Source organism: Equus asinus, chromosome 13, assembly GCF_041296235.1.
Source record: "Equus asinus isolate D_3611 breed Donkey chromosome 13, EquAss-T2T_v2, whole genome shotgun sequence".
Classification (NCBI taxonomy): Eukaryota; Metazoa; Chordata; class Mammalia; order Perissodactyla; family Equidae; genus Equus; species Equus asinus.
In genome coordinates, this window is record NC_091802.1 from 14,244,102 (window position 1) to 14,348,033 (window position 103,932).

The following is a 103,932-nucleotide window of genomic DNA, read 5'->3' on the forward strand; positions in this document are numbered from 1 at the left end:
TGCAGATAACCCCTGAGGGACCCCAGGAGTCACACAGTCTAACGCAGTGTTTTCCAAACTCCCACATCCAGGAACCACCTATACCACTCATATTTTGATTAGTTTAACTAGACTAACTTTATGTCAATTTTTGGTGAAATTAAATATCACGAAATTAAATTCCACTAAAAAATTTACTAATTTAGGCCCATTTCTATTAATAAAAATTTAATTCCAAAATTAAATTTCACTAAAAAAATATTCAGGGGCCAGCCCGGCCAGTGGCACAGCAGTTAAGTGCACACATTCTGCTTGGGCAGCCCAGGGTTCGCCGGTTCGGATCCCGGGTGCGGACATGACACCACTTGGCACGCCATGCTGTGGCAGGCATCCCACATATAAGATAGAGGAAGATGGGCACGGATATTAGCTCAGGGCCACTCTTCCTCAGCAAAGAAAGAGGAGGACTGGCAGCAGATGTTAGCTCAGAGCTAATCTTCCTCAAAAAAAAAAAAACAAGGTATATCAGCAGTCTATGGAAAATCAGCATGACCTGTAAAAGTAAATGTAAAATGAATAAAGTAAAAAATAAGTTCACCCACATCCCTCCTAAAATAATGTTTAGAAACCTCTTTACCATGACCCACAGTTTTAGAAATTTTTCATCACGATTCAGCACACATACACAGAAGCAGAAATAGTTTCGCAAAAATACTGACCCTTTCTACTACCCATGTTTTCTCTCTAAAATTTCATCTTTATTTCTCTCCCCATCTTTTTTTTTTTTTTTTAATGCTAGTCACGAACCACTAAATTGATTTTACTATCTGCTGATGGGTCACAATGTGAAATTTAAAAAATTGCCTAAAACCATCCTGCGACCCCCTCCTAGGGCCCTGTGCCTCACGCCCTGGGAATCACTGGTTTAACTCTTGGCACACGGGCGTAGATGCGTGTGCGAGCAGGGGCTTTCTCTGGGCTGGAGAGAAAGCTGTTGCCTGGGCCATTCCCAGCTGGGAGGGGAATGAAGGCCCGGCTTTGAGTCTCGTGGAGGCGGGAAGGTGAGGACCCACAGTTAAGGCACCTCTGGAACACCAAGCAATGCTTCTCCTGGGCGCCAGATGTGGCTGGCCTGACGCTATCAGGCAGAACCCAAAGAGCAAAAATGATGGCAGTCGGTCCAACCCTCAGTGTCCTTCCTCCAACCGCTGTGCGCACTTTCGTGGTTCCAGGCCCCAGTCTCTTTGTTCCCACGTGGATAAGTGCATGCGCACCAGGGTTCACATCCCAGCGCCATCCTTACTAGCTGTGACTTTGGGCAAGACGCTTAATTTCTCTGGGCCTCAGTTTCCCCATCTGGAATAACAGCCACGTCACAGCATGGTGTGAGGATTACTGAGCTAATCCGTGCCAACCAGATGGAACGGCATACAGAAAGAGTTCAGTCAACATTAGAGATCATTACTGGTGCTGTTTTTATTATCATGACTCACTTTAAAAAGCAGAGAGGAGCATGGGGGAAAAGAGGCCCAAATTTGAAATCTAAATAACTGGGGTCAGATCCTGCCTCTGCCATTCGCTTCACCTCTCTGTGCCATTTCCTTAGCAGAAAATCAGATTCCCATCTCCACTCCCCCTCCCAGCGAGCTGGCGGGTCGGGGGCGGGGGGCGTGACGGTGGGGAGGGTTGTGTGCCTCCATGTGGCTCGGACCCCAGAGCTCGTGAGCCCGTTTGTGTGATTCAGGCAGCACTTTCTACCAGTCCCCACCGGCTTCTGGGGCCATGTCCTCCAAAGACAAGGACCGTCCACTAGCCCGGGGCCCTGCTCTATGGTGCTGGCCCCACCCCAGGCCTCCTATGAGAAACCAAATGTCAAGGTGAAACGGAAGCATCGGTCTCGGATCCCATCGCCGCCTCCCCCTCGGTTTGGAGCAGGTGGCCTGTAAGGGAATCCAGCAGCTTCGTGGGGTGGTGAGTGGGTCTGGCCCACTGAGTGGGCACCCTCGCTCCCCCGGATCGGCTATGGCAGGGCTTGGAGTCAGGAAAGTCAGTGGTCTGATGAGGAGAGGCATGCAAAGGTACTTCGTCGATGGTCAAGGACGGAAAAGCTGAGTCTTTCTGAGAGGCAGGGCCCTGAGTTCACCTTCCTGAGCTATCAGCTTAGCATCTGCTGCCCTCCTCCACACCTGCAGCACAGGGAGCGTTCCCCCACCCCCCCACTGCCCACCTGGGGCCGCTGTCAGAGGATCCCAGGTGTGTGTGAGCAGCTTCTGCACGTGTCAGGTTATCGCCACCGACAGCAGGGGCCGCAGCGGTCACCCATGTTCAATGAGGGCGGCATCAGAAATCCAAACCTCAGCCTTGAAAGAACAGTAATCTCACCCTCCGAACATCCCCATCAGCAGCACCAAGGCTCTCTGCGGCTTGCTCACCTCCAGGTCCAGGGAAGCGGCCCTAACTTCCTCCAAGGACAGCTCAAAGCCTTCCGCAGATGGCTCTGGCCTTGAGAAAGTTTTCCTTTCTGTTTCTAATCCTATTTTGCCTCTTGGTACTTTCTACCTATTGGTCCCACATGGCTATTCTCAGTCTAATTTTTTCCACCCAAAAGAGTGGAAACATGTGGGAAGAGAATCTTCATATCCACGTCTTTCCATGAATCTACACATCTCTGGTTCTTTCGGTGCGTGTCCAAAGGGTACATGGGACACTCTCCTCGGAGCTGGTTCTAGTTTCTTTCTCGCCCTCTTCACCGCAGGAACTCAGAATTGCTGGCACGTTCCAGGTGTGTGCAACCCACACAGGGAGAGGGAGCCAACCCTTCTTCATCCCTGAGGCTGCATTTGCCCTCGGAGGAATGACAGCCCTGCCCCTGCCCAGGCAGCAAGTCTTCACCATCGGGGTGGCGATCGGGATGGGCACTGAGGCCTTACCCCGGCATCACCCTTACTGCCCAGACAGGAAGCCTCGGGCAAGGTGCCCGGCTTCCCCCAAAACAACCAGGGGGCTGGGCCACTTCCACCTGGTCCGCACCCCACCCCAGCCAGCTACGACGGCAACACCAGGACTCCCAGAAGCTGCAGACACAGCTCCTGAGACAGGACATGAGGAAAGGAAAAGGATGATCAACACGGACTTTCATAAAAATATTTAAGTCTCAACATATCAGAGGCCCCAATTGCCTTTTAAATTTTTTTAAAAACCTGCTTTTGTAAAAATCAGACAAGCTTGTTTTAAACAATTCAAACAACATGGAATAGTCCAAAGGAGAAAGCACGAATCCCTCCCATGTCGCTGCACAGCAAGACCCCAAGGAGCATGTGCTGCCGCCGATGTTCAGCGGACTTCCTCGGCCCACTCTGTCTGGGGTTGAAGGAGGTTTAGGGGGTTTCTCTGACTCCTAGCCACTGTAATCTTCGGCCACCACAGGGCTGGCCTGGAAGGCAGATGGAGGAGGGGCTGGAGGGGTTATTTTTATTTGTTTAAGCCCTCTCTAAATGCAGACCAGGATGCCAGGGCTTGGACTACAGTCTCCTCTCTGGTTTTAGACAGAGACACATGGGCCCTACAAATAGCCTGGAAGCCCCTTCGGGCCCGTGTAACCCGAGAGCAGGACACATTCCCCGCAGGGCAAGTGGGGGCCTCAGGCCGCACGGCGGGCTCCGGGGATGTGGGGAGAAGGGTGCAGAGGGTCAGGTACCCATGAAAGGGGCGGTCCTCCCGCCTTTCAAGTCCTGAACACCTGTCCCACAAAGGGAGTCACTCTGCTGTCAACACCGCATCACTCGCACAGATTAGGCTGCGGGGAATCTTTGGGACTGTAAACTGCTGGGGGAGGGGCAGCACAAACCACTTTCACTCCGTGGGTTCCTGATACATCTCTGTGCCTTGAAGGCACTCGCTCCTGAGAGGGTCTGGAAACACTGCCTTCCTGATGTGAGGTGGACCCGATGTTTGGGCACCCCATCCATGTCCTCCTTCCCCTTCCAAAGGTTGTGCCTTCATCAGAGGCCAGCTCCTCCCATCCCACACTGCCTGCTCCCAAGGTGCCTTTCATAGCTCCATCCTGCTGCCCTAAGGGCGCTCCGTGGCTCCCACAGCCCCGCGTGTCTGCTTGGCTTTTGCTGGTGAACCGAAGGATATCTGTTAAGACACAGGTAGCCAGCATCCTTGAGCAGGTGTCCCTGTGCTTTCTTTCCAGCTTTCCTAACCAGCCTATTGTCCCAGACACTAGGTGATCCAAGCTGCTGTCCTCCCAGAGGCCTCGAGCAAGCCCACCTTCCCAGCCCTCTCCCCGTGTACCTGCGAGACCATCTCCCTGCCCAGACTCTGAGCAAGCTCCCCACACAGGCCGCCGTGGGTGCCCCTCTCCGCCCCTCGAGTCAGCAGAAATGCAAGAACTCATCTCAGGGGCCCCATGGACCATCCTCCCCTCCCCAGCAGGCAGCAGGCTCAGGCCACGGGGAGGCGGGGCCCAGTTTTTCAGCCATGGTTTGCTCTGGGGAGGAGGGGGGCAAAACCTGGAGCAGCCTCCACCACTGCCCGCCCCCCAGGGCAGGAATAGAAGAAACATCTGTGTGGAGTCTGGAGGCTCTGCAAGCTCAAACCTCGTGCTGGGAAAGCGCAGCCACGAACTGCCTCTGCTCCAGCTGCCAAGGGAAGCTGTGTTCCCTTCGAGCAGGGGTGCAGGACCACAACGCTGCGGCCCAGGGCTCCCTATCCCTGCCACAGCCCAGCCTGGTCCAGGGTTCAGCGTAACCATGGCAGCCAAGGCATGAGCCGGCACCACGGGGCCCACGGACTTGATGGAGACGAACTCCGTGAGCCAAGTGCAGCTTCCTCTCGCTGGGGTGGGTCTTGGGGTGCCTGCATCCGAGCCCAGGCCCCGCATACTCTGATGTCTGATTTTTGACAGTGGCCATTTCCAGGCTTCGAGCAGCTGGGCCTCCTCCCAGTGAGGCACCCCTCCCCAGCGCCGCGCCTTACACTTGGCTCTACTTCCCCATCGTCTGGATCCAGTTGCATAACACGCTCCATCCAGAGCTGTTTCTGCAATTAGGATGACAGCTAATCCCAAGCAGCCAAGAAAGAGAAGGCTTTTAAAGTATACAAGGAGTTCTTATGACCCCAAGGGGGCCGAGAGTCCAAGCGCGTCATCCCACAACACGACAGGGGCCGATACCGATATTCCAACAACTCAGGCCAAGGCGCTGGGAGCCAGTCTCCATTCCGCCCCCAGAGCGAGAGCTGCCGCTCCAGAGAGGCCAGCTGCCCAGCTCAAGGCGAGACCACAATACCAAGTGTGGGTCTCGTAAGTGGCTGGCTCCCACTCCTTCGCTGGCCAGGCTCAGGGCCGGGTGTGGGGCGCTGCTATTGGGGCTGGGAGGCTGGGCTGGGAAAAGAATGAGGAGGCAGGCAAGGTCTGGGGTGAGGGCTCCTCCTGGACACGCGCACAGGGAATGCAGACTAGAAACAAAGGTGGTCAGGCAGCGAGGGATCACAGAGGCTTACAGCCCCGGGCACAAAGACAGGCAGGCAGGAGAGAAGGCCTTTGGGGAGGCCTTCCTCCCCTTAATTCCACGAAGCTTAGCATCAGGCAGCCTGAACACCTCATCTGTGCCCTGTGCCTGCCCTGGGGGCCTCCATGGACCACAGTGATAGCTCCTTGCCCTCTGCTTTCTGACCCTGTTCAGCCAACAGGAGGCCGTGGCATGAGGCAGGAGGAGGGCGGGGGCAGAGTATTTATTCCCTGCTCCCTCCTGCCAGGTCACAGTGAGCTGGTTGCATCCATTGCCCAAAAGCTGCGCTGCCAGCAGCCAGCCCTCTCCACGCAGCTCTGCTCCCCGGCTCCAGAACCTCAGGCTGATCCCCCGAGGGTGCGGCGCCACGCCTGGCTCGATTCCCTCACTCTTGCTCACACCTTCGCAGGAGTCCCTTAGTGAACCCTTCTCACCCACTCAGCCTGAATGTGCCCCACCAGAACCCCTGCTCCACCACTCTCCCGATGCCTGGGGATTGCCCTCAGCCAATAACCAAACCCCAAACCGGCTTCCCCAGCACCTCTGGATCCCAGAATCGCTCCCGCCCAATCTTCTCCCTACGAGCGGGTCTTAAGAAGGTAAGCAGTTTCATGTCAAACGCTAGAACAGTGTTTAGAGGAGCAAAATCTACTCATTGGAGAAGTTTCTGACACGTCCCCCAGGCAGAGCTTACTCCATTTTCTGCTGATAGAAGCTGTGGCTCTCCCAAGCAACTGCATCTTCCACCAGCCCGGAGAGCACAGGCTCAGTGCTCTGGGGACCCAACCCCCCTGGGCTCCCGGACTGCCCTCCAGAAGCCAGGCACACAGCAAAGAGGGCAGGTCCACTGGGAAGAGAGCCCCACTCTAGCACCGCGTGCTAAGGAACGCAGGCAAATCCCCCTGCTCCAGGCCTCAGCCTCCCCATCTGTACACGAGGCAGACAGATTGGACGGCCTCAGGGTCCTCGGCTCTGTGGACAGCTGCTCCATATCCTGCCCGCCCCCAAGCTCCACCGGGGCAGAGGTCAGGTTCAGCGACTGGGCCGGGGCTGGCAGCCAGCAAGATCCGCCATACTCACTCGGCCATGGTGAAGGCCAGCTCGAAGTTCTTCTGCCGCTGCGTGGGGCTCAGGGCGCTGTAGTCGAAGGCGTCAGGGAAGAAAGAGTGCACCAGGGCGCAGAAGGCCATCCCGTCGCTCCAGCTGGAGGAGAAGTTCTGCAGGTCCACGTGCTGCCAACGAGGCAAGGCCAAGGCCCGGAGGTGAGAGTGGGGCATGCAGCTCCCCCCCACCCAATTCAACCCCACCAGCAGATTCTCCCAGCCTCTCCCAAGGCTACCACCCACCCAGCTCTATGAGCCATAGTCGCCAGACCTCACCCCGGAAGGGGCACTAAACCAGGCTGCTCAGGCAGACGTGGGATTCTCGGGATTTCCAAGCACTTGCTGGGGGCAGCTGGGGACCGACCGGGAGGCACAGTTTCTCCAGCTCCTACCCTCTCCGCCCCAGCCTGGGGTTCCTGCCCTGGCCAGGCAAACAAGAGCAGGGGTGGTGCTCCGTCAAGCCTCTGCCCGGGGGTCCCGGTGCCGGGGTGGCACGCTGGACTCACCTGGTAGCCGAGAGTCTTGTTTCGGCACCACTCGAGCAGGAGCTGCTTGATGCTGCTGGCGCTGGCCACGCCAAAACTCTGCGACCGCTTCAGCTTCGCCCGCGACTCGCCTTTCCCCCTGCGGAGCAAGGGCGGGCTGCCGTGGGGGCTGTGGGGCCGCCCCTCAGCAGCCAACTCCTCCCAGAGGCCGGGGAGGCCCCGACCATTCCTACCACCAGGAAGATACCCCCACCCACTCTGCTAGCACGTGGCCTCCCTCACCCCACACCCATGTCCACGCATGAGCCGTGCAGACCAGCCACACAGCCTTCCTTGATAGATCTGCCAGGATCAAACCCCCTTGGCAGCCTCGGGTCCCCTATTTATTCCCCATACTGGGAACTGGGGGTCACTTGGCAATCCTGGGACAGAGGACCTGAGCCAGCGTGGCCCTGTGGCCCCGCCCTTTGGATGGAACACACTTCCCCCTTCCCTTTATCCCATCCGCCTTCTGAGCCTTCCTCCAAGGCTGTCCTCCCTGATGGTCTTTCCTCGCCGGGAGGGAGGGTCTCCTCCTCCGGGCCCCAGAATCCTCCCTAACAGCTGAGATCGGGTTGTCTGGGTCCGTGGGGACACTTCCGGGGTCAGCTGCCCTCACTAGAGTCAGAGCCTCAGGGGCCAGGACTGGGGGTTGTCTTCACCATCACACAGGCCTGGGCCACACACAATAGGCATCACTACCATGCACTGACAGGAGAGCTAGATAAAGGTACAAAGGCGGATCCCATCTCCAACAGGGGGTTGGAGGCATGATGGGGGCCAGTAGGCACTCAGGTTCCACTGTGTCACCTCCCAGTTCCTGCCCGTCCGGTCTCCCTACTCAGGCCCCAAAACCAAAGGAGGGCGGTCCGGGGCCCCTCTGGCAATTGGTGGGGGGGGCTCTCATCCAGCCTTACCTGGCTCCCTGCCCCCCAGCCCACCCGGTAGCCCAGCCCTGACCTGTGTCTTGCCTGAGAGGTCACCTCTTGGGGAACCGGCCCCTGGAGAATAGGACAGGGCCAGGTTTGCTGTGCTGTGTCTACCTGACCCCAGTCTGGGTCTGAGCCTACTCTGGGGCCCGGCCTGGTCTGGGGGGGTGAGGTCCGTACTTGCTCGCTGTGTCCTGCTCCCATTTCTCAAACAACGCCTTCCGGGCCTGTGCCCCCGAGGTGCGGGGCAGTGTCTGCGACCTCACCAGCTCCCGGCGACGCTCCCCCTGGCGAGGGGCCTGAGTCGTGGCTGGTGGCTGCGTGGATGGGGGCGACTGGGGTGGTGTCACCAGAGGTGGGCTGAGGAGAGAACCGCTGTGTCAGGAACATAGATCCAGCCGTCACTGGCTCACACAGGCCCCAGGGTCCCCCACCCCACTGAGTGTGAAATGAAGCAGCAATGGGGCTACAGGCAGAGAGGAAGCATCACTCACTCCAGTCCCAACCGGTTCAGCAGGTTTTCTGAACTGCGCTGCTGTCTCAAGCAGGCCTGGCCAGCAGTGGGCCCCCTCTCTGGGAACACTGACACCCTGGCAGGTGGCAATGCCTGGGGCGGCCAGGGGGCATCCTCCGTGGGCAGGAGGTGTCCTCAGAACCAGGCCCACCAGGACCGGGCCCCCCCCACCACCACGACATAAGACCCCCATTGTTTTCTCCCTGGAACAGTCTGCCAGAAAGTCACAATTCTCCTTTTATTATTAAAAGGAAAAAAAAAAAAGCCAAGCCAGCCCCCTACCTCCCCCTTAGCTCCAATCACAGTCCAGCTGGCCTGGGGGGGTATGGGGACAACCACAGGTCAGGAGGTGGCCTACACCTCAGGGAAGGCCCCGCAGACCTGCCCCAGCCCAGGCCTCTCCAGGCGTCCCCTTGGTCCACGCACAGGAAGCACCCGGCTCTGAGGGACCCCAGCCAGCCCGGATGGATGAAGAGGAAAATGGGAGGTCCTCCCACCGTCCCTCCTTCTGCGGGGACTGAGACACCCCTTCCAATCCTTGGACAGACTTGCTTTGTAGGGTTCACAGAGAGACCAGCCTGCAGCCATCTTTCTTCAAACCAAACTCGCCACGAGGCCCCACTGCCTCCTTCCCCTGCCCAAACCCCACCCAGCAACCCTGCTGCCTTAGTTCTCCAGAGGCCACAAGCCAAGGAGGGTGCCTCCTCCTGGGGTCAGCACAGGGAACGCCCGGCAGGGTCCTGGGCAGCCTGGGTCCAAGGCAAAGCCCAGAAGCTGAGGGGCAGTGACGACCCCACCTACCGGGAACAGGGGGCCTGACTCACCTGTTGTCGCTCCTGCCTGCCGTCACTGCCCCATAGCCAGAGCTCGACAAAGACCGTGGCAGAGAGTTCTTCTCTGCGGGACAAAGGGAGGGAGAGAAATAACAAACCTTGGCCTTGGGGAGGGCCAGCCACTGCCTGCCTCCCGCCCCCTCGGCCAACAGTTGAGGAGAAAGGAGGTTGGGAACATAGAGCAATGACATCAAAGAGGTCTTTTAAAGTGTCCCCACCTGCTTTTGAGAGCACAGGGCCCAGGGCCTCCTGGGCTGCGTATCCAGCAAACACTCTGTTCCCGAGCCCTCAATTTTGGAAGCCCACACAGCCCCACCAAGGACACACCACTGAGGCCTGACCACAGGCCCAAGACAGACGCTGGGGGATGGCGCCGAAGCCTGCAGTGTAAGAGGCCCCCTTCTAAGCACAGCCTCGACCTGTACTGAAAGCTGTGGTCGTCTCCCGCGGGGGTGATGCTATCTCACAGCTTCCCCAGGGGAGGAGCCAGGCAAGGACGGGCCCCAGCTGATGGAGCAGACGGGCTAGGGAAGAGGGGCGCGGTGACAGGCAGAAGGGGCGCTGGGGCTTGACCCCAGGTTTTCGGAGTCTCTCAGCAACCCCCCCAAGCCCCTGCCCACCCTCCCACCTCGCGGTGGGGTCTGCCCCCAGGCCAGGCTCTCCCCCTAGGCTGCCCTCCTGCTCCTACCACTCGGACTGGAAGTCCAGGGTGTGACAGCCTCACTGGGGCTCGAGCCGAGGCCCCCCAGGACGGCGGCAGACGTGGGAGAGAGAGCTGCAGCTGAGGTCTCTCCAGAGAACCTCTCGGAGACTCGGGTGACAGCTGTGACGGGCTGGTGAGGCAGCCGCAAGGAGAGGCTCACAGGGCGAGGTTTGAGGGGCTCTGGTGCCGGGAACGACTGGGAAGCCTCAGGGGGTCCATCGCCTGGACCTGGAACATGGGACCAGCAGGGGTGGGGGCAGTCAGCCACGGCATCCACAGGGGCCTCAGACCCCCCAGGAGGACTCCAGCCTCCGTGAACCCTCTTCCCCCCTCCTCCAGGAAGGCCTCCCTGACCACTCCAGCTCCCTGATCTCCCCCTACTGGGGTCCTCTCACTGCTCCAACCAGAGCTGCCATCTGCTCCAACTTCCCCTCACAGCCCACTCATTAAATACTAGTTGGTTTATCAGTCCACTCTCTACCCTGTTCAGTGCGTGGACAATTCCTCAGCCCCTTGCTTGCATTCCTCCAGAAACAGGGAAGCTCACTACCTTTCAAGATTTCCCACTTCCCTCTCTGTTTAAAAAGTTCTGCTTCATACTGAATGAAGCTGCTCTCCGGGCAGCCTCTCCACCCATTAGAGTTGAGGCTCAAGTCCCCCATCCCAGCCAAGGGACGGCCTGGCACAGAGGCACGGCCGAGGCTCCGATCCCCATACCTACCCAGCCACCCATCCTCTGTCGCCGGCCCCTACCTGCCCCCGGCTGGTGCCCGTTCTCGATGATGCACGAGTTTGAGGTCCTCCTCATCTCTGACTCACTGGCTTCATCAGCATGATCCACACTCTAGAGAGACACGAACACCGTAGAGGCCCCAGCCAGGACCAGCAGTCCACTCCCAACATTGCTCTCCCAAGCCCCTCCTGGTTCTGGCAGGGCGAATGGCACTCACGTGTGAGACAGCCCACCCCCGAGAAGGACGAGGTCACACAGCAAGCTGGGGCAGACCCAGCCCCAGCTGCTGAGCCCCTGGGAGCCTGTGAGGCTGCCACTGAACTCACCCCAGAGCCCAAAAATGCTAGGGACAAAGGTCAAGGTGGAAGGTTCCGAAGGAGTGTGCAAGCTGGCTCCCCCCCTTCCCCCAGGCTGGACCAGATGACCTGGGTCTGGAAAGCCTGGCCCCCACTCATCCCAGCTGGGCAGGGAGGCATGGCCGCCTGTGTGGGAGCCGTTGAAACCCAGAGACATAAGGTCCTTCTAGGCTGATGATGGGCACTGGTGCCCTCACGCTGAGGACTCTTCACCGGATGCAGGGTCACGAGATTTGCCCAGACGTCTGGAGTACAAGGGCCTGATCGGCTCCATGCGGCCCCTCCAACCCCTCTGGGCTACAGCAGTTGCGGGAGGCAGTACAGAGAGTGAGCCAAGACCAAGAGCCATCAGGAGAGCCTGGCATCCTGGCTGTACCACCACCCACCGTGTGACCTGAGTCAGGTCATGACCCCTCTGGGTCTCAGTGTCCCTGTTTGAGATATCGGAACAGGCTATACAAGTGCCATTTGAGCACCTACCAAGTGGCAGGCCCTTTTTCTGGACATGCCACTTAAACCAACTTGCTTCTGTCCTCCCAGATAGGTGTGACCAGCCCCATTTTACAGATGGGACCCCAGGGCTCAGAGTGGGGATGTGCCCTGTCCAAGGTTACACAACCAGAAACAGCTGAGATGTGCGGCCAGGAGGAACATTCTCCTCAACCGCGGTCCTGCCCTTCTCACAGTGAGGGAGGAAGGCAGGGCTCACAGTGTCTGTAAGGCTGGTGGGGTCTGTCTGGCAAAAAGGTGACCGAGGCCAACCCCTACCTGGGGCTCCAGTAAGAGCCCATGATGGGTGGCTTGGGAGGTTGGCTGTACCTCTCTCTAGATGCCTCCAGGCTGGTCCCCTTGTCTACAAGTTTCCCAGATCACAAAAGCCCTTTCCTGGCCCCAGACAGCTCACCCACCCCTGCAACCAGGGCAAGAAGTGGCCACCCTGCCATGGGGGAATCAGCCTGGTAGGGGAGTCAGGACCACAAGCTGCCACTGCTGAGCCAGCAGGAGAGTGCGTGCCTCAGACAGACTTCATCCAGCCCAGTGGGCCAGGGAGGGCTTCCCAGAGGCGGGGGACCTGAGCCAAGCCGAGAATAAGCCAGGTGGACGAGGAGGGGAGGGTATTCCCAGCAGAGAGACTAGTGTCTGCAAAGGTAGACAGACATCGAGGCACAAAGCATTCTGATCTGGTGTCTGCAGAAGCACCACACAGCCCAAGGTGCCAGCCCCCAGAGCCTGGACTTGACTCCTTGGACAAGAAGGAGCTGAAGGTCATCAGCTCTGTGTGTAGGAACATCAGTCAGAAGCCAGTGAGACAGTGGCATGGAAGGAGGAAATGGGCAGTAGAAAGGTAAAGGGCAATAAGGACTCAGAACCTGGGGGCAAGAGGGTGGATGTGGAGGGAGGGGAGGACGTCATGCCTCTTCCAAGCCTGGGCTTCCGGCCTGAGGGACATGACTAGGAAGAGAGGTGGCACTGGTAGGAAAACAAGGACTTCAGTTTTGGACATGCTGAGTGTAAGGTGCCCCTGAGGCATCAGGGAGTGGAGGTCAGGAGGTAGCTGGATACTTGAGTCTGAAGTTTAAGAGGAAGGATGGAGAAACAGGAGTCTCGCTTCCAGAGCACAGCCGAGGAAGAGCTGGCTCGGGGCTGACGGGGCCGGGATGAGGCACCACCTGAAGGGGCAGAAGAGGAGTCTGCAGAGGAGAACGAGAAGGAGCAGCAGCGGGTTAGGAAGAGAACCAGGAGAATGCTGGGTAAGTGCATCAGGAAGGCAGGCAGGTCAGCGGCGTCCACAGGTGGCCTCAGGTCAAGGAAAAGAAGGGCCAGATGAGATCTAAAAAATGTCCACTGAGTTTAGCCAAAAAGACGTCGCTGGTGATGAATCAAGGTGGGGGTGGGGGCAGGAGACGGCCTGGGGGAGAAGCAGAGGAGCCATGGAGAAGACACAATAACTAGCCATGAGGGGAGGGGGGAAAGGGGTTTGCGCTCCAGCAGGGGGAGGGGACCCTCTGCAGGGGAAGGGGGCGTCCCCGGGGAAGTGGGAGAGGACAGGACTCAGAGTCTGGCTTTGGGGAGGAGGCGACCCTCAACTCCCGATTCAGGAGGATGGAGGGGGAGGGGCCACACCCACTGGCAGGAACAATGGAGAAGGGTGGGGGCATCTCCTGGCACCCCAGCAGGAGGGCACACCTAGAGCTACACTGGGCCAACTTGAGACCAACTCAGCAGGGGGAGGAGAGACTGCCAGTCCATCCTGAACCCCCCACCCCTCACCCATCCCCGGGGCTGGCTCAGCTCTGGGGTCTCCATGTCCCCCCACCCACCCTACTCTGGTCCAACAAGTTCCACAGGTCCAGGCAGGGGCCTGGAGGGACAGGCTGATGGTGAAACCATCTCCCCAGGAATGTGGGTCTCTCTGGGGGGCCCCCCCAGACGCCCGCCCCTGCACGTTGCAGGCCAACACCCCCCATGAAGCCCCAGGGGACCAGATGCCACGACCAGACCCAAAGTAGGTTCTGGACCAGCTGGATCCTGCCAAGGGCTCTCCAGTTAATCGAGGAGGGAAAGGGGATGGAGCTAACTCATGCTGGGAGGGGGAGTGAAGCTGGGGTGGGGCTTGAGCCCAGACACTGGGGTCCCCCTGCCCCTCACTCCCCCACCCCTGAGACTGGACCCACTCCTCATCCAAGGAAAGGGCTCTGCCCACACCTCAGGCCAATGGACAAGGGGGCTATTTGGAACCTACCCTCCAACCCATCATCACACAAGCCCGGGGAGGGGGTGGGGTCACCTCTAACCTCACACAGAGACTAAAGGCAGCAGCAGAGTTGAGGTCTGGGACTCGGGTCTCCTACCCCAACCCAGGGCCCTGTCCACAAAGCGCTCTGGCCTTCCAGAGGGCAGAAAGGTCAACTCAAGACAAACCTGTCACCCAGGACCTGGGGTGGGGTGAGCCCTGGGCCCTGCGGTCTCAGCCAGATGAGGGGGAGGCAAAGGAGGGTGGGTACCCACCCCGACAGGGCCTGAGCCCTTAAACCAAGGAGCTGGGCTGGAGCAAGCACTTCTCCCCCTCCCCAAGCCACCCAGGGGGCCAGCACGCTCTCCCAGTGGTCTTCCTTCGTGGGGCAGCCTGCTTCCACCACAGGGAAGGGAACCAGGGAGGGACCCCTGTGCGGGGCCAGGGTGGAAACCACTGAGAGCCCTGGGGACGGGCACTGGTCCTGTTGAGCTGGCTCTAGCACCCCCAGATTCCCATCTGGGCTTTGTCTTAAAGAAGGGGGAGGCTGCCCATGAGGGACCCTGGGAAGGCTGGGGGGTGAGGCGGGGATGCAAAAAGTCTGATTTCAGAGACCTTCTCACTGGGAAGATTTTTCACACCCTGTGAGGGTAGGAATGATATTTTGGGCATTCTCAGTGCTGCCTGACCCCATGCGGGCTCCTGCATGGACACTCGCACACCCAGCGCAGCCCGCAGGCACCAGAACCCCCATTCCGAGCTGGTGAGCACAACACGGCTGCCCCGCCCTCCTCCTCGCTCACACCACGGTTCTAAAGCCTCGATTCAAACTTCTCCCCGAAGCATTTAACTCTCTTATCACACAGTGTGTCTGGGAAAGGAAGGCAGATAAGGCGGCTCTGGTTTCTCTCATGGTCGGCCTCCCGACACCGAGCTCCTGGCAGTGGTTCCTAACGGACACCACTGCCTTGGCCACGGGGACCTGGGGGCTCCAGCTCAGCTGAGGACACTTTCAGGGAACAACTCTGGCCCAGCCTCCAGGGCCAGGCCTGGCCTCAGGCTGCTGCCATCCACCGCAGGCCCCCAGCCGGCTCCCTCCACCCACCAGACCACAGCTGCAGCTCTGTACACACTTTTGTGACCAACAGGGCTGACGTCACTGTTATAACTACCCGCCCTGCTCAGCACCAGGGGCCCCACAGGGCTGGGCCAATCCCCCTTGGTTTCGATACAAGGAAACTGAAGTCCAGCTGGGAGGAGATGTCCCCAAGGCCTCACAGCAAATGCACCAAAAGCAGCTCCTGTCTGCCGCAGGGTCTGAGGCCTCCTACAGGGAGTCCTCCTTGATTACTTCCACCCAACTGCCCTGCCCTCTCCCTCTTCTCACAACCTCCCTGGCTACTCACTACCTAGTAAAGTCAAGGTTTGTGCACTCAGAAGCGGATTACTTGATCAACTCTTTCTGCACTGAATTCAGGGCACATCTGTATCCTGAGCATGACCCACCTCCAAGCCCCACAGTCCCCAGTTTGAAACAACAGGAAGCAAAAGGGTCTCAAAACAGGGGTCTGTAAAGCTCGTGCTTGTTACAGAGGGGCCGCATAAACAAACCAGCCTACACAAGGCCTGACCGCAGCCACCACTGTCTCACATGTGTGTCTGAGACCCTCACACCTAGACCCCCCTGTGACAGGGCAGTAAGAGAGGACAGAGGATCAGCCGCACTGGCACCCAGCCGCGACTCCGTCCAGTCTTGCCCCCGGAGCCCCGAACCCCTGTTCGTGACCAAGAGCCCGATCCCGTGTTCCTGGTCACAGCACACGAGCAGGAACATGTGGATGGCTCCGCACGGCACCCTCACCGCCAGAAGCGGGCTGGGAGCCTGTGTGGGCGCTCCTGGGAGGCAGGCTGCAAGAGAAGTGGGACCGGTGCTTCTGGAGTCTGGCAGCTGCCTCAGGCCGAGCGAGCTGGTGCTCAGGGCACCGTGAAGCCTCCAGCCCCGCTGGAGACCTTGACCATCCTCCACCCACGGTGCTAGGCTATGCTGGCCCTTCCACTTCACCTCAGGCCTTTCTGAAGTCCGCAGCCTACTCCCCGAGTATGTCTCCACCCTCAGCCCCCAGCAGGCTGCAGCATTCCTGCTCAGCCCCAAACTCTTCTTACAGAAGGACTCCCCTCTCTCAGTTTCTAAGAGCGCTCTCCGTGCCTCCTAGCTCCCTGGCAGCTCCTCTGCCTCCCCATCTCCTTCTGTGCCACCGCCCCGAAGACCTCGCCCAATCGAGTGCTTCAGCCGCCAGCTCTGCCCTGCTATCTCCCTTACCTCTGGCCGTGACCACTCTTGTGCACAAGATCCATGACTCCACCTCCAGCACAGCTTCGCCTGGATGTCCCACAGCCCCTCAAGCTCAGCACGACCCAAAGAGAACCCGGCATCGCCAGCAGATCTGGAACCCAGTAGTCCCCAGGCAGGGCTCCTCTCGGCTTCCGTGCTCACATCCAAGGACTCTCTCACTCTGCTGATTTCCCCGAGACCTCTCCCCAGGGCAGCCCAGCTCTACAGCTGCCCACCACCGCCCAGGCTCAGACCGTCCTCCCCTCCCTCCTCGGACCATCACAGTTAAGGTACCCTGTCCCCAGCCTCCCTCCAACCAGCCAGCCCTCCTTGAGGGAGCTTGCCAGATACAAGGAGGACCCGGTCCCTCCCCTGCCCTGCCCCCCTCACCCACCACCCCCCTAACCAAGAGGACCAGCTCACCCCACACGACTAACGGCCAATTCCCACTGGAAAAATCTTCTCACGTATGTACATGTATGCATGTATGCATACACATATATGACTGAGATTATTTTTCTTAAAACTTAGGCAGCTGCTTCCATGAGCAGACACGTAGCAAACGTGCATTAAAATAAAACCTCAGAAACAGCCGATGACACAGTTTATCAGGCACCTGTGTGCTCAGTGGTGATTTTATATCATAGGACAGAGTTAAGTGTATCCAGGTTTCCAGACACTTCACATGGAGCACTGGAACACCCATGGGCTCTGCCACCAGCACTGCTTCAAGAACCTCCCACCCCTGGGGACAAAGCCCGACTCCACTGCCCAGCATCCAGGGGGTTTCACAACTCACTTATCCGCTCTCACATCCATCAGGCTCCCCTCCGGCCAGCGAGTCCTTTTAGCCTTCCCGAGGCTGAATGCACACCACCACACCACCCCCATCTGCGCCAGCAGCAGCACAAAGCCTTCCTGGGACACCCACTGGGAGGAGACTGTCCTGTCTGGAGCAGAACATCTGCTCTGGCTGCCCTCAGCGCTGGGCCTGCTCTATCTGGGGCCATCTCCCATCCAGCTGGGACCTCCCAGGACAAGGGCTAATGTGATCCTCCTCCTGGCCCCCTTAGGTGCAGCCCAGCTCACAGGGATCATCTGAATGTGTGATGGATTGAACCAAGGAGGGGCAGCAGGTGCAGACTACCCAGACCCAGACCCCAGAAACCCAACCCCAGAACATATGCCTGAGCAGAGTGGAAAATCCCACCTCAGGGCCACTGAGCATACAGCGGAAACATTCTAACCTGCCACTCCAGGAGGCCCCATGCTCAGGGTACGGGCTGGTCCACACCGGCCTCCACCCCACCCCACGCAGTGTGGGCCTCTGGCCAGCAAGTGACCCCGGGAATCTGGAAACTGCTCAAGGCTGGTTTCCCCGTCTCTCCCTTCACGGTGAAGGATTGACCCCCTGCGAGTTCCCAAACGCGCGGTGGGGCTGCAGCCTGAACAGACTGCGTCCTCCGCCCCGCCCCCCCCACACGAGGGCTTGAGTTCTCACTCTGGGTTAATCAATAAACGAGCCGTCAGGCCTCAGTGAAGCGGCAACGCGGGGGGCGCGTGAACGGAGGTGGGGGGAGTAGGGGCTGCTGACCATTCCAACACGCCCGCGAGGCCCCAGGTGGTGTTGAAGGGTCAGGAGCCAGACCTCGGCGCCCAAGCCCTTAGTGTCATGGGACAGAGGGAAGAAGGAGACAGAACTCAGGGCAAACATCGGGCCCGGCTCCAAAGCAGGGAGGGGGCAAGAGACAGGTGCAGAGGGCAGGCTAAGACAGCGCTTCTCCGGCCCTCTTCCACTCCGGAGCGGCGGCCGGACCCCCGCGCCCGAGGCCCGGCGGAGGGGCAGCCCCGGCCCAGCAGCCGCACGCGGGCGCACGCACTCGGGGCAGAGGGGCGGCCCCAGAGCGCGGGGCCCGGCTCCCCCGGCGCACACGCACCCACGGCCACGCTCCGCGAGGCTCACCTGGCCGCGGCCGGACAGCGAGAAGGTGGCGTGGCTGGCGAAGCGTGCAGTGCCCAGGCGGGGCGCGCGGTCCCGGCCGCCGGGCGCGGGCGGAGGGCTGGGCGTGCCAGGCGTACCGGCAGCGGGGGACAGCCCGGTCGCCAAGCCCAGTGCCTCCACCTGGCTCGTCAAGCGCTCGAGCTGCGACTGCAGCCGCTGGTTGTCGCGCTGCAGCTCGGTCACGGTGCGCGCCAGCGGGCCAGCCAGGCGCAGCGCCTCGGCCACGCGCCGCTCCACGCCGCGCTGCAGCCCCTGCATGTCCTCGTGCAGCGCGCGCACCGCGCCCTCCAGCGCCGCCTCGTAGCGGCCCAGCGCCTCGCGCACCGTGCGCGCCTCCTCGGCGTCGGGGGTCGGCTCCATGGCCGAGCAAGGGCGCGCGGGTCTGAGTGCGGGCCTAGCAAGGAGAGGAGCCGAGCTCTACAGCTCCGGGCCGCGACTGGCCGCCCCGGTTGGGTTCGCCCGAGGGGCGGCGGGAGGGGCGGGCGGCGGGCGGAGGGCGGGGCGGCCCCGCGAGCCCCGGGACTGGGCGCCGCGCGGGGCGGGGCCTCGGGGGCGGGGCCGGGGCTCACTCGCGGCCGACTCCGGACACCCCCGCCCCTGGAGACCCGGCGGGTGGTGGCGGGGTGGGGGTTCCCCCGGTGGCACCGAAAGAGCACAGCTCGCCCCGCCTCTGCTCTCGCGGGGTGCGGAGCCCGGGGAAGCACCTAGTCCGAGCGCCCCCTCCACGCGACCCCCGAGGAGCGGCGTGCAGCCTGGGGGAGGGGCTGCGGGCCCACCGGAAGAAGGCCTCGACCCCCAAGTGGACTTTACTTTGGAGACCATAGACGCGGATTATGCGTTCCCTTGGGGCTCTTACTCAAGGGCCTGCTCCTGCTGGGGATGGGGACTCCCCTACTACTCCGGGGACGGGAGAGCAGTAGCAGCAATCCCCAGAACTGCCACCCTGACCCTCACCCTGTGCCCCCCAATGCCCTCTCCCCCCCGAGGGCACGCTCTCACAAGCATATACTCACCTGTGGGATCTTTGCCTGGAATTTCTTGCACCTGTTATAAGACCTAAGCGAGAAGAAGACAGATGGTGAGGGCCCGCCCTGTCTCTGCAATTCTGCGTTCTCCCCTCCCAGCCCCACCCTGTGTAGCAAGATCTTTGTGTCCTTCCTGCCGGTGCTGAGTAGAACTCCAGGCTCACCAGAGGGCCCCTGTTAGGGGATCCAGGAGAGGCGGAGGTCAGACAGAGGAAAGGGTGTGCTTAGGGCTGAATCTCCAAATCCTGGGACGGGTGACTTTGGACCTAATCATCTCCCCTCCCCTCATCAGAGTCTCAGTCGCTGACCTCTATCCACAGACCAGGACCCCCACCTCTATTCCCTCTCAATGCTTCTTTCATGCCTAAACCCCAATATTCCTCCCTTCTAAACCCACTACCCCCAAACCATCAGAAGAAACAAGAGAATGGAAGCAGTCGTTGCTGCAGGATGATAGGACAATGAGCAAAGATACTGTTTTCCGTGTGTATTGTAAAACTGATTTAAAATAAAAATGGGGACATCCCATCCTTTGTGCAAAAAACATTTCCCATCAACCTTCTCCTTCCCAGGCCTGGCCCACCTAAAGGAGGCTGGGTGGCCTGGCAGGCACAGCCAGATGCTGGCAGGAAGGAGAGATCTGAAGGGCTGTTCCTGTCACATTAGGCTTCCAAAGATATTTGCAGCCACAGACCTCCTGGGCTGGCCTGCACTGCCCCAGAGAAGCTAGATCAGCCTAACAGATGTCGAGTGCTGATCCCCCCCTTTCCCCCCTCCACCATGAGGACAGGAAGAAACGCTGGGTTACCTAATCCGAGGAGCCTTCCAGCAGTTATTTCATGAGAAACTCAAGTGCCAAAAGGCATGCATGTTTGTGTGTGTGAGTGTGTGTGTTCCAAGTAGCCGTCTGGACAGGGTGAGCCTGCGTTCTTTCTCCGGGTAGAATCTTTGATAGAGCCTGTCAGAGATGCTGCTGCTGCAGCTTCGGCCCCGGACAGCGCTCAGAGCCCCCACAGGGCTGAGCACGGGAGCCTGGAGTTTGAAGACTCTGGTCTCAGCCAGAAAAGCCCAGTCCTTTCTTTTGCAGGACCCGGGGAAGGACCACGTGGGGAAGTCTTGGAGGGACTAGACAGCTTGATTCTTGGCCCCACAGCTGATGTGCACCTGGGCATGTGCCTGGCCTAGGTGGGGAGTGGGTGTGGGCGGAGGTCTAGCCTTTTCTCCTATCCTCCAGAAGGAAGGCTGGTGGGGTCTCTGCGGCAGGAACCCTAATACAGAGGAAGAGGTGGTAAACTGTAGAGACTGGCTGCCCCGAATCCATCCACACTCCCCCAACTCAGATGGGTTATCTGGTCTTTCCAGACCCACCATGAGAGTCTCTGGGAGGGGCTGCGTGGGGGCGGGGCACCGCTCCATCGCTGCTGAAGTAGAGCCGCTGTCCAGGGCAGAGATGGGGGGGTCACTGTGGGTTCTGGGAAGGCAGACAGTGCAAGAATCAAACCATCCCCCTTGGCTCTTGTCCCTCAGCCATCAGACCACTGAGTCAGTAGCTGGAGATGAGCCTGGGAGAGGAGAGAGGAACCAGAAGCGTGAGGAAGAGGGGCAGAGGGGCAGGGAGAGGAGGTGGGAGGTAAGGAGGGGGCAGACGGAAGACCAGCACCACCACCACCAAGGGCTGGTTCCGTGCCAGGTAGGGTGAGGCTGCGGCTTGGCTCCCAGGCCCAGGGGCTCCTCTCAGCCACCCCCTCAAGGGCCGGTCCCCCCACCTCCTCCAGCTCAGCCCTGCCCAGTACCAGGCTGTGAGGGAGGTGAGAGCTGATGAACCAGGCTGAACTCCCTCCACATTCACCAGCCCTGATGTCAGCCAGCCAGGAGGCCAACCTCCCACTTGAGGCCTGCGGGCTCTGGCGCCTGCCCTTCCATCACTCGCTCCCTCGCCTGGTTCTGGCCCCTCCACTGCCTGCTGGTCCCTTGATCTACTCCAGTTCTGGGCGGGAAGCAGGATGTGGGACAAGCCTTCCCCCTCCCAGTCACCTCACAAAGTCAAATTCTTGCCATGCTAAAGCCATGAAGTTAGAATCAGGGACCGAGATGGGGAAACAGAGGCCCTGAGAGGGACAGGGACTGGTCCTAGGACACACAGCAAGGCATTCCAAGACAGGACTGGACCCCAGGGCCCAGGCCCACATTTAAGAAACTTCTTTTTCCCCTGCATGCTAGTCCCAGTGCACCTCCCGGGGCAACAGTCAAATTCAGCCAAGTCTGGGCAGCTCCCTCCTGCTCCCCAGGTTGGCCCAAGGCTCCACTCCCCTGGAATTGCTCCCTGGAGTCTCCAGTACCCGCTTTGGCCCTCTGGCAGTAGCCCTTGAGGACTGCTCCTCCTCCTCCTCTCTCTCCTGACTCCCCTCCCACCTCTGTGCCTTTTCCTCCCCGGCGACCTTCCTGAGTGCGCATCCTTTCTCTCATCTCTTGACTGTGGTGGTGCCCAGCGCTCTGAGCAGACCCATTCTGAGTGCCATCACCTACGCCCATACCCATGCAGGACCCCCACTTCTCTTCCTCCAGCCCACCCCCTCTCTGGACACCCAGCCTCTGACCTGAAGGTCCTGCCTACTCCCCACACTCCTCAGGTGCTGAGAACACATGCCAGGCTCACGGGGTGGGGAAAGGATATACGACGTGGGATGGCTCAGACCTCCACAGTCCTCTCCCCACCTGCCCTCTGCCTGGTCCCATCTCTCCACCTTCTGTACCCCGGCTCCGTGTGCATGGGCACAGTGCACACACACACTTGCATGCACGCGAAGGGCCCCATCCTCAGCAGAGGCTGTCTGTCTCAGGCATTCATCCATCACCACACCTGGAGCAGCAACTGGCTTTAGAAAGAGCTCAATAAACACTGGGTGACTGAATGCCTGGGAAAAGGTGACTCACTGGAGAGCCAGTGGGACCAACAGGCCTGCTGAATGGATGGACAACGGGCAGAGGGAGGTGAGAGCAGCGAGGATGGCCCCCAAATGCTGCCTTCAATATCTGAGGTATGGGGTTCATTAGCCAAGATGAATCACGGAGAGGGTACATTAGAAGGGATGGTGAGCCCTGGCGGGCTCACAGGCACCACACAGAGCCCATCTCCAAGGTCACATCGCACTAGGTCACGGGGCGCGATGCACTGGGTCAAAGGTAGGGGCTGACCTCACTGGGGGGGGTCCCTCCAAGCCCCTCGGCCAGGAAGGGCTTAGGTTGGAGGGTCATGGGCCAGGCCAGACCCTGCCACAGCCTCCACGCAGCCCTCTGCTTGCTGGGACAACTAAGGGGCCTGGCAATCCGGCTTCTCCCTGGGGAAGGTGCATGAAAGTAGCCATACCCCACTCCTCAGGGTCCACAGCTGCAGGCTCCCAATGGGAACAAGCTAACAAGCATTCAAAGGGGAAGTACACTCCAGGGCTGGGCCCCCTGGCAAACATACCATCCCCTGCTCCTCCTGCCAAATCCTGAAATCCAGCCTCTGTCCTGGAAACCGTTGCCTTGTTATGAGATCCATAGGGGTGGGACCGCAGGGCTTATATTTATCTTTTCCTGCCAGGTTTCTGGGCTCAGGAGCCAAGGGGAGTCCAACCAGGGAGGTGGGTGGGAGCCACAGTGGAGGCTGTGCAGGAGCACAGACTCAGGGTGGGCAAGTCTTGTAGTCTGATCTCCAGCCGGGACCCAGAAGAGGGACACTTGGGGCTCTGCCCTCTGCCCACAGCTCCGCCTGCCTGAAGCAGAGCCACTGGCGTGCATCCTGGAACCCTGAGGCCCCTGGGAGGTTGGGAAGAGACCCCTGCCCCCCTGGATCCCTCCAACTTCCCTCCACCGAAGCCTCCTTTACACTCCATCCCAGGGGACACTCTGCAAGACACGCATGGAAACTTGTAATGTTCATCTTTTTCCCATGTTGTATCGGAGGGCATCATGCTTGTATGTACACGTGTGGGTGTATCCGTGTAGAGGAAAGACGTGGGACTTATGGAGTCTATAGTACCTGCACTTGTGTGTTGCCAGGGGGGCATGTGTTCATTTGCACGTACCCATGTTTGTAGGAAGGATTTTTATGCACTTGCTCATAGGCGGTGAACATGTGTTTATTCACTCACGTGTGTACGTGTGCCAACGTAGACATCAGGCTGTGTCTTATGCCACTGTTACTCCGCACATGCGTACATGTGTGTCATATGTCTACATGTGCTCACGTACATCAAATGTTTGCGTGCTTCATTGTGTGAGCATGAGTGTGAGTTCGATCATACATGTCACATGCCCCATTTCTGGCTGACTCTTTAGCCAGACCCAGAAGTCCAGTCTGTCTCCAGAAGGCACAGATGCTGGGTGCTAGGGGGCTGCTCTGCAGACTCTTGCATATAAAATCCTAAGGATGCCTCTGATTTGGGGAGGCATAGTAGAGAGCAGGGCTTCCCACCCTCCTGGACAAACGTTGGGCCCTCTTGGTCCCAGTGGAGGAGAAATTCCCCACAGGCCTCTACTGGAGTCCAGACTACCCAGAGAACAAACAGCTCCGCACGCATCCCTGAGTGGAGGGGCTTGTGGTCCTCGCCCTAGAGGTGGGGTCTGCAGAGGGTGTGGAGTGGAGACAGCTGCTTCCAGCCCAGATAAGGCCCTTGGGCTCACATTTTCCATTTCCAGGATCCTCCCCCTCGGGTCCCAGCCCCTAAGCCCTGGCCCTATGGCCTGGCAAGGTCGCCACTGACTCATCCTAGCTCCCCGCTCCCACCCTGGGAAAGGCAGAGCCCGGGGGGAGACTGAAGTCGGGGAAGAGCAAGCACCCTAGGCCTCAGGCAAGCAGGAGCGGAGCACACACCTGCTGTAACTTGTCCTGGAACACTGGGCAGTGGGAAAGTGGTCAGTGGGGCGGGACGGGCCCAGCCTGGGGCTCTCACAGCTAATATCCTGACCCTTGGGCCTCCAGAAACTCACCCAGAGATGGGAGGAAAGAGGACCAGCCCCTCCTTTCAGAACAATAGTCCCTGCGTGTCTGCTTTCTCTGCTGGGCCCCCAGAGAGCCTTGCTGCCCCCAGGACCTGCCCCCAGGACCAGCCCACAGCTCCCCGAGACTCAGAGGGGCAAGTGGTCATCGTTTGGGGGCCCAACTGGGCCTCAAACTCTAGGTTCCTTCTCCCTGCCCCCTCCACAACTCCCCACCCAAAGGCCTGGCCCCTCCAGCCCTCTCTGGCCTGCCTCCCCTCCCCCTGCCAGGACTATTTATAGGACCCGGCTCAGTGGCCGCCTGGACAAGAGGAGCCAGAGCTCGGGGCTACAGCTCACCGGGCCTTCCCCAGGGGCCCCGCAGGCAGGCAGTGTCTGCTTTCAGTCCAGCAAAAGGCCACGTCACTCAGTGAGCAGTGGGGGTGGGGAGGCCAGACTGAGGAGGGGGCTGGGCTTCACCCTCTGGGGCCCTGTGCAGCCAACAGACAAGCTGGGTTTCCTTAGAAGCATTTTGGAGACGCACTGGGACTTGGGGCTTGTACGGGAGGTCTCAGGGGGCGTCAGCTCCTCCTTGGCAAGGCCTGGATGATGAGACCAGTATCGGAGCCCACCAGGCTGCCACCTCCCCTGCAAGCCCCCAGAGGCACCTTGCTCTAACAAAACTGTCCCCCTGACCCTTGGATGCCCTCCACCAACAGGGAATGCCATTCAAGGCCCTTCCAGCAAAATGCACAGAACTCTCTCACTTCTGCAATTGTGCCTGCGCTGGTGCCTCTCTCTGAAGCATCCCTGCCACTTGCCATCTGTCTGACCAACTCCCGCTCATTCTTCAGATCTTCAGAGCCCAGCTTAAATGCTGCCTTCTCCAGGAAGCCTCCCCTGATGAAGGCTGTCACCACGCCTCACCTCCATTCCCTGCCCCACCATGCCCTTTGGGATACATCCCTCCTCTCCTGCCCTGTCTCCCTCCTCCGATGTGGGGCTTGTGTCTCTCTTTAGTAGAGATCTCTGTTTGGGGTGTGTCTGTGTGCCTCTGCCCCCACCGCCCCCCATTCCTCTCAGGCAATGGGCTCCTGAAAGGGCGGGACTCTGTCTCCCTCATCCCTCTGCCCCCATCACCCAGCCCCCAGCTCTGTCAGTGATGCTTGTTGAATAAATGAATGAGGGGACGGGTGCTGAGTGAATGAGTCAGGAACTAGTGATTGCACAGTGAATGGAGGCGGAGAGAATGAGAGAGGGAAGGAGAGCAGGAAAGACCCCTTCTGGGTCTCCTGAGCCTCAGATAGCTGCCTGGTGTCCCAGTGGGCAGGAAGGCAGCAGGGGCAGCCCAGGCCAGGTCTCAGTGACATGGCTCGGTCCTGGGCAGTAGCCAGATCGGTCACTCTCATTCTTTGCAGATCAAAGTTCCCCCAGGGAACAGCCTGGACCTGACACTGGCATGGGGCAGGGGCGGGGGAGAGCCAGCCCTGTTCAGGAGGAGGGCACCGACAGGTAGGGTACCTGTCCCCAGCTCCACGGACAGCTGGCCAGCACCCCAAGAAGGGGACTGGACACACGCACACCCCTATAGCAGCCCCAGCCCGACCTTCAGATGAAGAACCACACTGGTAGGTGGGGAACCCCTGGCTCGAGGCCCTTCTGTTCCAGACTCCCCAAGGACTCCAAGCCCCTCAGGGCCCCAGGGGCTGGGCTCCTTGCACTGCCACCCCCTATGTCACTTCTGACTCACTCCCAGCCCCGTCTCCCAGCAGCCTCCATCTCAGACACCCTCCTAGAATGTCTTTCTCTGTCTCCCGGTCTGTGTGTCTGTTTCTCTGTCTTTGCACCTTTCTGTCGCAGCTCTCCATATTTCTGTATTTCTCTGCATTTTTTGTTCTCCCCTCCATCCTTACTCCTGTCTCTCTTTCCATCTCTCTGTATCTCCCCGGACATGAAGAATAACTATGGAGTGGCGTGTTAGCCCTTTTTCTAAGGAGGAGCTGTTTCTGCATTCCTCCCCAGCCTCCAAACCCCGGTCTCTACAGTCTGCAGTGAACAGATTGTCCCTGATGGTGGCACAGGGATGGGAGAGGACAGAACCCACTGCCCCTGCTGCAGCCAGACCTCCTTGGTGCCTTTAGGCTGCTATTTCTGAGCTAGACCTAGGCCAGCCCCACGCCACCTCAGCAGGCAGGGAGGAAGTAGGCAGAGCTGGTCTGGGGCAGGAGGCCTGTGTCAGCGGCCGGGTCCCTGAGTCTGCCACTCCTCTGTCCTTCTGCCTCATTCCACTCCTGGCAGTGGAAATTTAATTTGTGCCCCCCACTCCCATGTGCAAGCTAGCGTGCACACACACACACACACACACACACAGCATAAGGGGGTGGCTAAGAGCACAGGACTCTCAATCTCATTCATGGCTCACCTCAGTTTTCTTATCTGTAAAACAGGGTTTATAATAATAGTATCTGCAACTTAGGATTGTTATGAGTATTAAATTAGTTCATGTTCATGAGGCTTTAACATACAAAGCCCTTTATGTCTGGCACATAGAGAGCATTATACAATACATGTTAGTTATATAAATTTAATAGATATGCGTACACGCTTCAAACTTGACTCTTGATAAAAACTACAGGTTGCTTTCCCCTTTATCCTGTTGCCCCAGGCGCAGCCAGACCCCGGTCACCAACAGGTCCAGGCAGGCCTGACGTGAAGCGATAGAATTCAAGGCAAGGAACAACATATGGTTCTGGGTGTGTCCATTTCTACAGGTCTGCTTGTGGAACATCTAGGTAACAGCAGCTCTATCTCACGTGGCGAAAAGATGCTTCTGGTTAAAGATGGTTGAAACCATCTCCTTCTGCTCCAAACACAAAATTTTTAAAAATGAATGACATGAGAGGGCCACGTTGGTAGACAAGAAATGGAGACTACTCCTTAAAAGAAAGGAGACAGGAGGCTGCAGGGAGAGAAGGGGCCGAGGCTGGCAGCCCCGGGGGCTGGGGAGAGAGCAGGGGTGAGTGTGGAGGGTGTGGCCATGGTGCACACGCTAAGCCGGGCTGGAGCCTGAGCCTGGCTGGCCTGGGGACCTGTGCTGCCAGCTGGGGAACATAAACCAGGGCAGCTACATCCACCTTCAAGGTCATGGCAAAAAACAAAGCCACATGCCTGTGGTTGGGCCCTCAACAGAGCCACCAAGCTCAAAGGGACTGTCCCAGAAATGTGTCACTCACACAACGCGGAGGCCCACACTGGACACTTCTGAGAAAACCCTGGTCTGGAGCCCAGCCAGAGACAGACCAAGCCGAGGCCACTAGCCTTGGGTTTTACAGAATCTCCAGATAACCCCACAGCCGGGAATAACAGGGCACTGAGGGAGCAAACAAACCCGGCACACAGGAGAACCCATAGCTGAAGAAGCAAAGTTTTAGAGCAATTTGAAAAGCCCTTTAAAGTAGGGATCTTTAAAGTCCTTGAAGAAATCAGAGCAAAATGGCAACCACAAAACAATAAAAGCAGGTCATGAAATAAGAGTGGGACAAACAACAAAGAGCCCATTGGAAATATGGGAAATTAGGGGCCCGGTGGTGGTGCAGTGGTTAAGTACACACGTTCCGCTTTGGCAGCCCAGGGTTTGCCAGTTCAGATCCCGGGTGTGGATATGGCACTGCTTGGCAAGCCATGCTGTGTAGACATCCCACATATAAAGTAGAGGAAGATGGGCATGGATGTTAGCTCAGGGCCGGTCTTCCTCAGCAAAAAGAAGAGGATTGGCAGCAGTTAGCTCAGGGCTAATCTTCCTCAAAAAAAAAAAAGAAATATGGGAAATTAAAATCACAGTTAAAAAAACTCAAAAGGGGAGCTGAATACAGCTGGAGAGAGACATCATGAATCAGAAGACTGAACTGAGGAAATCTCCAAGAACACAGCTCAGAGATCAAGAGATGGAAAACATGAAAGAAAAAATTAGACCCAAGGAGAATAGAAATTGACGTATCCAGAACAGACAGATAGAAAGAGTGATAGAGAGAAATTGCTAAAGTGGTAACAACTGAGGGTTTTCCAGGAATGAAAAAACCGTAAATCCTTAGATTGGGGAAAATCACACCACACACTTAGCATGATAAACAAACAAAAAATCCATACTAGTTTCACATTTTACTAAAATTTCAGAACATCAAGGATCAAGAAAACAAGAATCCTAGTACCAGAAAGAAGGCAGATTACCTACAAACAAGAAACAAGAACATCAGCGTCCTCCTCAGCAACACTGGAAGCCAGAAGATAATAAAATAATATTTTCAAAGGGATAAAGGAAAATCAACTTGAGTCTAGAGTTGAGGACACAGTGATATTACCCTTCAAGAGCAATGGCAAATTAAATACATTTCAGACATCACTTAAAAGAAAAAATGAACATAGAAAGAAGCAGTGGGTGGCCATAAGCACGAATGAGCACTAATGATTCAGTTACACATGTAGGCAAATCTAAATAACTGGCATTAATTTTATGATGTTGATGTTTAGTTGCTGGTACTAAAATTTCAGATCACAAGAACACGGAAACTGGAAGGGAAGAACATGGAGGGCAGTCAAGAGCCCCACGTATCAGATGTTGCTGGTGACTCACGGCCTCTCCGTCTCACCGCCGATTTCAGCCGAAGTTTTGGCCAACTGTTCCTGGGGGGCTCAGGACGACAGGCTCTCACCTCAAGAGTGTTGCACTTTCTGCTCCAGGACTTCTGGAGATAATGCCTCCAGAGGCAGCTCTCACCCAGTGGGGGACGGGACCTGACAAATGCTTCTCCCACTAGCTCCTCACTGGACAGTTCCTATAGCCCTCAGTGGGTCCCCAGGGGAACTGAGCCCAAACTGCCCTCGGTAACACACTCCCAGTGGCATTCTCTCCAGCCCTCACTCTCCTGGTTCCTTTCTCCAGTTTTCTGCCCTCACCTCCCAGATCAACTTCCTAACACTCAAATCCTCATCTCAGGTTTGCTTTCAAGAGGACTCTGAGCTCAGACTAAGGTTCTTGGCGTCTTCAGAAGATTCATAGAGACGGATTGTTTGGTTTCTATTGAAATATAGTTTACATCCATTAAATGCATTTTATGGTTCACAGCGACTGGTCAGGTGAGGGCTGCTTTATCCTGGGGGGTGGAGGGGGGGGGCGGGGCGGTCTGAGAAGGCCTGTCGAAAGAAAGTGAAATTGGAGTTGAGGATCGAGGAGTAAAAAGGTAGTTAAGTCCTGTGGGGGAAAGAACATTCCAGGCAGAAGAAGCAGCAGGAGTAGATGCCAGAACCAGGGTCCAGTTTGGAGCATTCGAGAGCAGAGGATAGTGAGGCTGTAGGACAGCACAGAGGTGGGTGGAGGCCTGAGGACTGAGGGCCAGACGGGGCCAGGTGAGGGGGTGGGGCCAAGCGACAGAGGTGGGGCCAGGTGGGACCAGGTGGGGCCAGGTGGGGGGTGGGGCCAAATAAGAGGCGGCCTTGAGGGCAGTGGTGCAGGGTTGGGAGCTTTGGAGGGTTTCAAGCAAGGAGAGGTCGTGATTCGCTTTAATGCAACCTGGAGGGGTTTTGGTGGGACCGGCGTGGAGGTGGGGATTGCAGTTAGTCCGCACCTGACTCAGCCCTGAAGTGGGAACGCCAAAACCGGTAGAACTACAAGAAGTTGAGAAATCTATTCATCACAGTGGGGAGTTTTAACCTCAAGATGAAGGAGTGTCTCTCTGCCCCTCCCAGGGGGCCCTGTAGTCCCCACTCCTCCCCAAGCACTCTGTGGCTGTCCCTCCCACCCCGCACCCCACCTCATCCCATTATAGACCTCCCTTTCTTCTCAGAGCCTTCTAGCTCCTCACAGTCCCTGCATGTCACCGCCAGTTCCTCCAGGTCCACTCCAGACCCTAACATCCCTCCAGGGACTTCCTGATCTCTTCCAGCCTCCCCCAGGTCACCTCTGTCCTGCTCTATCCCCCACTCACCTCCCCGCAGTCCCTCTTACTCCATCCCATGTGGAATCTCAGCTCCTCCCCTCTCCCCGGGGTCCTTCTATCCCCATCCCTCTCCAGCAACTCCGATCCCCACATCGTTCCCAGCTCTATTCCCTCCAGCTCCCCCACTCTCTTCCTAAGCCCTCCGGGCACTCAACCGTTTTATACCCCAGCACCCCCCAACTTCCTCCCGTTTCCCACCATCTCTGTGCGTCCCCCCAACGTATTTCTGGTCTAGCCTGGTTAGAGACTCATTTTCTAGTTCCTCATGGGGGACCATGAGCAGATTACTTCCCCACTTCCCAGAAGGACCAGTGCACTGAGACCTTCAGTTGGCCAGATAGGAATAAAATACAAACAAGGTTCAATGCTGCCTCTAGCCACCCCTAGACCCAGTGAGGAGTAAAGGCGGGGTGCCCCAGGACCCCTTTCACTCCCCATCACCGGTATGATGAGAGTGTGCTGACCATAGGCTGGGGGCAGGGCCCATCCTGGCAGCCAGGGAGCTCCAGGTCCAGCCAGTGGACCTGCAGCTGTCACCACACAGACCCGGCCAGAGTGTCACCTGCTGCAGCAGGTGGTCACAGAGGGGGGACCAGAGGGCCCTGTTTTTGGAGGAGCAATGACCTATTAAGATGGCCAGCTCTGGCCTCCTTTCCATCCACCCCATCATCACTCAACTCCTCCCAGCTGCTCTCAGCTCCTCGGTCCCTCCCAGGCCCCAGGCCCTCTGAGCCCCGCCCCTCCCGCCAGACCCTCCAGTTCTCCACAGGGCTTCCTGGTCTCTCCCCTTCACCCCTATTTTCCCCAGCCCCCACACCTCCATCAGGAACAAGGGTAGGGACAAGGAAATTATGCCTTAAAATTTTCTCTCTACAAGACGGAAAGCAGAGTAGACACTCCCAGGGGCTGGGGGCAGAGGGAGTTACTGTTTAATGGGTTTCTGTTTGCCAAGATGAGAAAGTTCTAGAGATGGATGGTCAGGATGGTTGCACAATATTGTGAATGTACTTAATGCCACTGAACTGGACACTTGAAAATGCTTAAAATGGTAAATGTCATGTATATTTTACCACAATGAAAATGTTTTAAAAATTTTTCTGTACACAACCGCTGCTGGTCCCTCCTGGTCCCTCCCGGTCCCTCCCAGTCCTCTCCAGCTCCCCCTAGTTGCTATTTTGCTCCATCTCTTCCCACATCTTCCCTGCCCCAAATCAACTAAGTCCCATCCATTCTCCGGGTCCTCCCAGCCTCCCCAGCTCTCCCATCCCTCTTACTTTCCCATTCCTTCCACGACCTCCAGGCCCTCTGAGCCTGCCTATGTGCTCTCATCACTCCCACTACCCCCGGGCCCCCTAGATCACGTCCCTCCATGTGCACTCCGTGCCCCTCCCCACCATACCCAGCCCCCAGTCCAACAGAAGCTCTCTGCCACTCCCCTGCCCTGGTCCCACTCAATCGTCCTGATTCAGGCAAAATTACCGATGGGTCCCAGGAGCTGTTTTTCCCCTCTGGGCTCATCTGAGTTAGGAATTGTGACAGAAACCTGCCTGCAGTGGTTTAAACAAGTGTAATAGGATCTGGGAATGGGGCTGGGTCTTGTCTGGTATTGAATGAGACCCCAAGACAACAGGTGCTAATGGTTCCCACATTCCAGAGTCGGGTGAGACCACCAAAGCAGGCCTTGGAAAGGAGGTGGTTGAAAACCAGTTTTGTGACCCTTAGCTGACCACCTCCTCGAGCTCACAAAAAAGGTTGGAGAGGCTAAGAGGGGTTAAAAAAACTTTGGGTAGGATTTCTTTGGAGAGATCTAAACAGTGATTGCCACCACCACCAGCCCCCAGCAGTGGGGAGAGGTGGAGCGTGCTTGTCCCTCACCCCAGGTCTAGGGAAAGGGGTTCAATAGGACCATTCAGATAGCTCGATAGGTGTCCAGCAGGCGGTCAGTCAACAAGCTGTTGGCTGTTCCTGGAACTAGGGGTACGGCTGAGGGTGGGGGTCCTCAGTAACTCAGAGAACATTGTGGACTAGTCTCTGACTCATGCCTCAAAAATCTAACAAGGGGCACTTCCACTCCTGCCTGTGAAGGATTAACCACCTCAGAAATTGCCCCCTCCCGCTGTAAGCAACTAGGAACAGGAGAAAATGTATAAAACAGATTTTCAGACATCGAACAACAGGTGACAGGACCGGGATCCCTGAGTGAAGAGAAACAAACAACGTGAGCGCCCCAGCTCAGAGCCTGGAGGCAGTTTCTAGCCACAGTGCAGGGGGGACTGTCCCGCACAGAGCCCGGCAGTCTCCCCGAGTCGAGGAGGCAAAGCCTGGGGTGGGAGGCCAAGGAAGCCAGAATCTGCAGGGCTAAGGACTGAGGAAGGTGCGTCCTGGAGAAAGAGCTCCGGGCGTCTGCAGAGAGGCTTGGGCTAAGAACTGACATGCTCAGTGTGAGAGGAAACTACCCAAGGCAAAGGAAAGAACCGCCATAAAGTAATAGGCCAGACAATTTCTGGAGCTCACACAGGAGGACTAGTCCCTGTTTCCACCAGTCAGAACAGAGAGACCGCATAACACGCCAAGCGTTGGGTGGAGTCTGAAAGAAGGGTCAAGCATTTCAACAAAAAGAAAAGGCAACCTAGGGAATGGGAGAAAACAGTTGCAAACCACAATCCGATAAGGGATCAGTATCTGAAGTATATAAGGAATTCATACAATTCAACAGCCAAAAAAACACATGACCCAATTAAAAAATGGGCAAAGGACCTGAATAGACATTTTTTCAAAAAAGACTTACCAACGGCCAATAGGTATATGAAAAGATGCTCAACATCGCTAATCATCAGTGAAATGCAAATCAAAACCACAAGGAGACATCACCTCTTACCTCTTAGGATGACTATTCTCAAGAAGATAAGAGATAAATGCTGGCAAAGATATAGAGGAAGGTAACCCTTGTGCATTGTTGGTGGGATGGTAAATTGGTGCAGCCACTATGGAAAACAGTATGGAGGTTCCTCAAGAAATTTAAAATAGAAATACCATATGACCCAGCAATTCCACTTCTGGGTGTATGTCCAAAAGGAAACTAAACCACTATCTCAAAGCGCTATCTGTACTCCCATGTTCATTGCAGCGTTATTCACAATAGCCAAGATATGGAAATGACCTAAGTGTCCATCAACAGATAAATGGATAAAGAAAATGTGGTGTACTGGGGCTGGCCTCATGGCCCAGTGGTTAAGTTCACACACTCCGCTTTGGTGGCCCAGGACTTCGCTGGTTTGGATGCCGGGTGCGGACATGGCACTGCTCATCAGGCCATGCTGAGGTGGTGTCCCACATGCCACAACTAGAAGGACCCACAACTAAAATATGCAACTATGTACTGGGGGTATTTGGGGAGAAAAAGCAGGAAAAAAAAAAAAAGATTGGCAACAGTTGTTAGCTCAGGTGTCAAGGTTTAAAAAAAAAGAAAATGTGGTATATATAAGTGAATATATGTATATGGGTGTGTATGTGTATATATATATATATATATATATATATATAATGAAATATTATTCCGCCTTTAAAAAGAAAGAGATCCTGCCATTTGCAACAACATGGATGAAACTGGAGAACATTATGCTAAGTGAAATAAGCCAGACAAAGAAAGACAAATATTGCATGAAATCTTTTTTTTGTGAAATCTTAAAAAAAAAAAAAAAAAACAAGTTGAACTCATAGAAACAGAGAGGAGAATGATGGTTGCCAGGGGCTTGGAGGTGGGGGAAATCGGGGATGTTGGTAAAAGGTACAAAGTTTCAGTTATAAGAGGAGAAAGTTCTGAGGATCTCAGTATAGCACAATGACTATGGTTGATAATACAGTGTTGTAATAGTTAAAGATGTTTACTGTAAACCCTAAACCAACCACTAAAGTAACAAAACAAAGAGCTATAGCCAATAAACAGAGGAGATAAAAATGAAATCATAAATAATGTTTGATTGCTCCAAAAGAAGTCAGAAAAGGAGAATAAAGGGAGCAAACGAAGTCTGAAACAAGCAGAAGAAAATAGGAAATATAAGAGCAGAATCTAATTAAGTGGAAAACAGAAAAACAGTAAACTCAATTATACCAGAAATGAATCCAGAGGCTGATTGTTTGAAACGATCTATAAAATGTGTGTGTGGGGGGGGGGGGGTTGGGGGGAATGGTAGGCAGATGGATCAGGAAAAAAGACAGACAACAAATTATCAGGAATGAAAAAGAGAACATTTTACAAATCCTACAGACATGAAAAAGATCATTAGGGAATATCGTGAACAACTTCACGCCAATAAACTTGACTTAGATGAAATGTACAAATGCCTTAAAACACGAAAACTGCCAAAGCTCACTCGAAAGGATTTCTAAACCTTCTTAAAAGAAAACTCCAGACACAAATGACTTCACTGATGTATTCTACCCAACCTTTAAGGAAGAAATAATAAAAATCATGCACAACTTTTCCAGGAATTCGTAGAGAAGGAAATACTTTCCAGCTCATTCTACGAGGCCAGCGTTATCCTGATACCAAACCCAGATAAGAACATTACAACAAAACTACAGAACAATACCCCGCATGCACACAGACACAAAATCAAATCTAGTAATATACAACAAGATAACGCATCATGACCCCAAGGGGTTTATCCCAGGAACGCAAGCTTGGTGTAACATTTGAAAATTAATCCATATAACCTAAATTAGCAGTGCAAATAAAAAGTGCAAGATTATCTCAACAGATGCAGAAAAAGCATTTGACAAAATGCAACATCCATTCATGATTTTTTTAAAAAAACAAATTCTTAGCAAACTAGGAACAGAAAGGAACTTCCTCAACCTTACAAACAGCAGCCGAGATAAACCTACATCCAACATCGCACTTTACCATAAAAGGCTGAATGTGTCTCCCCTGAGATGAGGGAAGCAAGACCAGGATCTCCTGTCTCATCTCTTCTATGCAAAATTGGCCTGGAGGTCTTAGCCGGTGCAAAAAGGCAAGGGGAAAAAAGGCATACAGGTTAGATAAGAAGTAAAACTCTTTTTTTTTTGGGAAGATTGGCCGGGAGCTAACATCTGTTGCCAATCTTCCTCTTTTCGTTTCTCCCGAAAACCCACCAGTACGCAGTTAAATATCCTAGTTGTAGGCTCTCCTAGCTCCTCTATATGGGACGCCGCCTCCGCATGTCTCGTTGAGAAGTGCTAGGTCCGTGCCCAGGATCCGAACCCAGGAACCCCAGACCGCCTAAGCAGAGCACACGAACTTAACCACTCAGCCATAGGGCCAGCTGAAGAAGTAAAACTCTTTATTCATAAAACATGATTGTCAATGTAGAAAATCATAAGCAATCTCCACAAAAAAACTAGTATAACTAATAAGTTTAAGAAGGTCTCAGAATACAAGGATCAAGGTCAATATAAAGAAATGTAATTGATTCTTATATATCAGCAAGAAGTTGTAGGATATTGACATTTTTTAAACACCATTTACAATAGCAGAAAACTCAAAACTCTCAAGGATATATTTAAAGATTTTATTTTTTTCCTTTTTCTCCCCAAAGCCCCCCAGTACATAGTTGTATATTCTTCGTTGTGGATCCTTCTAGTTGTGGCATGTGGGACGCTGCCTCAGCGTGGTCTGATGAGCAGTGCCATGTCCGCGCCCAGGATTCAAACCAATGAAACACTGGGCCGCCTGCGGCAGAGCGCGCGAACTTAACCACTCAGCCACGGGGCCAGCCCCTCAAGGATATATTTAACAGACTATATACCAGACTTGTCCGTGGAAAACTATAAAATGCTGCTGAGATAAATTAAAGTCCTAAGTAAATGGAGAGAAGTACCAGGTTCATGAATCACAAGACTCAAATTATTGTCAATTCACCCCAAATGAATCTGTAGATTATCATTATTCCAATCAAAATTCCTGTAGGCTTTCAGTCTTAAAAATTGCCAAGATAATTCTAAAATTTAGCCCAAAAAGTGTTTTAAAAAGAAGAAATATATTGGAGGAATCAAACTACCCAATTTTGAGACTTATTATAAAGCTACAGTAATCAAGATAGTGCTCGCTCAGTGTAAGGATAGACAGAGACATCAGTGGAACAGAACAGAGAGGCCAGAAATAGGCTCACACACATAGTCAATTGATTTACAACAAAGGCTGAAAAGTGGGGAAAGGATAGTCTTTTCTACAAATGGTGCTGGAATAATTGGAGATATATATGCAAAAATAAAATGAACTTGTCCTCTACCTCTCATCATACTCCATAGCTAATTCAAAATAAATCATAGATCTATATATGTAAGAGCTAAAATTATAACACTTCTAGACGAAAACATAGGACAAAATCTTCGTGACCTGGGGTTAGGCAAAGATTTCTTAGATAGGAAACAAAAGCAAAATGTTAAATAGAACTTCATCAAAAATAAAAAGATTTGCTCTTCAAAAGGTGCCGTTAAGAAAATGAAAAGGTAATTAACAATAACAGCAAATTTGCAGGGTACAAAATCAACTTACAAAAATCAGTTGCATTTCTATACTCTAATAACTAACAGAAAGAGAACTCAAGAACACAATCCCATTCACAATTGCAACAAAAAGAATAAAATATCTCGGAATAAATTTAATCAAGGAAGTGAAAGACCTATACAATGAAAACTACAAGACTTTACTGCAAGAAATTGATGACGACATAAAGAGATGGAAAGACATTCCATGCACGTGGATTAGAAGAATAAACATAGTTAAAATGTCCATACTACGTAAAGCAATCTACAGATTCAGTGCAATCCCAATCAGAATCCAAATCACATTCTTCATGGAAATAGAACAAAGAATCCTAAAATTCATATGGGGCAACAAAAGACTCCGAATTGCTAAAGCAATCCTGAGGACAAAAACAAAGCTGGAGGCATCACAATCCCTGACTTCAAAATATACTACAAAGCTACCGTAATCAAAACAGCATGGTACTGCTACAAAAACAGGTGCGCACATCAATGGAACAGAATTGAAAGCCCAGAAATAAAACCACACATCCACGGACAGCTAATCTTTGACAGAAGTGCCAAGAACACACAGTGGAGAAAGGAAAGTCTCTTCAACATATGGTGTTGGGAAAACTGGGCAGCAGTATGTAAAAGAATGAAAGTAGACCATTCTCTTACACATTCACAAAAATAAGCTCAAAATGGATCAAAGACTTGAAGGTAAGACCTGAAACCATAAAACTTCTCAAAGAAAATATAGGCAGTACACTCTTTGACATGAGTGTTAAAAGGATCTTTTTGGACACCGTGTCTTCTCAGACAAGGGAAACAAAAGAAAAAATAAACAAGTGGGACTTCATCAGACTAAAGAACTTCTACAAGGCAAGGGAAACCAGGATTGAAACAAAAAGATAACCCACCAACTGGTAAAAAATATTTGCAAATCATATATCTGACAAGTGGTTAATCTCCTTAATATACAAAGAACTCACACAACTCAACGACAAAAAATTGAACAACCCAATCAAAAAATGGGCAGAGGATATGAACAGACATTTCTCCACAGAAGATACACAGATGGCCAATAGGCACATGAAAAGATGCTCAACATGACTGATCATCAGGGAAATGCAAATCAAAACTACACTAAGATATCACCTTTCACCTGTTAGGATGGCTGTAATCACCAAGACAAAAATAACAAATGTTAGAGAGGATGTGGAGAAAAGGAAAGCCTTATACACTGCTGGTGGGAATGCAAACTGGTGCAGCCACTATGGAAAACAGTATGGAGATTTCTCGAAAAACTAAAAACAGAAATACCATATGACCCAGCTATCCCACTACTGGGTATCCATCCAAAGAACTTGAAACCAGCAATTCAAAGAGGCTTATGCACCCCCATGTTCATTGCAGCATTATTCACAATATGCAAGACTTGGAAGCAACCTAAGTGCCCACTGACTGATGATTGGATAAAGAAGATGTGGTGTATATATACAATGGAACACTACTCAGCCATAAAAAATGACAAAATCTTCCCACTCGCAACGACCTTGATGGTATTATGTTAAGCAAAATAAGCCGGATAGAGAAAGACGAACACTATATGATTTCACTCATTTATGGAAGATAAAAAAACACATGGACAAAGAGAACTGTTTAGTGGTTACCAGGGGAAAGGAGGGTGGGGTGTGTGCCCGAAGGGTGAAGGGGCACACCTGTATGGTGACTGACAAATAATAATGTACAACCGAAATTTCACAATGTTATAAACTATCATATCTTCAGTAAAAAAAAAAAAAAAAGGAAAGAAAGAAAATGAAAAGGCAAGCTACAGACTGGGAGAAAACATATTTGCAAAACCTGCTTATCTAATAAAGGACTTGTATCTAGAATACACAAGGAATTCTTAAAACTCAATAACAATACCTTATTTTTTTTAATGAGCAAAAGATTTGAACAGACACTTCACCAAAGAAGATACATGAATGGAAAATAAGCAAATAAAATGATGTTCACTATCATTAGAAATTAGGGAAACGCAAAGTAAAACCGCACAAGATACCACTACATACGTATACACACTAGAGTGGCTAAAACTTTGAAAGTAGACAATATTAAGTGCTGTTAAGAACATAGAGCAACTGGAACTTTCATTTATTGCCAGTGGGAATACAAAATGGTACAGCTACTTTGGAAAATAATTTGGTAGTTTTTATTGAGTTAACCATACACTTACCATATGACCCATATGACTCTGGGGTAAGAGTAAGTGGGATTACCTACTTACCCTAGAAATCCTATTTATTCTTAGATATTTACTATTTAAATGCCACTCTTAGATATTTCATTGAGGAATGAAAATATGTGTCCACACAAAGACTTGTACACAAATGTTTATAGCAGCTATATTCATAACAATAAAACAAATTGTAGTATATAGATACAATGAATGCTACTCGGCAATAAAAAGAAAAAACTACTAAAACATACAACAACGTGAGTGTTACTCAAAAGCTTTGTGCTCCATGAAAGAAGCCAGATATGAATGATTATATATTGTATGAGTCCATTTATAACATGTAAATCCTCAAAACATGATTCCTTTGTTAAAGGCAAACATGTAGAGATAGAAATCAGATCGGGGTTGCCAAGGGCCAGAGGTAACAGGCGAAGCAAAGTTGTACCAGGAAACTTTTTGGGTGATGGAAACGTTGTGTATCTTGATCGTGGTGTTGGTAAAGGACTGCATACATCAAAATAGGTGAATTTTACTTTGTGTAAATTATACCTCAATAAATCTGATTGTAAAAGTCAAATTCATGACAGACCTGCTGGCTCATAGTGGTTTTGATAGTAAAGTGAAGACAGTTTGCCGCATTGGAAACGGGTACCCCTAAAATCTATTGGGAGGAAAGGATGTTTGGCTGTTTCCCACGGACCAGATGTGAGCCACGGGAGAGCAAGGACCTGCCCGGCGCCATATTAAAACCTGTCCAAGAGCGCCCCCTGGAGGGAAGATGAGCCCCTAGCAGCAAGAAGCTGAAGTCTAAGCTACGTGTGAGCCTACGAGAGGTCAGCTACCAGACCACACCAAGGGACTCACCTGTGAGTTAGAGACCCGGACAATCGTGTGGGCTAGAGGATTTGGGAAGAACTTGCCAAACAGCCCCACTAGAAGAGGAATCAGCTCTATACACATGCCAATCCTGGGGAGACTGTGTATCAGCCCACACCACACTAGTCAGAATAAGACCTTTCCAGCCCCTTTCCTCCTCTCTCTCCCCCACTTCAACTCTAGAGGAAGCAAAAGCAGCCTAGGAAGTGAGTGAGAAAGAGAATCTCAGAGTGTGAGGGGAGGGGGGAGGGGAAACTGAAGACTTTGTCAGATAGACACACACAGTCTCTCTCACACACACACACACATACTCTCAAGCACTTTTCCCGGTTGCAAGCTGCCTACTCAAAACGGACTGAGAAGGTGCAAGGGAAACGTGTTCAACTTTAAATGAGTTTTTAATTTTTTTGGCTTGTATTTTTTTTCATTTTTTATTGTGGTGAAATATATAGAACACAAAATTTACTATTTTAACCATTTTTAAATGTACAATTCAGTGGCACCAAGTATGCCTGCCTTGTTGTGCATCCATCTCCAGAACCTTTTCTTCAGCCCCAGCTGAAACCCACACCCACTAAACCACACCTCCCCATTGCCCCTCCCCCAACCCTGGCAAGTGCTGTTCCACCCTGTCTCCACAAATCTGACCACTCTATATGTTTTTTTAAATTGCAGTTACTGAAATGAGACTTTTATGACTTCAAGTGAGCCAGGAACTTTTTGCCAATGGAGAGTGCCCGCCCTATATTCATTTCAACGGGGTGGCCATGAACCATCTGCACAGAACAAGTTTGAATGGAGACAGGGAGATAAAAATAAAATTGCCTTGTGATGGCACCCTGTGAGTCCTATTTGTTCAACCTCATGCTACACAAATAAGGGGCTTATCTTTCTCATATGACAAGAAATCTAAAGGTATACAGCCGGGGGCTAATAGAGCTGGTTGAAAAGTCATCAAGGCACAGCCTCCTTGTAGCTCCTTACACACCATCCTTAAGACACCCACTATCCCCGTGTCCAGGTCTCCGGTCTGAGTTCTAGGCAGAAAGAAAGAGAAAAGGCAAAGACTTTGGGGAGAATTGAGAGAATTGTCACGCAATCATTTTCTGTGTTCTATGGTTCTGAAGAGCGACCTGGTTATAAAACCAGCTCTAAAAGACCTAGGAGCAAGAAGCTTCTCTAGGTAGAACCAGACGGGTCAATGACTCTCATCTCCAAATACTCAGTCACTCACTCAAATTAAAAGACCTGAGGACAGTTATTTAACCAGCTGAGCTCAGGCCACACGTAGCCCTTGGCTATTCCAGCAGGGCAGGCTGAAGAGGGCCTTGCTCCCTCCGCTCTGGACTGGGAGAGAGTGGTGGGAGGCAGGCCCTTGATGTCATTAGCCTCTGTCACATAAACGGGCTATGGATGCCTCCTGTGTATTGGCCCCTGTGAACTTTACTTCTTCACAGCAGGCTGGGACCCGTTACCTCAAAACCCCGCTGCAGCCAAGCTCAAATTTGTATACATCCAGATGCTTTAAATATAGCCCAAATAAGCATATGTTTAGCCACTTAGCATCTGCCTGCTTTGCATACCCTGCAAAACTGCCCCCGATATCTGCTGGCCATAGATAAGACAAACGCCAGGTCTATGAAAGACCCACAGCCCCTGCTGCCCTTCGGAGTTCTCTGACCCAGAGACTCACCTAGACACATAAACTCTCTCTCTGCGCCCCTTCTTCCCAGGGAGGTGCCTTGTTCTCATCCCCTGCCTGGTGGTGGGCCAGCAGCACCATCCCTAGAAGGTGTCCTGCTCTGGGGGACTTCCCGTCCACTCCAGTCCTGTCCAGGAGCCGCCTTAATGCAGCTCGTTGCCTGCTACTGCCATCTTGTGGTCCTGCTTTTTTTTTTATCTTGATTGGCCCCCATATTCAAACTCGCCACAACCTCTCATCAGGACTCCACACAATAAGGGGGAAATAATTCCCCAGTAGAACATTCGGATGCCATTAGGAATCAGAATAGAGAGTAGGCAGCTGGAAACTTGACAAACCCACTACAGTCAGTAATGTGTGAGACCAATAAGGCTCCCAGCAGCCGGAGAAGGTGGGTGCCCAAAGACGACTGGAGCACTTTTGGACAAGAGATAAATGCTGTGAATGCAGAACTCGAGGAAGCCAGGGAAGGGACACCAGACATGTCTCCTGATCATGCCTTTTGCTTCAGAAATATTCAGACAAAAAAAAATTGACCGAGTGATGACCTCTTACTGGAGTTGACGGCCCCCCGTTTTAAGTCTGGGTCTAAGACACACTCTTTCTGGGAGCCAGCAGAGTGGGGACAGCACAAATGTCCTCCTTGCCTATTTACATGACTAGGGCCTTTGCACCTGTGACAGATGAGGTGCTTCTACCTGGCCCACCAGCGCCCTGCTCCCCACTGCAGGCTGCGTGGGATGCGTGCTGCTCTCCAGGGACGGCTGGAAGTATGCGCATCACTCAGTGTTACTCCTGTGTACAGGGTACGCTGGTCCTGGGCCCCACACAAAGGAAAGCGTCTGGGCTCGGGGCCAAAGATGGCCACTTCGGCCTTGACTCTAAGGCACAAGTTACAAAAAATATGTCCTGCATCATGTTCCTTGTCTGGGCTGGCCACCTTGATGGGCACCTGACAGGACTTTAGAAACATCCCATCTGTGGGAACAAAAAAGATAAAAACACCCCATCCGTGGAAACAAGAAGAAATAACTCAAAATATCCAAATGTCTAAAAGCCTGAGTCGGAACCCAGAGAAACCTTAGGATAAAAGGGAGTCACAGGCATAAAATATTTGGAAGTCTCGCTGAGGAAAGGATGGTTTGCCTCAGACCCGGACAATCGGCACTCCCGCCTGCCGTACAAACCATTGGGACTTCCCCGGCTGATTGTGGTGTGGATGTTGTAAGCACCGATTTGCTGTTCCCCTTTATCCCTGCTCCTTGTTCTGTTTCCCTTTATCAGTAAACTTTGATCACTTAAACAACCAAATAGCCTTGGCGGTACCTGTCATTCCTTGCCCTTTGCAGCTGCGGGCCACATCTTGTAAGCAAAAGACACACTTCTGCCTGAATTAAGTAGAAAATAAATTTATGAAAGGTCTGTGGGCTCCAAAAAGGGGATGAGAGGGGGCTGTTTGAGAACTGACTCAGGGGCTAGGCAGCCAGGACCAACATCCAAAATCACGCTGCAGAGCTGTCTGGGAAGGCACCCCTGCTTCCACCTCACCTGGGCACCAGATGCCACAGCTTGTATCCCTGACACCGAACGTTGGATGCTGTGTTACCATGAGTGGGGCAGGATTGTGAAGGAGTACTGTCATCCCTACCAGGCAACAACAATGACTTCTGGATTCTCTGCTTATTGGGATAGAGAACAAAGCATTTGCCAGGGTCTGTGTTGATTTTCCTCAATAAAGAAACACCTGGAATAGCGCTGCAAGTTGACTTACCTCTGATTACTAAATATACTGTAATTTTCCAAGACCCGTCTGCTTATGCATTGTACAATCCACTAAATTAAGTTGAAATATGACAGGACTCGGTATCCCTTCATCTTTCAAGTCTTCAATGGTAGCATCCATCTTTGCAATTCCGCCAGGAATGCAGTATTGGTTTTGGTTTGCTCTTCTGCCGATAGAGGGGGCCCTCCAGCGGCTTCCACATGGCTCTTACCACGATAGTCTCTTCTCTATAAATCAGAGAAAGAATGTGAAGATTATGATAGTTGCAAAGTGTATTTATTCCAGCTGCATCCTCAGAAAGGGTGGAAACAGCCACAGGATGAGGTAAGAATTCGCCAAGACCTGCCATGAAGAATACATAGGTCAAATTTCCCTTTATCACCTAATCATCATAAGTCCCCATTCTAACTAGTGCACCACAGTAGCATTCAGAAATTATTAGCTTAGAGCCAGCATCCAATAATCCCTGAAAGATAGGGGTATTTCTCTCTCCCGAATGCAAATTACTCCAGCAAATGGCATATAGTCATTCTAATACTGCCTCCTCTTTCTGTTTAGGCTGTTCCCAGCTTGCTCAAAAACACTTTCCAGTGGTTTCTGCAACTGGAATCACCTGGAGTGGATTTAAAAAAAAAAATCAATATTCTGCCACATTCCAGAGAGTCATCCTGCAAGGAAAAGCCCATTCTTCTACCCCCATCACACTTCCTTGTCTCCAAATTTATAATCAGAGTCAAACCTCAGCATGTTTCAGGGGCCAGTTAGAAAGTCAGCCTGGAGAAAGGCTTGCACATGTGCGTGGCCACACACACACACACACACACACACACACAACAGGTCTGAGCCAGAGAGATGCTGAGTGGGAAAGTCAGCTTGAAGGGATTGGAGAAAAGCTGATTGCTGGGCCCTCACCTCCGGGATCTCTTCTGGTTGGAGGAGCAGCCAGGGCTGTGGAGGTCAGAGGTGATACCCTGTGGCCTGGGAGACAGCCAGCCTTTACCTGTTGCCAGGCTCCTCAAGGCCCTCCGCAGCCCACGAACCTCAGAAGAGGGACTCAATGAATGATCAACGCACCTGCAAGGGTGTTATTCTAAGCAGCAATTGTCAAACCGGGCTACAAATTAGAATCTCCTGGGGAGCTTTCAAAACTGTCATGATGACTGAGGCTCGCTTCCAGAGATACAGACTCCATCGGGGTGGGACTAGGGGAGGGGAGGGGCCAGCATATTCATATTTTTAAAGTATCACGCAAAGTGATTCCAGTTGTGGAATCACTGGACTAACGGGCTAGATAAGGCAGTGGTTCCCAACCTTGGCTGCATGTTGAAAACACCTGGGAAGCCTTAAAAGCATTCTGATGAATCTCCAGCCTAAAGATTCTGATTTAATTATTTAATTGATCTGCCTGGGTATTAGGAGCTTGCAAAGCTTACCAGGTGATTCTAAGGTACAGAATCATTAGGATAAGTTTGAGAATTCTTAGGGTGAGAGAGTGAATGAAGGAATTAATGAGGAAATGAATAAAGGCATGAATGAATCTACAGCCCTACACTTCAGCCTTAGAGCCACACTGTGTGTGTGTGTGTGTGTGTGTTTGCAGGCGTGGGGATTATCCACAGCATTTTAGCATGTGAGATCGAGGCCCATAGAACAGAGAGGAAGGTACTCATGTTTTTGGAGGGTCCACTCTGTACTGGTCACTGGCCTGGATGCTTTAAATGTATTTCCTTGTTGAATTGTCATAGCAACCCTGGAAGGATAAACAGTGTTGGACCCTATTTTACAGAAGTGGAGTCAGGACTCCCAGAGGTTAAACAACTCGCCTGAGGTCACACACTGAATCAGTGGCAGGAACTGGACCAGATTCAGATCTCCAGAAGCCAATGCCGTTCCCAGCTCCCACTAAAATGAGTGGTTCCATCTGCCCCTGGAGCCGCCTTGGCCTGACCCCCGTTCACCCCCAGAGCCTGGCTGGCATCTCACGGGAGCTTAGCTAGCAGCCATCTCTGGGGGGGTAGGGGCAGCTCTGTCCAGGCCCAGAGCTGCAGCAGTGAGAAGGCCCACAGAGGGAAAAGTCCCTGGAACCAAATCAGTGGAAGTTTTGGGCCCAACAAGCTCATCGGGACACAGCTCTAAGAGCAGAGGAATGTTGGCTGGACAGGGGCCAAAGAGTCATGTCTGCTGGACAAAGGGAGCCCGAGCTAGGAGCCCAGAGGCCAGGCTGAGGATGGGGCAGGAGATGGGGGCAGCACAGACACACAAGGTTCCCAACCGCCTTTTCTTAGGAAGGAAGGACTGACCTTCACTCCGAGATTATAACCTTCCCACACTGTGTTAACGGGAAACGAAATCAAATTATTTTATGAAATGAGAGCAGATGTTAATTGTGATCCCCCCCACACACACACCTTTGTCAAAATAAAAAGGTGGCAACTGTACACTGGTATCTCCATTTGATTGGTTGGTTTGTTTTTTATTGGTCCAAGAAATCAGAAAATCTGGAAACCAAAGTTTTCTCTAGGCGTTTGGGGATGGAAACCAGCTTGTAGAGGGCTGAGAGAAAAAAAAGGGAGGCGAGGAAGTGCAGACAGCAGGGGCACACGATGATCTTTTGTAGATGGGTGCTACTCAAAGTTGGTTCCTGGCCTGGAGGCAGCTGCATGACCTGGGGGCTGGGTGAGCAGACTCCTGGCCCCTACCCCAGACCTACGAAGTCAGAATCTCTGGGAACAGAGGCCTGCAGTCTGAATTAACAGTGATTCCGGTGTTCATCATAGAGAACCACTCCACAGCTCGTGAAGAGGCCCAGAGAAAGGGAAGTGGCTGGAGGGCCGAGAGGGATTAAGGGACGATTTTTATGGTGGTTGTTCTAATGCAGAAAATACTTGAGGTTTTTTTTCCTTTAACTTTTTATTGAAACACAATATACTTCCAGAAAAGTGCGTGTGTCGTAAATGTGGATGCACTTTCACAATCAGGAACCCATGTAACCGACATCAGATTAAGAAACCAGCATCGCCTGCACCCCAGAAGGCCTCTTGTGCCTCCCCTAGTCACTAGCTGACTTCTAATGGCAGAGACTAGTTTTACTTGTTCTTGTACTTTATATAAATGGAAGCAAATAGTATGTGCTCTTTCGGGTCTGGCTTCTTTCACTTGTCGTGTTTGTGAGTTCCACCTGTATTATGGCATACGATTGCAGCTCGCTCCTTCTCCCCTGCAGAGTATTCCATCGTGTGCCTGCGCCACTCATTCCTCTGATGACGGGTGGGTGTGTGGGCACGCTCTGATTCGGGACCATTCCGACTAGTGCTGCTATGAACATCCCGGGACATGTCTGTTGGGTGCGCGCCTAGGAAAGGAATTTCTGGGCACTCGACCCTGCTTAAACGTTGTTGAGAAGGAACTAATAAGAAAACACGAAGCTACAAGAGAGAAAGGGCCAGTGAGAGAGTGAGGTCCCCGGGGAAGCAGGAGGCAAGAGGTGGGAGGGCTGGAGCCAGGAGCAGAGGCGGGGAAGGGCTTTTCCATTGCAGCAGGTGGGGAGGGGAGAGCAGCGTGGACCACAGGTCTGTAGTTGGGGGTGGTTATGGGGACTCCTGTGTCGGCTGTGACTCATCTGTGGGAAGCAGGAGGCAAGATGTGTGCTAAGAGTGCCATTCAGAGGGTTCGGGGTTTGAGGCATGGGAGACGGAGGTTTGAGGCAGTCATGGTAGAGAGTGGTCAGCAGAGGGATGACTAGAGAGCGGATGAGACTAGTCCGTAACTAGTCCTGCAGCACTCTCTGAGGCTGTATGCTTTTGCCACAGAACAGGTTCTTGCTGTGCATCCCAGAGTGAAGGAGCTGGGAAACTGGTGGTTTCTGGGCTGGGCCTTGCCAAGAGATCTGTGGCGCCACCTGCTGGACAGGAGCCACATGATGTGCCCTTCGTCACCCAAGTTGCTCCCCAGATAGAGAAATCTGGACCCCTGAAGTGACTTCAGGCTGAGCCCTGCCCCAGCCAGGCACCAGATGCTCCCATACCAGAACCTAGTCACATGCTGAACCCTGATCCAGGCCACAAGGTGACTGTAGTTCTAATTCGAGCTCCACTGTCCATAGATCAGAGTCCTGGATAGGCCATGGGATCCAGGGCGCCATCCCCTAAAGGGAGGGGACCAGCGGGCAGCCTGGGTCTCAGGCCTGTGGCCATGGCCCTAGGACCAGGCTCCCCCTACCTCGCTGAGCTCCGGCTCCTGGCGGGGTCCGCTGCCGGGAGCAGGCCTGTGCCCTAATGGGGCAGGCTCACAGGCAGCCTCCCTGGCCCAGTGTTCTGCCCAGACCTGTTCTAGATTCCACACCACCCTTCCCCAAGGCTGCCTCCACCTCCCACCCGCCCGGCTCCGGTCGGGCCTCCGCAGACTCAGCCTGGAAGGCTGACAGGCAGGAGGGCTGGGGCGGGCACGGCGGGGCCATGGAGCCCACAGCACGGCCTGTGCGCTACCAGAAGCTGCTGCTCTGGGACCCAGGCCTGGAGTCTGAGGAGGAAGAGGAGGGGACAGCAGAGACACTCATTCTCGACACTTGGAGGCCCCAGGACTCCTCTGGGTGAGTCAGGGAGGGGTCTGGGCACCCAGCAACTCAGGCCTGAGGCTAACAAGTCTCTCCCTCGGGAGCCCCTAGGTGGGGCCAGGCAAATTTGTCTCAACTCAGCTCCAGGAAATTGAATGCCAGGAACCTAGGCTGCAGCCCCAGACCTGGCCAGCACCGTCAACCCAAGGTCTGTGCATCTGAAGAGATACTCGTGCCAGGCCTGCCCTGCCAGCTGCCCTGTCAAAAGTTCCCAACCCCCACTGCTGGTGCAAGAGGCACCTGCTGGGCAGGTTGGACCTGGCTACATACACCTGGCTGGGCCCTGCTCCTCAGGCCTGCCAAGACCCCTCGGCCTCCTTCCCGACTGGCCCACCCTGCCTCTCCAACCCCCTCTCCAGAGACTTCTTCCCTAGCTGTCCTCAGTTTCCCCAAGCTCCTTCCCAACTCCATGTCTCCATCCGTGCTGTGCCCTCCGCCAGGAGGCCCTCCTCCTTGGTGAACTTGTACTTCTCCTGCAAGCAAGACCAAACCTTGCGGGAAATATTCTCTGGGGTCTCTTGGGGCTCTTGGGTGTCCCCTGCCCCAGCTCTGGCTCAGGACACCCCTCTCGACAGGAACGAGGTTGGTGGCCTGCCCGGAGCCTGGGCCCGACTAGTCGCCGCCCTGCTGCTGCTGGCCGTTGGCTTCTCCCTGGCTGTGAGGCAACTCCACACCCAGGGTGGCTCCACAGAAACCCTGGGCTCTGTGGCCCCTCCGCCCAGCGGGCATGCCCACCACCCCGGAGTATACCACCATGGAGCCATCATCAGCCCTGCAGGTCAGTGCTGGGAGCAGCTCAGGGGAGGGGAGGAGCCAGGGTCACTGGTCCCAGGCCCTTCCCCGTGACAGTCCGTTCCTTGTTGCAGCCACATGTTCCCACCTGGGCCGAGAGCTCCTTGTTGCTGGGGGCAATGTCGTGGATGCCGGAGTTGGAGCAGCTTTGTGTCTGGCAGTGGTGCATCCTCATGCCACAGGGCTAGGTCAGTGACCCACAACCCCAGAGACCCCAACCCTGGGCCTGATGGGTGACCTAGAACTCAGGGAGTCAGTGGCCCTGACCTCAAGGCTGGTGAGTGAGCAGGACCTAGGACTTGAGCAGTAGCCCCAAACTTGGCTGTGAACCTTGATCCCAGGTCCATGTGAAGTTGACCCCAGGCCTGGTTATTGACCCCTGGCCTAGTCAGGAACTCCTGATCCCAGGCTAAGTCAGTGACCCTTCATCTGGGGCTACTGAGTAACCCTGACCCCAGTTAGTGCCACTGACCCCTGGGTGACCCCTTTGTCTCCCCCAGGTGCTATGTTCTGGGGACTCTTCCACAATAGCTCCTCAGGCAATTCAACTGCCCTGACGTCAGGCCCAGCCCAGACCCTGGTCCCCGGCCTGGGGCTGCCCTCCGCTCTGCCTACCCTGCGCTTGCTGCACACACGCTTCGGCCGCCTGCCCTGGCCACGCCTGCTGGTGGGCCCAACCACGCTGGCTCAGGAGGGCTTCCTGGTGGACGCACCTCTGGCCAGGGCTCTGGCAGCCCAGGGCACAAAGGGCCTCTGTCCACTCCTTTGCCACACTGATGGGAGGCCCCTGGGCCCTGGGGCCCGAGCCATCAACCCCAAACTGGCAGCTGTACTACGCAGGGCAGCCCTCGCCCCCACCCCAGACCTTGCTGGGGAGGCCCTACTGGGTCTGCTGGCCAGAGACCTGGGGCTGGAGGGACCCTCAGCTGGGCCCATGCCCACCTTGGAACCAGCACTGCAGCTCCCTGTGCCCCAGGGCATCCTGCTCACCACCCCCAGCCCCTCAGCTGGCCCAGAACTGCTGACACTGCTGCAGGCGGCCCTACACTCCAGAGGGCCCAGCTCTGACCCCTGCCCACCACTCCTGCAAGCAATGGTGACCCCCGTGAGCAGTGTCCTGGCAACTGTGGACAGCAGCGGCTCTGTGCTCCTTCTCACCTCCTCGCTCAACAGCTCCTTCGGCTCTGGACACCTGTCCCCAAGCACTGGGGTTCTACTCAGCAACCTGGTGGCGAAGTCTGCACCTAATGTCTGGGCCTGCCCCCTCATCCTTCATAGCAGCCTGGATGACACAGAGGCTGATGTGTTGGGGCTGGTGGCTTCAGGGACCCCCGCAGTGGCCAAAGTCATGACTCGCACCCTGCTCAGCCACCTGGCTGGGTCCCAAACCCAGGCCCAGCAAGGACCAACAGAGAGCCCCAGCATTTGTGGCCAAGGGACCCTGCTCCAGGTGGCAGCCCATGCAGAGCATGCCCATGTCTCCAGTGTCCCCCATGACTGCTGCCCCTTCCAGGGGTTCTAAGCGGGCAGAGGTGTCTGGCAGGGGATGGGGCGTGGGGTCTCGAGCCTGGAGGCAGTGGCAGAGCAGGCCCAGCAGCCATGGAGCGCATAAAGAGTGTGCATCAATTATGTGCTCACTGCTGGCTCGGGGCCTCGACCTCTGGCCTGGTCAGTGACCCAGACTCGAGTTCTGGCTCTTTTTTCAGCTAAGGAAACTGAGGATGATACGGAAAGAGCAGCAGGGCCTGGGGCCAGCTCTGAGTTTAGATGCAGCCCTGGGACGGACAGGTGGAAGAACGCCAAGCCTCTGCCTAGGCTCTGGGCCCCATGGGCCGGGCAGGCAGAGTGCGGGCTATTGGTGGCATCTCCATGCTCCCCTTCGGGCCATCCTCTGCTGATCTCCCTCAACTGGGCTGGAAACAAAATAAAGATCAAGTCTCCTGGATGCCATGTGCCATTTCTGCTTCTTAGTTAATTTCCCATCAGCCTTTGAGGTGCCTGGTGCCAGGGCTTCCCCATGGCAGCACAGGAGACCCACATCCAGAGAGGCAGAGCCCGGGCTGGTGTTGGTCAGCTCCCCTGCTCTGCGCACCTTCTGCTTCCTGGGGCACCATACATACGGTAAACCTCTTACTCTCAGTTTCTAAAACATCCAGCAGCACAAGGAAGGGTCAGGAAAAGGTGCCCAGGGGAGCACAGCTGAGTGTGTGGAATTTTAAGGCCGGGGTTGGCCCTGACCTCCCCCATCTCCCAGAGAGCAGGGGGCTCTCTGGACTACAGCCCTCCAGAGACAGCTTCTCAAGCAAGAAGCGGGGGGGGGGGGGGGGGGGGGGGGGGGGGGGGGGGCGGGTGCACTCCTCCCCTCATTGTAAAAGGTATCTCTCACTTAACAGAACTCTTGACCCCACCACCTCCATCTCCTGCAAGCAGAGAAAATTCTGCCCCAGCTCAGTTAAAGGTACCACCATCTGCCCAGTTATTTTAGCCCCAAACCTGGCATCCCTCTCTTTTCCTCTCCCCCGATATCCATCACCCCCCTACCGGCTCCAAGTTAGCTGGAACCCGACCTATTCCCGTATTACGTTGGCCAATCCACCACTGTCTCTAACTGTGCTTCCTGCTTCTGCCTTCGCGCTCCTACAATCCATCCCCCACACAACGGGAGAACGATCTTTTAAAAATGTAAATGGGACCAAGGCTCGCGCTTGCATGAAACCCTCCAATGACTCCCCACCACACACAGAATAAAACCCACACTTATCTCCCGGAGCGAGAGCAGAGCGAACTGGGCCGGCCCCGCCCCTAGGCCCCGCCCCCGGCCCGGCCCCGCCTCCCAGGCGACCCAATCTAGTACGCACGCGCCGCGACCTGACCTGGAAGAGTTTGTCTTCGGAGCCCACGTGTTCGGGGAGCATGGCGGAGATGGAGAGTCGGGACGTCGCAGAGCCCATGTCCCTGGGAGAGGCGACAAAGAGCGGCGCCCGGCCTGCCGACCCGCATGGCCTGCTGAAGCACAGTCGCGAGTTCTTGGACTTCTTCTGGGACATTGCGAAGCCGCAGCAGGAGACGCGGCTTGAGGCCACGGAGAAGCTGCTGGAGTATCTGCGCACAAGGCCACAGGTATGGTGGCAGGCGTCCGCGTAGATCCCGGTAAAGATGTGGCGGCTGGCTCCAAGAGTTGGGCTGGGGGGGGGCACGTGATCGCGAACCTGGATGCCCAGGTGAGCGCGGTCGGGGTGCGGGAGTGGGCGAGTGCGGGACGGTTTTTCTCACTGGTCGACCGGAGGATGCCCTTGGTTCACAGGGATCCGAGATGAAGTATGCTCTGAAGCGCCTGATCACTGGGCTCGGGGTCGGGCGAGAAACCGCCCGGCCCTGCTACAGTCTGGCCCTGGCACAGGTGAGCTCGTGGCTCCGGGGAAGGGGCCCAGCCATGCTGGTCAAAACGGTGAGGGGTGAGGGGGGCAGATGTCTCTGCTGCAGGGGAGGAGCCAGTGGTCCGAGGGAGAAGTTGCGGGTGGCACCTGAGCTGATGGGAGGCGTCCCCACGTGGAGGTGGAGAAAGTGTGAGCAAGGCTTGTCTGCAGAGAAGCCCAGGCAAGTGGGGCAGGAGAGTGAGCAGTTTCCTTTTTGTACATGGGTTGACTGGCCTCTTAGGTACATTTACTGGGAGTAGTAAGCTTTGGGATGCGTTCCCTTATATCTGCAAGGTTCAGGGCCCTCTGCCCCGCAAGGAGCACTAGGCTGAGGAACTTGGACCACTGGAAGAGCAATAAAGATCCAGTCTTTTAGGATCAGCCTGGGAGGAGCTCAGAGCAGGCTGTGGGGATAGGGTCTGGGAGTCTCAGTCTAGCAACCTAGGGGCCAAAGGAGGTAGTTTCTGAGCCCCAGGGGGCATGGGGCAGGGAGGCAAGATTCAGCTGCAGTGGAGCAGCAGAGCTCATCATCCGCACTGCTCAGAGGAGAGTGAGCAGCTTCAGAGGCATGCTTGGGGTGGGAGCCGGGGCCCAAGGCCCCCTGGGCAGAAGTTGAAGGGAGAAGTGGCAGGGAGTTGAGGTCTGCTGCGGTGTGGCTGGACCACTCCTTGAACCCCTCTCTCTCTTCTGCCACAACTCCTGGCAGCTGTTACAGTCTTTCGAAGACATACCCTTGTGCAGCATCCTGCAGCAGATCCAAGAGAAGCATGACCTGCAGAAAGTTAAAAAGGTGAGAGCTGGTGGCCTAGGGAGGTCAGCAGCCCCAGGGTGGGGAATCCTCTGGCCCTTCTCACTGGTGCCTGGAATCCTTTTCTAGACAATGATGAGACCCGCTCTCTTCGCAAACCTGTTTGGGGTGCTAGCCCTCTTTCAGTCAGGCAGGCTGGTGAAGGTAAGAGCTTCAGGCGTACAGAGGGTATGGGGACTGCCTTGGGGGTCAGTGGCATGCCCTGCTCATACCCTCTCCCCCTCTGTGGGTACCAGGACTCGGAGGCACTGATGAAGTCCGTGAAGCTGCTCCAGACCCTGGCCCAGTACTACAACCACTTGCAGGAGCAGCCCCAGCAGGCGCTGGTGGACATCCTCTCTGAGGTACGTGCGGGCTGACCAGCTGTGGGACCTCGGGCAGCGCTCCCTGTTATAGAAACATGGAGAAGGCTGAGTTCATACTCTCGAGCAGCACTATCCTATAGAAATATAAAAGTGTGTAACTTGTCATCTTTAGTAACTACCTTAGGAAAGGTAGAAAGAATCGAGTGCAGTTAGTAACATATTCCACTTAGCCTAATGCGTCTACATACAATCAATATGAAACATTGTAGAGATATTTTACATTTTTTGTTACATTAAGTCTCCAAAACCCGGTGTGTATTTTACATGTACAGCGGGTCTCGATTCAGGCTTGCACATTCCGTGTGCTCAGTAGCTACGTGTGGCCAGTGGCTGCCATATTGGGCAGTGCAGTTCTAGAATAGCGCCTGGCGTGCGGCAAGTATATTAAACATGTTTGCGGCAGAGCTGACCCCTCAGGGGCCCCCACTGCCCTACTTGAAAAATAGAGGTAAACTAGAACCTAGAATCCTTTGCTCCTGAGGAAAAGACAGAGATTGGCACCTCCCAGGCAGGGGCTTTCTGCACAGTCCAGGCTGCAGAAGCCAGAAGGACCTGGGTTCAAATCCTAGCTCTCCATTTGGGGTTTCTTGCATAAGAAATAGGCTAGTCCTGAAAAACCCGAAAGAGGAATAATTAAAAGGGTAGCCCTGCGCCGGTTAGCATCAGCGGGGTTCTTGTTGAAAACTCAGATTCCGGGGGCTTGGGAATTTGAGATTTGTAACAAGTGGCCCTCTGGTGATTCTGATGCCCAGCAAGGTGGATTGTAGCTCTGCTGCCTCAGGCTGGCACTGCCAGGGGCCTCATGGGAGCCTGGCAGGTAGAACAACCCAGAGGGCTGACCCCAGGGGGAAAAACAAAGGATGCCATGAGGAAGCCACCCTTCCTCAACCTGTCTCCCCACTCCAGGTCCCAGAGGCCACATTGCAGGAGGTCCTGCCGAAGATCCTCAAGGCTGACTTGAATTCAGTCCTTGGCTCCCCTGAGCACCTGCAGCTCTTCCTCCTGGCCCAGCAGAAGGTGCCCACAGAGCTCGAGAAGCTGATGGGATCGGTCAACCTGTTCTCAGATGAGAACATCCCCAGGTGAGGGACTTGGGTGGGTGGGCCCTCCCTGGGGCCATGGGGCTGCAGCTGGCCCTCAGCAGGCTTGCAGTGCAGCCTGGGGGTGTCCCTGCTACCCCGGGCACCCTGGCCCTTGTCGGTTTGGTAGGTGCCCCCTGAGTCCCCTCTGCCCCCTCTGCAGACTGGTGACGGTCCTGAAGATGACCGCTGCCTCTGTGAAGAAGGAGCGCAGGCTGCCCACCATGGCTTTGGACCTGCTCCGCCTGGCACTTCAGGAGGACAAGTTCCCGCGGTTCTGGAAGGAAGTCGTGGAGCAAGGGCTACTGAAGAAGCACTTCTGGCCGGCCAGGTGCGTGTGGCACTCGCTGCGCTCCACTCCGCTGCTTCAGTTGTTACATGGGGCTGGGCTGGCAGTCCACCCAGGGAGCCGAGGGCTCTGACCAGGCTCTGTCCTCTGCCCCTTAGCTACCTGTGTTTCCGCCTGCTGGGCGCAGCCCTGCCTCTACTGTCCAAGGAGCAGCTGCAGCTGGTGATGCGGGGGGACCTGATCCGACAATATGGGGAGCACCTGGTCACTGCTAAGGTGGGTGCCGCACCCTGCAGCCCAACACTGCCATAAAGGGCCTGGCAACCAGGATGCTTCCTGCCAAGAAAGGGGCTGGGCCGCCTCAGGCGTCACTCAGCTTCTGGAAAAGAGGGTTGCTCTTTGCTCTGGTGTCAGTGGTCTTCCTACCTCAGTGGCCCCGCCTGGGAGGGCAAGCACAGGTGCTGTTGGCAGGGGCCTGGGACCTGGGTGTCTCTTCCCTCTGAGTAAAGTCAGCTGCCTGAACCCCGTCTCCTCTCTTCCTCTCTGAATGGAGTTTGGGCAAGGTCAGCCTCTCTGCCCTCAGGTCCCTCAGCAGAGGCCTGTACAGCCAGGAGTCCGTCAGACCTCCCGCCACCCCCAGGTGGTGTTACAGTGAGACTAGCCATCATCACTGACGTTTGGAGCATTTTCCGCACGCCCCACACTCAGCTAAGCGCTTGACAGGAGAATCGGTTGGTGGTTAAGAGCCTGGAGGCCCCAGAGCAGACTGTCGGTCTGGTCCTGACTCCCCCGCTCGCTAGCTGTGGGACCTGGCACAGCTGGCTTCCCTTCCCTGTGCCCGCCTGTCCTTGTCCGTGAGACAAGAGGAGCAGTATCTGCTCAGAGCTGTTGTGAAGATGAGCATGTTAACACGCACGGCACACAGGAAGTGCGGCTGCGTTCCTGCATTTCATCTTTACAGCCAGCTCCCGAGAGCTGCTGTCCCCGGTTCCTGGGTAAGGGACCGGCTCAGAAAGTGTAGATCTGTGATCACGAGTGCGCACTGGGAGGCCAGACCAACTGGGTCCAAATCCCAGCTGCACTGCTTGGAGCCCTGTGACCCTGAGAAGTTACTTCTAGGTGTTTTTGTGCCTCATTTTCTTCGTCTGGAAAATGACAAAGGGACCCAGTGTAGAGGGTTGTTACAGAGGTTAAATAAGCTGCTGCATGGGTGCACATTGCACAGAACCTGGCACGAAGTGAGCACTTGAGAGGTGGCAGGTTTTGAGCCCCACAATGACACAGCTAGGAGCTGGCAGAAGTGGGGCTTGAACACACAGCGGTTTGATGGCCCAGTGTGGACTCTGAGCTGCTGCTCCTTCCTGCCTCGAGCCTGGAAAACAGCTTCTCCTGATCCAGTGGGAGGCGGCCAGGAGGGGCCTTCTGGGGCCAGAGGTGTGGAGGCTGGAGCAGTCTGATGGAGGCAGGCCTTGCTGCTGGACAGAAGCGTTAGGGCGGGAGGGTGCCGCAGCCTGGCTGTGTACGGCTAGGGGGCTTCTGAGCCCTGGTTTAACCTGTTGCAGAAGAGGCTGGTGGGACTGTTGGACCCCTCCAGGCTGGTGATCCCAGTGCTATGCCTGACTCTTGCAGTTCCCGAACCAGTTCAAGTTTGCCCCAGAGATGAATGAGTACGTGGGAGCCTTCCTGGAAGGCTGCCGGGATGACCCCGAGCGGCAGCTGGCCGTGGTGGTGGCCTTCACGTCCATCACCAACCAGGGCCTCCCGGTCGTGCCTACCTTCTGGCGGGTCGTGCAGTCCCTGAGTGCCCCCGCCCTCAAGGGCTACGTGGCCTGGCTGCGGGACATGTTTCTCCAGCCCGACCTGGAGTCCCTGGTGGACTTCAGCACCAACAACCAGAAGAAAGCTCAAGACGCTTCACTGCATGGGTGAGTGGGCCTGGCAGGGAAGGGCCCCTGGGTGCAGGGCTGGGCTCGCTGAGCCCGAAAGCCTGGGCTCTCCTTCCCACTGCGTCCTGTTGCCAAACCACAGGAGGGGAGGAGGGGAGCCTTAGCTCTCAAAGAAGGCCTCAGTTTTCTTATTTATGGTCCCACGCTTGTGATAAGCAGTGGGGAGATCATGGTTTTCCTGTCTGCAAGATAGGGCAAAGGAGTACCGTTTTTGCCACCTTTCAGTGTTTTCTGTGACCTCGCCTCCTACCCCGCAGGCCTGAGCGAGCTGTGTTCCGGCTACGCAAGTGGATCATCCTTCGCCTGGTCAGCATTGTGGACAATGTGCACGTGGAGAAGGAGGAGGCCTTGATTGAGGAGGTGGCCAGGTGCGAGATGTGCTTGAGCCCCAACTCCCCATGGGTGGGGGGCCAAGAATGGGCCCTCTTGCCTAGTCCTAGTTTGGATCCCCCTGGAGCCAGAGCCTTGGGGTCAAGTCACCCGTGGGAAGCAGGCCACCCTTTCTTGTCCCTCACACAGAAGGGGATTTAAAGAAATGCCGTGGGAGCCAGAAAGTGTGGGGCTGTGGGGGCCTGAGAGGCTCTGGCTAGCTCCACGTGTTCCGCAGGCAGCTTTTGCACATTGATGGTGTCAGGGAAGCCTTGGCACCACCCTCCTCTTGCCAGCTGCTCCTCAGCCCTGGCCATAGTCCCCCGAGACGGGGCAGCCGTGCGTCTGCAGAAGCGATGGTGTGACTTGGCTGAGGTTGCACAGCCTCGTGCCTGTCTTGGTTCCCAGGGAAGGGCCCTGGTTCTCGCCCCACTTTGGGCCAAGCTGTGTTCAGCTGGGATCCAGACCTGCGAAACGTCCCCTCCTTTTCATCGCCAGAGTGGCTCCCTCCTCCCTGGCACCATGCCCTCAGTGCTGCCGTCCAGGGAGGGGCTGGGAAAAACAAATGGCCCTGCCTGAGGCAGCGCTGGCTACTCTCCCACCTTCCCCAGGTTTTGCTTTTTCCACGCATTCTTTGAAACGAAGAAGCCCACCCCACAGATCCCGGAGACTGAGCAGCGGTTCTCCTTCCCTCTGGAGAGCCGGGCCCGAGAGGTCGTCAGCGGGGCATTCTTCAGGTGGGCCAGGGGCTGCTCGGGGGAGGTCTGAAGGTGGGCCAGCCAGGTGGGAAAGTGGTCTTGAGGACATGTGCTCTCTCCACTTCTAAGCTGGGAAAACCACAGGGGCCCCGTGAGTTCCAGTGGCTCTGGGTGTGGGGGGGGATACAGGTGGCTGTCTTCACTAGCCCAGCCCGTGACCGCGACCCAACCCTTCCCAGCCTGCTGCAGACCCTCAGCACACAGTTCAGGCAGGCGCCGGAGCAGACCCGGGATGGGCAGCCCTGGACCTACCGCCTGGTCCAGTTCGCAGACATGCTGTTGAACCACAGCCGCAACGTGGCCGCCCTGACGCCGTTCACGCCACCCCAGCGCCAGGCCTGGGACCGGTGAGGGGGGCGGGGTTTCCAGTGGATGGGCAGGACACTCTGGGGTCTGACGTCAGCAGCAGTGCCCTGAGAGCATACCCATCCTCATCCCAGGATGCTGCAGACTCTGAAGGAACTGGAGGCTCGCTCCTCAGAGGCCAAGGCCAAGGCCGCTGCCTTCCAGCACCTGATACTCCTCGTGGGCATCCACCTCTTCAAGGTACAGCGGCCTGGCAGGGAGGGGGTTATGGACCTGCTGTCTAGGGCGTGTCAGGCTTCCTCCTGAGAGGCTTGAGGGTTGGGTCCAGCCCGTGGACAAGCTGTGAGCGGCCAGGGAGTTGAAATTGGCAGGTTTCCTAGGCTGATTGGTCCTGGGTAGAATTACAGCCAGAGAAAAAATCACTCCATCTTCTTACTGGGCACCAGCTACGTCCAGAGCTTTCCACACGTCGTCTCTTGTTTCCAGTCCCCAGCACGGTGAGGCAGGCGCTTGCTCCTGTCTGTCAGGCGGGGCAGCTGAGGCTCAGGCTAAGTCATCTGCCCAGGCTGTTGGCTGGGATCAAACATGGGGACCTGACTCCACTGCCCCCCAAGGCCGTCCAAACGTGCTTTACAGACCGAGGCGGGCTGTAAAGGAGAAGCGCCGCCTTCCCGGGAGGGCCCTTCTCTGGCAGACCTGGCCCCCACGGGTCAGCTGCTTCTGTGCTGGTGGTCCGTTAGGAGAGGGGCCCCGATTTTTCTGTTTAACTCACCCCCCCCCCCAGAATCGATGGTGATGGGTTGAGGTTAGTAGGTTTTCCTCCGTCGCTCCCCAGCACCGGCTTCGTTGCCCATCGCTATACTGCTCACGGCGTCACTCGCGCTTTCTAACAACAGGTTCTCTGGAACCAACTGTCTCCCTTTCTCTACTTCCCACTGAGAGGTTTTGGTCACATTCGGACCTTAGTGCCAGCAACTCTTCTGCCCCTCGTGGTTTCTCATGAACTCTGAACCCTGGTTTCTCCAGAGGTTTTCCTCTCGCTTTGCATGAGGCTCCTACGGGGCTGCTTTGGGTCCTAAGGCGCTTGAGTAGACCGGGCTCGCGGTTTCTCCCTCTGGCCTCTTGGCTGCGGTTTGGGCTTCCAGGCCTCAGGGACCCCGAGTCCAGCCCATGGACAAGCTGTGTGGGCAGTGTTGGCCACGATGTCCTTCGCATCCGTGGCAGTGCATCTCTGATAGCAGCAGGTCGTGACAATTATGGGGCACGTTTGGGGCCTATTGTAGACCCTGGGATCTCTGAGCTTGACTGGAACCCGGGTGTGTCCAGACGCCTGGATGAAAGATGGCCAGGGCTTTGGGCTCCTCTCCAGCCCTTCACTCTACCACCTCTGGGCCACACGTCGAAGCTGCCCACTGCATTATGAGGGAATAGCCTGCCCTTTTGGTACCATAGATCACACAGGATGTTTTCAAGAGGGCCCCCCCTGAGTCACTGGTTGGCGGTTGGAGTCTGGGCTTATCCCCAAGTTGGGTTTAAATTGGCTTAAATTTAATTAATATAAGCTAAGTTCATTAAAACTAACGGTTCTCAGTTCTTTCTCTGTGACGCCGAGTCAGGTGTCGGGGGAGTGATCTAGAATTACAAATCGGGAGGCTGGGGCCTGCTGGCTCCCTATGGCCGTAACCCGGCCGTCCCTGTCAGGCTCTGCCTCACTGGGCGTCCATGGGCAGGTTGGGCTCCATGTTCCCTGAGGGCTCTCAGATCCTATGACTGTGTGTTAGGTGTAAGAGGTCATCTGCTCTTGGGCTGCCCCCTGGGGTCTGGCGGGGTCCTCCATTCTGGATTGTGAGAGAGACTGGCTAAGGCAGGCTGGTGGCTGGAGTGTTCTAGGTCTCTGATGCCAGCTGTTCCTTGGGTTACCCCCTGATTTCTGTCCTGCCCACAGTCCCCCGCAGAGAGCTGCGACCTCTTAGGCGACATCCAGACCTGCATCAAGAAGAGCCTGGGGGAGAAGACCCGTCGGACCCGCTCCAAGGCCGTCAGTGGGTCATCGCCCCTGGGGCGGGGCAGGCGGGGCACGTCCTGGGGACAGCAGGGACCCGGGATGGCTGGCGGTTCTCTGCCCGGGCTCAGCCCTCTCCCCGCTTGCAGACCCCCAGGAGCCACCGTGGGTGGAGGTGCTGGTGGAGATCCTGCTGGCCCTCCTGGCCCAGCCTAGTCACCTCATGCGCCAGGTGGCCCGGAGTGTGTTTAGCCACATCTGCTCCCACCTGACTCCACGTGCCCTGCAGCTAATCCTGGATGTGAGTTGAGGCCTTTGGGGAAGTGGGTGCCGGGACCGGGCTCTCCAAGCACCGGGCGGCACCGGGGCTGCCACGTCACCCCATCATCTTTGTTCTAATCTGCGGAGTGGGTGGGGGCCTCGCTCAAACTGCTGCTGTGCAGGCCTGATCCGAGCTTGTCTTGGCCTCGTCGGGTCTGTCCAGGAGGTGCTGGCCCTGGGCACTGGAGGGTGTGGCCGCCTCTCCTGGGCTCCGTTTACCTCCCTGAAATGGGACCTTTTGGTGAAGACTGGATGGGGCACGATCAGGGAGTGTGGTCAGGAGAGCCCAGTGGTCTGAGGAGGGTTAAGGGGCCAGGGCAACAGATGAGCCAGCTGTCTGGGAATCCCCTCAGGTGCTGAACCCTGAGAAGAGCCAGGACGAGGACGACAATGTGGTGGTCATGGATGATTCTGAGAAGCAGCTAGAGAATGTGGAGGTACTTGCCAGCAAGGGGCAGGGCAGGGTGGGCAGACACGCGGTGGGCAGTGGGAAGTGTGACACACCTGCCACCCACAGGATAAGAGTGAGGACAGCGAGGACAACAAAAACTCAGAGGATGAGGAGTACAGTGATGAGGAGGAGAGCGATGAGGAGGATCGGGATGGAGACGTGGACCAGGGCTTCCGGGAGCAGCTGATGGCGGTGCTGCAGGCAGGGAAGGCGCTGGTGAGCAGCGGGAGCCAGGGAGGGGCTCCCCGACCTGTCTGTGTTTGCCTGCATCTGCCCACAGAAGGCCAGGCTGCTCACTGGGCGTCTGTTCTTTAGGGTGGAGTGGATAGCGAGGACGACGATGAGGAGCTGGGGGATGAGGCCATGATGGCCCTGGACCAGAACCTTGCCAGCCTCTTTGCTGAGCAGAAACTGCGCATCCAGGCGCGGAAAGATGAGAAGAACAAGCTGCAGAAGGAGAAGATGCTCCGGCGAGACTTCCAAATCAGGGTGAGGCTGAGAGCCGCAGAGCACCACCATTGTCCTCCACAGCCTACCCCCACCCTCTGCACGCACTCCCACACTTGGCTAAGCCAACCCGTCCCGGCCACAGGTCCTGGATCTGATCGAAGTGCTGGTGACCAAGCAGCCTGAGAATCCCCTGGTCCTGGAGCTGCTTGAACCGCTGCTGAACATCATCCGGCGCAGCATGCGCAATAGCAGCACCAAGCAGGAGCAGGACCTCCTGCACAAGACGGCCCGCATCTTCACGTGAGCACGGGGCAGGGCGCGGCGGGGGCTGTTGGACAGACCCCAGACTAACACTCAGAGGAGAACCAGGCCTTTAGGGCTCCAGGATTCCGAAGTGGCCCACCTGACTCTAGAATCGCTGCTCTGCCCTGGGGGCACATGGCACTCAGTAGTTCACACCGTCCTTGATGCTTAGCACCAGCTTTGTGCCAGACCCATGGTCCCCCAGTCCCATCCCTGCCCTCAGGATCACTGCACTTGGGAAACCAGACCAGTCGTCCAACAGAGACATCCTGGGACTATAGCAGGGGGTGGATAGGAGATACTGAAAGCACAGAGTGGTGGGGGCACCTAACCCAGTCTCCTGGGAAAGGTGACAGCAGTGCTGGGAGCTGTAGAGTTCATCAGGCCTGGAGCCCACAGGCAGGGCAGAAAGGCGGGTCCAGATGGAAGCCAGTCAGACGCAGCTGGAGTATGAGAGGCCTCGTAGATCGACTCTAGCACTATTGGGGAGCCACAGGGGTGTTTTCAGCAAGACGTGGGCAGGGTGGGGTGGCGGGGTGGGCTGTACCAGAGCAGGGAGCCCAGCACGGAGGCAATGGCAGTGAGACGGCAAGGAGACAGTGCAGGCCTGCCCTCCCTCCGGAGCACAGAGGTCAGGGAGACGAAGGCCAGGGGACTTGGGGTGCCGAGAGTACAGCATAGGGCGGATGGGGAGGCGTGATGGACAGTGCACGCTAGCTTGTCTCCCAGGCCAGCCCCAGGCCACACTTTCTCGCCTAGTTCTCCTGCCACCTGTTTGGACAGCGTTGACTCTGTTGAGTGTCCTGAATCTCGTCCCGACTCTGTTCCCAGCCCTGCGGGGCCACGCTGGGTTCTGAGCACACAGACCCTGGTCGTGCCTTGCAAAGGGTCTGGAAGCTACTGTCCCACAAGAGACAGGTGCAGACGGGAGATGTGGACCAGGTCTGGGGCGTTTGGCCGATGGTGCAGCCTCAGCCCAAGAGCCGGTTTCCCCTCTGGCAAATCCATGGGTGGTCCTGTGTCTCCCTCGGCAGCCCTGGTCAGGTCCCTTCTCTCCATGTCTGTTTCCCTGCCTGTGAAATGGGACTCAGGGTCCCTGCTCTTGGGGTGGGCTCTGCTGGGCAGGGAGCAGGGGTGGAAAGGGAACGTTGGCACCAGCTGTGCCTCTTACTGCCCCACAGACACCACCTGTGCCGCTCCCGGCACTACTGCCACGACGTGGGCAACTACATGGAGACTCTGTACAGCCAGGTGGAGCGGCTGGTGCAGCAGGCCGGCCACCAGGCCGACTCCTCCATCTCCCTCTACTACTTCAATGCCTCCCTCTACCTCCTGCGGGTCTTGAAGGGCAACAGTGCTCACGGGTCCGTCCACAAGACCCAGAGGAAGGAGGAGGCTGGCCTTGACGCCAGCACCAAGCCCAGGGGCCCAGAGGTGAGTGAGCCAGGGCCCCCACCCATCTCACGGGTGGGGAGCTGAGGCCATGACTCCCGCAGGACCCACCTTTCAGCCTTCTGAAGGCAGCCAGCCTCTGCCCCTGTACCAGGGACCCCTCTCCCTGGCATCACACCAGCTCTCTCACGTGACCCAGGCTCCCAGCTCTTTTGATTTGAGCCTCGTGACCCCAGTCTACTCGTCAGCGCTGAGCTCCTTCCTGACCAAGCGCAACAGCCCGCTCACCGTGCCCATGTTCCTCAGCCTCTTCTCCCGGCACCCGGTGAGTGTGGTAACAGCCCACCCCTGGGGGCGCCTGCTCAGCCCAGTCCCCACTTCCCAGCCCTGTCATTGCCTCCCTAGGCGCTCTGCAAGAGCCTGCTCCCCGTCATGGTCCAGCATGTGACAGGCCAGACACGGCCCCGCCATCAGGTGAGGGACTTCCGGATCCCAGCCCAGGCCTTCGGGGTCTCCCACTTGACTCCTCACTAGCTGGCTATTTGTGAGGCCAAGGGATGGGGGTGAAAGGGGTGGCCCACTACTGCCTCTCTGACCTGCCAGCCCTTCCCCTGCTCCTATAGGCACAAGAGTAGCTCTGGGGGCAGGGGAGGGGCAGATTTGCTCCCACAGCTGCCACTGCCCGTGTGGCCTGAGCCCTCGGCTCCTTAGAGTTCACGCTCCAGCCTACACAGAGGAATCCCCTGGCGGTTGGTTCAGGTGCCAGGCTGACAGGGACAGGCCTGTGGAGGCTGGAGGAAGATGGCACTGAGCTAGTCAGAGGCTCTGGAAGTGTCTCAGCCTGAGGGGCTGCCAGCTCTATCTAGCCGGGAGCCCTTGCTGACCCCCAGGTCCCAGTTCCCCCACTTGCCTGAAAAGAGGGCACAGGAACAGATGCTTAAGGGGCCCAGAGCTTCTGTGGTGACAACCCAGGCAGGTCAGACCCCGAGCAGCAGGCAGCCCCCACAGAGAGCCTGAAGTTGTGGCCCCTCGGTGCCCAGCAGGCTCCCAGAGCTCTCAGGGTCCCCTTGCGGTCCCCTAAGCCTTGCCACAGCACTCCAAGGCTTCTGGTGACCACATTCCCCCACCCCAGGCCCAGGCCTGCCTGCTGCTCCAGAAGACCCTGCCCACGCGGGAGCTGAGACTGTGCTTTGAGGACCCCGAGTGGGAGCAGCTGATTGGCCAGATCCTGGCGAAGGTCACTGAGGTAATGGCCCCGGAGCTCCCCTCCCACACCCCCATCAGGCGCAGTTCTCTGGGAACCAAGGCGCGAGGATTACCGGGCTCCTGAGCCTCGGGTGGTGTCTGGTTGCCCGGGAGACGTGTCCTCCCTCGGGGCTTTGGTCTCTCCTACGGGAAATGGAGAGGCTTCAGCCAGCCCTCCAGAGCGGCTCAGCCTGGCCGCCTTCTCCCTAGAACCTGCGGACACTGGGTGAGGCCCAGACCAAGTCGGAGCAGCAGAGGGAGCTGTCCTCAGTGGAGCTGCTCAACGTCCTCTTCAGGACCGTCCACCAGGAGGTGAGCCTGGCGCTGCGGAGGGACGTCACCAGCACACAGAGGAGCCAGTCTGAGCAGAGGCTAGGGGGTTGGTGGGGGGCCACGTGGGGCAGGTTCCGGGTGGCTGGGTGAGGAATCTGGGCAGTTTCTATATGGGTGGCTGGAGAGCCATGGGTGAAGGAGAGCCGCTTGGGAGGGGAGAGTGCCACCGCCGTGCGTGGCAGGGTGGCATGAGGGTGCGCTGCAGCCAGAAGGCTGGGACGGGGCGGGAGGCGGCAGACCACGGGAGGAGAGGAGGAAGATTCCCCGTGGGCAGCTATTAGGAAGGAGCCCAGGTTTCCAGGCGGGTGCGGGGGCCTGAGATGCTCATGGGCCATCAGGTGGGACCAGGAGACAGCTCCGGGTGAGGGGTTCCCCAGTCTGGCCCAGAGGGAAAGGTCTGGGAGTCTTTAGCATAGAAACTGGTTGGAGCCCACGGGCAGGGCGAGCTTGCCCAAGGCTGCTGGAGGGAGGAGCCGAGCCTGGGCTGGGGCCTTGCAGAACAGCCGGTGGGCCTGACAGACAGGGGTCAGCCTGGTAGTAAAAAGCCAGGAGAAAAGGGTGTTCTGGAAGTCACTGGGTTTCAAAAATAACCCACTGGCAGGGAGAGTGAGACGGGAAGGGCTTTTGCAGCCCTGAGGCCATCGCATGGTGCCCTTAGAGGTGGGCCGGCCAGAGCCACTGAGCGAGGAAGAGTGGGACGTCAGGAGGTGGAGAGCGGGCCTTCTGGCTGTGGGAAGGGGGAATGAAGGTGGCATCTGGGGCTCTTTTTTTCTCCTGAGGTGAGAGAGACTGGTGATTTATAGGCAGAAGGAGTGGCTGAGGGTCCCGAAGAGAGCTTGGGGTCACTGGAGAGACAGTGACTGGGCAAAGGTGGGAGGACTGGGGACCAAGGGCTGAGGAGAGGCCCTGCCTCCCCTCCCCACTGCAGCCACAGCCTTCTGCCCCTCTGCAGAACCTGACCACGGACCTGACCGCCGTCCGGGGCGTGCTGCAGAGCCGACAGGCGAGGCTGCAGCAGGGAGAACGCGCAACCGGGTCTGGCCGCCTCCACAACCTCTACTGGCAGGCCATGAAGACCCTTGGAGTCCAGTACGTCTGGGGAGGGGGCCACAGCTTGGGGAAGGCTGGAGAGACCCTTGGGCTGCACGTGCTCGGATATGGTAGCTTTGGGCAGCTTGGGTCCCACAGGACCCTGGAGGTGGCAGTCACTCCTGCCCTCACTGGACGCTTCCTTAACTTTGCTCACTTCCTCCCAGGCGCCCCAAGTCAGAGAAGAAGGATGTCAAGGAAGTCCCCAGTGCCACGCAGAGCCCCGTTAGCATGAAGCGGAAGAAAAAGGGATTCTTGCCAGAGACCAAGAAGCGTAAAAAACGTAAGTCGGAGGGCACCATGCAACAGGATGCCACCAAGCCTGCAGTCACCAGTGGGAACCAGCCCCCCAGCACTGGCAGGAAGAGGAGGAACAGGGTGAAGGCCAAGGTCCCAGCTCAGTCCCAGGTGAATGGGACTCCTGCCACCAAGAGTCTGGCCCCAGACCCCCCTGCCACAAGCCCCAGCACCCCTGCCAAGACCCCAAAGCTGCAGAAAAAAAATCGGAAGCTGTCCCAGGTAAATGGAGCCACTCCTGTATCCCCCACGGAGCCTGCCAAGAGTCCAGCCCCAGACCCCCCCGCCACGAGCCTCAGCACCCATGCCAAGACCCCGAAGCTGCAGAAAAAAAAACGGAAGCTGTCCCAGGTGAATGGAGCCACTCCCGTGTCCCCCATGGAGCCTGCCAAGAGTCCAGCTCCAGACCCCCCTGCCACGAGCCCCAGTACTCCTGCCAAGACCCCAAAGCTGCAGAAAAAAAAACGGAAGCTGTCCCAGGTGAATGGAGCCACTCCTGTCACCCTCACAGAGGCTGCCAACATAAAGGAGCATCAGAAGGCTCTCCCCAAAGAGTGTGTCTCAGGCAAGTCGCCACAGTCCATGCTGCCACGGAAAAAGGCGAGAGTGTCTTTGGCCAGCAGGAGCCCCAGCCTCCTCCAGAGTGGGGCCAAGAAAAAAAAAGTGCAGCTGAGGAAGGGGAGAAAGCCGTGAAGGCAGGCCCAGCCCCTCGCCCTCTCCCCCATCTGCCCTGAAGACTCCTATTTTTTCCACCATGATTTTAATAAACAAGCCACTGTGTACTATCTTCTGGCACTGGGGGGAGTGGGTCGGTCTGCTGCCAGCCTGCCCGGAAGTCCTGCCACAGCAAGCACAGCCTGGTCCCTTTCCCACTGGTCCCAGGGGGAGCAGAGACCCTGGCCCTGGGCTGGACCCTGCCTCTGCTCTCTGGCCGGCACACACTTGACCTGTGTGGAGCTGGGACCTTGGCTCCGGGCAGTGTGGGCCAGGGCTCATGTTCAGATGGGTCGCCCACATTGGCTGGGCGCACGTGTGACCACTCCTCATGTCCCCCCATCCCCTGGCTGCTTTGCTGTGGGAGCCACCAGGGCATGATTTAAATAGGTTTATTTCTTCATTTACAAGAGGAATCTATTTGGTTTCTCTCTTAAGATTCTGAGATTCACAATCAGCAGCTCTAAAAAATAAAGGAGCAGTTTGGCTTCCGGAAGGAAGAGGAGGCAACACTTGGACCTGGTTCTTGTACAACAAGAAAACATCGCTGGGGCCCCAGTTGAGGCTGGGGTGGGAGTGGAGGCCAGGCTGGTCTTCGGGGGATACCTCCCCCAGCCCACCCCCTTGTTAGGCCCCCAGGGTGCCCCAGAGCTTGGCGGGGAGTGGGTATTCCACTAGCTTACATACCACTGAAGCCACGCCAGCCACTAACTATGGGGCAAAGCATTGTCTAAGCTGGCACTCAGGGTTTCCTACTGGCCGCAGGGGCCCCCAGACCAGAACCACCGTGATTCCAGCACATTGCAGAGAGGGAGTGGAGCAGGGAGGCTAGGATAAGCTCTGCCAGGGGGCAGGGGTCTGGTGTGAAGTTAGCAGCTGCTCTCTGGTGTGGTGCTGAGGACGAGCATGGGGCGGTCAGAGGCTGGGGGAGTGGTGGGCCGTGTGGAAATATGCGTGAGAGCAACAGCAGCCAACGTTTGGTTGGAGGTGGCTCTGGGGTGTTGGCCTCGCCCGGTGGGCCTCAACCTCCACCAGGCTATTCCCTGGGACAGGAAGCTGGGTGGATGGCTGCTTCCTCTGGCAGCCAGCACCCTGGCTACTGCCCTATGGATTCTGGGAATAGTCCCCTGGGCTCTGCTCCTGGAAAGGGCCCAGCCTGGGGGCAGGAGGTGGTTCTTGGCTTCTGTGGGGGGAGTCAGGGAGGAGATGGACAGCAGAAATGCTGCAAGGGCTGGAAGGAGCCCTGTAGGAGTGGGCAGCCCCCAGGGATCTCAAAGCCTGGGGGTACAGGTGGTATGTAGCTGCCACCAGGGCCTTCACCCCTGGTGATGCCAGCTCCCTGTTGGGATGGTCCCCACTTGGGAGACCTCCAAGCGGACAGCTAGCTCAAGGCAGTGGAGACAGATGTCCTCCAGAGTGACCAGCCAGGCTGGGAAGTGCCCAGTGACTTGAGTGCCCACCTCTGCCAGGTTGAGTCCAATGTCCCCAAGGTCAGAGGCCCAGCTGAAAGGCTGTGGTCCTCGCACAGCAGGCCTTTCGGGGAGCCTCAGAGCCTGAAATGCCACTCTAAGGCCTGGGCCACCTCTTCTCTGGGTGGCCCAGGAGCTGGTAGGTCTTCTAAGCTGTAGACGGTGCCATGCCTGGCAAGCTGCGTGGGAAAGTCCAGCCCCCTGGCCCTGCAGTCCGGTGAGGGCAGGGACTTGCCCAGGATCACATAAGCTGGTGTCAGGCCAGGCTCTCCCCACGCACCCACTAGGGGCCGTCTTCTCCCTGGGCCCCTGGGGCCGGGAGTCTGTCCAAGCATGTGGCTCCAGCACTGACAGCCTTCCAGGTTAGTTGAGGACACAGCCTCTTCTTGGAGCCACGGCCACTCAGGAGTCCCAGACCAAAGAGGGCCAGTGGCCCGCTGTGGGTCACACAGAAAGCTTTGGGACAGCCCAGCAGGGCCAGGATGCCATAGGACACCTCCCAGACTAGGTGAGAGCAATGGTTCTTCATTATCCCAGTGGCACCTGGAGGGAGAGGGTTAGAGGTCAGAGGTGGGCCTTTGGGAGGGGCCATTCCAGCTTCCCTCTTTTCATTATTTTCCTTGCTGTTTGGAGAAACAGGCCCTTCTCTAGGCTCTGGGGGCATGAAAGGGTGTAGGTCTACTGGGGCCGGGGTATGGGGGCAGTGACCTTGGGTCTCACACTGCTGGGAAGCCACAGCCCCCAGAGGCCAGGCCCAGAGGAAGGTCAAGGAAGGAGCTGGCCCCTGGCACCTCCAGGAGGAATCAGGAGACAGAATCCAGGACAGCAGGCAGTTCTGGCCAGCCCCGGCCCTGACCTATGCCCCCAGCCCTTCTGAGGAAGGAAGGGGGAGCTGATTTACTGGAAGAGGGAGCCTGCCCCCTCCCATGGATCCACCAGTCAGTTGGGCAACATTTCAGGAGGAAGACCAAACCCAGGACTGGTGGGATGTGCTAAGGCAGGAGGTGACTCAGGAGGAGCTGCTCCTACTTTCAGAACATGCCCCAAGCGCTATGCTGTGCTCCCTCTCCCCCGGCCCTGGCCCTTCCCTCCCACAGGGAGGCCCAGCCCCAGCCCCCCACCCATGGCCCACTCACACTCACCGCCTCAGACTTTCATGGATGCGGGCGGCATCACCAGCTGGTTCACCCTGGGGGAGAGACGGGCGGGGGTCAAGGTGGCGGATCAGCGGGGGCCCGGCCCGGGCACTGCTCTGGCGCATCGCATCACGGGGGCTGGCTGACCGGACGTGCTGGGCAGGGACCTCGTCAGGCCCAGGGGGAGGTGGGAGAGCCCAGGGGTGGGGAGAAGAGAAAGAGAGACAGGAGTCAAGAGGAGAGGAGAAAGAAGTCAGAAAATGAGAGGAAAAGGAAGAGGAGGGGGTCCCAGCTCTGAAAACCATTAACTGCAGAGAAAGACCCAGGCCCAGAACCGCCAGGCACAGCCCGGCCACCGAGGGCTCCCAGCCACCGCTGCGTGTGTGACGGAGCCTGTGAGCCGGAGGCGGCGTCACAAGGACAGGAAGCCGTGGGGGCCGGGCAGGGACCCCTTCGGCCAGGTGACCCACCCACTTCACCCTGGAACCACCCCAGGCGGAAGCTGTCACGGCCGAGGCGGCAGGCCCTCCCCCACCCCCACTCACTGCTGCTCAGCCTTGGCCCGGTCACTGAGGAAGAAGAGAGCAGTGGCGAGGAAGAACATGCCACCCAGGACCACGACGAAGGGGCAGAGCATGAGGGCATAGCCCAGACTCAGGAACTCCCAGAGCGGGGAGTCCTTGGTGCTCTGGCGGATCAGGTCGGAGATCTGTGAGGATTGTGGGTGACCATCAGGGCGGGGCCACCTCCCGAAGCCCGTCACCCACCTCAGCCTCTCCCGCCCCCAGGGTACTCACAAAGCCGATGAGGTAGGGGCTTCCGGCATCCCCCAGCAGGTGGGAGGTGAAGCTCTGCAGGGCCACTGCGGTGGCCCTTCTTGTGGGAATGACCACATACTGCAGAAGAGGCGGCAGGTCAGTGCCCCCACCTGGCCTCATCCCTGGGGTCACCACGCTCTGAAGCCCCCATACCCTCAGACTCAGTCTGCCCTGGTGTCTTGACCCCTCCGTCTCCTGGGCCCTTCCCTCCTCGCGCCCCTCCCTCCAGCCAGGCCCTCTGCTCTCCAACTCGTGGGACCACGTGCCTCAGGGGCTGCGCTTGGCTCTTGGTGGGGAGCCAAGCACAGTGGTCAAGGGAAACTGAGGCCCAGAGGCGGACATTCCTCAGGGATCACACAGGGAGTCAGGCACTGCAGGGACCAGAACCCCAAGGGTCTCTCGCCCTCATCTCCTCGCTGCTAAAGACGCATCTTGGTCCCCCCTCCATGAGGACCTGGCAAGGCCTAGGTTGGCCTGGGCTGAGGGACTGGGGGAGGAGCAGGACCCTGCCTGGAAGAGCCTCCACTTTACCCATGGGCACCCCCAGCACCGAAAGCCGGGAGCTGCTGGGCCCCAGGAACCCCGCTCAGACCAAGGAGGCCTGACTCACAGGGGCAGCACCTCCAAAGTGGGGCAGGCTAAGGTCAGCAGAGGGGCAGTGGGACAGGCAGCAGCCAGCTCCGTGGGGGGTCCCTGTGTAGGCCCCTGGGCCCGAGCTCCAGCTGCCTCATCTAGGCAGAGTTCCAGGCCCTGTGGACAGTCTGTGAGAGCAGCCAGTGCCCACTGGGCACCCCAGGATGGGTTGGGGCGGGGAGACCTGGATCTGATGGGACTGTGTGACCCCATTTCCAAGAATAATTAGCTGCTCGGTTGTGACACTTATTAAAATGGGACATGATTTCCCTGGGACCCAAACCTGTCAGCAGCTGGGGCTGCCACTGGCTGAGGGGAGGCGGAGGAGGGGCTCCTGCTCATTGCCAAGGGCACTTGATTCAGACAGACTCATCCCTCCCTTCACTCAGGGCATGTGCGGGGCCCCCCACCCCACCTGGCTCCATGCTCAGGCATAGAGCTGTGTCAGATCCCCCCACCTGTCCCCACCCATGGCCTGGTGGGGCAGAGAGATATGCAGGGAAGCTGGGTGGGGCAAGGCAGGCTTCCCGGAGGAGAGGACCAGCAGAGGCCCTAGCCAGGCAGATTCTGATCTCTTGAGCTGTCCCTTATGGAGGCACCCTCTCGTCCTGAGGGCCAACCCATGAGGAGTCCTTCCTCCCCGGCCCCAGAGCCTGCCTGGCAGCTCCCAGACACTCTCCCTAACGCAGGTGCTCTGTACTCCCTTCCCCCAATCCTCTCCTGACCCTGACTTTGCAGGATCCCCAAGGACAGGGCCCCGTGTCACTCCCCCCAACCCCCCCAGACTGCTGAAGTTATCAGGGCCACAGCCCCCTCCCGGTTCCTCCCAGGCTGCGCCCGTCTCTGCCCAGGGACATGAGCCCCTGCTGCGCTCAGACGGCCCTTTGTCCCTGGCCGGCTGGTCTGCAGCCCATTGTTGACCCTGTGAAGACAGCCTCTGTCCACCCAGCCCCAGCCGCAGGCACCCGGCAGGCGCCCTGGGACCCAGGCTGAGCTGGGAGGGCAGGGTCCATGGCAGCTCAGACGCTGGGGGAGGAGCACTGGCAGGCAGCACCACCTCCGTGCCAGCCTGGCACTGCCAGCCTCCGGGCCACAAACCTGAGCGTCCAGACATCCGCCTCCCCGCCCCATCCTCACATCCATCCCTCCTGCCCGCTCAACCCTCAGATTTCAGATGCAGACCCCAAAACCTCTGATCCCCTCCCTGCCTCCAGGCTCACCTTCCCAGAATGCCTTCCTCCCCCCCCACTCCCACCCCAACCCCCGCCCTGCCAGCTTTCCTGCCTCTTCACCCACCCTCCCCAGCTGACCCAAGAGGTCAAGAGGCCTGGGTCAGCACGAGGCAACCTTGGCCTGCCTCACCATCAGGATGTCCGCAGTGATGGCCCAGTTAGAAAATAGCAGCGTCTCCCCAACGAAGATACAGATCTGTCCAGGAGAGACCAGAGCGACCGTTAGGGAGCCCTCCACCCACCAGTGGCTCCGGGCTGCTCTTTGAACCCTGGGTGCTGGCAGGGAGCCCCCAAAACCCTCCCACCTCTCTGTGGGGCCGCTCTCCTGGCAGTGGCCCATGAGGAATTTGTGGATTATCTACAGACTTCAAGCCATGCCCACAGCCCTGAAGGACCCCCAGAGCCCTGGACAGGCCCTGCACAAAGCAGGGGCAGGCAGAGGACTGGAGCCTCCCACAGGGAGGGAGGGCCCCACAAATCAGACTGTGTTTCCTGTTCCAGAGCCTCCTGGGCCAGGCCCAGCTCCCCCCACCACCCTCACACCCTCCACTGCACTCACATAGGCCCCCACGATGCTGCTTTTGGCGGCCACGAAGATAAGGCAGATGAAGATGGCAGAACCCAGCATGCCCACAGCACACACTAGCGGGTCAGCCCGCTGGGTCCGCAGGCGGCACCAGCGCGTGGCTCCTGCCCCCGTGACCACACCCAGAAAGCCCGTAAAGCAAGTGATGGCTCCAAAGATGAGGCTGTGGGACAGAGGACGCAGAGCACGGGTTGGTGGCTGCCAAGGCTGGGGCAGAGGGGCTGGCGCTCTCGTCCAGCATCCCTTGCCACCCACCCCGCCCCCTGCCGTGCCCCACCTGTCCTTGGCCCCACAGGGTGGGCTGCTGCACGTCTCTGCCATCTTCTGCACGACTTGGGCGCGGTGCAGGTAGAGCGGGATCCACATGCCCAGGGCCCCTGTGGCGAAGGACACGGCCGACGTGGCCAGGGAGGAGAAGACGTAGCTGCGGCTGGGGAGAGGCCGAGGCGGCGACACTTAACCCAGGGTCGGGACCCAGGAGGCAGCCTTTTCTCCCCGACTCCTTCTGGGCTCTGGGGGTGAGGGCTCAGCCCTCAGGAATAATAAACGCAAGTGGCCAGGATGTCAATCCCAGCACTGTGGGCAGTGGAGACAGCGGGAGGTCTGGCCGAGGGTGCTGGGTGGGCCACCATGCTGGGGAATGGGTCCTCTCATCTCAGCACCCCTCCCTCCTCCCACCAGACCCCTCCCAGCAGCACTCACTTCCGGATCAGGGCCTTCATGTCTCGGAGCCACGAGGTCCGTGCCTTGAGCTGCCCCCCGAGCTGGTCGGCATGGCCTCTCTTAGTGGCCGGGACCAGGACAAGGATGAGTGTTCCTGTGATCATGCCCAGGATGGGGGACACCTGGCAAGGCAGGGAGCACCAGGTTAGGACACCAGTGCCCAGTCGGTCCTGTCTCTTCTGCACCAGGAGGGGGGCGTAGGCAAACCAGGCCTTCTCTGGCTCCGAGCGCCTCCTCTGGGCTGGTGTCTGCTCAGCCTTCCTGACTGGGCTGCTGAGAAAAGCCACCTGGGGATGAAGTCAGCAAAAAAGTCTTGGGGGCTCAAAATGAACTGTCCAGACCAGGGGCAAGATAGGAAGAGAGACTGAAGACAGAAAGGAGGGATGGATGGTCAGATGGACGGAGAAGGGAGGACAGATCGCTGGAGAGATGGACAGAGAAACAGACAGATGGATGGAAGGATGGATGGATAGATGGATGATGGGTGGAAAGAAAGGAAGACAGATAGATGGACAGACATATGGAAAGATGACTAGGAGAGGAGGAGAGAGAGTTCCTGGGGACAGGGAGCCAGATACCAGCCCTGCCCACATCCCTGGGTCGGGAAAAGTTCCCCAGGCTGGCTCCTCACCCTGGGGGGCACTGGGAGGGGACTGGCTGGGCATGAATCTTCCAGCTAACATATCAAGTAGGATATCCTTTGGGAGGGGCCCATATGGGCCCCAGGAGAACACAGGCTGAGGGGCCCCTTCAGGTCTTCCCTGTGTCCAGCCCAGGGTTGAGAACAGACTCTCCACGGCCCCACGCCTCTCCCCACATGGAAGGAGGATATCTTGGCAGCCTGGATTCCGATATACCCACTCCTCCCTGCCCCCCGTTCATGAGAACAGGGAGATCTGCCCCCACCCCCACCAGGCCAGGGAGCCCAGGGGCTCGAGAATTCCTCTCCATTCACCCCCCAACCAGAAATTCCACGGAGGCTGCTTCCTTCCTGCTTTTGAGGAAAAAACACTTTGTCTTAAGCTTCCTCTCCTCCGGGAGACTGGGGATCTCTGTTTCCTCTGATTGCACTGTCCTGGGGTCTTGGCAGACTTGCCTTGAATCCTCCTGCGGGACAGGAAGTGGCTCCAGACCCTGGGGGCCCCCACACAGAGGTTTGGTCTCAGTCTCACCCCAGCACAGTGCCAGGGCTCGAAGCAGGAAGTGCCATCGTGGACCTGGAATTTCCTGACATGGTGGGAGAGTCCTCCGTCCTCTCCGACTGGGGGCCCTGGGGGTGGTGGGGCTGAGTCTGGCTCCCCTCACAGCTGGGCCCCGACACCTCAATGTGGACTAATCTAGAAAAGCCCAGGCCCGAGAGTTGGGAAGCCTGGAGGCGGAGGCCTGCATCCTAGCCCGGGCTGTGTCCCCGGATCTCTGAGTGACTCTGGGCAAGGACTGGTCTGGGGTGTCCTTACCCGCAGGGCCCAGTGCCAGTCTCCAGCCGCCTGCTTCACGCTGGAGCCAGTGATGTAGCCCAGGCCACTGCAGAGAAGATGGCACAGTCAGGCAGGGATGGGCGGGCGCAGAGGATGCCCACCGGCCGCCCGCCCCCAGCCCCTAGCCAGCCAGGGAGCTGACCACCTGCATGCTTCGGTCACAGAGGGCCGGACCTCAGGGAGAGGGGGTGGTCAGAAGTCCGAGTGGACCCTGCCCGGATCCTCACCTGCCCAGCGGGATGGCAAAGTAGAAGACAGACAGCATGAGCGTGCGCGTGTTCTTGGTGAAGAGGTCGCCGATGATGGTGGGTGCGATGGTGGAGTAGCTGGCCTCGCCGATGCCCACCAGCCCCCGAGACAGGACCAGCAGCCAGAAGTGCTGTGGGGAGGGGCGGAAGATGCTGGGGGACCGTCCTACTCTTCTGTCTGCTCGTCCTTGGTCCCCACTTTGCTCCTCACCCCTGCAGGGTCCAGGAGCCAGGGGAGATGATGGAGCCCAACCCCTGCCTTCGCAAAGACTACATCCCTAAGCCACTCTGGGCCTCAGTTTCCCCCTCTGTATAGCGGATTTGATAGAGTTCGGTTGGCCCAGTGCTGGGATGGGACTGCACTTTCACAGGGTGAGAGTTATAAGGACGGCCCAGACAGATCCCCCTCTGTCCCCATAAGCATGTGGGGCATAGGCCTGTGTCTCCACTGCCTCTCCCCAATTGGGAGACCCCCTCTCTGGGTTCTGGCCCCAGCTTGGGGACCTCAAGTCACCCCTCACTCTGCCTCCCACCCCTGGGCAGGGCAGCTGGGCTGACTCTGCCAGCACGGAGGACGGTGTGAGAGGGGAGTGGGCAGGGCAGCCCAGTGGGCTCAGTGCCCCCTCCCCAATACACACATCAAAGAGGAAAGCCCAGCTGAGCCAGGAAGGGTGGGGCAGTGCCAGCTGCCCGTGGTGCTACCCCTTTGATGTGGACCCGGCCCCTCTGTGCCCCCAGCTGCCCAGGGCCTGAGAACCCAGCCTGGTCATCTTTCCCCGGCCCCACCCTGACCACCCATCCGGCCAGCATCGCCCACATGCAGCCCCCCTCAGGGTCTCCCTGTTTCCCTCTCTGCATCTGCACATCTCTTTCCCGGCCCTCTCTCTGCATCACTGGCCCTGCCCATCCATCTCTGTGCCCCTCATTTCTGAGGCTCCTTCACTCACTCTCTCCCTCTCCGAGTCTTCCCCTGGCCCCTTGCCTCTGCTTTTCCTGGGAATCATCTGCCCACAGCCTTTACCTCTTTTGCTGTTGGGTTGTTTGTCTTTCTTGTATTGATTTCTGTTAGTTTTTTATCTATCATGTGTATTGATCCTTTATTATATATGACACAAATATTTTCCGTCATCTTTCCTCCCGCTTTGTTTATGGGTGGTTTCACCGAACAGAAGCTTTATGTGGTGCTGTTTAATTTGATGCTGTCCAATCTTAATGGGTTCTGGACTATTCATGTCTTATTCAGGAAGTCTACTCCATCCCAAAATGGTAAAAATATTCTTTAATATTTTTTTTCTGCTTTTTCTCCCCAAATCCCCCAAGTACATAGTTATATATTTTAGTTGTGGGTCCTTATAGTTGTTCTTTAATATTTTATGGTTGTTATATTTGAGAGAGAGAGAGAATGGGAGCAGTTTCCTCAGTCATCCTCCTCGGTAAAGAGCAGATGAGACCTCTTTGATGGGGATCCTGTCGATGCCCCGCCCCCCCCAGGAACCCGCCGTGTCGTGTGTTGGTGTGAACCCGTCTCTACCTCTGCATGCATGTACCAAGTGTGAACATACATACATGTACCAGTGAACCACACTTAGTGTCTTCTGTGTGCTTTTAAAAAATGAACATGAAAGGGACCGTTCTGTGCATCTGATCCCACATTTTTGTTGTTTTCCCCCATTCTTATCTTTTGGAAACCGATTTATCCTGGTTAATATAGCTCTAGTTCATCCTTTTGCTGTCAAGAATCCCATAGTGTGAATACATCCCGTTTGACCTGGGTATTCCCCAGTCATGGTCCTTTAGACTGCTTCCCTTTGTTTCTATTACAATTCTGCAACAGACATCCTTGTATGCACATGTCACTTCATGTCCACGAGTTGGAGTTTCTCTCTTGGGTACATACCTCGAAATACAAGGCTGGGCTGTACACAGACTTTTACAAATCCTGCCATTTTGCTCTTCAAAGAGGCCCCACCAATTTACACTCCCACCAGCAGCTTTAATAACACTTGGTATCGTCAGCCTTAATTGTCACCAATCTGCTGGGTGTGAACCGGTATCTCACTGTTGTTTTAATTTGCACGAGCCTGATTACTCCAGAGGCAGAGTGCCATCTTTTCCTGCGTCTATCGCCCACTTGGGCATCTTCTCCCGGAACTGCCTGTCCCTGTAACTTGCCATGTCTCTACTGGATTGTTTGTCTTACTCGTCTTTTTCTTGTTGACGCACAGTTCTAGATTTTTACAGTTTGCTTTTTACTTTACTTTCGCCTATCTGGAATTTACTCTGAAGGATGATTTGAAATACAGACTAAACTTTATTTTCACTCCAGATGGATAGTGAGTTCCCCCAAAACCATTTATCTGAGATGCAACTTTCCTCCCGCACCAGCTCCCGTGGAAAAGAGGACTCCGTCGCATGGATCCCTTGGTTTCGGTTAGAACAGCCAGATTGTGATGACGGATACGGCAAGTTCCCTTTCACTGTTATTTTTCACCATGTTCTTGGCTGTTCCTGGGCTTTTTGTCTGCCAAATTAGCTTCAGAATCATGTTGCCAAGGTCCGCAAAAACCCCCGTGGGACTCAGATTGTGCTAGCAATGAACGTATGGATAAATTAGGGGTGATCTGTCTGCTTCTCCCCCCACCTCTCCCTCCCTTCCACGCACCCAGAGCGGGGCCTAGCCCTGGCGTCTTGGTCCTGACCTCACTGGCCAATCCCAGAGGTTGGATGACCAGGAACCTGGCCAGGGGCAGAACAACGGGGCCCTAGAGGCCTCTGGTCCAGGCTCCATTTTCGACTGTGGCCGCAGGCTCCACCTGACATGCTGGGCCTGGAGCCTACCTGGGCCTGACCCTCCTCTGTGCAGCTGCCCCGGGAAGCAAAGTGGTACCGCCCAAACCTGCCCATTCTCTCTGCCCTCGCCTCCAACCTCTTCTCGATCAATGTAAACCTGACCTACCGTTCCCTTCTGCAGCCTCTTCCAGAGTCCAGCACTGCCCTCAGGAGCAAGCCCAGGCCCCCCAAACTGGCATTCGAGGTTCCCACGACCTGGTGCCTGCCTCCTTTCCAGCCAAAACCCTCTCTGCCTCGTTCTCGCAACCCTCTCCCAATTCTCCATCCATGAGTGTGCTCCCTGTGCCCATGCTATCTTCACCAAAAGGCCTAATCTCCCTGTCCTGCCTGCTCAACCCAAATGCTGCCTCCTCCAGGAAGCCTTCCCTGACCACATGAATTTCCAGAGACTGCGCTCTTCAGTGAGGACTTTCAGCACTTTGCTCATCCTGAAGGTCTGAGCATGGGAGCTCCTGTCACATCTTCCCACTCCCAGCCTGGGTGCTCCCAAAGACAGGGCTGAGGTCTCCTCCTTTGTCCCCTAAGCTGAAAGCTCCATGAGGACAGATCCTGGTCCTCCCTCCTTCTTCTATCTCCCTTCACAGTTGTCATCTTGTGATTGTCCTTCCTCTGCTTGAACACCCCTAGTTATGGGAAACTCACTACCTCACAAAGCAACATATCTCCTCTTTGGAAGAAAGAACAGAAATAATGATTTATTGAACACCTGTCATGTTCCAGGGTCTGGGCATTCATTAGCTCAGTTATTTCTCACAACAAACCTTCAAGCTGAGAAGCATTATCCCCATATTAAAGATGAGGAAACTGAGGCTCAGAGAGGTTAAGTAAGTTTCTCCAGATCACAAAGCTTAGTAGGCAACAGAGTTGGGATATTCAAACTCAGAACTGTGGGAACAAAGTAAGAAACATCTTCCTCGTGTTGAACTGATGTTTGCCTCCCTAGAACTCTGACCCTAGGAGTTAGCTGGTGGTCAGTCAAAGAGCAAACTGTGAGGCCCAGAGAAGAGTAGTGACTTACCTAGGGTCACACAGCAAGATGAAGGCAGAGCCAGGACTAGAACCCAAGGGTCCTGACTCCTTGGCAGACTCGCTCCCCCTATTCCTTGCATCCTCCCCAAATCAGAGGCAGCTCAGAAAGAGTCAGGATACCACACAGGGCTGTGAATCCCTCAGGTCAGGCTGACATGGGGAAGGCCCTGTCTGCAGGGCCAGTTTGCAAAAGTACCCGAACACCCCCTCATCCCACTGCGCGTGGAAGACACTGTCTGGGGTTCGAACCAAGGGGCTGGAACCCACGACCCAGACTATGGCAGGTCAATCAGGCTAGCCACCCCCTGGGGGAAGCAGGCCACGCAGAGGGGCTGGGCAGGGCTGCTGGGCGGAAGCGGGGCAGGCCTCACCTGCTGGGGGATGAAGGAGCTGGAGAAGGTGACGGCCGACCAGAAGAAAATGCCGCAGCTGAGGATCACCTTCCTGTTGAAGCGGTCACCCAGGTACCCGAAGAGGGGGGCGGCCACCATGAAGCTACAGATGAACACTGTGCAGGGAGAGGCGGGCTGAGGGCCGCGCGGGGTCCCCGTGGCCCAGCCCGCCTGCCCCTACCGCTCAGCTCGCGGCCAAGTGCCTCTGAGACAAAGCCCGGCCTGGGCCAGGGCCTGAGGAAGCAGCCCCAGAGAGGGCGGCCTCGGCCCGCCTGGGCCCCGGGGAGGCGGGACGGCCCCATCCTCTTCCATTCATGTCCACGTGCTGCCCAGCGCCGGGTGAGCCCTTGGGGTCCTCTGAAAACAGTAAAGATTTATTCTCTGAACGGTTTCTACGTGCCAGGAGCTGTGTTAGAGGCTCACCACGCAGCGTCTTGTGTGCCCCTCCAACCCCATCCCACCGCACAGACGGGGAGACGAGCTCAGAGAATAATGACCCCCTGCCTGTCTGCCTCCAGGACCAGCGTTCCTTATACTTATACACCACACTGCTCCCCTTGTTATACTTGGGAAAGAGGTTCAGAGAGGTGAAGGGATCTGCCCAAGGTCACACAGCAAATCAGGGCAGAACTGGGCCTAGAAGCCCAGGTCTCGTACCTGCCAGATCACACGACCACCCTCAATCCCAGCAGGCTGCAGACGTTTCCTGACATTCGGAAACATTGTCATTTGTTCATTCATTCATTCATCCATTCAACAAAACAGACAAAAATTCCTGCCCTCTCTGGACTTTTGTTCTAATGAGGAGGAACAGAAAATAAAATAAAAGTACGGTATGTCAGATGGTAACAAGTGACAGCAGAGTAAAAGAGCAGAAACAGAAGATAGGAAAGGTGTGTGTGAGAGAGAGAAAGCAGATGTTACAATTTTAAATAGAAGGGTCAGAGAAGGTGACATTTCAGCAAAGACCTGGAGGAGGTGAGGAAAAAAATCATGCAAATATTACACCAAGAACAGCAAGTGCAAAGGCCCTGGGGCGGGAGCGTGCTTAGAATATTTGAGGAACAATAAAGAGGCCAGAGTGGCTGGAGCAGAGGGACCGAGGGGGAGAGGCCGGCTGGGGTAGGGACCGTGACCCACTGCGATGACTGTGGCTTCAACGGGCGAGAAAGGAAAACACCGGAGGATGCTGAGCAGAGAGTGATATGACCTGGTTTTGTTCTTCGGGAACAGGAGAGCAGCAGTCTTAGAGGACTCCGTGGGGGTGACACTCCCTGTGATGGGAGGGGCCTTGGGGTCCCAGGTGGGGTGAGGAGGCCAGCAAGGCAGGGTAGGCCCTAGATCATGCAGCAAGGCAGCCCCCCACTGCTCCCCCTAAAAGCCAGTCCCACAGCTGACAGGCAGATGGCCAGACAAAGGCGGGGGCGGGCAGACAAGGCGGGCAGACAAGGTGGCCAGTTGGCCGGCCTCTGACCGCCAGGCTGAAGCGTGCCTGGGCTCTGTGGCTCCCGTGCAGACCTGGGTCCCCGGGGAGGAGGAGCAGGGAGGGGAGGCAGGAGGGAAGGAGGAGAGCAAGGCGGAGAGACGGCTGGGCTGCAGAAACGTGACTGCCCCTCTCTCATCCTAGTGGGCAGGACAGTGAGCATGTGTGGGTGCCAAGGGAACCTGCTAATCCCAACTCTGTGTGACGGGCGCCTCGGGGAGAGCCAGCGTGGAGGTAGGTGTACCTGGACACCAGAGACACCCCGCCTGGGCTCGAAGTCAGCTCTGCTCCTTCCCAGCTGGGTGACCTCAGGCAGGTCAACAACCTCTCTGTGCCTCCGTTCAGTGGTGTGCTGATAAATGTTTAACAACTGGCTCTCTGAACAAGTGGAGAGAGGAAGCCCTGATGTGTAGTGTTTGTAGTGTTTGCCAGTCTTCATGGGGTAAATGCTCCCAGCGCGGCTGATCCCATGTGACGTCACTGCTCAGAGCCGGGAAGCGATGAGCAGTTGCACGGCATTGTGTGTGCAGTATTTCTACCACACAGATACAGCAGACGTAAACCACCTTAGGAACTAGAGCATAGTAAAACATGGTGAAATGATTACAGGGTGATGACTTTTAAGTATTTATTACGTTTGTTTTAATATAAATTGTTTCATGTTAAGTTTACATAGTTTAGTTTTTTGTCTGTTTTTGTTTTTTGGTGAGGAAGATTGGCCCTGAGCTAACATCTGCTGCCAGTCTTCCTCTTTCTTTTTTTTTTCTCCCCAAAGCCCCAGCACATGGTTGTATATCCCAGTTGTAAGTCGTTCTAGCTCCTCTGTGTGGGACACTACCTCAGCGTGGCCTGATGAGCGGTGTCATGTCTGTGCCCAGGATCCGAACCGGTGAACCCTGGGCCGCCAAAGCAGAGCGTGGGAACTCAACCACTGGGCCGTGGGGCCGGCCCCCATAGCTTAGTTTTTAATAATGGTTGTGTTTGACAACCCGCTCACACGATTCCTGAAAATTGAACAGTCAACTCTCAGGAGCCAGCCTGAGCCAACGCGGCCACTTCCTCGTCTGCAAAATGAAGATGAAAATATCAGCTCGCAGGTGCTGTGACCGCTGGGTGGGGTAAAGCTTACGAGGCGCCTCGTGCCCTGCCCTGCCCTGCCCAAGGGGACTGCCTCCAGCAACACGGGGCCCTTGTTCAGATTAGTCAAGGCAAACATCATTTCCTCATATCTAGAGAAAGAATTTTTCCTGCTGGGCCGCCTGCCTCCCAGGGCCTGCCTGAGATCAGATAGGAATATGGACAGGAAAGAGATGTCAGCCTCATCAGGACTTACAGGAGGAGGAAGAATTGTTCCCTCTGTGCCCGTCTGTGCTAGGCGGCGAGTGGGCAGAAAGAATCAGAGTAGGAATTGCTCCCTGTCTGGCCAGGGCACAAATCCCATCCTTGAGTTGCCCAGTTCCCTAAAATGCCAGGGAACAAGCAAGGAGGGTCAACTCCTGCCAGAATAGTGAAGGGAGACTTGATGGAGGTGGTGAAGTCAGAGCTGGGTATTGAAGGATGCATAGGAGTTTACCATGACAATAATACTTAAATCCAAGACTATGTACTAAAATATAAATTACGGATCCTATAAGCAATACTATATAATGGTTAATGAGGCATAATGCTTATTGTTAATAATACCTGCAGTTATCATCGATGGAGCGCTTATTACAGGCAAGGCCCAGGGATGCGTCCTGGACATAAGCACAGATTACCTCATTCGAGTCTCATTCCTTCTCTTCATCTTACAGGGGAGACAACAGAGGCTGAAAGAAGTGATGTCACACAGCTAGTGTGTGGCTGAGCGAGAATTTAAACCCCAATTTGTCTGACTGCAGAGCCCTTGCTCTAAATCACGCTACGGACTGCCAGGCTGGGAAGATGGAAGGTCCCAGCTGATGTCCCCAAGGTCAGGGAGAGTTCAGGGTCTGTCAATAGCCAAAAGCGCCGGGCTGCAGCACGGGAAGGCTCTGGAGGAAGCAGCAGGAGACAGGCCGTGGGGGGACACTGGGGTCCAGGCACTAGGACCCGGTGTGGCCTTTAGTTAGGGGCCGTGGAGAGCCCCAGCATGTTCTGTTCTCGCCCTCCAAAGGGGAGCCCTGGAAAATCCCCACTGTGTGGGTGGAGAGGAGCCAAAGGAGGGGACCCAGGCCTTGGCCAGCCCTCGGCCATCCTGGCACATCCCCACCCTCCTGCCCGCAGGAGAGCAGGAGGGCGGCCCCCCCGGCCCCTCCCCTGGTGGTCTGCCGGCTCATTTGGGTGGGCAGAGGCATCCAGACCATAGCTGGGCCCCTGTCGAAGGGGTCACGCCCCGACCGCACCGCCAGGCCCCAGCCTGCTGCAGGTTGCGTTTCACCGTGTCTGTCCCCCTGACAGCCGGGGCCACTGAGAGCTGGAGGAACCTGCCCAAGAGGACACAGCGAGTCGGGCAAGGATGCTATGAACCACGGCCTGTCCCTCAGTGCCTCCCCCGTGGGGACAAGGGAGTCCAGGGTCAAGAGGGAGACATGCTCCATCCTCACAGACCTCCCCCTGCTTGGGGCAGATGAGAGAGGACCTCTCCTGGACCTCAGGGATGCCCCAGGCAGTGCAGGGGCCTGAACACGACCAGGGTAGGGACAAGAGGGACAATGTTCCTGGCAGAAGGAACAGCACAGGCAAAGGCCTGGATGTGTGAACTCTGTCCTAGATGGGGCGCAGAGACTTATCCCACCAGCCGGCAGCCAGTAGCTCTCTGGAAATACAGACCGGCGGGCTAGAAGCTTCCCGGGCCACCATGCCCCTACCCCGCAGTCTTTGTTCACTGGAGGAGAGCTTTCTGGGCAGCCCAGCTGCCCCACCCTGCTCTCGGCGGGTGGTGGTGGCGTTCCCAGCACCTCCCGCACGAGGACATCCTGTGGCCGGGGTGTGGGGAAGCCCTGGTCAGCTCACGTGTGCTGAGCCCACAGGTCTGGACAATGGAGCTGCAGGCAGGGAGCCAGGGCGGGGGGGCAGGGCCATGGACAGACGGCGGGTGGGGGCGGAGAACCTGGGCCGGAGCCTCCCTCCCTCCGTGAGACTGGCGATGCCCCTCTGCGTAGGGCTGGCGGGAGGTCCTCTGCGCCACAGGGCTTGGCTGACAGCCCTAAGGTGCTGCCCACTCTCATGGCCGTCCCAGGGCTCGGTGTGCCGGCCAAAGGCCGTCTCCCCTAGGGGCGCACAGAGGGGCCAGCGCCCAGAAGCTCAGAACAACCCCGACCGAGGGCTCTGCGCCTTGGCAGGCAGCCCAGGAGCCCCCCATCTGGGGCTTTTGCGCCCAGAGGGGCTCCTGGAGCAGCACCGGGTGAGGTCTGAGCTGGGGGAGCCCTGGGTCCCACACTGTGGCCTTGGAGCCCACATCCAGCCCCCACCTCGGCCTGAGCTGAACCAGGGCTATTTTTACCAAGTCCAGATCCGGCCGACCTATTATTTGGAGAAGACTTGCCATCCTCCACATCCTGTGGGCAGGGAGGGTGCTCAGGCAGGCGTGGGCCAGGCGGGGGTCAGGTTCTGCCTGGGTACCCTCCCTGCCCACAGGATGTGGAGGATGGCAGCCCAGGCCAGCAAGGATGATGGGAGCACCCAGCACAGCCTGGCCCCGTGGGCGCCTGAAAGGCCGGCAGACTTCCTGCAGGAAGAATGGGAGCTGCCTCCTCCACCCCCGCTCAGGATGTACACCCTGGGTTGGCCCATCAGGCCTCAGGGAAAGAGGGGTTCTTGGACCCCCTTTCCAATAGTAGGGCCTGTGGGGAGAGTCACAGGGGCTGCCCGGCTTTGCCTTCAGAACCCGAGTCTTTGCCGAAGCAGGAGGATGTTGCTGGACAGGCCGAAGTGGAGAGGCGAGCAAGGCCAGAAGGAGACTCGGCCCCAAGCAGAGGCACTGTCTGGTTTCAGTCTGAGCTGGCTCTTCCTCTGTCCCCACTCTCCCTTCCCACCCCCGATCCTGGCACTTCCTCATGACCCCAAACCCCAGCCCCGAGCTGCCTTCCAGCCTCCTCTGCCACCCATTCCCCCACGCAGCCCCAGAGTGAACATCCTGATGTACATATCTTATAGGGACCTGCCCTGCTTCACAACCTTCTGTGGCTCCCCACTGCCCCAAGACAAAACCCAGATGCCTCTCACCATCAAATCCTGACTACTGTGCAGCGTCCTCTCACTGATTCTCCCACACTCCAGCCCACAGCCCATGAACCACAAGTCACCAGGGCCAGGCCTTCAGCCTCGCTTTCCCTTTCCCTAACCTACACATATGCCGATTTCCTTGCATCCATCTTCTAATTTGCTTTTCCTCTCTTCAATCTAGTCTAATTAAGTCATCTAATTATTACTTTTTTTTTTTGGTGAGGAAGATTCACCCTGAACTAACACCTGTGCCAATCTTCCTCTATTTTGTATATGGGATGCTGCCACAGCATGGCTTCATGAGTGATGTGTAGGTCCGTGCCCAGTATCAGAACCGCGAACCCTAGGCCACCGGAAGTGGAGCACACGAACTTCACCACTATGTCATCTGGCTGCCCCAACAGATTTTTTAATTTTAATACTTACATTTTTCACTTCTAGGATTTTGAATTTAGGTCTCTTAAACACCTCCCTGTTCTTTTCTAGTAATGTGCTATTCTAGCTCATAAATTCTATTCTTTCCTCTTGTGCTTTGAAAATTAAGCATACCCAATATCAAGTCCCTGTAAGATAAGTCTATTCTCTGCAGTTCTTCAGAAGTCAGTTTTCCTATCTTTTCTGGCCTGGTTGACTCCGTCCCACAAAGGTGGGCTTTCTTGTGTGCTCTGCTCATTTTGAACTTGAGTCTGTCTTCCGTGGCACTTGTCATCTGTGTCCCATGCAGGCCCCGGGTCATGAAGGCAGGAATTGGCGTCCATGTCCCATGCAGGCCCCGGGTCATGAAGGTGTCCCTAAGGAGCAGTTTTGGACTTGCCTCTGCTGGGGTCCCTGGAAGCAGAGGCCTGCAGCAAAGGGGTGGCCATCGCAGGCCCGAGCAGAGCAGGAGCTAGACTAAGCTGTCTGCAGAAAGCCAGAGCCGGGAAGGAGATGTCCTTTCATGAATGGAAAATCCGCCCACTGAGGGCACATCTTGAAATCAGGGAGCTTGCTCTGGGCTCTGGGTGGAAACTGAGTCACCCAGGCAACACCAGAACCCTAGCCGGCACTGCCCAGTCCTCAGAGCAAAGAAACCCCCGAGCTTGGAGACTGGGCTGGGCTAGTGACAATTTGATAAATCTGGGTGATGGCCATGTGGAGATTCTCTCTCTACTTTTTATGTGTATTTAAATTTTTTCATTAAAATGTTTACATTAAAAATACTGCAACCAGCGTTTAAGACATATGCTGGTCCCCGAAGTCTATCATTTGGCTTCAATATTAGGTCCTGTTTTCCTGTTTTTGAGTTCAACTCTTTGCTTCTGGCACCTGAAAATTTCCCTGCTAGCTTTAGCTTTCAAGCTCAGCTATGTAATTTAAATGTTTTCTTGGCATATTCTATCCAGCTTGGAGGGAGAAAGAGAGCTACTCACATCTACTGACAAACTGCAAGTCCTTTCTCCTGGACGAACTCCAACTCATCCTTCAAAACCCCACTCAAATTTCCCCTCCTCGGGGAAGTCTTCTCCACCTGCCACCAGGCAGAGCTGGGTGCACACTTGCTGCCATCCCCCGGGGCTACCCCTGTGCCTGGGTGTGAACTGGATATGTTTTCTGTCCCCATTGATAGAGGAAGTCTACCTGAGTGCAAAGACTGAGTCTGTGGCCAAGCCCAGCACAGGGCCTGCCAACAGGAGGTTCGGCAGCAGCTGCCCCTTTAGGTGTAGGCTGTGGGGGCCCCTGAATTCCCAAAACAGCACGACCCAAGAGCTGTCCTTCTGCTGTGGGCTTCCGCAGAGGCTAAGCTATGGCTGCAGCAGGGGACTCAGGTGCCAGCTCAGAGCTGGCGGCAATCTTCAAGCAGGCTGCCGAAAGTCAGCTCCCATGCTCCAGTCCCAAGGAGAGACAGGAGGGGCAGGTCTGGGCCTAACCCTCAGCCACCTCCCACCCTGTCTCATGGCCCCGCAGCCCCTGGTGCCCACAAATAAGCAGGCAACCGGCCCCACAGCCCTGGCCCTTTGATCTGGGCAAGCAGCAACACCTGGCTGGCGCCCTCCACCTGGCTCTGACCTTATCGGGGTTCGGGGAAGAGACAGGTGCCCAGGGCCCAGGCCAATTAGCTGATTTGCCCGGTTGCCCACTGAGTCACATCCCGGTCTAGCTCGCCTGGCTTCTTGGTTCAGATGGCCAAAGGGGTGAGGATACTCGGGAGCCATCTCAGTTGTGCCAGGGGTAGGTGCCAGGCCGAGGGCCATGGGGTAAGGACCAGAGGGTCTCTGAGGGTGATGGAACCCTTACCAGGGCCCAGAGGCACCCGCCCTAAGAACACTGAGATCCGGGACTCTCAGACACTGGGATGAACCTCACCAATCCCGTGGCCATCTGTGTACCTTCCCCAAGCCAAGAGGACAGCAGACACAGAGTCCTCATTCCTGTCCTGCCGCACTCTCACCATGAGGCCTTAAGCAAGTCATTTCCCCTCTCTGGACCTCTGTCCCTTCATCTGAAAGTGAAGCTGACCAAAGGGAGCTTGTAGAGGACGAATCAGACGAGACGATGCCCGTGGGCAATTTGTCCACCTCCAGCCAGGTCACCAGGGACTCCCGTGACTTCTCTCTTGGCCGAGGAGGCAGCCAGGACATGACTGAGGCAGTGCCATGACCCCCAGCCCGCCCACTCCCTCCCCACGCAGCTGCACTGGCCCTGATCACACTCAGGCAGAGCTGAGTGGAAGAGGCTGGGGCAGAGCCAGGCTCCCGATCAGTCAGCAAGGCCAAGACCAGGAGGGGATGAGGCCCGGGCTGGGTCCCCAGTGACTCAGGGGCCACGGAGGGAGGGGCTGGGCAGTTCAGCTCTCTTCTGCCCTTCCCTCACCAGCCCAGCAGCCTGCTCCCTCCCACGCTCCCAGCTGGCCTGAACCCTGTCTTGCTGGCTGCGAGCACTGGTCACCGCATTGTGTTACACAGAGCCCAGGAGGCTGGAAGGACCTGTCTCAGGCCCCGGGGCAGACTGACTTGCGCTGGCCTGGCCAAGAAGGCCCAGCAAGAGGGAAGGAGACAGGGGAGGGACTTGGGCTCACCTCCTGGGTGGAGGTGATGTCTGCAGGGGCAGGGAGCTGGCTGCCCTTAGGAGGCACTGGACCACACGGCCTCGCCTCAGTCCTAGCTCCAGCAACTCTCACGGGTTAGGGCTGAGCCCTGGAGCTATCACAGCTGCTTCTCTGAGACCCAAAGACACCATCTGGAACATGAGGACTGGCCCCAAGCCTGGCCCAGTGGCTGTGGCATTCCAGGAGGCCTGGCATTGTGCGTATTGGAATGCCACCTAGACATGTCAGGCAGGTTCCTGGACAGAGCCGCTAGCTCCACCCCTCCGTCCCCAAAGAGCATGGGCAGGGGAAGGGGTGCACAGACTGGAATGCAGACTGTGGACTTTTCCCCACACACCCGACTGGGCCTCACAGCCAAACAGACCCCAGGGCCAAGGGAACCAGCCGTGCAGCAAGGTTGGGGCCGAGTCTGGACCAGACGAGCCCTGGGATGCAGCGCCGGCTCTGAGTCTCTGCCCAGGCCTGAGGGTCCTGCTGAGGGCACGACCAGCATGGCCAGAGCCAGTGGGAGGGCCAGGGAGCCAGGAGCTCAGACCCTATGTGGCCACGTAGCAGGCAGGGCAGGGACAAGGGAGACATGGACCCTGGAGGGAGGGGCAGATAGGCTGGGATAGCTGCTTAATGACCTGTCACACTGCCCAGTCCTGGGGGGCTTGGGCCCTGCCTCCCTGCCGGCCAGGGGCAGAGAGCCTCAGGCCCAGGACTAGCCCAGGGTCCAGGTTCTCAGGCTCCTCGCCTGAGTCTGGGGCCAGCTCTGGGGCGGACCAGCAGGAGTGTTCTGCTTTGACATCTAAGAGGTGGTTCCCAAGTCGATGGTAGTGGAAGGAACCAGAGGCAGGGGAGGACATGAAAACGGGGTCCCTAAGGCTCTGTCGACGTTGCCCAACTGACTGACCCAAGGAGTTCCCTTCAGCAGCCAGCCTCCGGAGGGAACCTGGGTCACCGGGCCCCGAGGAGGCCCAGCCCGAGGAAGGCTCACCTCCAAAGACCTGGGCGCTCGGCCTACACTCTCGTCTGTCTCCCACGGGCCCCTGGGCAGGCGGCTACCTGTCTTGTTTCACAAGAAGAGAAGCAGAGGCTCGGAGAAGTAGTGCATTTTGTGAGTGGCCACAGTGGGATCTGGATGCAAAGCCCGTGCTCTTTCCAGTGAGTCAGGACCAGGGAGGAGAGCAGCCGGGAATGCCCCAGCACCAGGGAGACCTGGACGGGGCAAGGGCGGGAGGTGGGCCTCACCTGACTGCAGCAGGCCGGCGTCGCGGTCCTTGACCCGGAAGTGCTGCTGGATATCCAGAAGGACGCCTGGAAGGGCAAGATAGAGGGCGCTTACTGGGGACATCTGATGTCTGGACCACCCCACCTAGGTGACGCCCGGTCCCAGCCCAGCCCTCCTTCCACCTTGCAGGGCCCAGCCCAGCCCTATCTAGAGAACTCCACCCTGCCCAGTTTAGCCAGGCCACTGGGGGCCTTGGAGGCCAAGCTTCCATCTCGCCCCACTGGGCCTCCTGTGCTCACCCTGGGGATAGGGTCCCACCCCTCCCTTGGCCACCGCAGGGGCCCGAGGCACAGACAGGCAAGTCTCCTGGGCGGTCACTCAGCCCAGTGGTCACTCAGCCCGATGGGGGAGCCCAGTCTCCTATCCGCCCACCTGGGCCTCCCGCCCACCTGTGGCCTGGCCCCGGCCTGGGTGCTGGGACCTTAACAGACATGTGCCCTGCCCCCAGGGGAGACCACCAAGCCCTCAGCCCGGAGGGCGGGAGGACAGCCACTGGAAGGTGCAGAGGAAGCCCTCTGGCCAAGGACAGGGCAGAGGGGGCTCCAGGCAACGCGCATGCCTGTTCACCTGCAGGAGCACGTGTGCACACACACGCAAACACACATGCTCACGCCACTGTCCTCAGGATGATAACCTGGACCCCCAATTTCCAGCGCAGAGCCAAGATGCAGAGGGATGCAGGCGAAGCTCCAGGCTTGCTCTACTGGGGGAACAGGACCCCTTGAGGCCACGTCTGCCCTTCTCCCAAGTCCCAGCCACCTCTGCTTTCCCATCAGGACTTTGCAAGTCAAGAGGGCAACTAGAACATCTAGAAGCCCCGGCAGCTGTGGACAGACAGAGCCATGGCTCCTGGATCCCCTCACCCCTTGCACTCCACAGGGCCCCTAAGTGAGGACAAACCCCAGCCCTGCAGGCCTCGGGGGCCCCTGCCTCAGCTTATCTCCAAGGACAGCAGGAGGCTGGGCCACAGGCCAGAGGCCCCCTGGCCACCACACACCTGCACCGAGAAGAGCTGGGGGAGACAGGGCTTGCCTCAGCAGTGCCCCATGCAGGGGGCAGAGGAAGGGACTGGACGCTGCCTTCCGGGGACTCCCAGGGCTCTTCACGACGATGACGATGCTGTCCGCATTTCAAATGACAACAGTTCGCATTACTGAACGTTAAGTGCTTTCCTGGTTTGATCCTCGCACAACCCTAGGAAGCTGGCACAATTATCCCACTGGACAGACAAGGAGACCGAGACACAGGAGGTTAAGCCGTGTGTTCAAAGTCATACAACAGGAAAGTGGGGTGAAGGGGGATCTCCACGTACTATATGGGGTCCCGTCTGGCGACCAGGGCCATAGCAGTGGGGAGACCTCTCAAGACCCAGGGCCAGAATGCTGAGCTATTTCCCAGGATGTGGGGTCAGACCGGCTTGTGTCCCAACAGCCTGACGGCCAAGAGAAGCTGGCCACCTCCTTGTTAATGCCCAAAGTGGATTTGCCATAATTACCCATAATGAAGAGGCTGTGAGAGGCCGAGTTAATGACTTAATTACCAGGGCGGGCTGTGGTCTTGCCCGGAAGGCCGAAGCCAGGGACCGGTCCTAGATCTGTGAATGGCGGAGCCACCAAGTGGAACCTGTGTGGTGCCCCGACCTGGCCTCGGAGGCCCAGAGTTCCATTGGGGCCTATGAGTGGCATGGCTGGGCCCAACCTTGAGGAGCACCCACACCCTCTTCCCAGCCCCACAGCCCCTCCCACTCCTGAAATGGCCGCTGCTCCCCTCCTGATATGTGAGTCTGATCACATCCCTCTCTCTCATAGTCACCATCACCTGTGGCTCCCGAGAGCCTCAGGGGAGGACCTAGGCCCTTCGCCAGGCCACAAGGCTGCAGGTTTGGCCCTGCGAATCCCCCCTCCAGCCACAATTCTCAGGACACCACCCCTCCTCACCATATTCCAGCCACCCCAAACTACTCATGGTCCCCCGACTACACATGCTTCCTCTTCTACAGCACAACTCTGTTGGCTCTGCTAATCCCCGCCACGCCTTCAAGACTAGTTCAGATGCCTCCTCTTCTGGGGAGTCTTCCTTGACTTCTCCCCCTCCCACCACACACCACTCAAGTCAGTTGCCCGCACGCTCTCCTGTCCCTCCTTGTTTTAGCACTTGTCACACCAGGATTAGTTAGTTCCACAGGGAAGACACACAGGGATGTGGATATGGGCTCTTTGGACCCACTGTGGCCAGGAGCTAAGAGCCACCAGTAACTGGTCCTGCTAAGTTCCAGGTCCTATGGGAAGCTCTACAGGTGGCATTTCTATCCCTGACGCCTATGCTGCTATCTATGATCATCATCCCCATTTTACATATGAGGAAACTGAGGCTCCGAGAAGTGAAATAACTTGTCATAAGATGTCAGAGGTGAGATCTGAAACCAGGTCTGCCACCCCCAAACCAAAGCTTCTGCAGCACTGCCTCCGCGTGGTTCGCGCCCGTGCCCCAGCCCGTGGCCCGGCACACAGCCAGCCCACAGTGACTGTGGAGTGGATGCGCAGACAGATGGCCGAGTGTCCGCTTCATCCCTCACCAGACCATGAGGCCCTTGAGGGCCGGGGCCAGGGCAAGTCATCTCCAGAACAGAGAGCAGGGGCTGTCACCATTTAGGGACTGGGGAAGGATGAGTGGAGTCCGGAGGTTGCAGGAGGGTAAAAGTCTCCCGGGCCCCTGCACGGTGGGTCCCCATCCACAGCCAAGAGGAGGACATGGATCTGCAGTAACTATAGGCTCACTTTCTGGGAGGGAGGCCACACCAAAACGGTCATCATGAAGCTGGCATGTGACCACAGCAAATCAAAACACTCCTGCTTCCTCCTTGAGGCAGATTCTAGCCACCTGACTGAATGGTCCCCATCCCATGACTCTAAGGCCCAGTGTTAGCCTCTGCCTCCAGGAAGCCTGCCTGGATCTCTTCTACTACACAGAGCTGCTAGTAAGGGGGAGGAACATTTTTCCACGACCAGCTGGGCATCCAGGGTCCCTTGGATCTCCTGGGCAGCTAGACCCCAAGACACAGGAAGCTTTGGATGACCCCACCCCGGCACCCTGTGAGCTCCAGGCCAAAGACCAGAGAGAACCATCCCAGGGAGCAGGGCCTTGTACAGGCCCTAAGGCCCTAGGTCAGGCCCTGCCTGAGACTTTCTAGGTTGTTTTCCCTCTTGTAGGTCTGGAGGGGGCTGTGGCCACAGGCGGGCGAGAGCCCGCTGACCGCTGGCACGGGAAGCGTGTGTCACAGCAGCTCGGCCGGTCGTCTCAGATTTTCCTCTGGGCTCCAGCCTGGCTTGGGCCCACACACCCCCTCCCTTCTTCACCACAGCCTTATTTTTAGCCTCTTTCCTGGAGGCTGAGGTTTGGTGGGTCACAGGACGGGACTCACGCCCAGGAGCAGCCTCCTATAGCTCAAGCCAAGCCCATTCCACCAGCCCCACCAGCCTGGGGAATGCAAGGTGGGGCTCCCATCCCAAACACAACCCCCAGGCATCCCCCAGTCATGGCTCCCAACTCAGGCTCACCAGGCAGTCACCCGAAATCCACAGCCAGAATCGCCCTCTGCCCACAGGGTCCTCCTCCCTGGGCCAAGACAACATTCTGAAACAGCAGGAACATGTGAGTTTTCTCATCCATTGACCCCAGGTACACCCCTCCCAAGCCCCTGAGGGTCTCCCCTCCCGTCCACAGCCAACTGTCCCTCTTGCTTCCCAGGGGTCTTGCCCTGGGTCAGCCCCCGGCACCAGCTTGAACTCTCGGCCTCTCCTTCCCCTCCATCTCCCACATCTCACCCACAAATGTGCTCCCACCTCTTGTCCCCGTGGGGAAAGCAATCCTGACTTGTCCCCTCTGCCAGCCGCTCTTTCTCTCTCCCCAGTTCACAGCTGAAGTTCTCAATGCCCGCACCTCTGTCACTGCCCTGAAACCACCACCTCCTGGTGGCTCAGCCCCACAGGCTCTCTCACCCTTCAGAGTCCCAGCCACCGGGACTCTGATTCCGTGGCTCCACCCCCCGGATCCCCATTCCCCAGCAGCACCATGGTGCTACCCAGGCCAGACCCCTGGGAGTCAGCCACGACATCCCCTCACCTCCCTCCGCCCCATGAATGGGCCCCAGTGACTCTCTCTTTTCTTCACCCCCTGGCTTCCTCCCTGGGCTCCCTGCCTCCAGCCTCTCCCGGCCCACCCACCATCCCTCCTGCAGCCGGACCTCACAAGCACCTATCGATCTCCCACCAAGTCCTGGCCCCGGGCTTTTGAGACCCCAGGATGGTTTCTGGACTCCAGGAGCTAAAGCCATGGCCCAGCGGTTGTCAGCTCTGGCCAGGGCTCAGAGTCACCCAGGAGTTCTTCAAAATCCACAGGCCCAGGCCCCTGGGTCAGAAATACTACTACTAACAACAACAACAATGACGTGGGTATTAACACGTACCGAGCGCTCGCTATGTGCCAGACACTGTTCTAAGAGTGTCGCCCGCATTAGCTCATTGAGTGCGGCTGCCCAGTAATGCTCGGTGGCTCCCCATTGCCACCCAAATCAAGCTCAGACTTCCTGCAGCGTTCGAGGCCTCCGTGACCCAGATGTACACAATCAGCCTGTCTCGAGGTGAGACCCAGGAATCTATTAACACACTGCCCGGGTGACTGGAAACCACTGGCCTGGCTGGGCTGAGGGCCCTGTGACTCGCACTTCGCAGCCGGCAGGCCTGCAAGCCTTGACTCCAGCTGCGCCCTATTCCAGGGCTGTCCATCTCCACCTGCTAAGATCCACCTCATCCAGGGCCCAGATCCAAGGTCACGTCTACCTGGGTGTCGCCCCAGCTCTTTCCTCTGTGGCTCTGGTTGAAGAGGTCCTGTAACCACGAGGGCACCCCCAGAGCTAGATGGAATCTGGCCCGACTCACCCAGCTGGTAGGTCACAGATACTCATGAGGATTCCCCATCACTGCTGGTCCCTCAGGAGCCCCCGCAGGAGCCAGGTCCAGATCCTAACCTGCCAATGTCACAGAGTCTTCAAAAAGGCCAAGGTGTAAGAGGAAGCCCACACTGACCTCGGGCCCCCCCAGCTCAGGTAAGCCTGAGATGCAAGGTTGGGCCAAGATGATCCTGAGGCCTCTTCCTGCCTACTCAGCCAGGACAGGCCACCAGGTGCTCGAGCTCACTCCCCAAGCTGTCATCATCGCCCCACGTTCACCCTGCCTCTCTCAGAGCAGCAGACAACTCAGCTGAGTTCCCAAGAACACGGGTTCCAGAGCCAGACCATCTGGGCGCAAATCCCGGCTTCTCCACCCTCCCTGCTATGTGACCTTAGGCAAGTTACTTAATCTCTCTGCGCCAGTTTCCTCCTCTGTAATAAGGCTTAATTTTAAGATCTGCTTCATATGGTTGTTGTGAACTTTAATGGCGCCTGGCACATAGTAGGTAGTCTAAATGTTATAAACGTTATCACAGATCATTAACTCACCAGGCAGGTCCCTGGGCATGACCAGAGAACATAGCTACTCCCACCTCGGTGTTCTTTTCTCCAAAATAGGGGCAGACGCTTGGAAAGACAGGGCCTGGGGATCTGAAGGGATGGGCCGTGCCTGCCATTGGCCAGTCCCTCTTGGAAGGACCCTGGTCCCCCTGTGGAGGCCTCGGGGCTGGCTGACTTTGGAAGTCTCACCCTTACTCCCAGGCTTGGCGGCAGCTCCCGCCCCAGTAATTATAGGGCCTGAGGGCTTGGCTTTGCCTGGTTCTGGATGGCTAAGTCTTGGAAACCACTGCCTGGCCCCACCAGCACCCCCCAGCCTGAGGGGACTGGCCAGGCAGTCCCTGACCTGGGGCTTGGGCTCTCAAGCACACACACTTCTACCTGCCCCAGAGTTTCCATGGGCAAGATCCTGCCCCCGTGCCCCAGGGACAAACTGAGTGAGCTTCGCGGCATCTCGTCCCTACTCTGAGCCTCAGGTTGCCCATCTGTGAGTGACCCAGGATCCCCATGCATCCCTGCCAGTCCATCCTAAATCTCAGTCGCATCTGTTCTACATATGCCGACCCTCCCATCTCCACATGGCCCTACAAATCTGAGTCGTTAATGTAAGGACAGCTTAGTGGTCATCTCTGCAGGACCATGAGGACGAGGTCCCCAGCTCCAGGGCCTCAGCCCCGCAGAGGGACCCCTAGACTTGAACTTGTCCCCCTAAAGAGCACTCCAGCTGGAGACCATAACACCCTCCCTGCCCAAGAGCCCTGCCTGCAGACCCTGCCAGGACCAAGAGAGGAACCCCTCCCGGGTGCATGCATGGAGAGCCCTCTCTCCTCCCTGCCAAGTCTCTAAGCCCAGGGTGGGCGGGGACAGGCAGCCTGGCCTCTGTCCTGTGATTCTAGTCTATCATTTGGGGCCAGCGTTCCCGGAACAAGACTCGGCCTTAGCAATTTGGGGGCTTTGCACAGCCACTCCTTTCCCAGCTCAGCCTCCCCGGCCCTGTCCTGCCTCAGGGGCTCCCAAGACCCCCAGGGGCCAGGGACAAGATGGCCACACCCTTATCAGGACCCACAGAGGGTGTGGCCTGTGTGGCCACAGACATAGGATAAGCCTGGGGGTATGGGGGGGTGAGGGGGAGATAAGAGACCTCAGGACGGCGCAGCTCAAGCCCTCAATCTCCCAGCCTTCTCCACGCGTGCTGCTTCAGTGGCCGAGGAGCCCGGCAGCTCCAGCTCCCACTTCTCAGATGGAAAGTTGAGATTCAGAAGGAGAATGGGACAGGGGCCGCAGAAGCAGGCAGGAGCTAAGCAGGCTGAGCGGGCCTCTAAGCTCCCAGACCCGGCCTGTGCTCCCCACCTTCACCACAACAACCTCCAGAAAAGCAGTTGCACCCAGCCCTCTCTCGACATCCACACCAATGGCCCTCACGTGGGTGCTAGACACAGTGTGTGACCAAGTAACACCACCCTCCCCAGGCACGGCCCTTTACAGTTTACAAAGCCTAACCATGTGCCTTGCCTCCTGGGACCCCATTCAGCAAATCCACGCTTGACAGTGGAGGGACCACCAAGACCTCTTGGAGCTACCAGGTTGTCGAGGGGGAGACCTCAGCCAGGTCTGCATGGTACAGAGAACCGAGGGGGAGGTGGGAGACTGAAATTCCATCCCTAGCCTCCGAGCTCTGGCCAGTGCATTGTTCCACTTACCTCTGGCTCTAATGTAAATGCTCTGGCCTCGGCCACATCTCCCCTAGGACTCTTTTCATCAGCCTCCCAGCTACCAGGAGACGGCCAGGCCCGGAGCAGACAGCGCTCTGCTTCACGCCACCACACTGTGTGATGTAGGGCCAGCCCTTCGCCTCCAGTGCCCTATCTACACAGGAGACTGGGCAAAGCCACCCCAGTGCCCTCCCGAATGTCCAGAAGCCATTCTGCCCAATGTGGGGGCCAGGAGGCCCCATTGTCAGGGCTGCGGGCTGGGCAGACAGGGACTGTGCTGACCACTTCCCCCACTTCCTTCCCGGAGACACGAGGCCTGCAGCCCATTGTGTGCCCTGGTCAGGACAAAGGGGCAGCATCGGCCACCACGAGAGAAGCCCTGGCCTCGGCAGCAGGGGCTTGGTCCTTATCCGCAACCATCCAAACCTGCCAGCGCCCCTTCAGCCCTGAATGGTCTTTGGGGTCAGGCAGAGCTGGGTCAACCCAACTCTGCCACTCAGTCAGTCAGCAAGTGCCAAGCCTGTGCCAGCGCCCCATGCATACTGGGGCCACAGAGATGACCAGGCTCAGCCCCTCGAAGCTGGAGGGAGATGGCCGCCCTACACAGGGGTAGGTGATATGATGGATGCAGAATAGAGTGCAGCTGAAAACCAGGAGTCAGGCCCCCGGCTCAGCCCAGAGAGGTGGGGACGACTTCCTGGAAGGAGAGCAGAGGGACCACCGAGACGCTCCAGGGGAAACAGCTTGGCTGCTGCAGCAACTCTGGAGCAGACCTGGTTATCCTGGGGAAGGGAGGTGCAGGCAGAGTCAGGGCCAGCAGATAAGAGTGCCTGAGAACAAGTGCCCCATGCTACCCTTGGGAGCAAGACCCTGACCACAGAGAGGAACAAAATCATCTGTTGTGGATTCAGGGCTCAGAGAGGGTCAGCATCTGCCTCAGGTCACACAGCAAGTCTGGCAAAGCCTGGAACAGGAAGCTCAGCCCTGGAGATGTTCAGGGCCCAAGAGGGAGCCCAGCCCCGGGAGCCTGGGGATCAAGCCAGTGTCCTCTTTGCCTCCCTCACTCTCATCCCCCTTCTACCCTCAGGATGTCAGGCCCCACATCCAGGCAGAAACAAAAGCCACCTCCTGTGTGGGGAAGGGAAAAGGGGCTCCTCCTCTTAGAGCAGTTCGGACCGGGCAGCCTCACTCCCAGGCCAGGAGTAACCTGCAGCCCTGCAGCCTTCTTGTCCTGTTCACAAGATGGGAAAGTAAGGCACAGGCTGTGCCAAGAACCGGCCCTGACTCCCAGACCAAGATGGTGAGTTTCAAGGCACCGCCTCTGACAGGTCAATAGCACAGCTGAGGTGCTGGCAGAACCAGCCGGAAGGTGCCTGAGGAGGCAGAGGAGCAAGAAAATGGGCAGCTGGCGGTTAGTCATTCCATGTTGGCTCACGGTTCACCTGGGTGCTGACCTGCCAGACAGGTGCGCTGGAATGCGGCCCTGGGACACCCTGCCCCACAGACCTTAGATAATGTTGACTTGGCCGTGGCCAGGGCAGGACCACCCAAGGGGACAAGGCCACCTGAGAGAGCAGGGTGAGGGCAATGTTGACTATGCTTATCCATGAAGATAGCCGCAGAGCTTGGGGCTCCACTTGGCCTCTACACACCCAGGAGACCCTCTAAAAGGCCCCGGGCCTTCATCTCCCCATCTGTCAGCTCTGGACAGACTTGACCAAGCAGACAAAAAAAAGAGCCAGGAGCCCCCGCCTGGCAGCCCCCTCCTGCACCCAGCTCAGGTGTTTGAGGAAGCCCCCAGTCCCTGACAGGCCTGTGTTCCCGCCCGGGGCCCTGTGCTCCTCTCCTTCTGGGTTGTGTTAGTGGGTGGTTGCCATGGTTACCGGTCTCAGCTTCTTTGGCAGAAAAGGACTCCCCCAGGGCAGGGCGCTGCCTCTCCCCACCAGCCCCTGCCCTACCCAGTTTCAGGTGCCCAAACTGCCATGGGCTGGGTCAAAAGAAAACAGGTCTCAGTAAGGGACAGGTGCCCCAGGGAAGTCAGGGAAGGCTCTCAACTCTCCAACAGTCCTCCAACCACGAACAGGGCGCGCCAGCTCCCTCTCGCTAGGCCTGCTTCCAGGAGCAGGGTGCTGCCACCGACACCACCCTCAGCCCTGCTTCCATTTCACAGATGGAGGAATGGGAGCCCAGGGGCAGAGGCAGCTCTGGCACCAGGAAGCAGAGCTGGGGTGAGGGGACCTGGGACTCTCGCCTGAGGGGCTCCCTCCTCCTCCTGACCTGGCAGCCGTGAGTGGGCTCAGACTGGAGAGTGGGGGCCTGCCAGCCTGGTTGGGGCCATGGGAGCAGGAGCCACATGCGCTAGGGGAGCTCAAACCACCTCTGCTAAATTGAGCTGGAATTCATCTGCCCAGAGGGCTTGTGCCCCGGCCAGGGGAGTCTCCAAGTTTCCAGGCCAGAAGCAGGGGGCATGTCCCTCTCCACCAGGAGAATGCTGTGTAGGGGGTTCTGGTCCCGCTCCATCCCGCCCTGTGACCTTGGGTAAGTGTCTGCGTTCTCCTGGCGTCAGTGTCCCTGTCCGCACAAGGAGGCGGAGGGACCAGCTTAGAGGTGGTTTCTGGGCTACCTCAACTGAAGCCAGGCTCAGGAAGAAAAGCAAGAGCAGGGCCAGGCCCTCCTCACCGGCTTCTGAGGCCTGCTGCCCTCAGGAGGTTCTCATGGGCAGGAGGAGAGGCCATAATTAGCATGATCCCTGGGTGGCGCTGGGAATGCTAGGGCATGGGCAGCACCTACTGGAGTTCCCAGGATGGAGACCAGCCCTGGTGGAGAAGGGAGGGGCTCTCAGAACTGACCTGAAACAGAGAAAAATGGCCCAGGCACAGCTTACGCAGAGGCGTGGAAGAGAAGGCAGCTGGCATTTGTGAGGCTTCCTAGGAGTCTGGCCTTGTCCCGTGCACTTAAGAGATATTCGAATTTACTCTACATGACTCAGGAGGTGGAGAGGAGGCAAGGATCCCCCAGAAGGCTCAGGGGACATCCCCCAAGGTCACACAGCTGGTAAGGTGAAGAGCCTGGACTCGGACCTGGTATCAACGGCTCCAGCCCTGCGCTGTCCGCTGCAGGGGCCCCCAGCCGCCGTGGCTGTTGAGCACCTCAGATGTGGCTAGAACATACCTACCTGTGCTATAAACGCAAAACACACACCGGGGTTCAAAACTTTGTATGAAAAAGAAGGCAGGACATCCCACTAACAGCTTTCATATTGATTCCATGTTGAAATACGTTGGATAGACTGAGTTGAATAAAATATATTAATTCATTTCAATTATTTCTTTTTACTTTTTTTAGTGTGACGACTAGACATTCTTTAATTATATGTGTGGCTTGCATTGTATTCCTTTTGGACAGAGCTGGTCTACACCATGAAGACAAAAACGCACAGGACAGATTTAAAGGAGGAGAATGGGACTCCCTTTATTCTTTGATGGGAGAGCCAGGGCCAGACTGTGAGGTCGTCAGAGGTCAGGTGGGTGTGAACCTCAAAGGTCACTGAAGAGCAGAGTGTCTGCATCCCCTCCTCTGTTCCAGCTGGGCCAGCCAGCAACAGGTGGACTCAGGCCTGCGATGACCGCTCCCCTGCCCCTCCCCTTCAGACACATCAAGCCATAGTGGTTGCCATAGAGACAGTAAGTCTTCCCAAAAAACTGCACTTGGGGGAAGGGGTGCGGGGGTGTCTGCCAAAAAGAGAGGGAGAGGGAGACAGGGTTATCCAGAGAGGAAATTAGTGTATGCTGTGTGCTGGGGCTGGGCGGTGCATGAGCTCCCGCCCTGGCCAGAGAGGAAATTTGTGTATGTTGTGTGCTAGGGGGTGGGGTGATGCATGAGCTCCCACCCTGGCCAGTGAGGAAATTGGTGTATGCTGTGTGCTGGAGGGTGGGGCAGTGCATGAGCTCCCGCCCTGGCCGGTGAGGAAATTGGTGTGTGCTGTGTGCTGGGGGATGGGGCGGTGCATGAGCTCCCACCCTGGCTGGCACAGAAAGGGATGCACAGCCTAGGCAGCTGTTTGCACAGGACTTTCCGGGCCTTCCTCCCTACAGCCCTACACCCCTCCATGCCCCCTTACCAAATACCAGAAATTTCTTATCTCATTCCCCCATTCTGACATTCTGACTCTGGGACCCAAGTAGGGATGGGGGCAGATAAGCACCAGACCTCCCTGATCCCACCCTCTCCCCCTTAGCCCCTGGCAGCGTCAGTTTCCCTAAGACTATCAGGGGCCGGAAAAAACAAGTTGGAAAGAGTTGCAGGGCCAGAAGCCGGCCATTCATTGCCCGCTGGGAGAGGGTGGGCGAGCTCTTCCCAGGCCAAGGCTTACCGGTAGATCTGACGCCAGCCTGGCCACGCACTCTCCAGGCCGTGTTAGACAAGGGTTGGACAGGGGCCTCGGTTTCCCCATCTGTATACACAAGTCTATTTTGCATTGACTACAGGTCCCCGATGTTCTCTGACTTCTCCCCACTTTAAGGTGGCACCTAAGTTCCCAGGTCCCAGGCAGCATGGCACATGCATGACAGGGGCTGGTGCACTTGGGCGGTGCTGGGTATTCCTGCTCCCCAGACCAAAGTAAGAGCCTCTTGGGGACAGCCCAACCCAGAAACTGGGGCCACTGGTATCCACTTCCAACCCCCAAAGTGGAGGAGCAGAGAGCCAAGAGTTTGGAAAGTGGGAGGGGGGAGGGGGAGGCATCCGCTCTCCCATTAGACTTCTTCCTTTCCGCTTGACACAAAACCCTACTCAACAGAGCTGGAAACTAAGGCCCAGAGAAGGGGACCCAGGTGGCCTGTGGTTTATGCCAGGGCTCTCCTCTCTAGATCACCACAAAGTTCTCCTTAGAATCTGTCCAAAATTCCTCCTGCTATCTTTTTTGTTTTCTGGTGGTTCCAGATTTTACTAACCTGTGGTTAGGCAGGTTCTGGGTCTCCGTGCCAGGTATGCAGTCACTGCTCTCCTCCTGCAGGGAGCCCCCACCTGTGCCAGCCTGACCAGAGTCCTTTTCTCTCAAAGCTGCACATTTCCCACCTAGGGACAGCTCAATCTAGAGAAGGTCCCTGTTCACAGACCCCTGAGACCCATGGAGGGGGAGCAAGCAGCCAGGAGTCTCAGAACGCTGTCCATCCCCAAAGGGCCCAGGAATCAATCACCTCACAAACCTCGAAACAGACCTAAACACGAGCTGAGACTGGCCCAAGGTCACGCACCAAGCACATGCGGGGCAAACCCGGCACTAAAACCCAGTTGTTCTAGCGACACCACCCCATCCCCAGGCTGGTTCCCAAAGATGCTCACAGACGATGAGGCAGCCCCTCTCTAGCCCCAGCAGCCTGTGCCCTACCCCAGCCTCAAGCGCCATAGAGCAGGGGGAGGCGTCTTCAGGCCTCTAGCCAGGGCCAGCTGCAAACCGCATCCTGGGTCCCCAGGCGCCGCGGACCCGCCCCGCCCCTCCCTCCGCTCCCCGCAGCCCCGAGCCTTTGTCAGCCACGCGCTCACACGCTCACACACACAGCCGCGCCGCCAGCGCGCACACACACGGTCTCCCCTGGCGCACACCCGCAAGGGGCGCGCGCACTCGTCGCACGCACGCAGGGGAGTGGAGGCGACGGAGGAAGGAAAGAACCGGCTGGCTACGGACCGACAGACCGCCTGGGCTGGGGGAAGGGGAGGAGAGGCCCGGGAACCTGAGGCTGGTGCGGGAGGGGGCGCAGAGGCGAGAACGCAGAGAGACGCAGAGGAGACTCTCGGAGAAGAGGACAACGGATGGGACGTCAAGGGCTGGCGAGGACGCGCGAGCTACTCCAGGGGTGGGGACTCCCCCAATCCCTGGCTAAGGGAGAGAGCGGGGGCGACCTCTGGACTGGACCCGTGGATCACGGGGCATCACTTGCCCAGTTGTGCCTGAGCAGAGGGCCCTTAGGAACCCCACGTAAGACTTGGATATAGGGGGCCTGAGACCAAAGGTTCCCCGGGGTACCTCGAGGTGGGGTTTCTGGTTCTCGGGCTGGGTGGGGCACTAGCTCACCTGCTACGGTGTACCTGTCCAGGTAGTTGAGCACGTTGCCCAAGCTGAGGATGGCGGCTGCTGCCCCGCGCCCGCGGCCCAAGCTGGCTGGCTTGGGCTGCTGCGCGCCGGGGGCCTTTGCAGCGGCTGCGCAGCTGGGGGTACTGGGGGTGCTGGGGGGTCCGGCCGGGGCCCGCCTCACGCTGCCTGACAGAGTCTGCACCTCGTCGTCGGCGGCCGCGACTCCAGTGGCGCCCGGTGCCCGCGCCCCGCAGCAGCCGCCACCGCCAGCCCCTCGCTGCGCCCCCCGGCGCCGGCGCCGCCGCTCCGCGTCCGCCTCCTCCTCCTCCGCGCCGCCCGCCGCCGCCGAGGCGCATTCCAGGCACATCATGCCGGCCGGGACGGGGGCGGCGGGGGGCGCGGGGGGCGCGGGGCCCAGCTTGGGCCCGCTCAGTGCGTGTGTGCGCCGCGGAGCCGCCGCTGCACCATCCCGGCCGGGCCCCGTCGGCTCCTGAGCTTCGGCCCCGGCTGCGGCGCTGCCACCGCTCAGTCCGATGCGCCGCCGTCGCCGCCGCGGCTCTGACAGCTGCGGCCCGGCCCCTCCCACCAGGCCCGCGCCCAATCGGCTCCAGGCTCGGGCCACAGCCCCGCCCCGCACGTGCTGCCCCGGGGGGCGAGGGGGGCGGGCCGCAGAGCCCCTCCCGCCCGACGGGGGCGCAGTCACGCCGGAGCGGCGCAGCGGCGGAGGCCTGCGGGGCTCGGGAGGGGCTTTGTGGGGAGACAGGGAGCTGGGAGTGGGGTTCAGGAAGCACGAGGACTCTTCGGCACCCACTCAATGCCCTTGCTCCCCACTCTCTACCATGGGAGTGGGCTCCTCGCGGAGACTCTGGGAGAGAGCTGAGCGCTCGAGCTCAGGGCGTATGGAAATCCTGGAGAGAGGGTCTCAGATGGTCAAGTCAGGAGCGCCTATAGGAGAGCCTGTGGCCGCTGCAGCAGCTACTCGCCCTTCCTGATATAATCAGTTCAGGGAGGGCTGCGTAAGAACCAAGAACGTGACCAGTGGGGGTTTCGCCCAGGACCCAGGCCTCTGCCAGGCACAGAAGGCTATGTTGCTCATCTCCCCAGGGAGGGAGATCCAGCCCCCAACCTCCCTCTGGGCCCATTCCTGTGTGCTCAGCGAGAACCTACCCGGCTCCACGGAGAGGCAGCTCCTGGCAGGGAGGGCCTGGCCCCAACTGAGGCCCACCCGAAACAGGGCATTAAGAAGGGGCCTCCTTTCCCCAAGCGTCAGACTCCAACTGTGCACTAGGCAAGGGACAAAGCCCTGAATGGAAGACAGGAGGCTAGGTCC

General features: G+C 56.9%; 4 protein-coding genes across 15 annotated transcripts in view; 2 read left to right on the forward strand and 2 right to left on the reverse strand.

Annotated features, from left to right (window-relative positions):
- Positions 1–19,406, reverse strand: part of SMTNL2 (smoothelin like 2) — a 20,464-nt gene extending 1,058 nt beyond the window's left edge. Inside the window, exons 1-7 of one of the 4 annotated variants that reach the window (XM_014832692.3) lie at positions 19,272–19,406; positions 10,855–10,945; positions 10,087–10,329; positions 9,390–9,462; positions 8,232–8,411; positions 7,105–7,222; positions 6,576–6,727 (exon numbers count right to left, since the gene is read on the reverse strand). In XM_014832692.3, coding sequence (XP_014688178.1) covers positions 6,576–6,727; positions 7,105–7,222; positions 8,232–8,411; positions 9,390–9,462; positions 10,087–10,329; positions 10,855–10,909 — 821 coding nt within the window. In that variant the 5' untranslated portion in view covers positions 10,910–10,945; positions 19,272–19,406. Of the gene's footprint in view, positions 1–6,575; positions 6,728–7,104; positions 7,223–8,231; positions 8,412–9,389; positions 9,463–10,086; positions 10,330–10,854; positions 10,946–16,244; positions 16,268–17,055; positions 17,228–18,219; positions 18,732–19,271 lie in introns of those variants that run through there. The other 3 variants (XM_044745984.2, XM_070482533.1, XM_070482532.1) reach the window with 3 other exon arrangements.
- Positions 19,407–47,483: 28,077 nt separating this feature from the next.
- GGT6 (gamma-glutamyltransferase 6) lies at positions 47,484–50,707 on the forward strand. Its single transcript, XM_014832625.3, has 4 exons — positions 47,484–47,942; positions 48,542–48,744; positions 48,833–48,946; positions 49,259–50,707. Exons 1-4 carry the CDS (start codon positions 47,629–47,631, stop codon positions 50,278–50,280), a joined length of 1,653 nt encoding a protein of 550 aa, XP_014688111.2. The 5' UTR covers positions 47,484–47,628; the 3' UTR covers positions 50,281–50,707.
- A 931-nt stretch (positions 50,708–51,638) lies between these two features.
- Positions 51,639–67,225, forward strand: MYBBP1A (MYB binding protein 1a). 2 transcript variants are annotated; one of them, XM_014832624.3, is made up of 26 exons: positions 51,639–51,878; positions 52,063–52,158; positions 52,881–52,964; positions 53,052–53,126; positions 53,219–53,326; positions 54,254–54,429; positions 54,590–54,757; positions 54,874–54,991; positions 56,345–56,640; positions 56,919–57,029; positions 57,642–57,767; positions 57,968–58,135; positions 58,229–58,334; positions 60,040–60,136; positions 60,246–60,397; positions 60,771–60,854; positions 60,935–61,084; positions 61,184–61,357; positions 61,461–61,618; positions 62,803–63,055; positions 63,213–63,338; positions 63,419–63,487; positions 64,146–64,259; positions 64,469–64,570; positions 65,544–65,680; positions 65,848–67,225. In XM_014832624.3, the coding sequence occupies exons 1-26, from the start codon at positions 51,672–51,674 to the stop codon at positions 66,668–66,670; spliced, it is 4,278 nt and encodes a 1,425-aa protein (XP_014688110.2). In that variant the 5' UTR covers positions 51,639–51,671; the 3' UTR covers positions 66,671–67,225. The 2 variants fall into 2 exon arrangements, with proteins under 2 accessions (XP_014688110.2, XP_070338635.1); XM_070482534.1 differs by lacking the exons at positions 51,639–51,878; positions 52,063–52,158 and adding an exon at positions 52,282–52,355.
- SPNS2 (SPNS lysolipid transporter 2, sphingosine-1-phosphate) lies at positions 67,068–103,186 on the reverse strand. 8 transcript variants are annotated; one of them, XR_011493616.1, is made up of 15 exons: positions 102,603–103,117; positions 92,869–92,944; positions 90,309–90,430; positions 89,272–89,337; positions 79,265–79,401; positions 74,994–75,145; positions 74,746–74,812; positions 73,268–73,410; positions 72,843–72,995; positions 72,539–72,728; positions 72,110–72,175; positions 70,094–70,192; positions 69,842–70,005; positions 69,303–69,463; positions 67,068–68,703 (listed from the first exon to the last, which is right to left on the reverse strand). XR_011493616.1 is itself a non-coding variant. In XM_070482535.1 (15 exons), the coding sequence occupies exons 1-15, from the start codon at positions 102,970–102,972 to the stop codon at positions 68,238–68,240; spliced, it is 2,463 nt and encodes an 820-aa protein (XP_070338636.1). In that variant the 5' UTR covers positions 102,973–103,186; the 3' UTR covers positions 67,068–68,237. The 8 variants fall into 8 exon arrangements, 6 of the variants coding, with proteins under 6 accessions (XP_070338636.1, XP_070338641.1, XP_070338639.1 ...); XR_011493615.1 differs by having other exon boundaries at positions 73,268–73,575; XM_070482535.1 differs by having other exon boundaries at positions 69,303–69,493; positions 69,841–70,005; positions 102,603–103,186.
- Between the last annotated feature and the right edge of the window lie 746 nt (positions 103,187–103,932).

What these genes read in the sequence shown, in the direction of transcription:
- GGT6 (XM_014832625.3), top strand. Translation starts at nt 47,629, where the DNA reads ATGGGGCAGGCTCACAGGCAGCCTCCCTGGCCCAGTGTTCTGCCCAGA. An exon ending in AGGCCCCAGGACTCCTCTGG is followed by an intron (nt 47,943 to 48,541) that starts GTGAGTCAGGGA and finishes CCCTCTCGACAG; the next exon opens with GAACGAGGTTGGTGGCCTGC. An exon ending in TCCTCATGCCACAGGGCTAG is followed by an intron (nt 48,947 to 49,258) that starts GTCAGTGACCCA and finishes TGTCTCCCCCAG; the next exon opens with GTGCTATGTTCTGGGGACTC.
- MYBBP1A (XM_014832624.3), top strand. Translation starts at nt 51,672, where the DNA reads ATGGCGGAGATGGAGAGTCGGGACGTCGCAGAGCCCATGTCCCTGGGA. An exon ending in TTGATTGAGGAGGTGGCCAG is followed by an intron (nt 57,030 to 57,641) that starts GTGCGAGATGTG and finishes CACCTTCCCCAG; the next exon opens with GTTTTGCTTTTTCCACGCAT. An exon ending in GGCGAGACTTCCAAATCAGG is followed by an intron (nt 61,358 to 61,460) that starts GTGAGGCTGAGA and finishes TCCCGGCCACAG; the next exon opens with GTCCTGGATCTGATCGAAGT.
- SPNS2 (XM_070482535.1), bottom strand. Translation starts at nt 102,972, where the DNA reads ATGATGTGCCTGGAATGCGCCTCGGCGGCGGCGGGCGGCGCGGAGGAG. An exon ending in GGACAGGTACACCGTAGCAG is followed by an intron (nt 92,945 to 102,602) that starts GTGAGCTAGTGC and finishes CTGCTGTTTCAG; the next exon opens with AATGTTGTCTTGGCCCAGGG. An exon ending in CCCTGTGGGGCCAAGGACAG is followed by an intron (nt 72,729 to 72,842) that starts GTGGGGCACGGC and finishes TCTGTCCCACAG; the next exon opens with CCTCATCTTTGGAGCCATCA.